The sequence below is a fragment of the Cupressus sempervirens genome, chromosome 5 (genome assembly GCF_028749045.1).
Source record: "Cupressus sempervirens isolate cs-2001-9-10 chromosome 5, ASM2874904v1, whole genome shotgun sequence".
Lineage (NCBI taxonomy): Eukaryota > Viridiplantae > Streptophyta > Pinopsida > Cupressales > Cupressaceae > Cupressus > Cupressus sempervirens.
Window position 1 is genome coordinate 199,358,691 of NC_143122.1, and position 144,179 is coordinate 199,502,869.

Genomic DNA, 144,179 nt, shown 5'->3' on the forward strand with positions numbered 1-144,179 from the left:
TTTAAGTGGACAAAAAATGGCTATATAAAGGTTTAAAACCTTGAAGGGGAAGATGGATATTAAAAAGGTGTTTGCACTACCTAGTTTCAATAAATTGTTTATGATTGAATGTGATGTTATTAATCACACAATAGGGGAAATATTAAGTCAAGAAGGAAGACCCATGGTATTTTCAAATAAAACTTCAAATGAAGCTAAAATAATTTATTCATATTATGAGTTGTATTTATATTCCTACAAAAGGAATTATTTTATTTATAATTAGGTTTTAAGCTTCTTGAACTCCAAAGACAAGTTGAGCCATAGGCATATAAAGTGGGTAGAGTATATATTCAAGCTTATACTTTGACTATTAAGCATAAAAGAAGCAAGAAAATAAGTTTGTTGATTATTGAGAAGGAGGTTATTGTGAGTTTTAGCATTCAGTTAAGGAGAATGAGGATTGATAACTTTGCGGAGGATTACAAAGATGGTGAATATTTCTTTGCAACTTCTGAGGTATGTTTTGATGTTAGAAATCAATTTCATAAAGACTATTTATATGAAATCTTACAAAAAGGCCTATTATTTAGAGTTAAGAAACTTTTTGTACCAAGAGGGTCAATGAGGGATAACCTAATCCAAGAAAAGAACAATGGAAGTCTAGGAGGACATTTTGGGATCAATAAAACATTGGAGTTGGTAAAAAGATTCTACTATTGGCCAAAGATGTGACAATATATTATTAAGTATGTTGAAGATGCAACATATTACAAACATCCAAAGGGACATTCCTAATGTTGGTTTCAATCATCCTTTTCCCATTCCCAATATGGCATGGGAATGCATTTGCATTGATTTTGTTGTTGGGTTTCCTTTGATCAAGAATGTGTTTAACAATATCTTTGTTATAGTCGACATGTTTAGTAAGATGTCCCTCTTCATTCCATGTAAGCTAACTCATGATTCTTGTTGAAGATGCATCTTTTTTAAAAAATAAATCATTATGATCCATGGTTTACTAGTTACTATTATGTTTGATAGAGACTACGTTATTACAATAATTTAGAAATAATTGGGGAGGGGGGTGGTGGGGGGGGAGGGGATGGGGTGTTGAATCAGTTATCCTTAGGTCTAGATGTACTAGTTCAACTTTTGAATACTTGTAACAACTTAGATATAATATTTAAGAAGCTTGGTCAAAAGGGGGGGGGAGAGGAGGGGTTGGTGTTTTAATTGGTTATCCTAAGGTCTAGATGTACCAATTCAACTTTTGAATAATTCAAACAACTTAGATCTAATCGTTAAATAACTTGGTCTCTATACAATAATTTAATATATAGTAACATGTAGTTTACTATCCCTATAGTAACCAACTTGTAGAATGTAAAAGATTAAATAGTAAGACATCTCAAATAAAATTCAAACAAGTATGCCACTAGGATTTAATGTGGACACAAAATTTGGGAGAAACCAAAAGTAAGATGCTACAAATTTTTCACTCTTCTAAAGTAAGCTTGGTTAAGATCCAACCATGTTAAATGTTACACTACACACTATTATGTTTGATCCTTTTAAATGATTTAATCACCCTATTAAGAGTTCCCTTTGGTAGAGGACATAAGAACATTTCAATAGAATATTGCGTTGAGAAAAGTATTTAAAAATGGCTATTTGGTCAACCTTTATAATTAAAGGATTTTAACTAATACAATGGTAACAAAACAACATGTTCATATGATAAATTTACAACTCACTTTACAAATACAAATCAAAATGTAGCTCATCTAATAATGTATTGATTGGACTCCATTCATGTCTTCATCATCAATCTCTTATTTTCTTGGAAAATCCTTCAAGAAATCACTCTTCACCTCTTCTCTTCTACTTCTTCATAGCTTTTGATCAAGTTTTCCAATCAATAAAATCAAGAACTACTCCATCCTCTATAGGTTAATCCTTATGCCTCCTTAACTAGGTAGCTTGAGCTTTTTCTACTTAAACATCACTATTGATCTTAGGGATAGGTCGGATTCATCAAATCCTTCCATTATTTAATTTCCTTCTTCTCCTTTTAGATACTTCTCAAAAATTCTCTTTAAATCCATCTGTAGGAATGCTCAAACATAGTTTTTCAAGCATTAAATACTCTAGATAATCAATACTTCTCCTTTACGCACTTTAACTAATAAAAAAAAATCAACTATGTTGGCTAGGAATCTCAATTTAGTCAAAAGCTATCAAATGCTGACACTCGGTCAATATTGTGTTACTTGACCTTAGTCATCAGTAGACAAATTTTTCATCACTAAACTTTCTTTCTCAACTTATACTATCTTCACTCAGACTTTTATCAGTGCTCAACTGACACTCCATTCTTTTGAGATATAACTTTCACTCAGTCGACAGAAGCATAACTTGACTTCTACTAGAAGTTCCTTAATCTTCTTCTCTGTAGGTCAGCATAGCCTATACATTTGGTCTTTCATTGATTATCTCTTCTACGATTCAACTCAAGTATCTTCTCCACTTACTGTTATGATTAATCAACACATTATCTTGTAAAATTTTAACTGATCAAGTGCCCATTATAATTCCACATAATTCAACCTTTCCACTAAGTCTTCTTATTATCCCTTAGATTCTCAAATCATCTTCATCAATCACCTTGATATGACACTCTACTTAGATAGAAACTCTCCCACCAATAAAGTTTGAGGTCTGTGATAGCATAATAATTGTTCTAATTGTAGCTTCCAGCATCCATATCCATTTGACATTTTTGGAAGACATCACAAAAAAGACTAGGTGCCAATATGTCTTTTGTATCTACATACAATCCACAAATAGATAGGAAGAAAAAAATTATTAATTAGAGTGTAGGAAATATCCTAATATGTTTAACTAAGGAACATGGTTAGGTATGAGGCCAAATAATCCATCAAGCTAAATTTTCTTATGTGACCCAAGATAATTGATTTTGGGTTTCATCTTTGTCAAAATTATATCTTACATTCCTACAAGGTTCTACTCCCATGCTCTAATACCACTTTAATGTGGGAGGGAACAAGGCAATAAAGGCCTCTAATCTAAAACTTAACTGAATGCTTCAAATGTCACTAAAGACACCTAATGGCTTCAACTTACCAAATCTTGTGTCATATCGTACTAAGGGATTTTAAAGTTTGAAGTACTCTCAACCAATTAAATATCTAATGTACTCCAATAGTCCTCATTACACCAAGTGGGATTTCTTCATGCAAACTCTAGTCTATCAATCTATTAGGTCACAAGAAGAAACTTTTTCGTGCTTTTTCTCAAAAAACATCCAAATCACCTCCAAAATAACTCATGGATTCTAGTACCTGTCTAGGTGTACTTTAACATACCAAAGGATTAGTATAGGTTTTTTTGGACTAAACAACCCATATTATTCTCTGTGAAAGTTTTTAGGGGTCAAATAGTCCTATTTTCCAAAGCATCTATAATTTACAATTCATACGTTAGAGCTAGTTTGGCTTGAGTAGAGATGGAGGAATAAGATGATGGTGCTGATTTTATTATTAAAGAGTTTCTTAAAAATTTGGATTGGAGTAATGGGGAGGATGTTGAAGCAAGTAGGGATGAAGTTGAGAAAACAATTTACTTAACAGAGGACACTTTTCTTCCAAAATATATGGCTTTCTCATAGAGAAGTTTTGACTTGGTAAAAAATAAATCACAAGAGGATTTTGAGTGCCTATCAAGTGAAGATCTGAGCAGCGTAGGGATTATAAGGCTCAAGGAGGTTGGAGAGAGCTAGAATCTCAAGGCTATGCATGATAAAAAGCCTTTTTTATGTTAGAGAATAAGGAGTCTGATGATTTATTATTGTAGATTTTAGGAACAGAACCACAATGGATTGCATTAAATGCAGTTTTCTCTATGGAAGAAGATAAAGACATAGACAAAAAGTTTGTTGAGCAAGAAGATGAAGGGACAACTAATAAAGAAGTTTAGACATAATTGGAATTGATCTTAGCTTTATTAAAGAAAATATATAAGATGGTTCAATACCCATGGACTTGGCTGGCTCAAGGGAAAGTTAGAGGAGGATGCAATTAATCAACACCTATGTTCATGATTTGGGGAATTGAATTTCCTTAATCAATGTGTTTGTTAATTTTTGTTGATGGATGAGTCCCAATAGCCTTTGTAATTTTTATTGGCTTCTTAGCAAGGAATGGAATCGGAATGGTGCATAAGAACGATACACACTATGCGAGCTTGAGGCTGAATTATAGAGAAGATATTTATAGTTCTGATGTAACTTGGCGAAGATTCATTCTTACTGTGCTAGAACAATTTTTGGTAGAATTGAGGTCTTCTCTAGACCTTGTTTTGTTCTGAGATTCAAAATAGGAAGCAGGGGATGCCATGATGCATGGATGAGCTAGTTGGACTTCATTGGGGAGATTGTTTGGATATGAATCCCAATAGTCATGACTATTCCTTCTCCCTCTTGTCTCTTTGTATTCGATGAGCTTTCTATTGATGACTTGTGCAGTAATGTACTGTATTGCATGAGATATTTCATTAATATAAATATTCCCTACTTCGAATGTGGAAGTAGACAAAGTTTTGCCGAACCATGATGAATAATTGTATCATTATATTTGTCTTCTTCATTCATTGATTTAATCTGCTTACTTAATAAATTACAAGTCCTCTATGACTGCACCATTTAATTATATGTTGATGACCTTAGTTGCAACTTGATAATGTATTTCCTAAACATCTGGTTGATCTGTCATTTTAAACTTTTCACTCACATATGGACCAGTTTTCCCCTTTGTAATTAATATCTCTTTGAGATTTATTATCAATACTGTTGCACATTGTCCCTCTGTCACCTATGTACTATGCCAAATAATAGGGGTGCGTTCTTTTTAACAGCAACCACATAGACTAGAAGTCAATTTGTTTGATGCTTACTCGTAAACCCATGGCCATTGCTCAGCATTCATATTCCAACCTGTAAGCATCGCTTGTCATTGTGCTATTAATTACTCGGCCTATACTGACCCATGCTGACTGAATTCGGATCCAACCATCATTTGAACTATACCACCTTGTTACTTATTTCCCTTCCATCAAACAATTTGTGCGACTTATCTTAACATTTCCACTTGGCACAAATGTATGATGGAGTAGTTTTGAGAATAAATTTCCCTCTTTTATTCTTCGCTGGGTTTCGTTCTCTATTTCAAAGCTATTATTTGGGACAAAGCAGACCGGAAAATCTACTGCCAAATGGATGGGTGCAGTGCTATTTCTGTATGGTTGAAACTCGCTATATGTATATCAACGTCCTCGAGCCCACTATATATCACCTTCGGCGCATTACGTTTAGCAGCCCGCACAATTTGATGGATGTCCATGAGCCACTTCGATGTTCCATTGTGTAAAGCACACTCATCCACATCAGATTCTTTCCAAGCAAGCTTAATCTCACATAACTTACTTTCAACTGGTGGACCTGCAACATTTTATACTTCTAGGTTGGTGACAGTTAGAAGAAAAAGAATGCCGGGGCTGTGAAATTTCAGAGATTCTGTTTGTTTCTAGGGAATTCGAATGAACAAATCATTTCATTTCCCATGTTACGACATTAAGCGAATGGTTTCTAATCAGCGTACAATGTTTCACATACTGTCCAATAGGATGACACATGACAAGGCAATCTATCAAACACTTACTGCACTGTTGTTATTCCACGCACCCGTGTACATTTACAACAATACTTTGAAGAGTGATGGCTCACATTCGACGAAGTGCTTATAACTATTTCTTGAATGACCAGTTCGAAATGCTTCGCTGCTCCACTTTTGAGCATATACAATCTTTGAAAAGGTTGCTCATTTGACTTTTTCAAGCATCAATGGATATGTTTTCTGCTTTCTTTTTAGCAAGTTGAAGAAAGAGAAAAAAATAAAAAGGTAAGGTGGTTTTATAGTCTACGACACTATGCCATAGTTTTTGGGTTTGCATATGGTGATAGTGATATGGGACTACCTCATACTCTTTTTCGAGAGGCGCTTGGTGCTACAAACGAGGCATACATACCCTACCCCCCAGTGGGATTTGAACTTGTGACCTCTCTTTCGACCCTAGGCCAAGAGTATAAGAAATAGAAATGTTCAGTCTATAAGCATTCAAAACTATTAAGTTTTATCTACTCATTTGACTTTTTCGAGCATCAATGGTTATGGTTATGTTTTCTGGTTTATTTTAGGAAGTTGAAGAAAGAGTTAGAAATGTTCAGTTTATTTGCATTTAAAACTATTAAGTTTTATCTACTCAATTTTTTTAAGCATGAATAATCTCTTATTGGTTTCCATTTTTTAGCAAGAGTAACTTCTTATTGGTTTTGAGTTTGATTTGAATGAGCACTTTAGTTTCTAATTTAAGTTTTCCAAACATTTTAGAAAAACTAGCTATGGATGCTCCCTTTTTGGGCATTAATAATTCCTTGGTTTTGATTGTTCAAACTTTGAGTATGTTGAAGTTCTTTAGGTTGGGAATGCCCAACTTTTAAGAATTTCTAACTTCTTAAGTTCAAATTTGAGCATTTTATGCATTTAAATTTTTTTTGGTAAGGAATTATTATTGTCTAAGCAACAGGGCATAACTTTCACAATTTAAGTCTATTTTTTAATGTGGTAGGCTTGTTTCAAAGATAGGAATGAAGAGAACCTCAAGATAACTTAAATTACTCTAAAAACCAATTTAAATTTTTTATTTTTATCAAAACTTGAGCCACATGATTTGATTGAATGTTTGACCAAGACAATTTTGAAATGGGGTTATATAAGGCAACATACAACACATTTATAATGGGCTATTTCATAAAATTCTATAGACAACTCATTCCAACTTCAGTTGAAAGTATTAAAATTATCTATATAGATTGAAATGACCTCAAACATTAAGCTCAAACTATATCCAAAGCTTAGGGTTGGTTTACCCAACCATTTCTAAAGCTAAACCCAAATCAAATATTAAGAAGAATTTTCAAAATTTGTGAAATGAGATCCTTCTTATAAAGTTCAACACCTTGTTCTTGAAGTGCACACTTGGGTTTAAGCATTCTAGAAGAAGTGTCTCACTTCAATGTGGGGTAACATTTAAAAAATGAAACATCTCTAATTTTAAAATGAGATAATATTTCTAAAATTAAATGTTACTCCATTTTAAATAATGGTTGGCATTTTTTTTTACCATTTTTAAAAAGTTTTATAGAAAATATAAATATTTAAAAACATTAAAATAATAAAATATAATTGATAAAAAAAATACATAACATAATTAAATATATCAAACTTTTACAGATGAAAAATAATCTAATGTATAGCAAAATAATATAATTTATTCTCTTAAGGTCATATAAATGTAAAAAATAGTGATCATATATTTGAGCTAATATGTTCTCATGGATCTTAAATTGTTATAGTGGGACTTAATGTGTTGTAATAGGTCATTCAAGGCCCTAGGACCAATCAGGTTCAATTAGGACTTGATTAGGACTCCTTGTGGTACTTATTACACATGGACCTATAATGTATCATGAGGTTTGTAATGGGCCCAAAGTGGTCCTAAGAGCACTTATTAACCATTATGAGTCAATATGATCCATTACAACCACTTAGGACCCACTATTTATTATAAGGGTCATGATGGGTCCTAAGGGATCTTAAGGGAGAATAATGGGACCCAAGGAGTAATAAGGCATTTTAAATTCTCACTATGGGTTTTAAGAGGTCATAATGCATCCTAAGAAACCCTAGGATCACTTAGGACCCATTGGCATGCCTTAAAATAAATTAAGATCATTGGGGACCTATTAGTGTATTGTACAATAGTTAATGCATTCTAGGTGTTGTAATGGGGTGTAGGGTGTTCTAATGGGACCTAATGTGTCCTAATGTTTGTTAAGTTATCATAATGGAGATTTTTGTATCCTAAAAGGTCCTAAGGGTTTCTAATATTGGTCAAAAGTAATTAGGATACAATTAGGAACCCTTAAGATAATTATTACGTAATAAAACCCATTATGTATCATAAGGGCCCTAATATATTTTAATGGGTCCTAATGGGACCTAATGTATCTTGTAACATCTTAATATGTCTTAATCAATCATAATGTAATCCAATAAATAATAAGGAGCTCCAATACTACCTAGCATCAATTGAGATGAAACGATGAACCCTTATAATCCTTAAGATACATAACGGATCCTAAGAGGTCCTAATTCATAATAAGTATCCTAAGGGGTCCTCATTGGTCCAACGACCTCTTAAGACACATCAAGACCACTTAGACACTTATTACACATTGAAGATGCTATGACCCAATATGTACCACATGGGCGGTAAAATGTTTTAATAGGTCCTAATGGGATCTAATGCTTTCTAATAGTTATTAAATTGTTGTAATGAGTCTTATAAATGTGTCTTAAGAGGTTCTTATGACAAGTTAGTACCAATTAGGACCTAATTTCGACCCCCTAGGAGATTTATAATGCATCAAGATCCATTGGAGCCCATTATGTATCATAATAGTTTCGAGGTGCCCTAGTTGCTCCTAATGTATCCTAAAGGGAGATAAAACTAGTTAGGACTCATTATGATCCCTTATGATACATTAAGATTACTTAGGACCCCTAAGTAATCCATATAATAGTTAATGTGTTCTAGGGGGTCCTAAGGGATTGTACAGTGTCCCAATAGGATCTAATCTATCCTATTGGGTCTTAATTTGTTTTAAGTGTCCCTCATGTGTCATAGTAGGTATTAGAGTTCCTTATACTACTTTTGACCATTGTAAGAATATTTATTAGACAACATGACACATAATGTATCTTAAGGGTCCTATTGTGTTCGATACTTGTCCTAATTTGATAGTGTGTTCCAAGCGATATTAATATGTCATACTTTTTTTTAATCAGTACTAAGAGGTGGTATGATCATTTTGTACTTGATTAGGACCCTTTAGGACACTTATTACATATTACGACCAATTAGGGTCCAATTAGGACCAATTAAGATATATTAAGACACATTTAATGACCCATTTGATTACCCTAAAGGTAATTGTCTATCAAAGCAAAAAATTTAGTCATTTACTAGAAAATGTTGTTTAGTCATCAATGTGATCGACTCATCATATAGGTTGAGCTATTAAGTAATGAAGTATATAAGAAGGTTTTTATGTGACGAGGCAATTATATTGACCAAGTGCATATTAACATCATTGACAATTTCTATAGTGATTGAGTGATTCAAGAGGCAACATGGACTGAGCAATCTAGAAGGAAGATTCAATAGAATATGAGTTAAGTTCATGTCGAGGGATAACATAAAAGAACAAGCAAAGGTAGAAATGCTAGAAGTTATTTGGTCTAAGTAACACAATTTATACATTTGCATTTGGAATGGCACAAACTCCTAGGTGAACTATTTTTTAGAGTTAGAAGCACATTTTTATGATCGAGAATTTAATAATGGAGGTAGTAATGCCTATAATTATAGATCATTAATCCCTAGTAATATTTTTCTTAGGTAATTTGGCATAGTAAGAAGCAAGAATTTAATACACTTTCCATTGGAGAGGTTGAATATAATACACTTTCCATTGGAAGTTGGTGCTTCTTGTATTTATCAAGTTGGTGCTTTAGGTCTAAGGAATTGGTGTTCCTTGAAATTGGTGCTTCTAAAATAGGGTGTTGGTGCTTCCTAGAGTTGTAGCTCTAAATGATTTGCCTAAGACACCAATAAAGTTTCAGATTAATGTGATTTTTTAGCCTAAGGGATTTTCCATATTAAACTACTATGTCATGTTGTTATGCATGACCTATCTTCCTCATATGTTAAATTTTATAACTTGTGATTTTTTCAAATTTGAAAAAGTATTTTAAACCACTGATTCACCTACTTAGTAGTGTTTGTATTTCAACAAATATTTTTTAAAGCTCTATTCCTTTTTTTACAACTGCAATTATGATTTCAATTCTTAGTTAGATTTATGCTAGAAATCTACATACCAATTTCTAAAATCTATAGACGACCATTGCACATGTGGTAACCGTCAGATGAAAATGTTGTATTGCGATTGAAACAATATGATCTAATCCCATTTTTCTTGCCAATTTATACGCCATTATTATATCAGACTAATTTTTTTCCTAAACTATACATCACTTGTAGACTTTGAGTATTTTTTTTGATAAATCATCTAACGTTGAACATTTCAGGGAGCTACCTGTAAATGGTAATGATGGATAAGGTAAAGATGCCAGCTGACTGAGGTGGTCTTTTTAAATTTCCCAAGACAGTTGAAATCCACCATGATTGGGCACCCGTACATTGATCATACAGACTATGAGGAACGATATTATGAAAAACATATTTGTAGTGTCTATATTTATGTTAGGAACGTGTGCAGGTTTGTACGGGATAAAGAAAAGCATTGAGGAAAATGACACAAGAGGGCCTTCAACAAGAAATGATATATGTATCATTCTACAGTTGTGGAATTACCAATATGTTTGTTCAGGAATCGTTGTATGTCGCAGTCTGTGAACCCGACTTCAATAACAGGTGGAAAAATATGGTAAATGGATGCAAAAGATGTATCGTATACATATCATTGTATTTATTGAAAACCCAAAATTAGGCTTAGAGATCATAGATCCATTTCAACAAGGGCTGCAGCAAAGCTAAGTTCCTGCCTAAGATTGAATATTGAGAGAATAATTATGACTATATTCATTACAAGGTGCAATTCTAGTAACATAATTTATTTCAGAAACAGTATTAAAATAAGGGTTGCTGGGTAGCTAAGTTTCTGCCTCAGATTGAAGATTGAAAGAATAGTTATGACAATAGCCGTTATAAGATGCAAATCTAGTAACATAACCTATTTAATCAACTATAATTGAAAAAGAAAAAGCAAGTGCTACTCATTCTAATAATATTTGGTTTCCAACGTTTCTAGTAGCCTTACCAATTGTAGGGAAGAAAGAAAGAACTAGCTTAAGTGTTTCAACATCCTTTAAAGCAACACTAAAAGGAAGACAAGCTGAAATAATAATATAGTTCAATACAATGTTTCACAATTGTAGAAACTAATAAACTTTCTAAAGAAGTTAGCAATGTTTTCCATAGTTGGGCTGGAAAGGATAAATACCTTAGAACACATAAGAAGAATTAAGTAACAAAAATATAAATTTGAAAAAAGAGGCCACTACGACAAAAACATTTTTTTGGTGTTTGGCACTAGAAACATTATTAAAAAATTTCCTTCCCGGACAAATTTCCTATACAATGAGCCACTCTCTATTTCCAAAAGTGCAGGTACATAGCCTATCCATGATAATTTAAAAATGAAAAGACAACATTGTGCATGTTAATACATTATCCATAAACATGGACCTTACAGCCTGCTCCACCTAGAGCTAGAGAAGAATCTATGCCAATTCCTCTAGAAGAAATAGTCACAACCACCACAAGACCTTCAGCCAACTTAAGAGATTGAACAATTGCTTGTTCAATTGAAGCAACTTGAGCCTTAGCCCCTGCATGCCAATGAATATAGACAGTTCCACGGGCTAGAATCATTGAGAATGATTTAAAAATTTTAAAACACATGGAGTTAGCAAGATCAAAGTACAAATTCCAAAGTTGTTGCTTCCATCTTCCCTTACCTACCCAGTATGAAGAAAAATTGTTGGGAGAGATTTTAGATAATTGTCAAAGGTGTGCAACAAAATATGAAATCTTGGAAAAAGTTCCTCGATTTTTTTTCTATTTTCGAGAGACTGCATTTAAAAGATATAAATCCAAATTCTGTAACTTTTATGAGTTTGCTGTTATTGTTCCTACCATTTTATATAAAGGCTACTTGTGGTCACGCAAGCAATGTCAAAGTATGTAAGCAATATTACTTTTCCTTCTCTTTTGTTGTTTGATCATTAATGAAGATAAGTATAAGAGATGACTGCTTCTAGGTTTAACTTCAACATGGCAACAAATCTCTATATTAGTGTACGGGCATGTACAAAATGTCAGAAATATTCGAGCATGGCACAATGAGTAATGATTTCAATATTTTAGCGTCTTCAAACAAAGAGCATTCGTTAATAGATAGTTCAAAGAAGGAATTCAGTGTCAGATATATCAATAATAAAACTATTTAAGACAAATTATAAAAGTGCTATAATTATTAATGAGAAACTAACATTGATAATAAAATAATAAAACTATTTAAGACAAATTATAAAAGTGCTATAATTATTAATGAGAAACTAACATTGATAATAAAGCATTAACATTGATAATAAAGCATCAACTAATGATTGTAGTTACTATAAGGAAAATATCATGTGAATGGACATATTAATCCGAAAAGAATAGAATCATATGCTATATAGGTCAATACTAGCATGTTATTGATGGAGGGCTAGTAAAAAAGATCCGACAAATAAATCATGAACCTCAAAGATTAGTCAATAAACTTTTTGAATAATGAATGACATGGTAATGATAGCTACAAAGACAGTAATTTCACAAAATTATCCTGATACTACCTTGGACAGTCAATAAATGACAAAGTATTATTAAAAATAACTGTAGGAAAAATTAGGACGATGCATGCTCGGAAAAGGGTTAGAATAGGAGGAAAAACTATCTAGGAAATTAACCCATAAAATTAGCAATGAGGAAAAGACATTGCTTTATACATCTTGCATCTTCTTCAGATTTAACCTTATTCCTTAAATCACGCGTTACTATATATTATATAATTTTGGTTTTATGCTACTGGTCACGTGCCATATGCACTAATGGTGAAAATATTTCAAAGATAAAGCTCATCAACTCAAAAAGATTACCATTAGAATTCACTCCTGCAAAAAGCAAAACCCTACGAGGATCATGGGAAAAAATGTATATAGTCTTCAAACATTTAAAACATTTACAGAATAAAGCATAAAGCATTAAGACCATGACTAACAAATATACTGGAATTATTTCTAGTTGAAAGAAGTCGTTCAAAGCCATCATTTCAAAGACAAATGTATCATAGGTATAATGTCCAAAAGCAAGGAAATAAATTATAGAAAAAGAGAAGAAGATGGGTATTTCTTGTGAAACAAGATTTCAAGCATGCCAGTAAACTAGATGTTTGGAAATTGCTGGAAAAATAGTCCATGTTAGATTATGCACTGTTTGGGGGCTGGCTACCTAGAGTGAATTGAAGTTCCTCTAGCCAAGGCTTGTGGGCAATATCCCCAGAAACATAGAAAGGCTCACCAATCTTCAGGGTATGTCTTCTTCATTGCAGCTCTTGAAAAATCAAGTCTAGTCTCACAATGAAAATAATATACTTACATGTTTGATTTTCGCAAAGTGAGGGGAATCTAGCACTCATCAGTTGATTTCTAACTTCAGAGTTGCCTCTTAGCCAAAGACTAATCTGCCACCTCCTCTCTTTCAATGGAAATTGGACAATGTAAATGCTTCGTCCCTCCACCCCACAGGACTTGATAATAACACGAAAATATTTATTGTTAAAAAAGTAGAGCAAAATGCTTCTTCACCTGCTCAGATTAGGCAGTTTTGAGAAGACCATGGCACTACAATTTGACAATTTTCTATGCCCCCTCTTCATGCAGATTCATGTCTATATTATGCTCCTTGCCTGCCAACTCTGCACAACCATATGCCCTACCCGCATAACTGAGCTCGCCAAATCCAAGGACTCTTGCAGAGAAAGTCTAGAGAGACGTTCCTTCTCTAGCATCGGGAGTAGAGATCACTTTCTTCCAAATCTAAAACCTTCTCTACAGTCCAGCACGAAAACAACAAAAATATTTGAATTAAAATGATTGTTAAAAATTATGCAACTTTACAAATAGCAATAGCAATTGGAAGATAAATCATAAATAATAGTTATTTTCCATTTGTGGTTGGAGGAAAGTTTAATCACTGTTTAAGTTCAATACCTGCACAATAGTTTCTGCCATGGCACAAAGCCTCTTTGCATTATTCTAGCTAGGGCAATTTTAAAGATAAATTCAAATGAACTATTGAAATTTATTAACCAAATATAACATCTCGAACCAATAAATGAGGTTGTAACCACTCTGCAAAAAATGTAAAGCTTAGATAGACTTGAACTACAGAAATAAAATAAGAAAAGACACATAAAATTCTACAGATGCTGTGATTCCTTAACCAAAAGTCTATCATGCCCTTTCCCTGGTGTCCTACTAATTGAAAGTGCAAGTATACAAAAGTTTTGCTTTGTTCTCAAATACGCTGCAAACTCTAATGAAAATTAGTAACCAATCAACCAATTTTTTTGATTTAATTCGGTAGGAACATATCATATGTGAAATAAATTAAAATGATGAAACTTTGTTATGAATCAACTTCAATCAAAAGAAAATAATGTCTGCCCGTAAAACACTCAGTTTTGTTTATGGAAAATGGCAAATGATGAGGCTTTTCAGCCTATTTCTATTGCAGATGTTCTGCAATCAGGAAAAGTGAACGGAGAAAACGCAAAACCTGCATAGGCAGGAACAACAAAAATAATTACTCGTACCTTTGAATAGCGCATGAAATAAGATATTTGTAAGAATATTGACCACAGACTTGATTTTGTTTCATGATTTGAATCAGCAGAATTGAAGAGAAAGAAGAAGAAGAAATGCAATAGCAAAGCTCCAGTTGGAATTGATATCTGCTTTAGAAAAAGTAAAGACGCAGGGGTAATACTTCACAGCTATAGTGGTAGCAGGAAAAACATCATAGGCATCTGTGAAAGCTTAACACACAGCCATATGTCACCTTTGCATGAAGGGAGGAAAGCTCTACATGCCAGCTGTTGTTTTGATCTTCCCATAATGACGACAGGCCCAAGACCTCGGTACTCCTTCCAAAAAATGCCAGCTACCAATTCACTTTCCAAGACTACTAACCCAAACAAACTTATTTTGATTTTAGCATCTTCTCTCGTCTTGGAATCGGCAAAAGTGACGATCTACACATACTGCTACTAATTGTCGATCAACTTTATTAGTTTTAAAATAAGCAATAGGAAAAAAATTGAACATTCTAAAAAGAAAAGGATAAGCAAAAATTCTGATTGGTTGTAGAAGAGAACACTAATCACTAGTTAAAGCGCACCCTTAGCAATAGAATAATTTATAGAGGTAATTGAAGACTAAATATGGTCTTGGTTTTTTCGCATTGGATGGTTTTTTCGCTCTACTAGGGTTTTCTTGCTTCATGCGAACTTGCAATTTTTTTTCCGTAGGGCCTTTCGCTTGCACTCCCCTTCTGTCGGCATTTGTCATACTGCATTTACTGCGGGAGCTTTAGGTTAGGATATAATGGCTCCGGCCAGCGGTGAACCAGTTGTTTCTGGTGTTTATGCTGCTGCTTCAGACTGCCATGGTGCCACCACCGAACAAACGCCCGCGCAAGTTTGTCCCGAAAGTTTTCCATGAGGTAAGCCTGATATTGTCCTTCCTTTGCAAGAATTTGATGCTGCATGTGACTAGTTAGAACAACATACCTTGATAGGGTATTTTGTTGGTAGGACCCCCCCTGAAGCTATGCTCAGAGAATGGGTTAACAAAAGTTGGACTCCTCATGGTGTCCGCCTTGACGCTGTGCAAAACCTTACCAAAAGTTTTTTTTTATTTCACTTCGCTGACCCGTTGCAAGCTGACGCGATTTTTACCAACGGCCCTTGGTCTGTGCATTCCTCTCTGCTTGTTTTTCAGAAATGGTCTCGAGACTTCTCTGTCTCGAACGATAAAAAGCTTAGGGTTCTTGTTTGGGTTGAATTCCCAGGTCTACCCTTGCCCTGTTGGCTTTTTATTGAGTCTATTGCCCAAGCCCTTGGCAAAGTTGTTACCAAGGAGCCAGAATTTTTTTTTAATGCTCACCCTCAGTGGCGTGTTTGCAATGAAGTTGATCTTTCTAAAGATCTCAAAGATTCGGTGGAAATCCAGATTGGCACTCAAAACTTCACACAGAAGGTGCTTTACTTAAACCTACCTAACACCTGTTATAGGTGCCACTCCGCGGAACACAAGATCAGGGACTGCCCTTTGGCCACACCTAGGGTCAAACCCCAGCCTAAAGCGACGCCTGTCACGTAGGTCGAAGGAAAAAAAGAAGAATGGGTTACTGTTGGGCGCAAAGGCAAGCCTGCCTTGAATCCTTTGGCCCCCAAGCCATCCTATGTGGTCGTAACCGTGATTCCTCCTGCTTCCATCAAAGTGTTAGCGCCTACTAGCATGGAGATGCCAGCGGCTTCTATTGCACCAATTTCGGTTTTGCAGGTTTCAAACCCTGCTGGCTTGCAGGGGATTAAGGCAGCAACCAGGACCTCGTCCTTGGCTGGGGCTCGTTCTCCTCTTGCAGTCTCTTCTATAGTACCACCAGCAACAAGGCATTCTCGCAATCCTCCTGGACGTGCGGAGATATCAGGGGTCAAACGAAAGGCTGTAAGTCTAGAGGATTTCCTGTCTAACTTTCACCTGATTTCTACCTTTTTGTAGAATAGTTACTCCTCTCTTGAGGACGAGGATGATATGGAAGAGTTTTCATGAACTTCCTCTCTTGGAATGTTCGAGGTCTTACAGACCTCCCCAGAAAATTCTATGTCCTGGATACCCGTCATAGACTTGAGAATTTAGATTTTCTTTGCCTGCAAGAAGTTAAGATTTTTGGTTTCATGCTTTCTGTTGCATGTTGCGTCATTTGGCAGGATAGCATCATGTTTTCTTCTCAGACTGAAGCTGGCCGAGTTGGTGTAGTTACTCTCCTGTCACCTCGCCTTCATTCTGCTATTATTTCGCACGGTTCTGACCCCACACACCATATTATTTGGCTTTTTCTTTCCATCAACAATCATTCTTTTGGAATCATTAATGTTTATGCCTCCAATGATGCTGTGGAAAGGGCACAAATGTGGGTTTGGCTTGCTGACAACCTGCCGCCAGCTACTTGAGTCCTATGTGGGGACTTCAATATGGTTGAAGTGGCCTCTGACAAAGATGGCATTCTGCCTTTCCGTTAGAGAGCTGGGGAAAGAGAAGCCTAGTTTTACATGCGTCATAAATTGGGCCTCTTTAATCCCAATACTAGCTGCCGTTATGATAATGGGGCTTGGCACACTTGGTCCAATTTTCGAGCCGGTCCTGACCGCATATTGAAACATCTTGATCGTGCTATGATCTCAGCGCAATCTTTTTTTTATTTTTCTGAAGATCATGATCTACTTGTCATTCCCCTGACAGATGTGATGTTGTCAGAGGTTAAGTCTCAATTCTTCCTCAACACGTTTGTGCTATTGCATGCCTCCACTATCTCCCACATACAACGTGTCTGGAATTTGGAACCACATCCACATTCCCATCGAGGTTGGATTCAATGGTGGAATGATGCTATTACTAGAACGGCTCATTTTTTGCGCATCTACGGGTGTCAGCTGGCAATTTTTCAGAAAATGATCTTATGAAGCCAACACCCTTGCCCTCAAAAAAGCCTCTAAAGCGCTCACCTTCAACCGCTTTGATGTGGATCTGCAACTTCAGCTTGCCAAGCTTCGCCATGAAAAGAAAATTGTTGATAACTATGCTTCCTAAGGAGCTCAAATCAAAGCTTGTCTCCACTGGTTGGAGGTTGGCGACAAAGCCTCGAAGGAGTTCTTCCAGGCTCTCAGAGCCCGTCATACCAATATTGGGATTAAAAAAATAAAACAGGGAACTAATGTTCTTTCTAGTCTGCCAAACATCCTGCAAGCTTTTGTTCTTCACTATGAGAACGTTTTTGCTTCGCAGGGCCATTCGGTTGCTCAGGAGGAGGCTCTTAGAAAGTGTATTTCTGTTACTCCAAACCGCCTCGTGGTTGAGCAATGCACTTTTTGTGAGCAACATCTTTCCCTCCGAGACCTTAAAGAGGTAGCTTACTCCATGGCGGATGACAAATCCCCTAGGTGTGATGGATTTCCCTATGAATTTTACAAACATCTTTGGGAGCAAATTGCTCTTGATCTGCACAAAGTCTATCTTGAAGCATACCATTCTAAAAGCTTAGGAGCGATCATAAATAAAGGCAATATTAAATTCATAACTAAAGCTAGTGATCCTGAGGACATCTGCAACTGGAGGCCCAATACCCTCCTTAATGTGTCTTATAAGATCATTGCTAAGGCGCTCTCTCTCAAAATCTGCCATATGCTTCCTATAATTGTGCGGCCTGAACAAACTGGCTTCATCAAATCCAAGTATATTCTTGACAACATCATTGCTATCTAGGAAGGTATGGAATGGGCCCGTAAGTCCAAGTAGCAGGCTATCTTTTTAAAGATAGATTTTGCTAAATCCGATGATCGCATTGAATGGCCTTTCATTTTGGCTATGCTGAATTCAGGCTCTCGGTTTTGGTCCCAATTTCCTTCACTCCATGGAGATGCTCTTTGGTGATGCTAATGCTTGCATCACCATCAATAATTTGCAATCTGAAGCTTTTGGACTTTTTGTTCCATCAGAAAAGGTTGTCCGTTAGCTCCTGCGCTTTATGTCCTTGCTGCCGAAGGCTTTGGTTATTTACTTGCTCACTCTGTGTCTTCTGGGCTGGTCTGTGGTATTTCCTTGCCTGATTCTTCCTCCCAGTTAATCAATGGTCATTTTGCTGATGATTATTTTCCCACTCTTCTTGAAGATGAAGAAAACATCAAAAATGTGTTAGATTGTCTTGACACTTTTTGTCAAGCCTCTGGCTCTGCCATTCAATGGCATAAAACGCTCTGTTACCGGCAATCTTTTTTGCCAGCTCCACCTTGGCTCAACCAATTCCAATGGAAATGGGTTACTCATGGAGAAATTTTCCACTTTCTTGGCATTCCCTTTGCTTTCCAGGCTTCCCCTATGGAACTTTGGAATGATGTGCTTACAAAGATTACCAAAAAGCTTGATTATTGGATCACTAAGCCACTTTCTCTTGCTGGTAAATTTCAGATTTGTTCTAAGATTTTGGTTGCCACCCATGTGTTTTATTCTTCTTATTGGGCTCCCTCCAAAGCTTCATACCTCAAATTAGAATGTTTGCTTAGAGATTTTCTTTGGGCCTCTGGTTCTGACCATCATGGTTTTCACAGAGTTTCTTGAGATTTATGTTGTCTCCCGAGGGAATCTGGGGGTCTTGGCCTGCTTTCCACTTGGAAGCAGGGCCTTGCCCTCTGTGCTAAATGGATTATTAGAGCTGTTTCTGGAGATGAAGCCTGGAAAATTCTTATCAGACATTGCATCTCTTCAGGCTTCCCTACTAACAGACCGGCCTGGAAGGGGATTGGTTTTCAGACCCTTCTCACTATGCGAGAACCAGTGGTCATACAGGGCTCTTTCATTATAAAGAGCATCTGGAAAGCTTGGGAAGCTGTTAAACCTTGGATTTGTTGGGTTGGTAATGAGTCTCGCAATGGGCTATCCTTAAATCAGCAAAACATTTGGTGGTCTCCCCTATTTGCCTTCCATGGTATTCCTCTTGCCAAGACTCAAGGTGCCAGTGCCCTGCGTTTCTATAAACATGGCATTCGCACTACTAAGGATATTGTTTCAAGAGTCACCATGAATTTCAGGTCTTGGGAGGATATGCAAGTTCAATACCACCTTGTACGTGCCGATCGCCAAACTTATGAGCTTCTGTTGTCTTCCATCCCTGTGCACTTACTTCATAAAGTGGGGATTCAGTCTGTTCGACCTTGGTGGTATGATTGGAAGTGGTTTCCTGCCACTCCATTTACCAATTATATGCCCAATATGGGATACAGATGGATTTCGCCCCACCTTCCGATTGTGGACATGCTTAATCAACGGTAGCATTTGCATTCTTCGCTTTCTCAATGGAGAAAATGGTTCAACACCATTTGGAGTGCCATTACAGAACCTAAGATTGCTCACTTTGCTTGGTGCCTTGCTTTCCAAGGTCTTCCCCTGGGGCCTCGGCTCAAGCACATTGGGGTTCCTGATCCCAGATGCCCCTTCTGTGGCCAATCTGAGTCCTTTTTGCATATTTTTTGGTTTTGCAAACGTGCTCAAAATTATTGGCACTAGATCCATGATTTTTTCAAGCCGTTCAGGCCTGAACCTTTTTCATGGCACATGATCCTTCTGGGTAATTCCCCCAGATTTCCTCGAAAGTTTTCCCAGATTTGGCATACTTTCAGGATGGAAATTTTGTTTTCTCTATGAAAAGATAGGAATGTAGTTTTATTCACTCACAGTTTTTTGGATGTTAACATTGCAATGTACACTAAGGCATGCATTTGTAACAATGTCATTATGAAGATACAAGTGCAAGCTAATAAAGTTTCCCTGGAGGTTGCCCACTTACAAGAATTGTTAAACCACTAGGGCAATGCTCCTTGTACCATTGCCAGAGTGCCTCCGGATGCCTCGGCTGATGCTTCCTCATCTCGTAGTCACCATTCTAGACACCAGTCCTCTGGCCGCCATTCACACACGTTGCGCTCCCAGGGTCCCTGCCATCGCTCTCCCAATGATGGTCATGGCGGTTGGAGGTGTCGCTCTGATTCCCCACCATGTGGTGGTTCTAGCTGGTCCCCGGATTACCCCCTGGGCGGGCTTCTGGCTGGTCTCCAGCTCCTCCCCCTGGACGGGTGCACTCTGGCAAGTTTCCCCGGCTGGCCTTAGCAATTTCTCCTCTGTGGCCAAACAAGAAGGATGTGGATACTGCAACTACCCCAGATCCTATGGATGCTACTGATGGTTGGACTGTTCCTAGTCTTCCTCACAATCCCACTGATGCGTGGGGATTTCCTGATAAAGATGATCCTCCTCCCTCTGCTGGTACTGCCTTGGCAGCATGAGGTTGTTCTAAATTTTTTTTTTTGATGAATAGTTTATAGTTGCTGGCTGTGGCCATGTTGTTTTCTCCGACTTCGGCCGATTGAACTCATTCGCGGGGTGATACTGTATCCTCCGGCCCTTTTTTGTGAATTGTAATCTTAGTAAATTTTATTAATTGAAAAGGACTATTCATAAAAAAAAAGACTAAATATATTAACTGATATGTTGACAAGAAATTTAGATTGTAGAGGATAGATTAGCCACTCATATTGACACATGTGAGGCCGAGTCTTTTAACTGTATGCAAAAGTATAGGAAACATGGATAAGCTGTGTTGTTCACTCCATTTTTATCATAGTAAATTACAAATGTGGATACAAAATATTCTAATGCTTCTCCCTAATTTCTACAACTAATAGCTCTATATATGGGAGAAATTATTAAAAATTCAAATAAGGTGGGTCTTGACATTAAGTCTTTTCAGGTACCCATTTATAACATAAATATTTTGTTCCTCTTGTCAATATTACTTCGTACTTTTTTTTCTTCCTCTCATCATGCTTTGGATTTTAAACCAATTTATCCATATTAATCATTTGTGATTTCCCCCAACTAATTCAATTTATTTGCTTTAGGTTTTTCATTGAAGAAAGTGGTTTTGGCTTACCACAAACCCTTCAACAAACTCTTATGTTTTTCACTTAAATAAGTGGTTTTGGCTTAACACAAACTGTTCAACAAACTTGGGACAAAAAAATATCATTTTAATGATGGGGAAACCATCTTTTATATTTTCTCCTTTTTTACTTGCATTAAACTAACTATTGATTCCATATAAAAGATAATTTAGTTACCGAGACACATTGATAACCAACTATTGTGGTCGCTAGTTCTCTAGGAATGATTTTTAGATACATGGTTCATCAATAAAGAAAACCAAAAAAATTGAAGTGCTGGGTACTACTGATGATGCACAATACATTTTTCAACTTTATCATTACATGTTCTTTGGAAGTAGCCCTCTCTTTTGAAGGATCTTCTCAAATAATATCAATTTCTTTAAGAGTATAATGAATTCCATAATTTTCTTTTACATAACCATGGTAACATAGGACTTGGCAACTACAACTAGAGAACCATGACAATAAGCTTAAGTATATCATCACACAAGTAATTATATCTATAACACTATATTTCTTACCAGCAACATATGAGATCTACAAAAAAAATTAACCTTGAGCACCCTTCACTCGTGGCTCAGATCAAAATTCTTTTGTGAAAAACTTTGTTTCTTTTAGCTATGATGTTGAGGCTTTTTATAGTCTATTCTTTTAAACACATATCTTTGTGTAGACAAGATCTCTTAGGGCCCATTTGTTTGCTAGCATAGGAATTGAAAACAAGAATAAAAAATTAGAATAAGAATGGAAATGGGGAATGAGAATAGAAAAAGACAATTCCAATCTTGTTTCATTCACTTCGAATTCGATGGGAATATGTTAATCCATTATTTGGTTGTACAAAATAGAATACGAATAAGGTTAAATTTTGTATTTTTAAAAATATTTCTCTTTAATTTTTTTGTTTTAATTTATTAGTTTTTAGTTAATTTTTTCCAAAATGGTAAAATAGTTAGTTTATTTTCATTTTCATTTTATTCATTGAAGTTAATGAGAAATATAGTTTATTTCATTTTTTAAACAAATGGATATAATAATAATTTTTTTAATGATAAAAATAGGTTTAAAAAAATTAAATGTTAGAAAAAAATTAATTTCTTTTTTTAAAATTTAAAAAATAAAATAAAAATTAATTTTTAAATTTTTTAAAAAAAGAAGAAGATTGGGAATAGGAATGGTCCATTCCAATAACAACTATTTTTTGGAATGGACATATGCTCTTTTAGGGGCAAAATTGGAATATGTTTGCGTATTCCCTATTCCAATTTGGGGTACCAAATAGAGAATGAATTTTCTATTCCAATTTTCTTATTCCTATTCCAATAAACAAATGGACCCTTATTTCTGAATCTTGGTCATAAATAACACTAGTTCCAACTTTTGCTGCACCTATTTAAGAGCTTGAATGTTTCATACAGATTATGATTTGTTACAATTACAATCTTCCAAATCCCTATAGTTTGTCAATGAAATCAACTCTTCTAGTTGGCTGCCCAGCCTAGATGAGATGGATAAAGTATTCAAGAAATTTTATGCTAATAGTAATGACCAAATATCATTCTTGGAGTTTCAAAGTCTAATGGTTTCTATGGTCAAGAAATCAAGCAAGGAGGAAGTGAGATTCATTATAAAAGAGGTTGATTCTAAATGTGATGACTTCAATAGTTTTGATGAGATTTATGAAGCAAAAAATTAGGGCATTAATGGAAACCACATTATGAAGGACTTATAGTGGGGTTTTTAAGATATATGAACATGATAGGAACATGCTTATTTCTATGGAAGAGAGACATAAGGTTCTTCAAAGCCTTGGTGAAAGGAGTGGACTTTATTAAAAATTTCTATAGGTTGAAATTTAAAAAATAGACTCCCAACTATGTTTTTATCTTTTATCTGCCACTTCAGGTAGCTTAACCTAACAAAGTCAAATTCATCTACAACTCTCCACTTCTACCATGTTCCTTTTTTCATAGTCTCTAAACTCTCTAGCCTATGATCTACTTCTACTTCATGTTCTTGTTTTCATAGCCTCTAAACTCTCTAGCCTATGATCTACCTACTCAGAGATTAGACTCTCACAAACAATTTGATTTTTCTAACAAAGATAACTGTGTCAATGCCCAAGATCATGGAAACCCAAATTTTTTCTTAGAGATCATAGGTTGATTTCATTAATTTATAAAGATAAAAAATTAAATATCTAATCTAATATGTTGACAACAAACAAAGAGTGTACAGGATAGATCAACCATTCTTGTTGATACATGTGAGGGCAAGTCTTTAATTATATGGAAAAGTATAGGAAACATGAATGAGTTGTGGTATTGAATCCAACTTGAGTATAACAAACTACATATGTGGATGCAAAATCTTCCAATATATCTTTGAAAGCTTCTTCTTTTTTAACTTTGAGAGTCAGTGCTATTGCGAATTTGGATCCTAGTGATGGTGTTACAAGATTTAATGGAAATCTATATTTTATGATAAAAGAAAAAAGTAAATATTAATTTTTTCTTTGATTTTTTTTTGTCAATGCATAACTTCAATAATTTAATTAATAGAAAAGAGACTATACATTAAAAAAAAGATGGAATATTGTTTCCCCAACATTTTACGAAGAGTTTAATTATATTGATTAATTGAAAAGAGAGAAATTAATACTCAAGAAAAATCAAACTTCCTCTCTCCCTATACCTTTCTCTCTCCATGTACTAAAACCTTTAGAGAGAAGTACAGGTTAAGGTGTGGGTTTGGGTTTTCACTCTATCTCTCTTCAAACTTTTCTCTCTCCACGTACTTTTCTCTCTCCACATACTAGAACCTTTTAGAGAGAAGTACATGGTTTGAGTTTTCACACTTAATTTTTCTATCTCCACGTACTAGCCTTACTCTCTCTCCCTATACTCCAACTTTTTACCCTAATCCTAACCAAAACCTCCCAACCCGAACTTCAACTTGAAAATAACCACCAGCTCTAAATAAAGTTCACTGAAATAATTTGAAACATTGGTTCTATTCATAGAGAAGGCGCTTGCAGGTCAGTCATGGTGAATGTGAAGGTGGCGGCTTGAATTTTTGTCTTTGAACCTGATAATACCTTGAGATGATTTGTATTTATGCAATTATAACTCTACAACTTATTCATATCTGTATTTTCGTTCCACATTGAGAGGTGGACAAGGCATATGAATGAAGACATAGGTAGGACGGTCTCATCATCAGAGGTTTGCAGTCTCCTAAGATGTTATGAACATCAAGATATTTGATGCTGTCAAGATGGGGTTGTAGCAGAGCCAAATCAAACACACAGCAATAGATCTCTACTATCATTTGAATTGCTCTTTGTTGTAACTAGAGTAATCACAGATGTATTTTGTGCTCACAATACCAGATAGGTCCTACCACCCTCACAAAGCCAAGATTCACATAAATCCATCTTCACAAATTTGATTGAAATTTATTCTCTATCAAACAAACAGCTCTATACAAAAGAAACTACTTCATTAACTTGTCATTACCGAGGTTTGTCACCAACACAAATAAAGTAACAGTTCTTGAACCCATTTTAGAAATCAAACTCGATAAATAATGAAGTCTTGGCAATAAATTAGTGTTGTCTAATGTCTCCACTTTCTTGACAGTCCTGAGTCAAGACAAATATGAATTGATATGTCTGCACGTTACTTAGTCATCCATGTAATAGAAATTTGTGGCTTCACAACATAAACCTGGCATGTGAATCATTTCTTTATTTCCCTCTTGGGACATAATGCAGCTTTGATAGGTTGAACTAGGCGTGTGAATTGTTTGAAACAATAACATATTCAATACAGATGCACATTCCATTCAAGTCCAATCTTAAGCAACTCACAGCATCCAAAATGTAGGTCAGTCATAGATAAAACACATGACTAGGTTCGATAATCATTAGCAACACCAATGGAAAGGTGGCAACAATGAACAATATTCACATTATATTTTTCCAAAATAGAGGACATCATATGATTTGTTTGATGTAAAGGAAGCTACTAATATGAAGATTACGCGCCAACCAAATGCTCACTACATCAATCATTTAACCTGCAAGATATAATATGTTAGAAGTTGGATTATGTGTCTTGAATCTCTAGAATAAGGAACCACAAACAAAATGAAAGGACTTGTGCATGCCCATTATCATGGATTAATGGTGATAAATAAGCCAACCAACTATTTGATGGAATGTTAAATCTAAAAATGCCCACATTTATCTAACAGAGCCATAGACTTGTTTGATAAAATACCTCAAACAAAGGTTAGTACAAGATTAGTTCTATTATAATGTGAATGAGGAAACAAGGAGATCAATTATGGACCTGAGCCAGAGAAGGAGAAGGCGAGTAAGATGATTGGTATGACATTTTAAGTGAATCTGTATGCCTCGAAGTCTAAAATTTGACTAAAGGAGCGTTGATCAAAGTACTTGATAGGTGACAATATGAGATATCAATTTCAAGGTAAAGAACCTCCTGCAATACTGAAAAGCACACTTCCAAAATATCTGACACAATGATGGGGCATTTAGAAATTGCAAATTTTTGGAAGGTGATGAGCAAAGAAGATAAATCACCCCTGGCAAGTCGAATGTTGGAAAGTGGTCTAGCCCATGCAGGTGGGCATCCGCTTGCTGTTCAATGTGTGGAATTGGTTTTGGAATGTATCAAGGCATATGATCTAAATTCTAGAGATATAAAGACTACAAGAGGTAATGTCCTGGCAACGTTGGACCCAATATCTATATCCATCACATTCAGATTACCAGTAAGAGAGGAGTTCACAAAAAATTCTAAAGAAGGTGCCCAAGGTTATTTCCATCAGAAAAAGAAAACATCTAAATGTTATTGAGCTAGAAGTTGGCTCGATCAACCCAGGCGAGGAAAATCATAGTTGCCAAGAATGTTACGTAGGAATATCTTTAATGAAGACATTTCTGATATGATAGTTCTTCTCAATAGAGTGGTGGGAAATCAGACGGCTGAAGATTTTCAGGATTGAATGTTTTTGTATATTAATACCATCACCACTGAAAAAAATTTATAAATTAGGGAGAGATAATTAGCGATGCACTCCATCACCAGTTGATAGGATTCAATGCAAATCAAGGATTTTACATGTCCTCGTATCTAATGTATGCAATTGCAAGTATGAAGTCATGGCTTGGTCTAAATCCTTATGGGGAGTATAGCTTAAGCACTCAAATTTATAACTATTACCCCCAGTTGGAATTAAAATAGAGCAATGTACATTTCCATAGGTTGAATGATGCCTTTTCTATGCTCACTACCAGGGAGCTACAAGGAGACATAGGACTTTGAATTTCTCTTGAAGCAGCAAATCTCATTAGTATTTATGGTAGCTTCTTCATACAATACCCTTGATTCACTTACATCTGCATCAAAGGTTTCCAAGATTTTCCTCTTATGTTGCCTCACTTCGTAGATGACAGGTTGGTACTTTCAAAAGTCTGCAGGAAAATTGATCATGTAAACAAAAAGTGCAGGAACAAAATATCAATCGCTTTCCCAATTGGCATTGGACATTATAGTTGTTTATATTCTTTAGATGGTCAAAATATTGAGATATCCATGGTGAACATAACTATACACTCTTTCTACAGTCGCTTTCCATTTGATGGTAGTGGGTATGTTAAAAATAACTTGGCACTTGGACCTGGCTATCTTCATTTCCCCAAATTGGAAGATTACTGGGAAAATTGTGAAAATGATTTTAAAATTAGAAAAAGGGACTAGATGAGATTTATAGTACAACAAATTATTGATTAAAAAATGGGATGAGATGTGACAGGCATAATAGAGGATGGGTCAGACTTGATTGATCCTTGCTTCTTTGAGCGGATACAATTACTGGAATTGCCATATATTAATTGGTCGCTACAAGAACTGAAAGACCTCAAGGAAAGGACTTTCTTTGTGATTCAATGAACTGAAACTTGGTTAAAGAATAAAGTCAAAGAAGTCAATACTGCTAAATCAATGGGAAGAAGTAGTGTAAATAATAATAATAATTCTCAAGAAGGAACATCAGTTTCAGCCATTCTATCTTCTATTCCTACATCCTTGGGCTCTTTACATAGTACACAAGGGGGAGATGATGGCAAAGATCCAGATAAATGAGTTGATCTAGTATCAGCATGTGAACTCAATGTGGTCACTAGGAAGAAGCGATCAAAACCCAAGGAGAGGACCTTAAAGCCAATTCAACAAATGATTGATGAAGCTCCTGAGATGAATACTTTACCATCATTTGTAGATGAGATGATTCAATCCATAGCATCTCCTACATGATCATTGTCTCCTGAAAGCACAGAAGTAATCCAAGAGGAGCCAATTGTAGAAAATGTGCATAACTTGAACTTATCTTCTACAGTCTTACAGGTTCCTTCAGTAATCAGCCCATCTACTAGTATTTCAACATCTTGGTTACAGTAAAGTTTAGAGAGAAAGAAGAAAAGGATGATTCAATTGGAAGCACCCGATCTAGATATTGTAGCTGACTTAATGCATAGAAGTACAAACATAAAGAAGACTAGAATGGATTCTAGACTAGCAGTGAACCCTAATTAAGGTAATTTATCTTTTGAAATTGTAGAACCAGTCACAGAGAAGGACATAAATGAGGTAAATGAATCTGATTTTAGCATCACTAAAGTAGATCTAGGCCAGACTACCCATGAAGGGAAAGAACACAATTTTCAAGTGTCAGCTACTGTCCTAATAGAACAATGAAGGATAGATAAGAAAGTTAAGAATCAATCCAAGTGTCAAGTCTGAGCCATTTCTCCATGCATCAGATTGATGGTTGGTGACTCCTTTCCAGATCCTAGTTCATCCACAGAAAATATAGGAGATCTGAAGAAGATGTTTGATGAAGAAACCATTCAAAACATAGGACAATGCCAAACTTATAGTAAAATGGTGAAAGCATGGGTAAAAAGCATGAAAGAATAGGCATCAAGCTTATTTTAGTATGTACAAGGTACATTTACCAAAGCGGATCATATACAACAAAGAATTCAATAAGAACTAACAACTCTCAAGGAACAAAAAACATTGTGGAGAGAAATTGATGCCAATTTAGTAGAGATTAAAGGCATGGACAGCAATATAGTCAAGTCACTAAAGTTAATCAGCTTTGGAGAAGAAGAAAAAATTGATATATGGCTGGAAAACATCCAATGGAAGAATGATAGTGTGAATGAACAATTGAGTGAAGGAGGACAATTCTTAAACTCATACAAGTTACTGAAAAAGAAGGCCTTGGAGGAAATAGCGATGATCTTAGAAGGTATTCCTATTAGTGAACATACTCAAAATCTAGACATATCTTCCATCTTGGAATGCATAGAGACAAAAATAAACACCAAACTTGGCAGTAAACAAAGTTCAGATGGTAGTGTTATGATGAGATTGAGCAGTGTCTCAATAGCATTGAACTCCTGTACTTAAAACTTGTTAGGTTGTGTCACAGAATTGGATGAAAGTAGAAAGAGACATGAGCTATGTAAGCTGAAGATGTAGTGTGTAATCATCATTAAGAACAAAACTTTGGCTCAAGTCATCAAATCATTTAGAGCATACAAGGAAAACTTGACTCAGTTGCTGGTAGCACCTACAGATCAAGGAATGAGTTCCAAGAATTAAAAGTTAGAAGTATTTCTGTCTAAAGTTGTCTTAGAATTTTATTGATGTATTTTGTAAAATGGTCAACTTTAGAATTAACTCTAGTTTTCATTTTTCTAACTGTAGTTAAGCTTCAAGGGTTAGAGTTGGTTACGAACCATCTTCAAGTAGTCCAAACTCTAACTTTTTGGTTACTTACAAACCTGAAAAGTTGGTTATTCTAGATTGGCTATAAATTCTTGAAAATCAATGTAATAAGGGACTTTTTTGGACTTGGATACAAGGAACACTTATGCTCTGATAACAAAGCAATTTTTGGAAAGTGTGTACAATTGTTGTTTTTATGTAATCAGTTATTTCTTTCTTTCTCGGCGCAAGAAATAAAACCTAAAGTACATTTGGCATTCTCTTTCCAAGTAATTTGAATTGTTAAAGTGTTGATTCATCTATGATTACTTTCATGGTATGGTGTGAGTATTTGTGGATGGTTCAATTAGCATTGTGTTGGTGAAAGTTCTCAAGCATAGTCCTTGATAGCTCTCATTAATAGTTACATCATTTTTATGAAAATGTTGAAGGCGTGTGGTGCATTTTCTATCAATGGTTTTCCTTCTTATTCTCTAAGTTCTTTATCTTTATTGACAAATCACATATTTTATCTTACGAGGGAGCTACCCCTCTAAATGCAGAGGAAGGCCAGATATCAGAGGCCTATCCAACTGTTGTGAACGGTTTGCCACACACTCTATTGGGCATATTTTACTATGATATATTTGTTTACCAACAGATTTTTGGTGACTCCGCTGGGAAGATTGAACAAGAAAGATTGATAGTCGCCTGTAATGAAGCACAATGGTGCTTCCACATGAGAACATTTTTCCTATTCTCCAACCGAACCTCAGCTTTCAAGACACCCAGGAAGATATCATCTCAGACTTGAACACTCTAGCCTGGAGGTGTACACAAAGTGCACAGCAATATCATCAAGTGAATCAAGTTCTTGAAGAAGAAGAAGGGTTTAGAGAAATCTTGCAAAGAGCCCCTATTGGTCAGAATGTTGTAGTTATTGAAAGAATAGTGGTCATTCCAAGAAGAAACAGATAGAATCTTGGTCATATTCAAGGGAAAATAAATAATAACTACTAAGCTAGCTGATAAACCATACACCCGAGTTGATAGACAAAAGGGTTTGGTAGATGAATATTTTGAAGCCCTTCGAAAGTTAGATTTTAAGCCAGTTACTCCTAAGAAGAAGAAAAAGGTCAAGTCTGTTAGTAGTTCTTCTTCACCAACTAAGGCTACTATGTCTCCTATGACCTTTCAAGCTTTGATTACGCCAGGTACTCTTATACCTTTAGCTATAAATTTGCAGCCCTTGAATATCATTCTTCTGACTATGGCACATCAAGCACCGCAACCAATAGTCCCATGTGAAGCTACTATTGGTCCTCTATATTTAGGGAACCAATTACATGACATGCCTGTTGGTTCTCAAAAAGTTCTTCCCAAGTTTTCTGGTGATGAAAAAGTCACTACTAATCAGCATATAAGTGCATTCTTTATAGCAAGTAGTGTTCTTGCAATTCAACATGAAGATGTTTCTGTCTGTCATTTTGTTGAAACACTCACTGAAGCCACAGCTGAATGGTTTGGACAGCTACCAGCTGGATCAATTACTTCATGGGTAACTTTGATTCAACCTTTTGAGAGGAGATTTAATACTATTGAATATGAACATTTGCTCCTTTCTTAGTTGACTCAGATGAAGAAGGAAATTCATGAGCCAATGCGAGAATTCATTGCTCATTTTAATCAGACGGTGAATCGAATTCCTCTCAACAAAGACCCACTGAAGAAAATAAAATTACTTTCTTCATCAGTCCTCAACCTTCTAACATAAGCTTTCAAATATGAAGGATAAGACCTACTAATCTAGCGGCCACGCAAACTTTGGCTACAAGGTGGAAGATGACTTGCTTAGTTCAAGAAAATAGACAAACTAAGTGGCTACCCCAATCAACACCAAGATTAGCCATCAAACATCCCTCATCATCTGGTAAATAGGCTACTATGTGTGATTTTCATCTAACAACAGATCATGATGATGCAAGCTATCATGAGATGGCTAGATTCATGCAAATGCATTTAACAGTGGAGAAAATAGAAGAATATGTAGCTCCTAAAGATGTAATAGAATTCACTGGTGGGACCTCTTCTATAAAATTTCTAGAATATGAATCTGATGATGAGAAAGATGAAGATATCAACAATCATTCTTGCAATGTGGCGACACCAACTTGGAGACAAAGATTAGAAGAGAAGTGCGCAAATGAAGCAAAGGATAAAGCTTCTAATGAGGCTCCTAAGCGAATTCTATCTCAAAAGCATACTTTGAAAGAGCCTTCACAAGAAAAGGAAGTAGATAAGTATAAAACCTCCCCCATTTTCGAAGATTCTTTTGATTTTATTGATCATTGTGAAAAGACCAAAGTGCAATTTTCTTAGTTGGACCACCTTAAGGCAAACCCTTATCAATTAGAAAGGTTGATTAAATGTGTTGGTAAAGGAAAAGGTTCACCTAAGATCACTATCAACCATGAGTTAGAAGTCTCTCTAGAAGCAGAAGATAATTTGGAAGGTCCCATGACTGAGAATGAATCTTTTGTTGCAACGTCCTTGTCAGATAAACCTGACCCTTTCTATGTTTCTCTTTATATAGCTGGATGCAAGTTAAGTAATTGTATTATTGATTCTGGTGCATCTAATAATGTTATGCCTTCCAAGGTAGCCCATTCCTTAGGAATTTCTCTAAATAAACCATCTAAAAAAGTGTACTCTATGGAGGTGAAACAAGTCCCACTGGTTGGCCAATTAAAAGATGCTCAAGTAGCAGTTGCAGCACATCCTTAGAAGAAGTTAAAGTTGAATATGTTGGTCATTGATATTTTGACTAGTTATGGGATGCTTTTGAGTAGCAATTTTTGCAAAGATCTTGGTGGTGAGATCAAGATGAACATGCCTCATGCCCTTATCCCAATTGGAGATAAAAAGGTTAAGCTTAATCCTAAATCTAAAGCTAAATATATGGTCCAAAAATTAGATGATCCAAGAGTGGAAATATTGTATGTTGATACTAAGCATGGAACGTATATGATGACATCCGTTGAAGAAGATTTAGCTGAGCTCCTTATGCCTAATATAACTAATGAATTATGGTCAATGGAGTTTGATGGAAGTTCTTCTTCTTCTAGTTTAGGTGCTAGGATAGTGTCGATATCACCAAAAGGAGAGGAATTCTTGAAAGCTTATAAGTTGGCTTTTGAAACCACCAATAATACTACAGAATATGAAGCTCTCCTACTTGGTCTCGAGTATGCAAGAGAAAAAGGAATAAAAAAACTCAAGGTATTAGGAGATGCAGAATTAGTTGTCAACCAAGTACGTAGACAATATCAAAAAAAGAATGCAAAATTGAAGGCATATAGGAATAGAGTGTGGGATGAGATTGAGCATTTTGATGCTTTTTCTTTATTTTCTATTCCTTGTGAACAAAATTCCAAAGTAGATTGTCTTTTAGTCTCTGGCTCTCTCCTTATTCCTCACCCTGAGTTCAATAGAGATGTTTACATAGTAGAGATGATTCATAGACCTAGTGTGCCTGATAACGATCAACACTAGCAAGATTTTGATGATGATGGGTAAATCATTGCATTTCTTGAGGGAAGGCCTCCATTTTAAGACTTGAAATTTGAAGGATCGTGTAATCATAATGGAACACTAGGAGATGACCCTGAAGTTATTCATTTGGAAGGTAATGTTATCCTGAGAGGATTAGTCACCCTAGAAAGTCTTTTTGATAAAGAAGATAAAAGGAAAGAAAAAGTTGAGGACACTAAACCTTTTAATTGTTTGGGTTATGAGAAAGTAAATATTGGTTCTGAGGAAAATCCAAAGATGGTCCTAATAGGGAAAGATTTGACATTAGAAGAGAAAGAAGCATTCATTAAATTATTGAGAGCCTACCAAGACATTTTTTCTTGGGTTTATGAAGATCTAAAGGAATTCATGAACGGGAAATTTAAACATCAGATTCCTTTGAAACTTGGTTCAACTCCCTTTTGGCAAAAGCAAAGGCAATTCAATCCTAAGGTAGCTGACGCTATTTTCAATGAAGTTGATAAGATACTTAAAGAAAAGATTATTTATCCCATTCACCATTCAACATGGGTAGCCAATATTGTTCTTGTCAGGAAGAAGAATGGTGAGATAAGAATATGTGTAGACTTTTGCAATTTGAATTAGGTGTCACTTAAGGATAATTATGGGCTCCCTGTCATGGATCATATTCTGCAATTAGTATCCAACTTAGAACTCATGTCAATGCTAGATGGCTTCTTCGGTTATAACCAGATTAGTGTCGCACCAGAAGATCAACATAAAATAGCTTTTACCACTCCATGGGGTATGTTTTCCTACAATCGTATGCCTTTTGGTTTGATAAATTCTTGGGGAACCTTTCAACAAGCAATGGATCATTCATTTTTAGATCTCAAGAATAAAATTATTGTAATGTATCATGATGATCTTATAGTATTTTCAAAATAGAGAAGAGATCATGTGCATCATCTCAAAGCTATCTTGCATGGATGTCGAACTCATGGCATCTCACTCAGTCCTAAGAAGTCTATATTTGGGGTGACAGAAGATAAAATACTGGGGCATATTTTCTCTAAAGAGGGTATTCAAATAGATCCTGAATGGGTGAAAAATATCCAACAGTTGTCACTTCCCATGAGTAAACCAGGAGTCAGATCTTTCTTTGGGCAAATAAACTTCATAAGGAGGTTCGTACCAGATTTCTCTGAGATTACAAAGTCAATTGTGGATATGATGAAAGGGAATACTAGTTTTAAGTGGACAAAAGAAGGTAAGGCTTCTTTTGAACAAATCAAGACTGAGATTGCCCATGCCCCTACCCTTTCTTATCCAAGGTTTTCTAAGGATTTTCATTTGTATTATTATGCATCTGAGAACACTTTATCTGCTATACTTACCCAACCTGACAAAGAAAATACCGAGGCCCCAATAGCATTCATGAGTATCCCTCTTAAGAAACATGAATTGAAATACTCTTTGATAGAGAAGAATTCTTATGCTCTAGTTAGAGCAGCAAAACAATTCAAGTTTTACATCCTAAACTCTCACTCCGAGGTGTTTGTTCCTGATTCAGCAGTGAAGACTATTCTGACACAACAGGAAATTGGTGTCAACAAAAGGGCCTCCTAGATAGCTAAAGTACAAGAATATGATATCGATATCAAACCTACAAAGCTTGTCAGAGCAAAAGGTTTGTGTAAGGCAATTGTAGAAGGATGTTCTAAAGGTGAAGAAGAAATGGAGGAAGAAATGCCTTTAGTTTTATTCATTAGCAATGTTGATGACTGGTTTTCAAATATTGCCTATTTTTTGACATATGGAGAATGTCCTACTCATTTATCACCTAAAGAGAAGAGGACCTTGAAATTGAAATCTATGAAGTATGTTCTTTGGGGTGATGCTTTGTACAAAAAAGGGATAAACGGTACCTTTTTGAGGTGTGTAGATTCTAAGCAAAAGAAAGAATTGATTCAATTGTTTCATAATGAAGCATGTGGAGGTCATTACTCAGCATCAATAATGGCTTACAAAATTTTAAGGAATTGTTTTTGCTAGCTCGAGATGTTCAAGGATGTAGAAGAATGGGTTAAGAAGTGTGATTCTTGTCAGTATTTCAAAGGAAGAGTTCAATTAGCAGCATTGCCCTTGAAGCCGGTAGTGATTGAAGAACCCTTTCAACAGTGGGGTTTAGATTTCATTGGTCCTATCCATCCTTCATCCACTTTCGAACACACTCACATTTTGATGGAAACTGACTATTTTACAAAGTAGGTCAAAGCTATCCCAGTCAAACAAACAACTTCAGAAGTGGTGTGTAGTTTTATCAAGCAAAATATTTTGGTTAGGTTTGGAGTTCCTAACAAAATTGTTATTGACAATGCTACCAACTTCTCCTACCAGGAGATCTCCTCCTTCTACTATCAATATGGAATCATTCTCTCTCACTCCTCAGATTATTTTTCCCAAGGGAATGGTCAGGTAGAATCAAGCAATAAAAATATTATGACCATTGTGCGGAAATTGATAGATGTCAATCAGAGATCTTGGCATAAACATCTGTATGATGCACTTTGGGCAGATTGAACCACTAAGAAGAGAGCAATAGGATTATCTCCCTTTGAGATACTATATGTAATTGAACCAACTCTTCCTCTTCCTCTAGAATTATCTGCCTTGAAGTTACAAGATGCTATTGAGAATCATGAATTCAAAGATGCTCTTGAAAAATGAATATTGTATTTGACCAAGTTAGAAGAAGAGAGGGATTTGGTTGTGAATAGAATTCAAGAACATCAAACCAGCTAAGTAGAGGGTGTTTCAAGAATGTGATCTTGTCTTGCTTTGGGATAAATGCTGAGAACTAAAGGGCTTACATGGAAAATTTGACTCCTTACGGAGAGGCCCTTTCTAGATTGAAGAGGTATGTAGAAAGAACTCTTTTATTTTGTCATACTTAAGTGGTACTCAGTTGCCCTTGCCTTACAATGGGCAACATTTGAAACATTATCATCAGTAAGGTGTCTAGTCTGCCACCTTGTATATATCTTAGCTAGGAGTTTTTGTTGTGCCTTCTTTTCTTTTCAGTTCAGTTGTGTTCCTATTTTTGTTGTGCTTAGTACCTTTTTCTTGGATTTATCTCCTTTGGTCTTACTCTATAGCCCTTGTAACAAAGCATTGCCATTTCCTAAATCTGGGTTCATTCAGCATCCTATACAATCCTTGTCCCTAGATAGAGCCCGCTATTTCCCCAACATTTTATGAAGATTTTAATTATATTGATTAATTGAAAAGAGAGAGATTAATACTCAAGAAAAATCAAACTTCCTCTCTCCCCGTACCTTTCTCTCTCCACGTACTAAAACCTTTAGAGAGAAATATGGGTTAAGGTTTTGGTTTTGGTTTTCTCTCTCTCTCTCTTCCAAATTTTCTCTCTCCATGTACTAGAACCTTTTAGAGAGAAGTACATGGTTTGAGTTAGGGTTTGATTTTTCACACTCAATTTTTCTCTCTCCACATACTAGCCTTACTCTCTCTCTCCCCGTACTCCAAATTTTTAACCTAATCCTAACCCAAACTTCAACTTGAAAATAACCACCAGCTCTAAATAAAGTTCACTGAAATAATTTGAAACATTGGTTCTACTCATAGAGAAGGCACTTGCAGGTTAGTCATGGTGAATGTGAAGGTAGCAGCTTCATTTTTTGTCTTTGAACCTAATAATACCTTGAGATGATTCACATTTATGCAATTATAACTCTACAACTTATTCATATCTGTATTTTCGTTCCACATCAAGAGGTGGACAAGGCATATGAATGAAGACATAGGTAGCACAGTCTCATCATCAGAGGTTTGTAGTCTCCTAAGATGTTATGAACATCAAGATATTTGATGCTGTCAAGATGGGTTTGTAGCAAAGCCAAATCAAACACACAGCAATAGATCTCCACTATCATTTGAATTGCTCTTTGCTGTAACTACAGTAATCACAGATGTATTTTGTGCTCATGATACTAGATAGGTCCTCCCACCCTCACAAAGCCAACTTTCAGATATATCCATCTTTGCAAATTTGATTGAAAGTTATTCTCTATCAAACAAACAGCTCTATACAAAAGAAACAACTTCATTAACTTGTCATTACCGAGGTTTATCACCAACACAAATAAAGTAACAATTCTTGAAGCTATTTTAGCAATCAAACTCAATAAATAATGAAGTCTTGGCGATAAATTAGTGTTTTCTAATGTCTCCACTTTCTTGACAATGTTGAGCCAAGAAAAATATGAATTGATATGTCTGCATGTTACTCAGTCATCCATGCAATAGAGATTTGTGGCTTCACAACATAAACTAGGCATGTGAATAATTTCTTTATTGCCCTCTTGTTACATAATGTGGCTTTGATAGGTTGAACTAGGAAAGTGAATTGTTTGAAACAATACCATATTCAATACAGATGCACATTCCATTCAAGTCCAATCTTAAGAAACTCACAGCATCCAAAACATAGGTCAGTCATAGATAAAGCACATGACTAGGTTCAATAATTGTTAGCAACACCAATGGAAAGGTGGCAACAATGAACAATATTCACATTGTATTTTTCCAAAATAGAGGACATCATATGATTTTTTTGATGTAAAGGAAGCTGCTGATATGAAGATTGCACACCAACCAAATGCTCACTACATCAATCATTTAACCTACAAGATATAATATGTTAGAAGTTGGATTATGTGTCTTGAATCTCTAGAATAAGGAACCACAAAAAAAATGAAAGGACTTGTGGCATGCCCAGTATCATGGATTAATGGTGATAACAAAGCTGGCCAACTATTTGATGGAATGTTGAATCTGAAAATGCCCACATTTATCTAACAGAGCCATAGACTTGTTTGATAAAATACCTCAAACACAAGTCAGTACTACATTAGTTCTATTATAATTTGAATGAGGAAACAAGGAGACCAATTGTGGATCTGAGCCAGAGAAGGAGAAGGTGAGTAAGCTGATTGGTATGACATTTCAAGTGAATCTGTATGCCTCGAAGTATAAAATTTGACTGAAGGAATGTTGATCAAAGTACTTGATAGGTGACAATATGAGATATCAATTTCAAGGTAAAGAACCGCCTATAATATTGAAAAGCACACTTCCTAAAATATCTGACACAAAGATGGGGCATTTAGAAATTGTAGATTTTTGGAAGATGATGAGTAAAGAAGATAAATCACCCCTGGCACGTCGAATGCTAGAAAGTGGTCTAGCCCATGCAGGTGAACATCTGCTCGCTATTCAATGTGTGGAATTGGTTTTGGAATGTATCAAGGCATATGATCTGAATTCCAAAGATATCAAGACTACAAGAGGTAATGTCATGGCAAGGTTGGACCCAATATCTATATCCATCACGTTCAGATTACTAGTAAGAGAGGAGTTCATAGAAATTTGTAAAGAAGGTGCCCAGGGTTATTTCCATCAGAATAAGAAAACATGTCTCAATGTTATTGCTAGAAGTTGGCTCGATCAACCCAGACAAGGACAATCACAGTTTCCAAGAATGTTATGCAAGAATATCTTTAATGAAGACGTTTCTGATATGATAGTTCTTCTCAATAGAGTGGTGGGAAATAAGATGGCTGAAGATTTTTAGGATTGGATGTTTTTGTATATTAATACCATCACCACTAGAAAATAATTTATTGATTGGGGAGAGATAATTAGCGATGCCCTCCATCACCAGTTGATAGGATTCAATGCAAATCAAGGATTTTACATGTCCTCATATCTAATATATGCAATTGCAAGTATGAAGTCATGGCTCGGTCTAAATCCTTATGGGGAGTATAGCTTAACCACTCAAATTTATAACTATTACCCCCAGTTGCAATTAAAATAGAGCAATGCACATTTTTGCAGGGTGAAAGATGCCTTTTCTATGCTCACTGCCAAGGAGCTACAAGGAGACATATGACTTTGAATTTCTACTAAAGCAGCTAGTCTCATTAGTATTTATGGAAGCTTCTTCATACAATACCCTTGATTCACTTACATTCACATCAGAGGTTTCCAATACTGTCCTCTCATGTTGCCTCACTTCGTAGATGACAGGTTGGTTCTTTCAGAAGTCTGCAAGCAAATTGGTCAAGTAAACAAAAACTGCAGGAACAAAAGATCAATCTGTTTCCGAATTGGCATTGGACATTACAGTTTTTTATCTTCTTTGGATGCTCAAAATATTGAGAGATTCATGGTGAACATAACTCTAAACTCTTTCTACAGTCACTTTCCATTTGATCGTAGCGAGTATGTTAAAAACAACTTAGCACTTGGATCTGGCTATCTTCATTCCCCCACATTGGAAGATTATTGGGCGAGTTGTGAAAATGATTTCAAAGTTAGAACAAGGGACTGGATGAGATTGAAAGTACAACAAATTTTTGATTATAAAATAGGATGGGATGTGACAGGCATAACAGAGGACGGGTCAGATTTGATTGATCCCTACTTCTTTGAGCGAATACAATTACTGGAATTGCCATATATTATTTGGTTTCTGCAAAAATTGAAAGACCTCAAGGAAAGGACTTTTTTTGTGTTTCAATGAACTAAAACTTGGTTAAAGAATAAAGTCAAAGAAGGCACTACTATTAAATCAATGGGAAGAAGTAGTGTAAATAATAATAATATTTCTCAAGAAGGAATATCAGTTTCAGCCATTTCGTCTTCTATTGCTACATCCTCGGGCTCTTTAAATAGTACACAAGGGGGAGATGATAGCAAAGATCCAAATAAACAAGTTGATCTAGTATCATCACGTGAACTCAATGTGGTCACCAGGAAGTGAGATCAAAACCCAAGGAGAGGACCTTAAAGCCAATTCAACAAATGATTGATGAAGCTCCTGAGATGAATACTTTACCATCATTTGTAGATGAGATGATTCAATCCATAGCATCTCCTACACGCTCATTGTCTCCCGAAAGAATAGAAGCAATCCAAGAGGAGCCAATTGTAGAAAATGTGCATAACTTGAACTTATCATCTATAGTCCTATAGGCTCCTTTAGTAATTAGTCCATCTTCTAGTATTTCAACATCTTGGTTACAGTAAAGTTTAGAGAGAAAGAAGAAACAAATGATTCAATTGGAATCACCCAATCTAGATGTTGTAACTAACTTAATGCATAGAAGTACAAAGATAAAGAAGACTAAAATGGATTCCAGACTAGTAGTGAACCCTACTTCAGGTAGTTTATCTATTGAAATTGCACAATCAGTCACAGAGAAGGACATAAATGATGCAAATGAATATGATTTCAGCATTACTAAAGTAGATCTACGCCGGACTACTCGTGAAGGGAAAGAACACAATTTTCAAGTGTTAGATGCTATCCTAATAGAACAATGAAGGAGAGATAAGAAAGTTAAGAATCAATTCAAGTGTCAAGTCTGAGCCATTTTTTCATGCATCAGATTGATGGTTCGTGACTCCTTTCCAGATCCTAGTTCATCCACAAAAAATATAGGAGATCCGAAGAAGATGTAACTTAATGAAGAAACCATTCAAAACATAGGACAATGCCAAACTTATGGTAAGATGGTGAAAGCATGGGCAAAAAGAATGAAAGAACATGCATCAAGCTTATTTCAAGATGTTCAAGGTACATTAACCAAAGTAGATCATATACAACAAAGCATTCAAAAAGAACTGACAACTCTCAAGGAACAACAAATATTTTGGAGAGAAATTGATGCCAATTTAGTGGAGATTAAAGGCATGGACAGAAATATAGTCAAGTCACTAAAGTTAATCAGCACTGGAGAAGAAGAGAAAATTGATATATGGCTGGAAAACATCTGATGGAAGAATGATAGTATGAATGAACAATTGAGTGAAGGAGAACAATTCTTAAACTCATGCAAGTTACTGAAAAAGAAGGCCTTGGGTGAAATAGCAATGATGGTAGAAGGTATTCCTATTAGTGAACATACTTAAAATCTAGACATATCTTCTATCTTGGAATGCATAGAGACAAAAATCAACATTGAACTTGGTAGTAAACAAATTTTAGAAGATAGTATTATGATGAGATTGAGTAGTCTCTCAGTAGCATTGAACTCTTGTACTCAAAACTTGTCAGGTTGTGCCACAAAATTGGATGAAATTAGAAAGAGACATGAGCTATGTAAGCTGAAGATGCATAGTTTAATCATCATTATGAACAAAATTTTGGCTCAAGTCATCAAATCATTCAGAGTGTACAAGGAAAACTTGACTCAGTTGCTGGTAGCACCTACAGATCAAGGAATGAGTCCAAAGAATTAAAAGTTAGAAGTATTTCTGTCTAAAGTTATCTTAGAATTTTATTGATGTATTTTGTAAAAAGGTCAACTTTAGAATTAACTCTAGTTTTCATTTTTCTAACTGTAGTTAAGCTTCAAGGGTTAGAGTTGGTTACGAACCATCTTCAAGTAGTCCAAACTCTAACTTTTTGGGTAGTTACGAACTCGAAAAGTTGGTTATTCTAGACTAGCTATAAATTTCTAAAAATTAATGTAATAAGGGACTTTTTTGGACTTGGATACAGGGAACACTTATGCTCTCATAACAAAGAATTTTTTTGAAAGTGTGTACAATTGTTATTTTTGTGTAATCAATTATTTCTTTCTTTCTTGGTGCAAGAAATAAAAGGAAGTACATTTGGCGTTCTCTCTCCAAGGAATCTGAATTGTTAAAGTGTTGATTCATCTATGATTACTTTCATGGTATGGTGTGAGTATTTGTGGATGGTTCAATTAGCATTGTGTTGGTGAAAGTTCTCAAGCGTAGTGTGATGTCCCCACTCTGGTATATAATAAATAAGTACTATATATAAAGTAATATTAATAATAATATTAAAATAATAATATTTTATTAAGTAATACTATATTATAATATCATATATCATATTATAATAATAATAATCTAATTTAATAAATCATAATATTATGATTAAGATATATTTTAATATAAAAATACTATATTAAAAATGTATTACAATATAATAATATATACTTAATATATTAAAATAATATTCTTTATAACATTACTATAACTAACCTTATTAATTAATATAAGTATATTATTATTAATATAATAAAATATGTATAGTTTATATAACATAATTATTAATATAACATATCATGTGATATTAATTAATATAATTAAGGTTATTAATATAAATATTTAGTTAATATAATTAACTTTATTATTATTTAATTAATATTACGAAAGGACATGACCCTTTCAATTAATATATATATGGTTTTATAACCTGGGTAAGGAGGAGATGGAAAAATAATGAAATCTATACAAATTCGAGAAAATATAATGCAAAGGATACAAATAAGAGATTAAGGCTGACATAAACAATGGACCCCCAAATTGGGTTCATTACAAATGGTATCAGAGCCTAGATTTGGCCATCCTGTGAAGTTAGTAAATTAACAACAAAGTGATGAGGAATATATAAAATCTGTGAAAAATTCAATCTTTGAAGACCAAGAAGGAAAAAGATACAGGGCTTGTCTCCTAGATAATGGCAGAATCAGTAGTGGATGTGCCATCCGCACCCCTCCATTTGCAATGGTGGTTATTCCAGACACCAATGTGGATGCCTCACCCAAAAATGTGAAATCATGAGGTGGAGGATAAATGATGAAAACAAAGTGAAGCTGTGGCACCTCTACACGGTTGAGCAGGCGCAGGAGCTGAAGCGAACTTTAGTGGAGTTTACAGATTATGCCTCGCTATCTGCAAGGGTAAATGTTGAAGAGTTGTGGGCTAGTTCCTCAATTCATTATCAAACAATACTGATGTCACTACAACAATGACAAGTCAGAAATGGGATACGATGAATTACTAGAAGACAACGATGAATGGTTTCAACATTCAGGGTTATGAAGGCTTATGTAAATACATAGCACATGATGGAAGCAGGAATTAGATAATTAGTAGAAGAGAGCACAAATTAGGGCATTTGGAACACTGCAATGGAACATTAGTACCTTGATTCATATTTTTTCCTAGAATAAGTGACTACTGACCATGATTAGCTGCTACAATCAACATGAAACTGAAGAAGTTCAACTAAACTTTTGTCTGGCGTTAGATAATTGATTAAATTATTTCATTCCTAGACTTGTTTTTACCATGAAAATGAATATGGTCTAGTTGAATTCACTGCAAAAGAAGGTTAATTGAGGCTTGTGACATCTGTAGTTTCGTGGTTTTTATCTTTCCTATATCAATTATGTATGGGAGAAAAGTTGTTAAAATTTTTCAAGAATTGACATCTTGTGAAAAAGATCAACTTCCTCAATTCAATAGTGATTTAATTGAGCAAGCACTAGAGGAATGTAGTGAACATCATGTTCAACTTGAAACTTGAATGTGGAAAATTCAAGAGGAAGGACTAGATGTGGAAACAACTCGAAAGGAAGACCATTATGGTGTTGTTATTAATCACATTTCCTTGATTTAGAACAAGCATTGCCTTATGTCTTACATTGTAGGGAGAAAATAGGAAACAAAGCTCTTAATACTCCACATGCATGTGAAGACCATGCAAAAGTATAGATAGCCTCTACGCCAAAGTGCAAATAGCCCATGTGTCAAAAGTGCAATCAAGTACCCTCATTCCCCGTGCCAAAGGACCGACATTAGGTACTATCCATAGTATTCTAGCTAATCATTTTAGGTATGAATATATTCACTCAATTCAATACTTCAAAATATAGACGAAATTAAATTAAAAGTGATTAATGGAGTTGAATAAAAAGTGATTACATAGAGGAATAAACATTAAATTATATTGAAATTTTGCTAACGGTAAATACATGGTACAAGTAATTTTAATATATATATATGTATGTATACACAAATATAGATGTGAATATATGAAAAATGAAATATAAATAAATATTTCACATAGAATTTTTTTTAAAAATGATATATATATATATATATATATATATATATATATAATGAAATATAAATAAATGTTGATTTAAGGAAAACATAGTAATTAGAATAAATTTCAATTATAGTACAAAGAGTCTATCTCTCATCGAAAATTATGTAATCTTAGATAGGGAATTGGTGGAGGGAAAGGCAGAGTAATTTTGAGCACTTGTCGGATACGCTTGGAGCTTGTTTCATGTGCCCTCTACACCGTCATTCTACCATCAAGATGATCGGAACAAGGAGAAAGAAAATTGTTTATGTACTATAAGAAGAAATCTTTCAAATGAACTAAGTAAATTAAATATAATACTCATCTTCTCATCCACATTATGATATCCTAAGGTAGGGAGTTGGTGGAGGGAGAGGCAGAGTAATTTCGAGCAATTGTCGGATATGCTTGGAGTTTATTTCACACGCCCTTTGCACCATAAATCTACCATCTTATGATGATCATAATAAGGAAAGGGAGAAAGATTCCTTCCAAAGGATTATGTAAATAAGGAAAAGGAACCCTACCACTTCCTATGGAGTCTGCAATCGGGTTAGGACACCCTATTGTAGTGCTAGTTAAAGGAAAGATAGTAATGGCTCCTTTTCACAAGAACCTTCCTAGCCAAACAAGCAATCCACTAAGTAGACCACCTAATGTGGATGCCTCACACCTACCACTAGGGCAAAGGGGGCCAAAGATCCGCTCTTGGGCTTAGTATGGAACTGGCTTGGATTAACTTGTATCATCTAAATTTCTTTGAAGTTTATATATATTTACATGCATGTACTGATGCTTATTTTGTGGTTGCAGGGTTCATAAACCTAATGAATATATTCATTGCGCATTGTTAATTTTTGGAATCTAATCAAAGTTATGTATGATGTGTTTACATTGTGTTTTCTCTGTGTCTTCATCTGTCTACATCGTGTCTACTTCATGTTTTCATTTATCTACATTGTGTATGCTTTGTGTTTTCATTCATGTATATTTCATAAATCTCATGTCTTTTGAATGCAAATATGTTTCGTGTCTATGATAAAGCCTGTGTATGAAAGATTTTTCTTGAGGACTAGCAAATTCGAGAGGGGAGGATTGTGATGCCCCCACTCTGGCATATAATAAATAAGTACTATATATAAAGTAATCTATAAACAATGGACCCCCAAATTGGGTTCATTACATGCAGTCCTTGATAGCTCTCATTAATAGTTACATCATTTTTATGAAAACGTTGAAGGTGTGTGGTGCATCCGCTATCAATGGTTTTTCTTCCTATTCTCTAAGTTCTTTATCTTTATTGACAAATCACATATGTTATCTTACGAGGGAGCTGCCCCTCTAAACACAGAGGAAGGCCAGATATCAAAAGCCTATCCAACTATTGTGAATGGTTTGCCACACACTCCGTTGGGCATATTCTACTGTGAGAAATCTGTTTACCAACAAATATAAAGTAGGATGTTCAATTTTATAATAATATTCAAGCAATTTTGAGATGAATGTAAAATATAACTAATTAAAATAATAGGCTATAGTATTATATATAATCTTTTCATTTAGCACTCTTGTAACTATAGTATTATTTTTTGATGTGTGAATACATTGCTATTGCACTACATATTATTATTTCCATTAGAAAAATACAATGAATTAAATAGTTTGTATGATCTTTTGTGATGGGACTACTCCTGCCTCTACCATGATTATTTACAAAAGATAGTCATTTTCAAGCTATCTCAAGGCCCCTTCTTTTGTGTAATTATGCCATTGATTCTAAGGTAATAGTAGAGGTTGGATACTGTATATATTCATGACCCCATACCATAATTTCTCAAACTTAGTTGTATAATATTTTTCTCTCATGTTCTTATTTATGTAGCTAGAGTATTAAGGGACATTCTATTGATGACTGAAGTTGTTGATCATTGCAAATATTTTGACAGTGATGATGAGCAATTTTTTAGTTGTATGTTATGAGCTAGGAATTATATTATAGGTGGCAATTATGGTGGTGGAACACTTTCTTTGAGATTTTACTATAACAAGGTCATTGTTTATGGCCATGGTGATAATTTATCAAGGAAAATAGGAGATTAATGAAATAGCGTTGGGCATTAGAAGGTCTCCATTAGATCAAAGAGAACTATTTTTGGGAAGAATGTAATAGAGGAGAGAAAAGGTGGTGTTGAAGTTCTAGAAGTGTGTGAGACTAGAATATGATGATGATGAGTTGAAGGAAAAGGGGTTCATGTGCTTTAATTTTTTGTCCTCTTTTCAGTGTCCTTTAAATTAGAAATTTCATCATTTCCCTTTCCCTTGTTGCTTCCAACTTTCCTATACACCATTTTTCCAAAAGCTTAACCATCATAATCACACAATAGAATCTTGGCCACAAAATTAGCATAAAAGGTTTTATATTTAAATAGAAAATTTCTTCTCAATAAAATAGTGACTCATTTTATATATGATAGGAATTTATTTTTGAATATGGTTAAAATTCCTTATTGTTTCTTGCTCAAATTTATAGATATAGGTTGGTTATTATAGATTCACGAAAAAGTCCACATAGGTCATATCTAATTTTATACTAATATTTTTGTGTCATAACCAAATTAGTTACCATTTTTCCTTGTCATTTTCAATCTTATTTACTCAAAAATAGGTATTGTTATAATGATACTTTAAGATTATATTTAATTATTAGGTTGTACTTTATTTTTAATTAAAATAAATGAATAATTGAAACTTATGTAAAAATATATAGTTAAATTGGAAAAATTATTATTAGTTATTAAATTTGATATAAAAATATTTATTTTTTTAGGTAAATTAAATTAGGTATAGTTAAATTGTGGATGACATTTTAAAAATCTAGTTATAGACAAAGAGAGAATTTTAGAACGGTTTCATAGAAGTTAGATAGTGATGTTCTCACCCCATTTTGCCTTATTAGATTGTCATAGAAATAAAAATATGTACATATTCACATCTCTTTAGATTTCTCTCTCTATCTCACTATTTCTCTCGAGCCCTCTCTATATTCCCTTATATCTATATTTCAATTTTATTTTTACTCTTCTTCATTAAGACTTTATTGCACAAGCACAAACCTTTGCTAAGTAAATTAATTTCAATTAAACTCATCTTTTCCTAAATGAATTTCCACATCACTTTCACCTACCCATTGCACACTAAGGTACACTTGGTACTTCGAAAATTGAGGTTTGGTACTAGAGAAGGAGTGCATTATATTATCTAGTGATTAATTTTACATGTTTTGTACATCTCAAATTATTAATTATTATTTAAAAATATTGATATTATATATTTATGTCATATAATATTTGTATTCTAATTAAAATTATTACTATATAGTAAATTATATAAACATAAATAAATCTAACCTTTTAGAAAATAATATTGTAGTAAGATATATATTATATAATAATTTCTTTTACACAATGTTTTTCTAAAATATTTTATAATAATCTAATCAAATATCATATTCTTATATATTATAGCTTTCTTAAGAAATAATTTTAAAATTAAATATATTTGAAGCCTTAATGTATGTAGATAGTGAAATAGAAATTACCTTGATAAAAATGGGGTCGATAGAAAAATATGCATGATAAAACTTATCAAAATTGCATTTTCCATTGACCAAACACTATATTCTATATATAATTTTTTTTGCAAATTTGCATTGTGTATTAAAACTATGAGCTACAGAATGGACAAGCCAACAATACAAAGTGAAATGAGTTTGATGGGTGAGGATACAATTGAATAGAAAATAGAATTGTACAACTGACAAGATAGGGATGACAAATATAAGCTTATTTCTATGCATTTGGGTACAATCCATTGATGTATGCACCATTATAGAAGAAAATTTACTAGTAAATGATGGGTAGTGTGTCAATCCATGACTATAAATATTAACAAATCAGGATTAAAACAACCAATTTTGATTATACTTTAGGAAAATGGGGAAAATGTTTTGGAATAAAAGTCATTCATCAATGCATTTACCACTAACATCATGTTTACAAGTTGGTATAATGTGAATGAAATATTTTCAGTTAATTGATTCATGATAAATGAAAACCTCTTTCTATCTTCCACTAGACTCCCAGACTAGACTATGAGCAACTCTTGAATCTTCCACCTATATTCTCCTTCTATAGATAGGAAATAATCATCCATTAGTATGAGATCCCATTAAGAACTCCCAATATTCCATTGATAAATTTCAAACAAAGGGAGCACATGTTGTTCAAAAACAAATACAAAAAGTGTCATATTGAGAGGTTGGTGTGTGTGGGGGGCGGGGGGGTGGGGGGGGTGAGGGGAATGAATTGGGATCAATTGGGATCAATAAAATGTCTTTCATTTCAACATGAAACATATTGTTTATCACCATAAAAATCTCTTATTTAAACATCCATCTCATATCAATCAAACCATTCATATAAACATAATATCATATCTACCTTCTAATTGCATAAGTGTGAACTCATAAATAACACATTAACACATAGATTGGGTAACATATAAACCCTCCAAAGTGAACATAAAACTATAGTGAGGATGAAAGCCACAAAATATTCACTACTACAAAAATAAATTTGCACCTATTAAGGCTATAATGACTTGATCATTTTAGGTGATCTGCCTTGTGACCTACATCCACCCTGTTAAATGCTAAAAGAACTACTAAGTTCTACCTTGATTAAAGGATTTGTACATCACAATGAAGTGAGTACTTTGTTAGGAGATTTATATAAGCTTTTTAAATCTACTTTGTTAAAATATATAAACCCTAAAACACCTATTAGTGTGTTTAGTACCTAATCCTTTAGTTATTGCTTTAATGCTTTATAACATATCTCCTCTATCCAAAAATATATTGCATGACCATGATAAATATCCCATGTCTCTACTCAAAACTCTTCATTGCACTGCTTGGCTTCTATACTCTGATACACCGCTAGGAAAATTCCCTTCACTTATTCATGCCCATACATCTCACACATTATGATTTAGATCATAGAACCTCCTTAAATAGATGATTGGGTGAACCTTCAAGATCCAAATCAATGATCTATAATCAATCATGTTTCCATTTAACCCTTGCACTTTTTTTTATTGGTGGAATGTCTTTCCTAGGGATCAATGGTCTCCCTTTTAATTCATAATCACCTCCTTGATCTTCAAAACACTCGTCAGTTCAAAGAAAATTGTTAACATAGAATTTAGCTCTAGTTCAAATAAAAATGCTAAACTATGTTACATGAAACTTACATCACACTAATGCTTGGGACAAATTGTTTCCTCATGTTTTCCCTCAACCATGGCTATTCTTAGCATGAAGTGAATATATTGGCATCCACTTATTAACTTTGACTAACTTGATAATTATTGTTATTGCTAATGGGTCTCTCATAAGCTTAGCAATCATTGAAGTACTCGGCAATAACTACTACTTGGCACATTATTTGAAATATGTATATCTTCATTCTTTAAAAATGAGTATACTTTATGAATTGGTCCTAGTGATGATTGAGTAATCCTTCATTGTGAATGACTAAGTATTTGATAATAATAGACAACATGAATTAGGTATCAACGATCTCCCCCTTTGACATTAGTCAAAAGAACACTTTGTTACGAACTTTCAAAAAATTTCACTACAAAATGGACAGACAAATATGCCCCCTTATAATATAATCCTTACTTTCACTTGGTTTGCAATATACATGTGTTGACTCTGCACTTGGTATATACATGCAAAATATCAAAAATAAAAAAATTATAAAATTATTCTATTCCTTTATCAATTCCCCTTTAGTCTTCACATTTCCTTCTTTTGACTTTATGATTATTCTCCTTTGTATTTTGTTGGCTCTTGATTTAACAATAATTTTAACTACCAGGTAGCCAAGAAAAGATTTCATCTAGGGGCAGCTATCTCATATGATGGACACAATTTGTCAAAAACCTAAGCCAACTATAAGGCTAAAATTGGACTTTAGGCTTTGCAAACCCTGGGTAGGTATATTTTTAGATTCATTCATATGGTACTTGTAGTGCCTACCCCTGGTTCACATTTTGTTATCATTGCTAAACTCTTTTAGAGCTAGTTTCATGTTGATGGTTAGTAACATTATTATGAGATTATCAAATATTGTGCTATGGATTCAGTAAATATGTGATGAGATTACTTAGACTCTACATTTCATGTATATATGATGATTATTTTCAGTGTTTGCAGTTATTAATGATGATTAGTAAGATGATTTATTATCATATGTGTTTTCTTATGGATACTTATCCCATACTTGCATGTGTATGATGTGCATGTTTGCTTTGTGTGTTTGCTTCTATATGGTGTGTCTGCTGTGGTTAAGGAAAAGAGTCGTAGTCACCTGCTAGTCGGGATCTACACGATGCACCACTTCCTGCCATTGCCTATTTAGTTTAGTATATATTGTGATTGTACATGCATGGTTTTTATGCAGGTTGCAAGTACCGGGTATCGACTTCCCTGAATTGCTAGGATGAGCGTACCCTATCACATTATCTCAATGATAAGAGAGGGGAGATAAATTCTCAAGTCCAAATCCCAACCTTTTAAGCCATTTGTCTTAATTGAAAAATTAGGACAAGTATCTAAGTTGAGTACCCTCCAAATATGTCGGATGACATATTTCATGATTTTAACCCTTTAGATTTATTTTGTATGATTTGTTCTATGATAGATTTTCATATTTTATCTTGGAGGTCTATGGTGAATTTTTCATTAGTTAAGTCTTAATAAATAGATTTAATTAATAAATTATTTATTTGAGAAACTTAATAAAATATCATGATCTTTGATTTTTTGATTGTAATTAATTAAATGTGAATTATTGGGGAAAAGGAATTAAATAATAAAAAACTAAAAATTAAAATTAATAATAATTATAAAATAAAATAATAATAAAATAATAAATAAAATAATAATAATAAAAGTTATAAAAATTAAAATGAAAGTTATAAAATTTAAATAGAAATTATTTAAAAAGTAAATTGGAGTTATAAACTTGCATGGAAATTAACATGTGTCAACAACACGGGGGTTAGCGCATCAAATAAGCACAAGGTGTCTACAACTCTATGACTCATCAAAAAGGTTGGAAAAGACCCATGCTTAGTTCGTGACACCTTCCAGCTATTTCAATAAGCATTCCAAAGGTTTCTTGAGAGCTCTTTATATTCAGGCATTCATAGAAACTTAAAAAAAGCTTCAAAGCTTACATGCATTGGAGAAGTTCATATATTTTCTACATGCTTCTATGCTTCGGCTAGCACTTCTAGTTTCTTAGAGGATTCGGTTGGCTTGGATCTTGGAGGAATTGCGAATGATAGAGAACAGATTTTTTATGGATTTCTGAGGCATGGTGGATTAGCATCAGTGTCAAGGTGCACTCATGATATTTGCATATTCTCTTTGCACTATTTCTCTTCCTGTCTTCATCATGTCTGTTATATGTGTCTGAATACTTCTTGTGAATGAATTTACAATTAAATTGGAATATAGATATATAGAGTTGCAAAGAAAACAATAGAGAACTCATTAGAAAACTTTAACTTTAATTTAAGAAAGAAATTAGATTTGAATCGAGTTTGGGTTCGAATTTATATTATAAAATTAGATAGACAAGATTTGAAATTAAAATAGAAATTCTAAGTTGAAAATTTGAATGGTTAGATGTAATCTTTCTATCAAATTATATTTTCATATGTGTATGGACAAACCTATTAGATGGATGAATGGGTAAATTTAGAGAATAATTATTTTAAGAGGGAATTCTTAATCCATCACAAACTATCCTGTCGCTGCCCCCTGGATAGACCCGAATTCAGTCATTCATAACTTTTTATTGTGATCGAATTTATTCAATCGTTCCAGCCACAATTGGCGCACCTTGGCCCTCTCTAACATATTTAAATTTTAGCCTGATCTAACGGTTCATTAGGGAGATATGACCGTCATACTGAGACTATTTTATTCAAGGACAAATATTTCTTCATTTCCCATAACTAAGAGTTCTTTATGCTTAAACTTCAAAAAAAAAAATATATCAAAGCATGAAATGAATTAAGGATATTGTAATCTTTCCTTATTAAAATCTTATTAATATGCATTAGTTTTATATGGTTTATTATCCAATCTAATTTAAAAAAATTTAATTAAGATTAGTTAATAGTCGAAGAAGTGTAACTAATTATTGGTCAATTTAAGTAAATAGATTTTAAAATGAGAGAAAATTAAAAGAAAAGAGATTTTAATATAGTTTATATAGTGGAATTTTTATAATGTATATTGAATACAATTTAATATATATTAAACAATTTTAGAGTTGTTTAATGAAGATGATAATGTTAAGAATTTGGAGATTATTCATGTTAAAATCTACAATGAGTCTTATTGGTTTGTGATAGGGATCTTTATATAGACAAAATATTATTAGAACAATTAGAAAATGAAGTCTAATGGTTGATTTTAATATTGATTAAATAATTGTAAGATGATAATTTATATTATGTTGATTTAAAAACTCTAAATGATATTGGACTGAATTATTATGTTATTGGTTAATACGTTTGAATACTTTAATGGAGTTAAGAGTTAGCCAAATATTAACTAATGAATTTATGGAAGGATTCTATAGATCGAGTATTTATAGTTTGAGGAGTTATTATTTATTAATGTTTGTAAGGACTAGCAAACTATTAATAAAAAATGGTTTAAATAGATATCAACAAATTTGATTAGAGTTAATCTAGTAGAGATTATTTATTGATTGAAGTTTAGTAAAAGATAACAATTTTTGAAATTGGATTATAATTGATTTTAATCAATTGATATTCATTGAGTTGTCAATATAATTATGTGATTGAGATTTATCTTGAAATGACTATCATTAGTACAAATTAATTAAGAAAACAATAGTATAATGATCTAAATAATTATTGATAATATAGATAAATTATGAAAACATCAGTATTCATATAAGAATGACGAATGTGATCATTATAGATTTCCAAATATAACTTCTTATTAAACAATAACAAGCCATTATTGAACTGTTAATATGAGTATTAAGGGAATTAGATCATAGTCAACTTTGAACCATTGTTAGTTATTAGTCAACTCATATTAATTGGAACGTTGCTATGGTTATGCAATTATTAACTAAATCAATTAATGAGAGTTAATTAGATTTAATTAATTATTAAGTTATGTAATAGAGATTTATTTAATATAATTCTTTTAACGAGATTGTAGAGTATCTATATTGAAGTTGATAAGTCTTATTCTAATAACTTGAATAATGACTTAGATATTTTAACGGTTATTAGTGACAATTTAATAATGATTATAATTAAGAGGCTTAAGTGTTACAGATACTTAATTGAGTTTTAACCATTAAAATGTTAATGGATCATAGAATTGTGCACCTAAGTTAATTAGTAGATTAGATTGATCATTTTAATTAAGTTATAATCTTCTTATTCGAAGATTGATAATTGGTTCTTTTATAAACGAATAATGATCTTTGATTATCTCGAAAAGTTGAAGTAACCTTAAAGAAGAGTTAATCAATTAGAATATAGATTATAGTTAAATCAAGAGAACAAATTAAAGGTCAATGATAATCAGTTTAGTGAATATTTATCTTTAAGTTATACTTAAAGTATTATTTTTAATTAATGGAAGAATAATGCTATCGGAGAACAAATGGGTTGACTTGTAGGTCAAATGATGAAACTTAAGACACTTGAAAATATACTTGCAAATAGAAAACAGAAAACCCCTACACATTATTCAACTATGTGAATTTAGTAAACCAAGACATGTGTTTGCATCGTGTATTCTCTATGCTTCTTGTTTTGAGTTTTGGGTTGACTAGTGTTGACCAGTCCTAGGTTGTTACCAGAGGCTCGAGGGTTATGAGATATGATGGCATGTTGATCTTATTTGGTCTCAATTTTTTATAAGCCCAACCATGGTAATGTGATCGTATGCTCTATGAAATGTTTGTATTTGTTCATCAGTCTTCATGTGTGAAGCTAAGATGTATGTGTATGAGATACTTGAGCTAATCATTTTTGAGTCATCAATCAGTTAGCCTTGGATTATTTTCTAGTCGCCATGATGGGACTGAAATGTGTATTTATTTCTTGCTGATGTAATGTTGTGACATGTTTGACTCAACCATTTTGGAGTCTTCGATCAGTATGATTTTGAGATATTCTTGGTTACTTGTTGAGAACCAATGGATATTGTGATTTATTTTGAGATATATTTTGGTTATTGAGAACCAATGTAAACTTATGATTATTACTGATGCCTTCAGTTGCCAATAGAGAACTGTTGTGGTCATGATTTTCTATGGATGCTTTTCAGATGCTCATGGAGATTTGATGATTCTTATCTTGAAGATTTGATAATTCTTATTATGGATATTTGTGCTTATTTGATGATTCTTTTTATGGATTATCTTTTGAATTTTTTTTACAGTTGCTTGTACAGGACTATGGTGATTTATGATTCCATGAGCTTAGGGTAGGTAATCTACTTGTAGTGTCGGAAAGTGGCTTGCAATGGGGGTCGGGGCCCTAAGTGGCTGCTAGGGTAACTCATTGTAAGTTTAGTTAATAAGTGATAACATTTACACACTAAATGGGGATTAAATGAACCTAAAAAGATAATTTTTTTGGTTCTCGCCCATGCCTTGAGTGCTTGTACAGGCTAGGATGGGAGTAGTGAGAAAGCATGGTTGTGACCATACATTTCGTAGTATGCCTCGTCAGTATGAGATGATACTAGTGGTCACATGAGATCAGTATGGACCCGTGGAGTTTAGCTAATTGCCAGGATAACTTGTACGTGATAATTGTGATGACACTTTCCCGCTTGCAGAGTAGGTTTTCTACATGTCATTGTTGTGCCTCTAGAAATTAGATGTCAATTTTGTGTGTGTTGAAACCTTTGAGTTAGTATACTTTTAGGATTCTTAGACTTAGAGATTTGTGCTATGTGTTATGGATAGCCTGTTTGGTACTTGAGATTATCTCCTCAGCATGGTGGGAGTGGACCACTTAGGTACCACACAGTCAGGTGGTAGTGTATTTTCCACTCTTATCATTTGAGATTCATTGAGACATCATGGCTGATGCGTCCTTCGTGATGGTGGATATGTATCCTTTCATTGATGATTAGCATATGTTAGATGATGTTATCTTATGCTTATATTTGCATGTTAGATTGCTTTCTACATATGATGTTGTATATGTTAGGAGTGACATTCCTACTATGTTAATACAGATGATCTCTTTGGTGATTTGGGATGTTACGCAAGGAGGGATGGCTAGAGCCCACGATGGTCTAATGACGCTATTAACGGTTGGGAGGAACAGTGCACTTAATTTATTTTGTTTGATCTTTATGATGGATGTATATGTCTTCTATGATGATGTATCATGTGATTATCTCTACTTTGATGTATCATAGATTGGAATAGGATGATGTACCTTATTTCACATATGTATATTCTTTTAAGCCTTCATACCCTGTGACATGTATAGTGGATGATTGAGCATTTGGAAATGTAATGTATGAACATTGGACTTATCATTTTTATTCATGTGGATGTTGTACTAGATGGATTCATGTATGTTAGTTTAGATGTAACTCAACATTAAGAGATTCTTAAAGAATGAAATCGGTTATGTATGTTATGTTTACTTTTAGATGGGCATTGCTATTGCTTCCATTATTATGTACAAGTTATATGTGGTATTTACTTTCATGTTATAAAAAATAAATAAAAATAAAATAAATAAAAATAAAATAAAATAAAAATGTTACCAAACTTAGTAAAATTCTAGGTTAATTTTTTGGATCCCTTGGTGGGGCATTACATTTGGTATCAGAGTCCAAGTTTCAACATTGGGAGCTCTGGGTATATTGGAATGTCACTAGTTGATAACTAGTTAAACAAAATGAAAACTTTGAACTATCATGTGTATCTCTTTCAAACTGAAAACTTGAAAACTAGGTGAGCTGAAACAGAACTTAAAACTGTTACTTGCATATTTTTCATACTTCAACACTTAGCTTTCAAAATTAAAAATTCTACTGAAAACTTAAATGAAGGCAAAACTGAAAATTGAAAACTTATTCTAGTTGCAAAACTTGTATCTTTTATCTAAGTTTCAAGGTAGTATACCTTTGTTTATCTTTGCAAGCATTAAGTTTCTCTTGTTTAGAATGTATTAAGGGATATATTTCAATAGTTGTTAAAGGAATGATGTTGGATCGATATGATTTTTAGTTTACTATTAAACCAGAATCATATTGCTCTAAGTGTGTTGTAAAATTCTTAATGGAATCATATTCTCCTGTAGGGAAGAAAAGGGTTCAATGGGACTCGCATAGTGAGTATCTTAGCTTTTTATTCTTGTAGGCTTCCAAGAGTAAGTCTAATCCCAGGGGGGGTGGATGTAGTGCCTACCCCTGGTTCGCATTTTGTTATCATTGCTGAACTTTTTTAGAGCTAGTTTCATGTTGATGGTTAGTAACATTATTATGAGATTATCAGATATTGTGCTATGGATTCAGTTGATATGTGATGAGATTACTTAGACTCTACATTTCATGTATGTATGATGATTATTTTCAGTGTTTGCAGTTATTAATGATGATTAGTAAGATGATTTATTATCATATGTGTTTTCTTATGGATACTTACCCCATACTTGCATGTGTATGGTGTGCGTGTTTGCTTTGTGTGTTTTCTTTTGTATGGTGTGTCTGATGTAGTTAAAGAAAGGAGTCGTAGTCACCTGCTAGTCGAGATCTACACGATGCACCACTTCTTGCCATTGCCTATTTAGTTTAGTATATATTGTGCTTGTACATGCATACTTTTTATGTAGGTTGCAGGTATCGAGTATCAACTTCACTGAATTTCCAAGATGAGCGTACCCTATCACATTATCTCAATGATAAGAGAGGGGAGATAAATTCTCAAGTCCAAATCCCAACCCTTTAAGCAATTTGTCCTAATTGGAAAATTAGGACAAGTATCTAAGTTGAGTACCCTCTGAATATGTCGGATGACATATTTCGTGATTTTAACCCTTTAGATTTCTTTTGTATGATTTGTTCTATGATGCATTTTCATATTTTATCTTGGAGGTCTATGGTGAATTTTCCATTAATTAAGTCTTAATAAATAGATTTAATAAATAAATTATTTATTTGAGAGACTTAATAAAATATCATGATCTTTGGTATTTTGATTGTAATTAATTAAATGTGAATTATTAGGGAAAAGGAATTAAATAAAAGAAAACTAGAAATTAAAATTAATAATAATTATAAAATAAAATAATAATAAAGTAATAAATAAAATAATAATAATAAAAGTTATAAAAATTAAAATGAAAGTTACAAAATTTAAATAGAAATTATTTAAAAAGTAAATTGGAGTTATAAGCTTGCATGGGAATTAACATGTGTCAACAACACGGGGGTTAGTGCATCAATTAAGCACAAGGTGTCTACAACTCTATGACTCATCAAAAAGGTTGGAAAAGACCCATGCTTAGTTCGTGACACCTTCCAGCTGTTTCAAGAAGCATTCGAAAGGTTTCTTGAGAGCTCTTTATATTCAAGCATTCATAGAAGCTTAAAAAAAGCTTCAAAGCTTACATGCATTGGAGAAGTTCATATATTTTCTACATGCTTCTATGCTTCGGCTAGCACTTCTAGTTTCTTGGAGGATTCGGTTGGCTTGGATCTTGGAGGAATTGCGAATGATAGAGAATGAAGGGATTTTTTATGGATTTCTGAGGCATGGTAGATTAACATCAGTGTCCAGGTGCACTCGTGATATTCACATATTCTCGTTGCACTATTTCTCTTCCTGTCTTCATCATGTCTGTTATATGTCTGAATACTTCTTGTGAATGAATCTACAATTAAATTGGAATTTAGATATATAGAGTTGCAAAGAAAATAATAGAGAACTCATTAGAAAACCTTAGCTTCAATTTAAGAAAGAAATTAGATCTAAATCGAGTTTGGGTTCGAATTTATATTATAAAATTAGATAGACAAGATTTGAAATTAAAATAGAAATTTGAAGTTGAAAATTTGAATGGTTAGATGTAATCTTTCTATCAAATTATATTTTCATATATGTACGGACAAACCTATTAGATGGATGAATAGGTAAATTTAGAGAACAATTATTTTAAGAGAGAATTCTTAATTCATCACAAACTGTCCTATCGCTACCCCTTGGATAGACCCGAACTCAGTCATTTATAACTTTTTTTTGTGATCAAATTTATTCAATCGCTTCAATCAGAGTTGGCACAACTTGGCATTCTCCAACATATTTAAATTTCAGCCCAATCCAACGGTTGATTAGGGACATATGACTATCATACCGGGACTATTTTATTCAAAGACATATTTTTTCATTTCCCATAACTAAGAGTTCTTTGTGCTTAAACTTCAAAAAAATATATATATATGAAAGCATGAAATGAATTAAAGATATTGTAATCTTTCCTTATTAGAATCTTATTAATATGCATTAGTTTTATATGGTTTATTATCTAATCTAATTAAATCAAATTTAATTAAGATTACTTAATAGTTGAAGAAGTGTAATTAATTATTAGACAATCTAAGTAAATGAATTTTAAAATGAGAGAAAATTAAAAGAAAAGAGATTTTAATATAGTTTATATAGTGGACTTTTTATAATGTATATTGAATACTATTTAATATATATTAAATAATTTTAGAGTTGTTTAATGAAGATGATAATGTTAAGAATTTGGAGATTATTCATGTTAAAATCTACAATGAGTCTTATTGGTTTGTGATAGGGATCTTTATATAGACAAAATGTTATTAGAACAATTAGAAAATGGAGTCTAATGGTTGATTTTAATATTGATTAAATAATTGTAAGATGATAATTTATATTATGTTGATTTAAAAGCTCTGAGTGATTTTGGACTGAATTATTATGTTATTGGTTAATACGTTTGAATACTTTAATGGAGTTAAGAGTTAGTCAAATATTAACTAATGAGTTTATGGAAGGATTCTATAGATCGAGTATTTATAGTTTGAGGAGTTATTATTTATTAATGTTTGTAAAGACTATCAAACTATTAATAAATAATAGTTTAAATAGATATCAACAAATTTGATTAGAGTTAATCTAGTAGAGATTATTTATTGATTGAAGTTTAGTAAAAGATAATAATTTTTGAAGTTGAATTATAATTGATTTTAATCAATTGATATTCATTGAGTTGTCAATATAATTATGCGATTGAGATCTATCTTGAAATGACTCTCATTAGTACGAATTAATTAAGAAAACAATAGTATAATGATCTAAATGATTATTGATAATACAGATTAATTAAGAAAACATCAGTATTCATATAAGAATGACGAATGTGATCATTATAGATTTTCAAATGTAACTTGTTATTAAACAATAACAAGTCATTATTGAACTATTAATATGAGTATTAACGGAATTGGATCATAGTAAACTTTGAACCATTGTTAGTTATTAGTCAACTCATATTAATTGGAACGTTGCTATGGTTATGCAATTATTAACTAAATCAATTAATGAGAGTTAATTAGATTTAATTAATAATTAAGTTATGTAATAGAGATTTATTTAATATAATTCTTTTAACGAGATTATAGAGTATCTATATTGAAGTTGATAAGTCTTATTCTAATAACTTGAATAATGACTTAGATATTTTAACAGTTATTAGTGACAATTTAATAATGATTATAATTAAGAGGCTTAAGTGTTAGAGATACTTAATTGAGTTTTAACTATTAAAATGTTAATGGATTATGGAATTGTGCACCTAAGTTAATTAGTGGATTAGATTGATCATTTTAATTAAGTTATAATCTTCTTATTCGAAGATTGATAATTGGTTCTTTTATGAACGAATAATGATCTTTGATTATCTCGAAAAGTTGAAGTAACCTTAAAGAAGAGTTAATCAATTAGAATATAGATCATAGTTAAATAAAGAGAACAAATTAAAGGTCAATGATAATCAGTTTAGTGAATATTTATCTTTAAGTTATACTTAAAGTATTATTTTTAATTAATGAAAGAATAATGCTACCGGGGAACAAATAGGTTGACTTGTAGGTCAAATGATGAAACTTAAGACACTTGAAAATATAATTGCAAATAGAAAATAGGAAAACCCTACACATTATTTAACTATGTGAATTTAGTAAACCAAGACATGTGTTTGCATCGTGTATTCTCTATACTTCTTATTTTGGGTTTTGGGTTGACTAGTGTTGACCAGTCCTAGGTTGTTACCAGAGGCTCGGGGGTTATGAGATACGATGGCATGTTGATCTTATTTGGTCTCAATTTTTTATAAGCCCAACCATGGTAATGTGATCGTATGCTCTATGAAATGTTTGTATTTGTTCATCAGTCTTCATGTGTGAAGCTGAGATGTATGTGTATGAGATACCTGAGCTAATCATTTTTGAGTCATCAATCAATTATCCTTGGATTAGTTTCTAGTTGCCATGATGAGATTGAAATGTGGATTTATTTTTTGATGATGTCATGTTGTGACATGTTTGACTCAACCATTTTGGAGTCTTTGATCTGTATGATTTTGAGATATTCTTGCTTGCTTGTTGAGAACCAATGGATATTGTGATTTATTTTGAGATATATTTCAGTTATTGAGAACCAATGGAAACTTATGATTATCACTGATGCCTTCAGTTGCCAATAGAGAACTATTGTGGTCATGATTTTCTATGGATGCTTTTCAGATGCTCATGGAAATTTGATGATTATTATCTTGAAGATTTTATGATTCTTATTATGGATATTTGTGCTTATTTGATGATTTTTTTTATGGATTATCTTTTGGAATTTCTTTATAGTCGCTTGTATAGGACTATGGTGATTTATGATTCTATGAGCTTAGGGTAGGTAATCTACTTGTTGTTTCGGGAAGTGGCTTGCAATGGGGGCCGGGGCCCTAAGTGGCTGCCACGGTAACTCATTGTAAGTTTAGTTAATAAGTGATAACATTTACACACTAAATGGGGATTAAATGAACCTAAAAAAATAATTTTTTTGTTTCTCGCCCATGCCTTGAGTGCTTTTACAAGCTAGGATGGGAGTAGTGAGAACGCATGGTTATGACCATGCATTCCGTAATATGCCTCGTCAGTATGAGAGGATACTAGTGGCCACATGAGATCAGTATGGACCCCCATGAAGTTTAGCTAACTGCCAGGGTAACTTGTATGTGATAATTGCGATGACACTTTTCCGCTTGCAGAGTAGGTTTCCTATATGTCATTGTTGTGCCTCTGGGAATAAAATGTCGATTTTGTGTGTGTTGGAACCTTTGAGTTAGTATACTTTTAGGATTCCTAGACTTAGAGATTTGTGCTATGTGTTATGAATAGCCTGTTTGGGACTTGAGATTATCTCCTCAGCACGGTGGGAGTGGACCACTTAGGTACCACGCGGTCAGGTGGTAGTGTATTTTCCACTCTTATCATTTGAGATTCATTGAGACATCATGGCTGATGCGTCCTTCGTGATGGTGGATATGTATCCTTTCATTGATGATTAGCATATGTTAGATGATGTTATCTTATGCTTATATTTGCATGTTAGATTACTTTCTACATATGATGTTGTATATGTTAGGAGTGACATTCCTACTATGTTAATACCGATGATCTCTTCAGTGATTTGGGATGTTACACATGGAGGGATGGCTAGGGCCCACGATGGTCTAATGATGCTATTAACGATTGGGAGGAACCATGCACTTAGTTTATTTTGTTTGATCTTTGTGATGGATGTATATGTCTTCTATGATGATGTATCATGTTATTATCTCTACTTTGATGTATTATGGATTGAAATAGGATGATGTACCTTATTTCACATATGTATATTCTTTTAAGCCTTTATACCCTGTGACATGTATAGTGGATGATTGAACATTTGGAAATGTAATGTATGAACATTGGACTTATCATTTTTATTCATGTGGATGTTGTACTAGATGGATTCATGTATGTTAGTTAGTTTAGATGTAACTCAATGTTAAGAGGTTCTTAAAGAATGAAATCGGTTATGTATGTTATATTTACTTTTATATGGACATTGCTATTGCTTCCGTTATTATGTACAAGTTATATGTGGTATTTACTTTCATGTTATAAATTTTTTTAAAAAAAATGTTACCAAACTTAGTGAAATTCCAGGTTAATTCTTTGGATCCGTTGGCGGGGCATTATAGTACTAGTACAAAGCATACATTTAAATCTATAAAAAATATATTAATCCCTTATTTCTCTTATACTTATGCAATAACAAAGCTATGCAATAGCAAGTTATAAAACCTATGAAATCAACAAGTTGAGTGAGGGTATCCTTTTAGTTCCTAAATAGGAAGGGAAAATGGATAATTGATATTTGATTTTGAATCAAAAAATTGATCCTATAGCTGATTAGTGCCCTATCTCACAAGTCACAACATATATAAGGTATTGGTGATCTATCTTCTCACTTGTGAATCAGACATCAATGTTCTTATCGAGCCTCATAGTTATCAGACATCCTTCTCATGAAACTCACAACCTTTTCAAAATGTGTCAAAAATTCACATGATTCTTGGAATAAAAATAAAATCACATCAAGACATACAACACAAAATGTGATGCAACTCTGAACACAAAAGATTATAAATAGCAGAGAAAGGAGACAAGAATCAGAATGAAACTAAGTAATTTTTTGCTCTTTGTATTCATTCCTTTGAAACAAGTACATCAAAGATGCATATTCAAAGACTCATAAAGCACACCATAGACCATAAATGTACTCAGTACTTCTTTATTGTTGTTCATACAAGATAAATACTAAAAGAATGGTGGAAACACAGTTGAGAACATGCTCAAAACTTTGGGAACCAACCCTATACAATGAAAGATGAAAGAAAGATATAGATGAGGAAGGAATCCTAGATCTAACCTGGAAACAATAGTTGTCCACTTAAATCTTCTTCCAATATTGTTGCAAAAAATCTCTCTTCCCTCTAGAATTTAAAATGGGATCAAATCCCATCATTGTACCCAACGTAATTGGAAAATATCTCCAAGAATGATGAGAAAAGAGATTTTTAGAGAAACTATCAGATATTTTGCCAATATAATTTAGAGGAAAAATAATAATACTAATAAGACCCTCTCTAGGTTTGGCACCTACCTATTTCACTATTTCCTAGAAACTGATTCTCAACTACCCATAACAAAATGTAGTTACATAAGGAGAACCTTGGACAAAAACTAGTCTATTTTTTACCAAGTGATACGTGTGTAGAAACTAATAGAAAATATGAAAAGTAGACTCCAAATTTTTATATCAATGTGATAAGCCTATACTTTCTTTAAAAAAATTCTAGGGATGCCATTTGAAAACCAAGTTCAGAACTGATTAATCTTCCATTTAGTTTTGCAAATATTTATTTTTTAGGCTGAAGTTCAAACTTTATGATAAAATTTGTTTCAATTTTAAAATGATTTGCACATTCATTTAAGGGAAATACTAAGAAAATAATTTATCTAAAAAGTTTGGATTTTACCTCCTTCTTTGAATCTAGGTCAACTTAAGTTGACTAGCCTATGACACTTGTTGCATCCTTATTGGTTTGCATTGTATAGTCATTTTTCCCTATTAGCACGTTCTCGACACCTCCACCACCTAGGCACCACATGACACCTATTAATTGTCATAGGGACTACTTCCCTACCTCTTACACACTGCCATGTGTCACCATTTTATTGGTTCTCACATTGTTGCATTTCATAACTAGTGAGAAACTTTCTATAGCAACTTTATGACACTCATTGATTTGTTGCCACATAATGCAATCTAGTGCATCCATCTGCAACCTACCACATTAGCATCTATTGCCATGTGTTGATCTCTGTCTTTTTCACATACATAGTTTACTTTATGCCACGTGATTACGAGAATGTGACACTGTGACACATTATAACCTATGGCATTCTTGCATGCTAACTCACCAACTACCATGTATTCTGTGAGAATGTGATGTTACACCACATGTCTTGTTTTACCATCTCATCTGCCTTGGAATGTTTGCAAAGTATCATTCTCTGATTAGTCCATCTAGTCATTCATAAGTTCATTGGTCCTCGGGTACTATGTTGGTCTCAAAATGCATGCCAATTTCTTCTAAAAATGGGGACCCCCATGTAAATTTTTTCCTACTAGGATCCTAGTCTAAAGTCTAGGTCACTTCTTGACTCCCCCAAGAGTCAAGGTCAAATCTCAGTATCTAATTGGGGGGGCCATCCACATAATAAAAAAGAATGAGAAAGAGTGATTATGTGGAAGAAAGTGCTTTAAGTGTGAGCTAACATAGTTCTATGCATGTGCACCTACACCTATACACTCAGTGTGTAGGTGCACACTACACCCACTTCAATTCTAGAGGGTGCACACCTATGAATGTACACACTCAGGGAGGTGCACATTAACCTTGGGGTTGAGGCCGCTAGTTCTCCTCACTTGCTCTTTCCATATAATTAGAGGTGTGCCTCTGCACCCTTTGACTGTGCACTCATTTGCTCCTCCTCCTAGCTCTCTACATTCTACAAAAACATTAACAAAGGTCAAAACTCCTTAAAAAGATGAGGTATGCATGTGGCCACCTCCACTTAGAAAAAAACCTAAAAATTAAGACAAATATTTTAGCATTTTACCTAAAGCACAATTAAGGTGCATGCATGCGCACCTCTATAAGGTGCGCATGTGTGTAGCTTCTAACATCACAATACAAAACATCAAAACAAAAATGAACTCCTAAGGCACTATGAAGGTGCACACATTCACACCTCCACAAGGTGTGCATGTGCATACCTCCATCCTTTTGGGAAAAAAAAGCTCCTCCCCAAGTTCCCATGCGTAGTATACAACTTGGTACACATATGCACAAAACCCATTTTAGGGCTTAAAAGAGTGTACTAGAACACATATGTGCACTTGGTACATTGAAGTGCACAAAAAGGCATATTGTAGGGGATGGACTACTTTTTTGACTAATTTTGAGCTATTTTGGAGTTAATTACATTTTTTCATAGGTCAAATTTTAATTTTCTGACTAATGATTTCTTCTCTTGTTAACATAAGATGACATCATCATCCTCTTTAATGGTGGAAAACATAGCTCTAAAGCTAGTCACTTTTAAGTATCAAGGGGAACCAAGGAAATCAAGGTTTCAAGATGGACGTTAGAAGATAAAAGACAAAAAATTGGGACACATTAATTGGAATGCATTCTTCATAATCTATAACAAGCCTAGAGAAAGATCTATGATGGTCTCAACACTCATATGCTCTAGTCTTGTGAACCTAGCATCTCACCCAACATCAATTCAATCCTTAGAACTAATAATGTCTTTTAAGGAACACTATGTATCCAAATAAAGGGTCCTCAAGAGTATCATTGAAGAGAGATAGTCCTAGACTTCTGACCCCAAAAAATTGAAAAAGTATTTCACCTCCCAAGTACAGATCAATATTTGTAAATTTCATATGATGGGCCTGAAAGATGGTACACAAAAAATGATAAGGTAATAAAAGAAATAATTCAACCCTCCTTCATGATTGATAGAACACCAATTGGCTCTAGAGTCAGTAAATTTGATATGACAAGGGGGCATAATAAGGATGACATTGGAAATGCAATTTTTCATTTGAGCAGAGCTATGGAATTCTATGAGCAACTTACCTTCAAACTTGGATGGTCCATTTTATTGAAACTATCAAGAGGAAAAAGATCTAAATTGATTGGGCTACCATCCTAAGTGAGAACTCAGATGAGTAGTTAGTAGCCATCAAAGCCAACCCACATTTCTACATGACACCATACATGGTGTATTTGTTGGTGGCTAGAACCACATATTACCCAAGCCTCTACGAAAAGGAAGCATGCAGGTTGCAAATGTTTGGCCCTATGTGGTATATCCACAATTGGTGAAGAAGAAGCTCCCATTGCAAAGTGTGAAATATAGGGTGTTGAATGGAAGTTTCATCTTTGCAATCATCAAGTTCATTGAAGGTGATTATGCCAAAAGAATGTCAGTAGACATGTAACAACCAAGATTGTAGAAATTGGTGCCTATTACATTTAGTTCAAAACCTTCACCTATCTTATAGTAGATGGTACTCTACTATTTCCTAGGAAGCTCCCATGATACCCATCTAAGAGTCTCATCCAACTAGAAATTGCACTCACTTTTGTATACGACCGAGTGATAAGATAACATTAGAAAACATGGGTTTGGCCTATCACAATTGTTACTTTTGACGTGAAGCAAAAGAAAGATTTTTTTACATTCAACTCTTAGTGGTATCAATATCCCTTGGAAGAATACACCTCCCCTCACCCACACTTTGACAACATTAGCATGTTACAACACCAGGTAGGGAAAGAGTTTGTACATGAAGATGCATTGGAGGATCATTGGATGGATGTTGTAGATGACTATGATGTCCATATAAGGGGCTATTGTAGGATAACTGTATATTTAGTAAAAAAGGAGCTTAAGATAAAGATACCTCTTAAGGTTATGGAAAAGGACACTTAAGATGTTATGGATCCATTTTAAAACATGAATAAAATTTATGATTGGCATATAATGAATGCTAAAATAGGGAAGGATGAGAATGCCAATGTAAATCATATGCTAGGTAGATAATCAAGTTGAAAAATGAATGGATAAAAAATCTATTCAGACTAGATCTAGTTCTACAAGCCATACCCCTACAAGCTACAACATGTCCAATTATAGGTAAAGGTGTGAAAGTCACAGTACCAACCTTTCCTGCTCAGTCCCTAGGAAATGGTACACCAACATGAGCAGGAGTTGAGTACTTTAAAATTGATAGGGGCATGAAAAGGAAGATAATATCTTCTAATACAAGGGAGATAATAGATCAAGCTCAAGAGTAGCTAGAACAGGTACAACCTCAATAAGTTGAGCCTCAAGCTAAGCTAGCACAAGAGCCACAAGCACCTCCTCAATCAAAACAGCTAGAGGAATAATAAGTAGAAGAGAAGAGGATGCCACTAGTATAAACTAAAGAGGAAGAAGCCTTTCCCTCTTCTCCAAATAAGGCAAGAATTGATTCAATTCTATTGGGAACATGGAGAAGGAGACTAAATGAGAAAAACACTCTGTCGCCACAAATACCTAAGACTATCTCGAAAGAAGAGGATGAATAATAAGAGGAGAAAATTGAATTTACCCCCTTAAGCCAAAGAACTCACTTGGCTAGGGAAAAAGAGGAAGAGAGGAGAAGAAGCTCTACAATGACACCTCCATTTGCTACAATGGAGCTTATCCAAGTATCAACATCAGAAGATGAGCAACAAAAATGGATAGATGATATAGAAGGTCAAGAAACTTATGTCATAGACCTCTTTGAATTTGACTTCATGGCAGTGGGAACTAAGATGGTGAAAAAAAGAAAAGAGATACTCCCATGAGTGAACCCTTAGGAGAGGACTTGAATCAATTTCCACCTCCACCTCAAGGACCTCTAGCAAGTCCACCATCACAATCTCAGGATTTGGCATTTTTGGATAAAGGTTTAGTGACTTCACTTCCCAAGGAAGGGTAGCCCCAAAAGCTACATATTGATGAAGTATCTAAGGAAGGGAAAATACTTGAATATCTTCAAAAAACTCCTCAAGGTGCAAAGGCTAGAACCTTAGCCCAACTAGACACAGAGAGTCAAACTGAAGATCTTTCTCAATAGGAGAAGACTCCAAGGAGAACATATAAGGGAAAGGACCCTATAGTAGGAGCAACCTCTTCAACCAAGTACATGTCTAAAAAGGGAGGTTACCACACTGAAATGGCTAAAGAGGGAGGTTATGTTTCACAAAAAAAGGTAGTTGGACCTTAAAGTTGAGGAGGGAATTAAGGAATTAATAAAAGAAATCAATAAACTTGAGCCACCTATAGGTGACACATAGACACTCATCTTCATAATGAAGAACCAAGATCATGACTTGATAGCACATGTTTCCACTCTTCCTCTTCACACTGACACCAAAGAACTGACTCCTAAAGATTACCAGATCAAGGAGATCATGTTGGGAAGAATCACAATAGATTATTCAAAAGTGATGATCACTATGAGCATTAAAGAGATTTTTAGGCATATGGACCAGGATGAGTCTAAGTTGATAACACTATAGAAGAAAAATGAGCTATTAAGAGACGACTTATATTGTGTTGTGGGCCCCATCAACCTAGAAAATCTAGAGATTACTCTTGTGGCGACATTAGAGGAAATAGGAACAAGGGCGACACGATTAGATCTATTTTTGGAAGCATGTTAGCAATGCCATGACAATTTTGACAAGAAAGATGTATAGATAATATAGGGTAATTTGAACTTGTTACACCATATTTAGTCAAGTGCCAACAAGTTGGTTTCCATAGTGAACCAAGATTTTTGGCCAATGGATGAAGGTCATAACTAGAAAAATGACCTATAGGCTCTAAAATCAATCAAAGGTCAAAGGTATCAAATTTTGATGTAAGTACAAATTTCTGAGGAGTTAGACAAGATTAGTGACTAGACTAAAAAAATATTAGCTGTCAATAAAGTAATGAAAGGATTACACATAGATCTAGAGGTTTAACAATCAGACTCAAGAGCAATTTTTGGAAGCAGAAAGTTACTACAATGCTGCTTGCCTTGATATTTTTGAACATGATTCTAAGACCAAGCTTATTGTGATAAAATCAATGGTCCAACAATTATGAGGAACATTCAAGGATGCTTCGTCAAATAAGAACATAAGACAAGCGTTCAAGACTAAAGAGGTATTGTTGGAGTTGGATATAAAGCTTCAAGATTTTGTGGTAACTTAGACTAAAGTTACTAATTACCATCAATCAGTAGAGGTAAAAATATGGAGCTTTGGATTTTCCATAGGCTACATAAGTGGAAAAAATAATAGAGAAGTTTAGGAGAAAACATCCAAACATCATTTTGGTGTGAAGGGGAAGAAAACCTGTATGCTAGAAATATAGTTTTGACACTTGAAGAATTTTGGATTTTTGGAACCTATCACCTAGCTATGAAGGTGGATAGGTGCATAGGCATGCTTTTCATAGAGGTGCATTGACCATTTTGAATAAGAAGCAATGCATTGATAGTTAACTGCAATTTCCTAATTTAGAGTTCCATGCACTGAAAACAAATTTTGACTATAGTTCAACTTCTAGAAATGCCTAGAGAAGGTTGAGTTTCCATTTTTAGAGATTTTAGATACTTCTAGATCATCTTACAGTTGCATTCCTCTTATCTTTTCATTTTTTCATTATTTTGTGTCATGTAAAGGATCATATACCCATTAATGAATATAAATAGGGGTATATAACTAGATTTATTTTATTAGTTTTTAGGATGTGTTTGCATTTTAAGAATGCTCCCTCCTAACATAAAGGGAGGAGATGATTTCTTATAAATACATAGATGTAATATGTACTTCAAGCCATTAATTTGATATAATAGTATATGCTATTGGTGCTCTCATTCTAAGTGTAGTTATTCTTGCCGGAGTGTGTTATTTTTATGAATGTGTGTTAATGAACAATAATGGAGCCAATGATTTTATTTCACTGATATGATTTTGTGACCTTTTAATTTTTGCGCTTTCCTTGTGTTAATAAATTCTATTGACACAATGAATTAGAGAAAAGATCACCTATTTTCCTTGCATAGCATCTTGTCTCACCTGAGCACACTTTCTGTGGCCTTGCAATTTGATGAAACATGAAACATCTTTTGATGATTGCATTAGTGAATTTGAGGAAGCACCGCTCCTAATTTCTTTGGTTTCTTACCTAATCTTTTGGATGATATAATTTATAGATGTGTTGCTACCATGGTTTATGTCCATTAGGAATTTCCCTTTCAAGTTATTTTCTTTAATCTTCTATCACCGTATCTTTGTTGTTCTCTTTGCTAACACTTGGTTAAAATAGGAATATAGTTGCATTGAGAAATTTCATTCATCATTAAACTAAAAATAGAAAAATATATCTCTTTTGTGATTACTTTTCCAAATAGTAACGAATCAAATACATTATCTGAAATTATTCAGAACCTACAAAGGCCTCCCCATGAACATAGACATTTATCTTGAATTGAGAAAATTTTAGTAGATCACAAGATTGCTTAGAACTATGGGATTGATCTTTGATTAGCTTTTCAAGAGAGGAGTTCAAAAGGATTCCTATTGTTCAACATCGTACAAAATGAAAGCTCAACTAGTATGTGTGCCAAGAGTCACAATATTATTCATCCATGCTGCCAGCTCATTCGTTCACATCATCCATCTTTGGTCAAAATTTCTTATTGGTCACCATCTGACTAGGGCCTACATTAATGGTCTTGTGTCCCAAAACATTGTGTGTTTGGATATAAGAATAGATCAAAAAATATCCACACCTTGAATGTGGGATGATATGAAATATAAATCCCTCTCAAAATGAGACACGAAAAACACAATAATCCCTTGTTCATGATTTGATAGCTAACTTCTAAATCTTGTATTATTTATCATCTCCATATAACACATCAATGGTGTTTTCATACATCCTTTTCTTTGGACATTATTCTTCACACACTACCAAACCTCAACTACTACTTCTTGAGGACATGTTATGCACCTCCCTCAAATGGTGCTCCTGGCTCGCAGGCATACATCAAGGTTAAAAAAGAAAAATGTCTCGAGTTGCCAAATGATTCATCCATATTCATCCTTGTTCAAAACTATTCCTCCCTAATTTCAAACAAGGAAAATCATGCTAGGTGAATCTTTATATGCAATTTCATTCTTCTAACCATACTAGTAGTTTTAGATCAATCCCTCTATTTTGCATCAATGACTTCACGAAAGATAGTTACCCATAGTTGGATTTCAACTTGCAGTTCTAGGAGACTTTGGTCCTTACAAAACTACATTATAGGAAATTTGAAACATCCATTATTTTCTAGAGTTTACGTTAATAGCTTGATCCTCATCTCTTCATATATGTGTTATAAATTTGCATCGTCATACTTTATGCTTTTGACTATGTGAGTGTAGAAAACAAGGACAACTTTGATGCACCTTGTGAAAGGAAGATGGATAAAATAAACTAAAATGAAAATTACTCAATGTGCTATGGCACTAATATATTTAATTAACCATTTTTTCCATATTAACAACATTGCAAGATGTCTCTATTTATAAAGGTCTTTGATTGATTGTTAGAAGTATCTAAATTAGCCGACATACAAAAAATAAACTTTTCTAGAACTATCTACATAAAAATGACTTCTAGAAGTTTACCTAACCCTATTTGGCAGTTTAGGAATTTCTAGAATCCTCTATTATGCTCTTACATTTCATTTGAGGGGAAAATTATAGATTCCAACACTCCCCCTAATTTCAACCTCAAATTTTGTTGCATACGGATCCAAATTCTTTCTTTTGAGTGATGTCATCTTCTGATAATCTTCATATCTGTTAATTTCTTCATGAATAGTATCTTCCAAGGTTGTGGCCTTTAATTTTGACAAATATTTTGTTAGCAATTGGCTGCCAATGATTTTCTCTTTTCATAGGATCCACTGATAATCTTGTCTCATCTATCACAAATGCTGGTGAAAGGTCTTAGCTTTATCGTTTCATGGAGCAATATCCACTGCCATTATTAGTTCTCAAATTCTTTATCTCCTTTCTAGTTTGTAACTCAACCATTACTTTAAATTCTTTGAACTAACTAAAAGCGCTAGCTTTACTTCTAAGAAAATAAATGCATTTTCTTCTACTGAAATCATCAACGAAGAAAACAATAAACTGATCTACCAATAGGAGGAACATCAACTCAACCAAATACATCCAAATGGATTAGATCAAAAATAGATGAGGACTTATGATAACTTGAGTAAAATTGAATGCAATTTTGTTTACCATCGATAAAATGCTCACAAAAATCAAAATCAAGATTGCAGTCATTCAACCCATCGACAAGGTTTTTATTATTTAAGGTTTGCAGATGTTTCTCACCTATGGCCTAGTCTCCAGTGCTATAACATAGTCTTCTCTATAGGTAACTTTGATTAAGTAGATAGAGCACCCTTGGGTACCCAAAAATCATGACCATCTATTGAAGAGAAACCCTCTCCTTCTCCAACAAAGTAGTCCTCTTCACAATCTTATCAAAAGTACTATTGCACTCAATTGTGCATGCATCAAGCTGGTACAATGTACCCAGTCTTCTTCCTCTTTCTATTACCATAGCACCTCTCACCATTTTCACACTTGTTTCAAAAACCTATACATGCACACCCACATCTATTAGCTTAATAATACTTAACAAATTCCTCGCTAGTACCCAAATATGCAAGACACCATCAAATCTTCTAATTCTACAATTAGAAAATTTCACATGAATACTTCCATGACCAACAATATAAGGAACTGAGTTATCACCCAAATACACCTTACAACCATAAATCTTTTCATATTTACTAAGCCAATTTCTATTAGGAGCATGTGAAAAGATATACTTGAGTCTATCAACCATGCATTGTCACCTACATGAGTGGCCAAGGCTTCAATAAAAGCATCTCCATCTTCCTTCTTGGACTCAAAATTAGAATCTTTCTTCTTCTTCTTCTTTTTCTTTTCCCCTTTGTAGTCCTTTTGGAAGTGTATGGGTTTGCCACAATTTCAATAGATCACCTTGGACCTACCACTAAAATTTGATCTCTTGTTATTCTTGGACTTAGAATAGCCATGCTACTTCTCGTTCTTGCCTCTTTCCTTTGGTCTTCCTCAAACACTCAAAGCCTCTTTGACATTTAGAGAGACCTTCCTTCTCATCTCTTTATAAAGTAGAGAACCAACAATGTCTTCCATCTTCAATACAATTGAAGTGCTCCCTATGGCCATAACAAGGTTATCTCATGAGTCCAACAACAAACATAGCATTATTTTCCACCTTTCTTCTTCATCCATCCACACCCCAACTGAGTTCAATTGAGTCATTAATATATTAGCACTTTAAAGATGTTCAAAAATCTATCAACCATCTTCCATTCTCAAGGAATACAACTTCTTCCTTGAATTTTTTTTTCTCACAAGTGATTTTACTTGATAGATCTCACTTAGCTTCTTTGTAGTAGGTTCTTCTTAGACATTAATCAATATAGAGTCTGCAAGACACAATTTGATGAGACTTATAGCTATTTTGTCTCTTACATCATACTATGCGACTAAGGTTGGATATGTGGGCCTTAGCTTTTTTTCATCGACTACATCCCATAGTGCTTGATCAATTAATAGATCTTCAATCTTTAACATCCACATTTCAAAGTTTGTGCCATAAAACTTCTCTACATCAATCCTCTCTGATGTGCTTGCCATCTTTGCAATCCTACAACATAGAAATAAAAACCTCTAGACAAGCTCCCAGTTAAACTATGATTAGTTCAAAAAACCCTGTACCCAACAAATAGAACCATAACTGGCCATGCTTTGATACCACTTGTAAGGAAGCTAAGGTGTGCAAAATCTCTTCCTACACTAATCTTTGAGAGGATGATTATGCAAATTCAACTAACTATTTCAGAGATCTCAAGAAATGCATAATAACATAATAAAAATAAAAATAGACACATAGCAAAATGATTACCATGGGGAAACCCTTCTGGGAGAAAAACTCCACCCTCTAAAACCCACACAATATATTCTCAAATATGGAAGATTACAATACACATAAAATGCAAGTTCTTATAGGAGGGCATCACCACAACTCGAACTTGGACTCAGACTCAAAGAGACTACTTCTAGCACTAGTCTTGCAAACTGAACTTGATTATTCAAACAACTCCCCAAGCCCTCTTTTTATAGTGATTTTCCACTTGAAAACCATTTGTGATTTTACAAAACCAAGGGCCAAAACAATAGGAAAAACAACCATGTCACATGTTACCCACTTGTAATTTGTAACTCCAAGAATACCATTTTCGTCCATAATTTTGTCCTCTAGTTTAGGCCCCCATAAAATTCATATAATGAGTTGTTTACACTAAAAAAAATAACCCTTCTACATTGTTCTAGAGACTAGACACTTTTTAAACAACTCATACACCTTTTTCCAACTCTTAAACATGTGGAAAACTACAACAAATGAATTCTAGAATTTTCTAAATTTTCTATAGTTTTTCCAACTAAATTTTTTTAGAGATTTTTGGAAAAAATCTTGCAAGGTTGAGACACAATTCTCAAAACCTTTTACATATACATTCCATGCTGCATATATGTTTTCCATCTGAGATCTCAAACACCTACCATTAGCTTTCTAACTGTGGTTTACATTATGAGCTATAGGATTTCATTTCCAATTGGCAAGAGGAACTAATCCTTGCATCTCCTCCTTTGTATTTAACCATTAACACAACAACTTCCACATTGATATCACAAACTATTAGTAAAATTATCAAAAGAGATCAAATAGAATGTGGCTGCTCCACATGCCCTCATTTGCATACATATAGCTTATTCTCTTCAAATTAATCATCACATTAGGCCTAGCTCTCCAAGATCTTGGATTCTCCCTTATAAAACTAATATAATATTCCCAAAGCATCTGTCATACTTAGAAAAGTACCAAATAGTAAAAAGGGTTGATTGAGTATGCCATATTTTGTCTTTTGTCTATTAGTTTGGTCTAAGTTCTCCATCATGAAGATGCCCCTTTAAACAACATAAATTTAAGAAAAATTCTCATTGGTATCTAGACTATTAATTTTAAGATTCCCCTTTTTAAATATGTGTATTGAGTTGAAGGAAAATATCTAAATGGCAATATAATTCATCACTTGCTTGTTTTCATGCATGAGCAGATAGATTGGGGTGTGGTTGGATACCACTAGCTCAAAAAAAAACCTCTTATTTTCATTTTGGATAAGCCCATGTTGAGTTGGCCTTTGGTAATTATCCACTATTTTAAACTCATCTCATCCATATTCACACATTTTCCTTCTTGTTAGTTGATAAAAGTCCATATTCTTCCATTTTTGAGAGCTACTCCTTCATTTGAAATTAAAATATGATCTACAGACATCAGTGTGTCATGTCCCCTTTTCAAATAATTAAAAAAGAAAATCTTTGCTAAGGCAGGCAGGCCCAAGAAAGTGAAGTTTCGGAAAAAGGGGGTTAATCTTTGGAAACCGTTGGACTAATAAATGAAAATTATTATTAAAATAAGTTTCATTAACCTCTCTTGGACGTGAGTTACAGTTATGCCCTCTTTTAAGGGGTTTGGAGGCATTTTGGGCTCATTCCAGAACTTGATTTTTGCTCATTCTTTGTTATTCTTCAGAGGCTGCCAAACCTGTGGAGAAGGAGACCCAAGAATGGGAGTTTGCAGGTTTCTAGGGAGACCCAAGAATGGGAGTTTTCAGGTTTATAGGAAGGCTAAGGACGGGAGTTTGAAGCCATTCCATGTGCATGCTCATACAGAGTTTGCCTTTGTGCTGAACAGTGTAGATTTGTGGGTTTTTGGGTGTGGTTTTTTGCATGAGTTTGGTGTTTTCAGTTGAGCATTTCATATCAGTTTTGGTTGCTGCTGTATTTCAGACTTTAAGCTGTTAAAATAGAGCTGAATATATGTATTGGGACGTGATTAAACTTTTGAGATAGTTTATTAGTGTTTTTGTGGTGTTTCCGGGCATTTTTGTGTTAATTTTGGGAGCCCGATGAGCATAGTTTTTGTCCTACATTTGTGAGCTGTTTTGTAAAGGCTATATAGATCTGGAAATGAAATTTTATAGGCTGTTATGCTGCTCAAATTTCTGTAAAAATTTCTACTCTCATATTTATTAATAACAGGTGAAGCTGTGAAGCTTTTTGGCATTATTTTCGACATACCCGATTTGGGGTTTCTTAAGAAATTTGGTGGATCTTGGTGATATCAGTTGTTTGATATTAAAGATCTGATTAAAGGTTGGAAATATAATACAAAATCAGAAAAAGGGACATTTCAGTGGTATCAGAGCCATGATCTTGTCAGCCTGAGGGTTTGTAGAAGTTGCAGGTCAGTTTTGACAACTACCCAAATCTTGCATTTCAGTTTTTAGAACTACCCAAATCTTGCATGCCATAATTTATGGTTGCATGTTGCTTCTAATCAGATGCATCTCAAAATTTATGGTTTCATGCTACTTCAAATCATTTTCATGTTAGTTCTTGATGAATTTGGTGGTTGTAGAAGTTTGCATGTCAGTTTTGACAACTACCCAGATCTTGCATGTCAGTTCTGACAACTACCCAGATCTTGCGTGTCATAATTTGGTGGTTACATGTTGCTTCTAATCAGTTGCATGTCCAAATATATGGTTGCATGCTACTTCTAATCATTTGCATGTTAGTTCTTGGTGTTTGAAGAAGTTATATCCTATTGGGGTTACACTCTACTTTATCCAGAATGGACAGGTATAGTACAGAGTCTCAGAGGAAATGAACTTGGACAATTGATAGCCAGAGTCAAAACAGTAGAAAGGATGGTTATTTAGACATTCGAGATAAACTTATGAAAATAAGCCATGACATGTCTAAACAGTTGGTTGAGCACCACCGTATAATGAATGATATGTTATCTGACCCAGCTAAGGTGGATAAGTTGACTGGATTTCTATTTTGCAAATTTTCTCACAGGACAGATGACACAATTCCCAAGAACTTGCATGAGGAGTTTGAGAAACTAGCTGATAGCCAGGTAGAGGTCTCAGATTCTACTCTTCCACAGGAGGTGGTGGGAAAGGATATTACACAGATTGATAGTAATGGTCAACTTGATACTCTAATTGAGACAATTTTTTACAGGTCGTCAAAGGGTGATGCCACAGGTATTCAGGATGGTATAGTTACAACAGACAGTGACTACAGTGTAGTGGGTTTAGATGAGGATTATGAGAATGTTGTTCTACATGATGGTGAGATACCTGGTGTAGATGAGCAGACATTGAGCATTCATGACTTTTCTGAGAGAGTGTACCAGGCACAGTTAGATGCTTCATCACATGAGGTTGAGGCTAGTAGTACTTCACATGATTTATCCCTCCAGCTGAAGGTGAGTGAAGACAGTATTTTCACTACATTATCTCATCATGACAGGTATGTGGAGTTAGTTGGTATTGGTCATATTACTCAAGTTAGGATTTTGCTTGAGTTACCAGTTGATTCTAGTTTACGGATATGGAATCAAGATTGTTATATTGGCATTTGGGATTCAGTTGACTGGAGATCTTTAACACTTTTTGGTAGCAGTGTTTGTTTGGGTGCTATCATGGATTTGATTAGCAGATTACACGGTGTTGTCTTTTCTTGTGCCAGTAACTTGTCTGATGTTGGTATTATTTTCTATACACCAATGTTGGGCTTTGTTCATATATCCAGTCGGCCATACTTGCTGGAATGTGTTGATGATATTTCATATTTGGCAATGTGTATAGATGAGTCCCAGGATCATATTGGCATTGATGACATCCAGAAGGATGCAGTGGGCAGTTTTGAAGACTTAGTTTCCTTGGGTATAGAGGAGTTGGACAGCAATGCTAATGTTTTTGATACTCCGTATGTTGATATGAGATTTAGATTTGATTCACAAGATATGGATGGTAATACTCTAGAGACTAGTAACTTTGAGGACACTCCTTCAGACAGTGCATCAGAGGAGGTTTGTAGGAGACAGTCAAGCCAGTGCCATCATGTGTCTAATTAGTTGAGAGTTAGTGACCAAGACATTGCTATCACTTGCCAAAATTTTGATGCTGCTCGTCAGTTGTTAGCAGTTTATGGATGGGGTTCTCCTACTAGTGATGAGCAGGGAGGAAGTTATCTTTCCTTGACAGAGATCCACTCTTTATGGGAGGCTATTTGGATTTTGAGACAAAATTATATGAAGTTGGTAGCCGACAGAGATTATCTTATGGAGTGGGGTAGTACATCATATGATGCATTGTTGGCCAAGGAAGATGAGGTGAGTGAGCTTACTGAGCAGCTTGAGGTGACTTCTGAGATTCTTAAGAATACACAGTTGGCTCTCAAGGAGTCACAGTTTCATTTGGCTAAGGTGACCATTGAGTTAGAGTGACTACAGTCTTTACCTGATTCTATACAGTCACAAGCTGTGGTGTTTGGTGATCTGAGGATGTCCATGGCCAAGATTGTTAGAGACAGTGGAGATGGGGATGCATCCATCCTTGATACTAACATTGGCATATCAGGTTCATTCCCACTAGAGTCATGTTCAATTGAGTTGGGTGCTGTAGCAGATTTTTGTGGTATGCCTGACATGGTGGTGACCTCTAGTACTAATGGCACAAAGACTAGAGATGTTGTATCAAAGACCATGGGTGATGTTGGTGAGCTGATAGTTGGCATGGTTCCTACTAGTAATACTACTCCCTTCGCAATGTATTCAGAGGTAGTAGTTAGTTCCAACTTGGTTAATGATCGATTGTAGTTAGTTACATCTGGATTGCAGTCTGAGCCACTGACTGAGATTGGTGCATTCTATCATCATTACACTGTGAGGTTGATAATACATGACTTAGAGTAGGATTTTTGGAGTGATGCTTTAGCAGGTGTTGTTATTGATTCTACTCCTTTGGCTATGACATCTCTTGACTTAGCTGGTGATCAGTCATAGTGGGTTGTATCACTTCTTCATGGTGAGCTGTTGACTGAGGTTGGTTTTTTTTATCAACATTATATTGCAGGGTATGTACATTAGTTAGCATTTGATCCTTGTGCTGAGGAGTTGATGGAAGACAAATTTGGTTTGGATTCCATTTCTTACTCTTTATCTTGTAATGTCTTTTCACCATTAGTAGTGTATGGGAGTTATGGTTATGAGATAGTGGCCAATGATTTGCAAAGTTGTGTTGACTGCAGGAGTTGTACAGTGTGTGGATTCTCCATACTTGGTACAGTTTCATTCGAGAGGGTTCACCATTGTTGTAGAGTTGGATTGTACATTCCATATAGGCCAGTGGGATGCGTTGATGGTATTTACTGTGTTGGTAGTTTGATTTGTCCACTTTACTTGGGTTTTGATGTTCTAAGAATTTGTGCCTCATGGGTTTTTGACTGTGGTAGTGGTGATTTCGAAGTTTGGTGGAGCTATAATTGTCAATTTGATTATGGATTCCTCTTGGTGATATTGCAGAGGATATTACAGGAGCCTGTGTTAATTGGTAGTAGTATAGTTCATGACTACATTTGGGATCCAGGTGGATTGATTGGTTTATTGTTCATCCATTTCTTGAGGACAAGAAATGATTGGGAGGGGAGGACTTGTCATGTCCCCTTTTCAAATAATTAAAAAAGAAAATCTTTGCTAAGGCAGGCAGGCCCAAGAAAGTGAAGTTTCAGAAAAAGGGGGTTAATCTTTGGAAACCGTTGGACTAATAAATGAAAATTATTATTAAAATAAGTTTCATTAACCTCTCTTGGACGTGAGTTACAGTTATGCCCTGTTTTAAGGGGTTTGGAGGCATTTTGGGCTCATTCCAGAACTTGATTTTTGCTCATTCTTTGTTATTCTTCAGAGGCTGCCAAACCTATGGAGAAGGAGACCCAAGAACGGGAGTTTGCAGGTTTCCAGGGAGACCCAAGAATGGGAGTTTGTAGGTTTCTAGGAAGGCTAAGGATAGGAGTTTGAAGCCATTCCATGTGCATGCTCATACAGAGTTTTCCTTTGTGCTGAACAGTGTAGATTTGTGGGTTTTTGGGTGTGGTTTTTTGCATGAGTTTGGTGTTTTCAGTTGAGCATTTCATATCAGTTTTGGTTGCTGCTGTATTTCAGACTTTAAGCTATTAAAATAGAGCTGAATATATGTATTGGGATGTGATTAAACTTCTGAGATAGTTTATTAGTGTTTTTGTGGTGTTTCTGGGTATTTTTGTGTTAATTTCGGGAGCCTGATGAGCATGGTTTTTGTCCTACATTTGTGAGCTGTTTTGTAAAGGATATATAGATCTGGAAATGAAATTTTATAGGCTTTTATGCTGCTCAAATTTCTGTAAAAATTTCTACTCTCAGATTTATTAATAACAGGTGAAGCTGTGAAGCTTTTTGGCACTATTTTCGACATACCCGATTTGGGGTTTCTTAAGAAATTTGGTGGATCTTTGTGATATCAGTTGTTTGATCTTAAAGATCTGATTAAAGGTTGAAAATATCATACAAAATCAGAAAAGGGACATTTCACAGTGCTATTCATAGTCCTTGTAGATGAAAATTGGAAAAAATTACACTATTGGTCCTTTCCTCTAGTATATCAAACCACACAAAATATCTTCATAATATGCAAAGAGGTTCTTATCACATTGATGGGGGACATTTTAAATAATCCTTGGTGTCCTTGTGTATTTAGCGGTAGATTGAAAGATAATGTAACAAGGAATGCACTTAGCTTTAGAGTAGAGTCATAAAATAAATGACACACTAGTAAGCTTAGGTCCATATTTCAAATGGATAAACCACCCCTTACATGCTCACTCTATTAGATCTGTCAAAAGTGATGTCCAACATGTTTGACTTTGCTTTGTAAAGCTACATCCCTTTACTAATATTATCACATTCATTTGATCAAGGATGATATTATTTGAACTCAATGGTACATTATAGTGACTAGAATCGTTATAATCTATTTTTGAAATCTTAAAATCTCATAGTGTCACATTAGCTCTAATGAAGCTGGTTGGGCTCTAGATCAGGTCTGACCAAAAAAAAATTTATATTTCAAAAACCTGACTCTTCAGATTATGTTCTAACAACATCCACTTACCAACTAAGGCTGATTTTGATCACTATTCAATCAATTAGAATTCAAGTGTTAATGTTTATCATAAGTGCCAACTTTGTGTTAGGGGGTCATTAGGTTGACCTTAAAAAACAACCCAAAACACCTACCACAACCTTCGCACTTGATCCACTTTCCATATTGTTAACACTCTTTTAGTCTGCAAAATATCACTTCATGATGATCATTCAAGAAAAAGTTATTAACTATCAAAATTGTACTTTTCAAACTACCTGCGATCAAACATAATATAAAACAATAAAATGGAGTTGGTTTTGGCTTTGAAAGTAGGTCATATGATAAGTTGGGGACACAAAAAATTGTGCATTGGTTCACTATAACATGAAGATTATGAATAAAAATTTTGAGCTCATGATGAATATTGGGGAAAATTTGGTAGGTGTTCAAAGTTGGGTACTTGGAATTGCAGAACTGGGAACACTAGCAGAACTAATTTTGTAAATGAAAAGGACCTATGAATGTGTGCATATCAATTCATTAAGATTTGACAACTAACACACTTGAAGAATTTTTAGAGTAGAACATAGTTAGACAATCCATTTGTCTCAATATATCATAATTTCAAAAAGTTAAAGTATCCCAAATACGGTTGCCAATCTATCTACATTTTCAATTACCAGTAAGATTTTAAAATTTGTAAATTTGGAATCACATTTTAAAACTAGTCAAATAGATTCTTTGTAGGCTCAAATATGAACATAACATGTTTCTAAACCCTAGAATGCAATGAAAAAATAATTTCTTCAATAGGGTCAACTAGGTCAAAGTTAGAACTAGTTAAATAGGGCTTCACAAAATTTTGAACAATATGCATCAGTAGGACAACAATAAGCAACCAACATTGAGGGATTAAAAACTTGGTCAAACATATCAACAAGGACATGAAATATGAAAAATGGGTTCTCTGATATGCATATTAAACATTACCAAAGTGGTGAGTTATGATAAAAATGTGCAAACAACCAAGGAAGAAAGTTTAATAGGTAAGTTTTGATCTATGGAAAATGAAAGAAGGTGATAATATTTCCCAATATAGTAAAAAGATCAAAGAAAGTGTAATTTAAATTAGAGCTATAGGACATAAAATTGATGATTAAATAATAATCAACAAGGTACTAATAAATCTTCTTTCCATTTATTCAATTAGAGTTTGAGTTACTCAAGAGATGAGATGCAATTCAACAAATAATCTAACCTTAGATTCTCTTGTGGGAAGATAACTACTTTTGAGTTGGATAACTTTGATAACTATGCTCCTACTTCTAGAAATATTGAATCTCCATTTAAAGCCAAACTAACCCTTGGTAAAAAATGAGGGAAGCCAAAAAGAAAATAAATTTACACTAAAGAAGAAGAAAATCAGATGAAGATCTTGAAGTCATTCAAGCTCTTTTAGAAAAGAGAGTAGTAAAAGGTATAAGAAAAATCAGAGGTAAAATTCCATTGATTTGTTTCTCATGTGAAGAAGATGGTCAAATTGTTGCAAGATGTCCAAAAAATAAAGATAAAGATGAGAAAAGGCTCAAAAAGTTCAATGGAAAGAAATACTTCAAAAGCTACAAGAACTAAATAGACAAAGGTAAGAAATCATGTTACATTGTAAAATATTCTAATAGTAGTAATGATGAAGATGAAGTAATTTATATTGTTATTAAAGTTGAATCTGGTAATGAGAAAAATGAAAAGATGCACTTATCTCTCATGTTAGAAAAAATGATACATGAATCATGAATAGTGGTTGTTCTCATTGTATATGAGAAATATGTTAGCAAGAAACACTAATCTATTAAAAAACAAAAGCATTAACTAGCATAAAAATCATAACATAAATGAGAGACAAAGTGAAACCCTCAAATGAGAATATGAGCCATAGAATGGCTCTCCCAATGAGGATGGTCACTTTATTTAGGGATGAGTCTATGTAAAGGATTGGTATGTATGCTAAAACTTTCTCTATGATTCAATGGTGGGGATGAGTAAATGACAAATTGGTAGCTTTGTCAGCTCTCAATTTGGCATTATAAGGATATGGTTGATGGCTTTTGGTTCTCAAACTAGCATTATAACTTTGGCTTAAAGGTTGTGATGAAATGGCTTGGGAGGGGATTCAATTTATAGGCTAAGGGCTTGAGGGATGGAGGGCTAAGATGGAAGGAAAGGAAAAATCTTATGGAGGGCTTAGATTGTATAAGAGGAGAGCACATGGATTGTGCTTGTTTACAACCAATCAGGGAGTGACACATGTCACAGGGTGAGTGGATGGAGTAAAGGGCAAGGATGAGTCAACAAAGGAGGCTCAAGGGATAATATCTTCATAAAGACCCTTCTTAATGGCTTGTAAGAGTCTTTGTGGCCTTTGTAAGAGCATTCATGGCTTAGTGGTTGGGATATTTTGGAGGGAGTTGAGATTCTTGACTTTGCTTGGCTTAGGAAAGTCTTAAGCTTGCTTAGAGAATGTGACAAGATTAGGGAGGGGATTAGACGTGATTTAGGATTAGATTAAGCTTGTTAGAGATATGCAAGTGGATGGCATTCATGAGGTTGGGTGAGTTAGTGACTAAGCTTAGTTAGTATGGGTGGATGGGGTGGATTAGGCTAAATGAAGAGTTAGGGATAGGTTAGGGGTTATTAGATTTGAGGGTTTTATTTATCAAATAGATTTATTTAATAAATGGGGATTTTGGAATTAGATAGAAGAATAGGATTTAATTGATAAATGATAGGTTATTTGATTTATCAATTAGGACTATAGATGATTAATTAAATTAATCAGCTAGGGGATGGCAAAGGATTTAATTAAATAGGAATTTAATTAATGATGCCTTTAGAGATAATGAAATAGGATTACCATAGCGGTGTAATCAAATTTAGGTGTCTACACTCATCACATGACTAGTGTTAAAGCTAAATTTGAACATTTGGAACACCGTGATGGTGAAAGTGTTAGATTTAGAAACAATGAGCCATGCCATGTAAAAGGAACATGAATCATAGAATTAACTAATAGAATCAAGTGTGAGAACACCTATTGGGTTGAAGGATTAAGACATAGTCTACTCAGTATAAAACTTTTGAATGATATAGAATTCAAAGTTGAATTCATGAATGGAAAAGATAAACTATTGGATGGAAAAGGAAAACTAGTTGAAACTAAAAAAGTAACCAAAGGTAATTTTTTTTACCTATATCTCATTAAAAGTGCATGCTTGCTACCTCAAATAGAAGAAGGTTGGCTATGGCATTAAAGAATGTGTCATGTTAACTTTGATAACGTGATCCTCATAAGAAAGGACAAAAGAGAAAAAGACATACCTTATCTATAGAAACATAAGATAAGCATGTACAAATAATGTCAAATTGGTAAAATGAGTAAAAAAAGTTTCAAAAGTAAGTCCTAAAATTCTAAAGAATTTTTGGAACTAGTTCACACAGATCTTTTAGAGAAAATAGGTGTGGAAAGCTATTGTGGAGATATAATTTTATTTCATTCTATTTGTTGATGATTATTCTAGGATGATGACTATAATATTTTTAAGAGATAAGTCTAATGCCTTTTAAAAGTTCAAATTTTATTAGGCTAGAGTTGAGAAAGAAACAAGGAAGAATCTAAAATGCATGAGATTAGATAAAGGAGGAGAATTCATCTCAAATGAATTCAATGAGTTTTGCAATAAAAGAGGAATCAAAAGCAAGGTATCAACACCCAGAGATCCAAAAATGGAATACCAGAAAGAAGAAAAACATCCATCACAAAATGTTTAAGAAACTAATAATAGAGAATAATGTTGTACCAAAATATTCAAGAAAAGCAATCAACACAATAGTTCATAAATTGGACCAAGTTCAAATGAAGAAAGACACACAAAAAACACCTTATGAACTATGGTATTGGTATAAGCCTAACATTTTTTGTTTTAAAGTATTTGGAAGGAACTTTTATATATTAAAATATGTAAGAAAATAAAATCTTGGTGCAAAAGTGATGAAGTAATATTCCTAGAATACTCCAATTGAAGCAAGGCATACAAGCATTTGAATCTCACTACTCAAAAAGTCATAGAAAGTGACCAAGTAAAAATTGTTGAGTTTGCAAAAAGAAGTGAAGAGAAAAGTAAAAAGCCTAAAGATTATAGAATTTTTTTCCATTATGAGGAGGAATATGAGACTTTACCTTTGAAATTTGAAGTCAATCAACAACAAAGTGTACCTAGCAATTCTCTGGTTGTTCAATTTGAGTCACAAACAAAGACACTCGAGTCACAAATAGTTCAACTCGAGTTGCAGCGTTAGGTAGTGCAACCCAAGTCATAGAGAGTGCAATCCAAGTCATAGTTAGAGGAACCCAAGTTATAGCTAGATCAGCCAGAGGAGTTTAAGAAAATGGATGAAAATCTTGGAGAACAAAGTGAACCAAGTTTAGAGTCAAAAAAGAATGATCCAAGATTTGCTAAATATGTTGGAAGACATCATCACTAGATCAAATAATTAAAAGAGAGATAAAAGGCATACTAAAAAGAAAAAAATTAAAAGGTACTTGTTTTCCTAGTGAATTTGAGCCTAGATCTCTAAAATATACTTCAGAAAATGAAAGTTGGATAGAAGCAGTTAATGAAGAGATTGAGAAAATAGAAAAGAACAAAACCTAGTCTCTTGTTCCTATCCAAGGATAAAAATAGGATTGGTAAAAAATGGATATTAAAAAATAAGTGGAATGAGAAAGGAGAAGTGACAAGAAACAAGGAAAGACTTGTATGCAAAAGGTTATGCTCAAGAAGAAGGTATTGATTATGGGGAAACATTTTTCCTTGTTGCAAGACTTGAAGGAGTTAGAATAGTTCTAGCATATGCAACACAAAAAAGATTCAAAGTGTATCAGATGGATGTTAAATCAACTTTCTTGAATAGGGTCTCAGAAGAAGAAGTCTACATTGAACATCCTAAAAGTTTCATTGATCCAAGCCAAAGAAATATGGTATGTAAATTTCATAAAGCTTTATATGGATTAAAGCAAGCTCCTAGAGCATTGTATGAAATAATACATGGATATTTGGTAAAAATTGGTTTTGAAAATACAAATGATAATAGCAATTCATATATTAAGGAAGGACCACATGAAAAGATTTTGCTTGCATAAATATTTGTGGATGATATCATATTTGGTGGACATGAGATGTCATGCAAGTCATTTTCTAAATAAATGAGGAAATAATTTGTAATGTCTATGTTTGGAGAGATTAAATTCTTTGTGGGTCTAGAAGTGCACCAGATACAAGATGGTATATACATCACTCAATCAAAATACATCACAAGAAAATTGAAAGTATTTGGAATGGAAGATTCTAAACTAATTGGAACACCTATGTCTACTAGACATAAGCTCTCAAAGAATGATGATTCAAAGGAGGTAAATCAAATTGCTTATAGATTAATGATTCAAAAATTTCATTATGTGGTTCACACCAAACCTAATATTGAAAATTTGTAGTTGGCATGGTTGTAAGATTTTTTTCTAATACTAAAGAAAATCACATTATGGTGGTCAAAAGAATTTTGAGATATTTAAAGGAATTGAAGAATATGGGCTATGATATAGGAAAGGAGGAGATATTGAGTTGAGATCCTTTACTGATGTAGATTGAGAAGGAAGTATTGGTGATAGAAAAATTACTAGTGGAGGAGCATTCTTAATTTGGAAAGAGGTTACTGTTTTGGACAAGAAAGAAGCAAAATTGTATTTCTAAATCCATAGTAGAAGAAGAGTATGTTGTTGTAGTAGTTAATTGTTCTAACATAATGTGGATCAAGCAACTGATGTCAAAAATGGAGGAAGAAATCAAGGAACCAATGGCTATCTATTGTGATATTACAAGTGCAATCAATATATTGAAAAATCCTTTGGTTCACACAAAGACAAACCAAAATGCAATCATATATCATTTCCTAAGAGAATTCATTTAGGAAAAAGAGGTGATATTGGAATATGTAAACACCAAGGAGAAGATAGTAGATATATTTACTAAGGCTTTAAATAATGATGCAATTATGTCTCTAAGAGGTAAACTAGGGGTTATTCCTCTATTTGATGCTGACTAAAGAAAATGATAATGATGCATTAACCAAGCTCCATTGAGATCTATCAAAATGATATAGATTATCACACTTCAGGTGTGAAATACAAAGCATATTGCATATGAATTAGTAAAAAGGTACATTGCAATTTCAAAGTTTGTATCCTTTGGAATTTTCCTTTCAAAGAGGAAGATTAAGGGAAGTTTAGTATCAATGAGAAAGAGGGAGACTCTTGATATTCACATAATGGATTTTCAACAAAGTGGGAGAAAATGACAATGGAGTATTGACAAAAAAGAAGAAAAGACAAATCCATGCAAAATCTCAGAGGGGGTTAGTATGGATGAGAGTTAGAATGAAACTAAGGATATTATCCCATTGTTCATACTTCTATCAGTTTATGTTATTTTTTGTGTTGCCATTAATGCCAAAGAGAGAGTTTGTTGGAAACAATTCTTGAATTGAATGTTGTCATTGATGTTGCAAAAATGTCAATATTAATTGAGAAATGTAGATTTTGTAGTATTAACCTTGTATATCTCAGTATTAACTAAGAAGTTAGATAAAGAAGACTTTTTGATATTAAATAAGTAGATAGTTAATATAGGGATTCCTACTTCAAGTATTGATCGAGTGGTCAGGCATCAATAAGGCTTGCAATACTGATTGAGTGTTTAGGCATTGGAGGATTCATAGTGTCTACCGAGCCTTCAATCCTAATATTGATCGAGTGATAGTAAAATGTACTTATAAACAATTTAATTGATTGAGGTCAACTATTTGGATGTTTATTGATGTTTTGAAAGGTTTTTCAAGCCAACTTTTCCTAGCTTATGATATATAAGAAAGGTCAAGTTGTGATGTAAAAGGGGATGAAGTTGAATATAAATTAAGATGGATATGTGAGTGAAGCAATAGTAGGAAAGAGTGGAATAAAAGATGCAAAGAATATTTAATCACAAAGGATCCAAAGGTTAAGCCAGAATAGAGATCTGAATATGCAAAGAAAATTTCTTCATAAATCATATCATAATTTTTTTTTCTTTCTAACCACTTTAGTAGTAAAGAAAAATCTTAATAGAGTTAACAAAAGAGTCATTTTTTAAATCCTCTAACAAGGTGACATTTATAGATTTAAGTGTTTGAAGACCTCTAACTAAGCCACTCCTAATAGGTTGATCTAAATCTTCTAACATTGTCATATTGAATAGTATATCTTGTAACATTTAACAAGGTTGGCTCCTAACAAGGCTCACTTATGAAGAGTGAAAATTATTGTGACTAGTTTGAAAGTGGTTTTTCCTAAATTGGGTTTTCATGTTAAATCTTGGTGTCATCTGTGTTCATGTTATTTATGTATGCTTTATGTTTCTACAACTAAGTTACTAAAGGATAAAATAATTTAATAAATCTTAAGATTACTTTGTTAACTGAGTGATAGAAAAATTCTATTGTTAACTGAGCTAGTCATTATTGCATGAACAATGGAAGGTTGTATTGAAATCTAAGGGACAAGGATTTTTTTATTTTTTTTGGGTAACTGATGGACCCTCCCCCTCTTAGTTACTCTCTTACATTTCCAACATCTACATGTACTGAATTTTTTTCATATGAGTGATTTTAAACCATCTAATACAAAATGTGAAGTAGGATTAAAAATAATTTCTCATTCTAATCAATAGAATATGGATGAAAATTTGTATAGGTATCTTGTTGGAAGTCATTTATATCTTACCATAACAAGACCAAATATTGCATATGTTATTGGTGTTGTATCCAAGCACATGAAAATCTACCTTTTGATCACTGGAAATGTGCTAAAATGGTTTTGAGGTACATAAAAGGTATTTAAAAGCTTCCATAATTGAACATACATATGGATGAGAACCTCCTTAAGTAGGTTATACAAATTTTTATTATGCATGTGATATTGATGATAGAGGATGGACTTCATGATACATAATTCATCTTGAATTTGGACTAGTTTCATTGAGTAGCAAGAAGCAATCAATAGTTTCACAATCATAAAAAAAAGACCAAATATATTGGTGCATCAAAGGAATCTCAAGAATCTCTATGGCTTAGAAGACTAATTTAAGAGACACAAAATTAAAAAAACTCATCCAACTACCATATTCTATGATAATAAAAGAACTAGCAAGCTTGCAAAAAGTGATTTATATCATGCAAGGTCCAATCTCATTGAAGTTCATCATCACCTTTTTCATCATTTAATGGAGAGTAAAGTGGTGGATTGATACTTTTGTGGCACTAATAATAAAATTGAAGATATATATACTAAAGCATTGTCTACTATCAAATTTCTCAAACTTATAACCACACTATGTCTCAGATAGGTTGATGTTTGAATTCATTCTTGTAATAATTTATCTCATAGAAAGAGTTATTAGTTGTAAAAACTAAGGAGTGTAGGAAGAATTAATAAACTCTCCCACATCAGGTATATGTTATAACTAAAATCATAGTTCACCAATAGTCTCTATACAAAATACTCATTCTCTTAAACATATGTCCAATTTACTTATCTTACCTATCTATTCCTATTCCATGTATGGATTTTAGATTAAATTCTCTTGGTCCATGTATGGGTTCCTTGTCTATTTTAAAACATTAAATATGTAGAGGTGATGTAATTTTTTTAGGAGTGTTGAATATCAATAGAATATTTTTTCTTTCATTCAATCCACTCTAGCAAATGTCCTTCCTTTATGTTGTTGTAAAAATATCTCTCTATTTTATATCATGGTGCAAGACTAAAATCTGATCTTTGGGATATGATATGGTGATTTTTTCTTTTTTCTTTTTGAAATGTTGATATATTTTATAGGTACTAATCTAGTTGACTAGAACCAAATGTTTTTTCTTGTGTCAAACAATTTCTATAAATATTTGGTGGGATCTTTTTAATTCTAAATTTTGGTACTGAATATGTTTTGTTTCTAATTTGAAAAGGAGAGAAGTATATTTATGGACTACTCTTCCCATAGCTAGAATTAAAGAAGTATTATGTTTGGATTTCACAAATAAAGATATCAATAACTCTATAAAGTTACAATGATATTGCTCTTGTTGGTAAACAAAGACCAAAAGATCTTGTAAGAGAACATGAATATTGGGATAGGAGAGATAAGAATACAACATTCTTTATCAATATAACACATTTGAAAGAAGCTTTTCCCAAAATATTGAAAAGAAATAAGTGAAGTGAAAGTATGGGATATATTGAATAATTTGTATCAAAATTCAAATGACATATGGATTGAATATCCCTCGCCATATAGATTTATAATCAAAAATTAAAAAGATCACAAAAAAAAGCTGTCTAATTTAAGTAAATTAAAGGAAAATAAAAATGATAAGTAGGATATATTTCCACAAGAAGTCAAATTTTGATATTGATATAAGGATTTAACTATGGATTTTTTGAGTAAAAAGAACTAACCCATGTTGAATGAGTAATTATTAACACATGAATACATCTCTCATGAGAATAAATAGAATAGTTAACATTAATTAGATCTAGGTGATTCTCACATAGGTGAAGCTCTAAGACTTCCTAGGAGGTCACCCATCATAGTACTACTCTAGCTCAAGCATGCTTAACTAAGTTTTGTGCCTTATGGTCCATTCATTAGATATACCCTCAAGCTCATCAAGTGATAAGTAGGAGGTATTTGCATAGAATGTCAAATTCTCATATTTCTATCAAGATTTTGTTGGAAATGATTGAAAAGATCATGAGGGAGATTGTTGGAAATGATCATATATAAAAAGTAATGGAAGTAATGGAACTGGTAAAGAATGTTCTCAATCATTGTTTTGTCATTGATGTCAAACTTGCTACTTGTAGAAATGACAATTGCTTTAGTGATCCAAACACTATCAAATGTTTGATTAACAAGGAGGAGGCAATCAATAAGATGTAACCAGAACACCTAGAGAAAGGTTGAAGTTATGATGTTGTAATGAAGTACAAGGATCAGCTAAGTCATTGATGAAAAAGTGTATTGATGACATACTCTAACACATAGAGAATGGGCACACTAAAACATATCAAAGATGTAAGGTTTTAGCTAAGTCAATTGTAAAGCCTAACTAAGTTCATTAGAAAGAGAGAGCCGAGCAAGCTAGTAAGTGCCAAACATATTCCTAGTTGAAGTCGAGCAATTTCAACTTTAGTAAGTGCCAAGTGAACTTCAACAAGTCTTGAGCAGAAATAAGTGCCGAGCAAATACAAGTGCTGAGTAGATACAAGTGCAAAGAAAATACAAGTGCCGAGCAGATACAAGTGTTGAGCAGATACAATTTTTGGGCAAATACAAGTGTCAAGCAAATACAAGTGCCGAGTAACATAGAAATGCCGACCATCAGTAAACCAATAGTGCCAAGTTGCTGCATTATTTCAAAGATCAAAGATTCGTCAAATCTAAGCCGATAAGGTTGTTATCTTGAATTATTTGAATTAAATAGAAGATAAGAGTGATGAGTTGGTGGCATAGAACACCATGTAGAACATTTTTTAAAAAATACAACTGGACTCTAGATGATGTTTCTACATAAGAGAAAGATATGGGGTAGATACATTGTATCCTACCTAATCCATTTGAAACTATAAAGTTGGACAGGGAGAATCAAGTGGCAAAGGCAATCCAAATTTCTATTTGAGGAATAACAAGGTCACGAAGAAAAGAGAGAGGAGAGTCAAGCATGAAAGTATAAAGTGCTGAAGGAGGTGCTAAGGAGTAAGAAAGCACAATTAATTTGCTTCAACAGATGATCACAGATATGATTACATTGGTATGATGAGTAAGAAGACTCAAGGAGATGAAGCTTGAAATGACAAGCTATCAGAGCTTAAGTCATCAAAGGCAAGAAAAAGGACTAAACTAAAGTGTGATCTAAAATCTGCAAAATATGTTGTAAGTTGTATCAAATCAACAAGCCATTATTGTTACTTTCTAGCAATTGTAACAGATAGTTTAAATCCTATGGACTTAGGTTGGTTTAATAGCCATGTTGTAAATCTTTTAATAGGGTGACATTCCAAGTGAATGTTCTAAAGTCCTTTGATCAAGCCCATTCCAAACAGTATGGTGAAATCCTCTAACAATGTCACATTTAATAGTGTTTTGTAAGCCTTTAATAGGGCAAGATTTTAACATGGCATCACTTTAGAAGAGTGAAAATCAAAGCTTTTTTATATTTCCTCTTATATTTCCAAAAATTGGTATCAAAGCTTCTTGGTTCTTGTAGAGAAGGTTTCAAGAACCCAAGTTGAAGATCATGATGCCTTATAGAAGGAAGATCTCCAAGACAAATAGAGATAACTTCAAGGCATGGCAGAAACTCATGAGACTACACTTGGGAAACCATTGGAGATTTCAGGCTAAAGTACCTAGACACCAAATACATGACACCTTGTGGAACCATGACTATTGAATAAATTATAGAAAAGAAGAGTCATAACATTATGATGATTGATATTGCTTCATCTCTCAACTATGTCAAATTTGATGAAGTCAAATATTGTGGAACTTCTTATGACATGTGGATCAAGCTAAAAGCCATCTATGGAGGAAATGACAATGTAAGAAGAGTTAAAGCTGAAACTCTTAGAGGACAATTTGATCAAATAAAGATGAGGGAAGATTGTAAAATAAAATGATAGAATAAAAGCCATTGTTTGTACAATCAAAGATTCAAGATGAATGATTGAAGATGAGATAGTGGTAAGTAAGTTTCTTAGAAAACTTCTTCCTATATATGCAATCAAAGTATCAGCAATTCAAGAAATGCAATGCGATACATAAAAATGATATAACATTCAATGTTGTAGTTGGAAGATTGACTACATTTGAGCTAGATAACTATGATAATTATGTTCCTAGTTCTAGCCATCTTGAATCTACATTTGAAGCCAAGTTATCACTCAAGAAGGAAGCTAAAAATTCAAAAGCCAAACAAATCGAAAGTGAAGAAGAAGATAGTTTTGATAGTGATCTTGAAACTATTTAGGCATCACTTACAAGAAGGTATCCTAAAGGAAAAGGGAAGTACTAGGATAAGATTCCTTTGATTTGTTTCTCTTGTGAGGAAGTTGGTCGCATTGCTGCAAGATGTCCAAACAAAGAAGAAAAATATGAAAAGAAGCACAAGTACAAAGGAAAGAAGGATTTCAAAAACTTCAAGGACTACATGTACAAAGGTAAGAAATCTAGTTTTATGGCTAAAGATTTAGATAGTAGTGAAGATGATGAAATGGTTTATATTGATGTAAAAGATGACTTTGATGATGAAGGAGATAAAATGACACTTATCTCTCATGTTAGGAGAAAATGATAAATGGATTATTGATGGTGGTTGCTCACATCACATGACTAGTGACAAAACCAACTTTGAACATATGGAACATTATGATGTGGAAGTTTGAGATTTGAAAATAATGAACCATGTTGCATAAATGGAAAAGGTTGTATCTCACTCACCAATAAACTTACATGTGATAATGCTTATTGGGTTAAAGGACTAAAACATAATCAATTTAGTGTGGCATAGTTGAATAACATTGGATTCAAGGTAGAATTCATGAATGGGAAGGCCAAGTTGCTAGATGGAAAAGAAAATCTAGTTGGGTTTGGAAATCAAAGAAAAGGTAACCTATTCTACCTAGATCTCATAAAGATAATCAAGATAAGAAAGAAAGCAAGAGTGAGACATATTCCTAGTCTTAAGAAACTTGATATGGGTCTATGCAAAAACTGTCAAATTGGTAAGATGGGAAAGACTAGTTTCAAGAGAAAAAATATCATTTTGAAGAAGTATTGGAGTTGGCTTAGATAGACTTATGTAGATCCATTGGAGTAGAGAGCTATTGTGGAGATATTATTTTTATTCTTTTCTTTTCATGATTATTCTAGAATGATCACTATAATGTATTACAAAGATAAGTTTGAAGCATTTCAAAATTTGAAGTGGTATTGACCAAGAATAGAGAAAGAAACTAGAAAGAAGCTGAAATGTTTAAGGTTAGATGGAGGTAGTGAATTCAGTTCAAATGAATTCAATGAACTCTACATTGAAAGATGAATTAAAAGACAAGTATCTATGAGGCCTCACCCAATCCACTATAGTATAGATGACAATTGTATTGTGGTACTTTTAATTTGATGTTTTGATATAGTTTCGAGACTATACGGTTATGTCATTTTAATATCAGCATTTTAGTGATTTGCCACTAATAGAAACTATTTGATATATTTAATGGTCTCATTTCATGTTCTAAATTAATTCAATTGCTTTAATGGAAACTAAATTGCATCAATACTTGAATGTCAAATTATAATGTTCAAATGAAAATTAGAGCCAAAGGATATGACTTTAGTGTTTTATGGTTATAAGTATGGTACTAGAGCTTAGAATAGAAAATTCCTCATGTTAAGAAAGATAAATGTTGAAACCCATATGTTGATATTGCAATGTTTTGAATATGAATCAAATGGAAGTTAATTATATATGTACTTAGATGAAAGTTAAATGGAATATGACATTGCAATGTTCTATTGATAACACTTAAAATAGAAATGATTAGATGATAATTAATTGTATACACTAATGAGAAGTATGAGATATTGGATCTATATTGTAATTGTTTGTATGTATCCTATATTATTTTATTGGGCTACTGATGTTTAAGTTGAGTGTGCAGGAAAGTTGAACCATGGAGATTAATGGGGAAACAAGGTTCAATCTTATGTGAACATGGTAAAGCCAAGGTGAATCTTTGTAAGATTCAAAACCTCATTGTGTTGTGTTTATTTCATAATGTGATTGTGCATGAGTGTTATAGTCAGAGAGCATGATTAATTAGAGACATGTCATCGTGATGTGTAAAGTGTTTTAATGTGTATGTCTATGTCCTTTGACACTTGTATTGTCTATGTGTAAATGACATGTAAAATAGGATTCTTTGGCATGAAGTCACTTAACCTAAGCCTAATCCTCATTATGAAATCCATTAACCCACCTTGGAGAGTGTTAGGAAAAGACATTGTCTTGATGGAATTCAAGTTATATTGTGATAGGAACCTAAGAGAGCCTAAAGTGATTTCCAAGTGTTAATTTTGTGAAAATAAGTTACCCACAAGGTAATAGTATGGGTTGGGGGTTTAATTATAATCATAAGTGGGTCTATGGGACCTATGGGACAATCAAAAATAGTCATTTCCAAGCCAATTCGAAAATCATATTGTCACATGACTTCTTCCCTCATTACACCACTTGGTTAAGTTTTCATTGGTGGAAAGATACAAAAATTAAGAGGGGTAGGTGAGGATGAAAGTGAAGGTCTTTATAGGGAGCTTGTGCCAACCTTGGTGATCATTCACCCACTCTCTAATTTTAGAGATAGATAGAGATAGGAAAGGAGAAGTTTGGAAACCAAGCAGGAAGAGGTCTTCATTCCATTGCCATAGCTTGTAAGTAGGTTAGTCCTTCATGCCATGCTTCTTTATATCATATAGCTGAAATTGGAAATTGTACGAGTGCCTTTTTGTAGGATTGTTCCTGGGATTCTTGTGTTTTGTTGCATTTTGAGGGTGTGTATTATTCATGAAATTTCTTGGGGTTTCTTTTAAATTTTCCTATTTTGTTTGGATGTTGAAATTTGTTCACGGGTGTGAAGACTTCACTCACTCTTGGGAGGGAAGAGCAAGCCTTGGGTGAAGGGGTTAGTTGGGCTTTAGATATAGTTGAGAACCTTGAAGTATGGCCTCCATTGTATGCCATCTATTTTCATAATTGTTATGGACATTAAGGAGAGTGAAGGTGTGGCAAGAAGGTTGAGGAAGTATGGAAATTCAAGGATGCTTTGGTTGATGGTAGTATGATTGGAGGTTGGTTATGAAAGCCCCGAAAGGGCATGAAAAAACTTGTTGTTTGTGAAAGCCCCAAAAGGACATGAAAACTTGTTGTTTGTGGAAACCCTAAAAGGGCATGCAAATTGTTATTTTATCTTTGGTATGTAATGGAAAATCTCCTAATTGAAAGCCCACCTTCACCCAATGTTTATGATTCCATTTGTGAATCATTGTGCAAACCTTGGTTGGGGTTGTAAATGTGTTGCTAAATGTGTGATCTTGTCAGTTCATGTTGCAATGGTGATGTTTGGATGTATCCCGATTAAGCCTTGTTTCCCCTAGCGCAGGGGTGGCCTCCTTGAGGCCTAGGTTGGGAGGTGAGCCTCCATGGTTCATTACTTTTATCATTTATTTGCAGGTTCTCATTGGATGGTCTTGAAACTCGAAACTCTTATTACCTTTCTATGTAGATAGGAAATGAAGATTTCCATTATTGCATTGAGATGAGATAGAGAATCAATTCCACCTTGATATGTGAATCCAAATGTGTTGTAAGAGTAATGTTATTGTCTCATTTTTGATTGTCAATTATAAGGGTTATGAATATTTCTGTATGGTAGGAGGTGTTCTTTTGTGAATTTTGTTGTCATACATTCATTTTACCATCCTTTGTGTTTTTTGAATATGACATCGTCTCATCACCTTTTTGTGTATCATAAGAATTCTTGAAGAAAGCACGTAATCGGTATAGTTGGTTAAGCTATCTTGGTTCTTAAGATTATTGTGCTCCTTAATTTCTATGTAGATTGCTAGATTGGATTTAATTTGCATGGAGAAAACAAAATTGTGATTTATAGAAGTTATTACCATTTTAGCTCTAATGTATCATAGTAGAATCTTGTATGAGAATACATCATTAGTTTTCTATAAATTGTTCCAAATTTCATTATTCATAAGTATAATGAAATCATTAGTTTCATGTATAGTGATCCTCTTAGGAGATAGTATTGACTGAAAGAATTATCTTTGTTGAGAATTATTATCACTTCAGTTCCATTGTATGATAATTGTGATTGCACATTCAAACTTGAATATACATGAGAACATAATGTTAATCCTGGTCTTGGGCAATGGTTACCGAACTTCATAATTTATATATATGAACAATCCTGATAGTTGATATAAGATTTTATCATACAATGTATAGTCACTACATTGAGCTTTACTGTTTGGATGCTAAAAGGAGAAGTTATCAACCTAGATTATACAATATGAAGAGAATTTCTAAGTTAGCATAGTAAAGTTCTAAAAATTATAGTATAGACTTATAGGTAATAAGTTAACGAAGAACTTGGTAGAATTTTGTATATAGAAAATAAGTTTGTTGTAGGTGCACATATTATCCTCTGGAAAATGTATGAGAAAGTAAAATAAATCTCTTCTCCTGATTTAGACATTAAAATATTCAAGAGCATTCTTTAGAATCCTAGGACTCTATAACCTAGAAGGCATATTTTAATATAATAAATTCACCATCCTATTAATTGCAATAGAGGGGACCACATATGAGAAGCATAACTCAAGTCAACATCCTATCAAATCATAGCATGAAAAACAACCTATTGTATTATATACTTTAGTCTACCAGCTACCTTGACCAAACCCATTTTGAAATTTGTCATCAAAAAAAAATGTGGAGATAGGGCCCCATTAGGCGACTTGGATTGGCACATGAGAGAACAATTTAATATGTTATGAAGATAGGGTTTGAACTATCCCCTAGGCACTTTATGTTTTTGAATATAATATGGGGCAACTTGCAAGCTAATGTCATAGTTCTGACATGAGTGAATAGTTCCCATCTTGTCTTAGGTGCCTTGATTTCCTTGGAGATAGATATGGGAATTGTTTATGTAATTTTCTTGCACCCACTTATATTGCCTAGGAAAACTCTATACTGCCATCATTATGAATCCATGATGCAAGTCAACATGACTTGTAAATTCAAAATGCATGGCTTTTCACCCAATTGAATAGGATTTGACTCCTATAAACAAAAGCATTTGTGCTTGTTTGTCTTTCAAAACCATTTTTGGGTAAGTTCACCATGGAGGGAAGCCAAAGAAATTCGTAGGGCCTAAGTAGGTAGGGAGGAGTAGGGGGAAAAAGGACACATGGGAGAAGGTGTGGAAGTTTGATTGGAGTAATAAATAGGCATATTTTGGGTGAATATATATGTCATTTTATATAGTCTCAAGCATGTAGCTAGCTTAGGAAGTAGGTGTTTCTAGGAGTTAGCTTGAGTTTTCTTATTATAGTTATTGTAATGATGATAATTTGCTTTAAAATCAACTAGCCATGATTAAAGTATTCTAATTTTATTTAGTTTAACGTTAGTGATAATTAGCTATTAGGAATTAAAGAGAGTATATTTGTAAATCATTTAAGATATATGTTTATTTATGTATAACTTATTTGATCATTCTTTTTAGAACAATCTCATTTGCACCAGGTATTAACTCTAATATTAAAATGAAATGTTGAGAGCATTAAAGACATAATATGAGTAATAAATATCGGGATGTACAATATATATTAGTTATAATATTTACAAATAAGAAAACAACGAAATTAAATTAATTGGAATAAATAAATAAATTAAATAGTATAACTCTATCAATGATAGGTGTAAGATGGGATCAGTATAGGATTGATTGACAATGTTAAGGAAAAAAAAACACACCCATTAAGTTTAAAGGAAAATTCTAAATACTCTAGAGAGGTATTAATTATGTATATATATAGTTATTTGAATTGATTGCCTAGCGTAGCCTAGTTGGCATCAAGTGGGTAATAGTTCTAATGGATGGTAGATTGAGGGTTGCATGCATTGAAGAAAAGTGAACTCATATGACAAATAATAAGAAGACTAAGAAATTGTGAATGCAGATTTGAGTCACAGGTATGAGTAGTCTCATTGCAAACCCTAGACTAGTAGATGTTGGAGGAATGTCCAACTCATTTATGATCAAGTTGTAACACACATATGTCTATTGAAGACTATTTAGGCTTATTAAACTACTAAATAATAATAAGAAGAAAATTAAAGTAAACAAAAAAAAGAAATTAGTCATTTTTAGTCTTGTTAATTTCAGTGTTACGTCTTGATAATATCAGGGCACTACATTCTAGTATCAGAGCCAAGTTGTTAAAACATTGGGCACTGATGGGTCCATAAACAAATGTAAAATTTATATATGACCTTTAAAAGAGAAAGACTTCAATTGACTCATCTTTAAAGCTAGTGTCTTCTATGAGAAAGTCAACTAAAGCATAACACCCTTATTATTCCTAACTTGTTGATAAGATAACTTTTGAGGATTTTTTTTATAAATGACCTTTAATCATATTAAATAGATTATTCTAAATGATACTAACCAATATAATTATAGTGAAAATAAGAAAAGAAAGAAATCAACAATAAATAAGAATTGAATTTCATTTAAATGATTACATTTATTTTATAGATTTTACTCTATTTTTTTATTGATTTTAAATATAACCTTAGTATTATTATCATTATTAATTTCTATGATTAATTAAGGAAACAAGAATAACCTATATAGTTTTCTCATTCCATTGATAAAGGAATACTAATTTAATATTATGTGTCAAAATGTCCCTATACACATTTCACATTGTCACTGCATGTAAGAGAGCATATAAATTAGTGTGGAAAATGATAATAATTGAAGGGCATATAACAATATCAAAACATGATGAAGAGAACTGTATAGAACGATATCCTAGATGTGAATACCAATGTGATATTAAGATTTGTTACAATGTAGATAGAAGTGAAACTTGACCTCAATTGATTGATAATATGGTGGTCATGGAGTACCTAATATATATAGCAGAGGAATTATCATCTTCTTGTAGGGGCTATGATACTAAATAATAATCCATTCAAGACACCATTGTGTGGTATAGTAAAAAATGCAAGTGTCAAGAAGTGATATTCCTATATTAGATATAGGATGTAATCGATAGTTGGAACCCTTAGTATGATTGCTACTTATCACACTATCGTATAGAACTCTTGGCTTGAGTAAATATTAATCCTCTAGGAGTTGTGATCTTAGTGTAAATGTTGGCTAAGTTGGATAATTAATTATTTAGGCATATCCATTTGGACACAATTCAAATTTGGAATCTAAGTTTCACAAAGAATTTACATGTTACTTTATAGATATCATGCTTACCCTCAAGTATAGGATGTTAAATTGAATCATTGATAAAGGATATTTCTATAGCAAGGTTGCATAAACATGCGTTCCCTTCTAAGATCAACTATTAGCAGAGTCTAGTTTCAACACTAGGTGCCTAACCCATTATGGTTCAACATATGCAATAAATGACAAATTGGTGTAAGATGTATTAGTATACCCAATTAAACCATGATCTATGGATGATGCACTTAGAGATATAGGGGATATGAGACTTCTTACTAAGCTATTAGTCCATAAAACAACAATGTATCTTCTTCTCCATCAGGGAACTTCAGTATGGTTACATCATGCTTGTGAAATTGTTATTCAATGTAAAAATTTTCCATTCCTTTGTTCTAATTTTGCATTATGCACTTTTTATTTTTCTTACCAATAATTTGACTTAATTTTTTTAGATTTCTTGATCTTGGTCCCATTGTGCCTCAGGGAAAAGTCTTAATTTTTTTTGTGATTTACCAGTGTGGCCACATCTATGTTGTTTTCCTGTTAAATTTATCTTTTTATTTTAAGTTACTTATGAGGCATTTCTTATTGAATAGGTTGACAAGAATATTGCATTGAAATGGCCATACCCAAGAGAATCCTTGACAAACTATCTTGAGAATTAGTGTATCAACAAACCTTCTTGTTATCCATTGTAGAGCTACTAGACAAGGTTTCTAAGACATCACCCTTCATATGTCATAAATATGAATATGGTCCAATTTCTTTTATCACATGTATATAAAATATATTAAATTGGATAAGAGCATAGATGCATGCTATGTTAAGGACCTTAAACAAGAACATAAACAACTTAGCAGTTACACCTTAGCAAGGTAAAGATTTTTCAAGTAACATCAATAAGTAGGAGACTTAAGTTGGGACAAAATTTGTAAATGTAACAAAGATAATGTTATAGTACCTACACCTTTTTGATGAACTCCAAGAGGAGGTTCATGCCTAGGGGGGAGGATGTGAAGCCTCACCCAATCCACTATAGTATAGATGACAATTGCATTGTGGTACTTTTAATTTGATGTTTTGATATAGTTTCGAGACTATAGGGTTATGTCATTTTACTATCAGCATTTTAGTGATTTTCCACAAGTAGAACATATTTGATATATTTAATGGTGTCATTTCATGTTCTAAATTAATTCAATTTCTTTAATGGAAACTGAATTGCATCAATACTTGAATGTCAAATTTTACTGTTCAAATGGAAATTAGCGCCAAAGGATATGACTTTAGTGTTTCATGGTTATAAGTATGGTAATAGAGTTTAGAATGGAAAATTCATTATGTTAAGAAAGATAAATATTGAAACCCATATGTTGATATTGCAATGTTTTGAATAATGAATATAACTAGATGAAATACAAATTTAATCTAAGAGTTAATAAGAAAACATTTAAGCTAGAACAGGTAAAATGAAAGTATTGAATGAGAATGTAATCCTTTAAAAACAAAAAAAAAAAAAACCACACATGTAGAATATTCAAACTAATAGAGTTTCTTCACACACAAATTTCATACTCTCAAATGAGAGACATAAGTTCCCAATTTATAGAGAAATCCAAAATAAATCAATGGTCTATGTCAATTAGATGAATGGTGGAGATTGAATGAGTGTTCACTTTGAAATGGAAGATTCCATTTGAGAGGGAATTAATTGATTTGTTTCCTTGTTCTTTTCAAACTCACTCAATTTTTCCATTTTTTTTCAAAAAAACAATCAAAAGAAGATTTTGGATATTTTGTTAAAATTATGTCTCATATTTTGAATATTGAAATTCAAATAATAAATATATGTACATATCTAATTCAAATAAGTAATAAATTCATTTTTTCATGTAATTTTAGAAAATATCAAAATTAATATAATCAAAGTACTAGGTAATTTTAATTAAAGTAATTGATTTAGTGGGTTTAATAGCTAAGATGTTGATATGTACTGAGATGAAAGTTAAATGGAATATGACATTGCAATGTTTTATTGATAGCACTTAAATAAAAAATAATTAGATGATAATTAATTGTATACACTAATGAGAAGTATGAGATATTGGATCTATATTTTACTGGTTTGTATGTATTCTATATTATTTTATTGGGCTATTAATGTTTAAGTTGAGTGTGCAGGAAAGTTGAACCATGGAGATTAATGGGGAAACAAGGTTCAGTCTTACGTGAACACAATAAAGCCAAGGTGAATCTTTGGAAGATTCAAAACCTCATTGTGTTGTGTTTATTTCGTAATGTGATTGTGCATGAGTGTTATAGTCAGAGAGCATGATTAATTAGAGACATGTCATCGTGATCTGTAAAGTGTTTTAATGTGTGTGTGCATCCTTTGACACTTGTATTGTCTATGTGTAAATGACATGTCAAATAGGATTCTTTGGCATAAAGTCACTTAACCAAAGCCTAATCCTCATTATGAAATCCATTAACCCACCTTGGAGAGTGTTAGGAAAAGTCACTGTCTTGATGGAATTCAAGTTATATTTTGATAGGAACCTTAGAGAGCTTGAAGTGATTTCCAAGTGTTAATTTTGTGAAAATAAGTTACCCACATGGTAATAGTATGGGTTAGGGGTTTAAATATAATCATAAGTGGGTCTAGGGGACCTATTGGACCCTCAAACATAGCCATTTCCAAGACAATTCGAAAATCATATTGTCACATGACTTCTTCCCTCATTACACCACTTGGTTAAGTTTTCATTGGTGGAAAGATACAAAAAGTAAGAGGGGTAGGTGAGGATGAAAGTGAAGGTCTTTATAGGGAGCTTGTACCAACATTGGTGATCATTCACCCACTCTCTAATTTTAGAGACAGATAGATATTGGAAAGGAGAAGTTTGGAAACCAAGCAGGAAGAGGTCTTCATTCCATTGTCATAGCTTGTAAGCAAGTTAGTCCTTCATGTCATGCTTCTTTATATCATATAGCTGAAATTGGAAATTGTAAGAGTGCCTTTTTGTAGGATTGTTCTTGGGATTCTTGTGTTGTGTTGCATTGTGAGGGTGTGTATTATTCATGAAATTTCTTGGGGTTTCTTTTAAATTTTCCTATTTTGTTTGGATGTTGAAATTTGTTCATGGGTGTGAAGGCTTCACTCACCCTTGGGAGGGAAGAGAAAGCCTTGGGTGAAGGGGTTAGTTGGGCTTGAGATATAGTTGAGAACCTTGGAGTATGGCCTCCATTGTATGCCATCTATTTCATAATTGTTATGGACATTAAGGAGAGTGAAGGTGTGGCAAGAAGGTTGAGGAAGTATGGAAATTCAAGGATGCTTTGGTTGATGGTAGTATGATTGCAGGTTGGTTATGAAAGCCTCGAAAGGGCATGAAAAAACTTGTTGTTTGTGAAAGCCCCGAAAGGGAATGAAAACTTGTTGTTTGCTGAAGCCCCAAAAGGGCATGAAAATTATTATTTTAGCTTTTGTATGTAATGGAAAACATCCTAATTGAAAGCCCACCTTCACCCAATTTTTATGATTCTGTTTTTGAATAATTGTGCAAACCTTGGTTGGGGTGTTAAATGTGTTGCTAAATGCGTGATCTTGTTAATTCATGTTGTAGTGGTGATGTTTGGATGTATCTTGGTTGAGCCTTGTTTCCCCTAGCATGGGGGTGGCCTCTTTGAGGCCTAGGTTGGCAGGTGAGCCTCAATGGTTCATTACTTTTATTATTTATTTGAAGGTCCTCATACGATGGTCTTGGAACTCACAACTCTTATTGCCTTTCTATTTACGTAGGAAATGAAGACTTTCATTATTGCATTGAGATGAGATAGAGAGTCGATTCCATCTTGATATGTGAATCCAAATGTGTTGTAAGAGTAATGTTATTGTCTCATTTTCAATTGTCAATTGTAAGGGTTATGAATATTTCTGTATGATGGGAGGTGTTCGTTTGTTAATTTTCTTGTGATACGTTCGTTTTACCATCCTTTGTGATTTTTAAATATGATGGTCTCATCACCTTTTTTGTGTATCGTAAGAATTCTTGAAGAAAGCACGTAATCGGTACAGTCGGTTAAGCTATCTTGATTCTTAAGATTATTGTGCTCCTTCATTTCTATGTAGATTGCTAGATTGGATTTAATTTTCATGGAGAAAACAAAATTTTTATTTATAGAAGTTATTACCATTTTAGCTCTAATGTATCATAGTAGAATCTTGCATAAGAATACATCATTAGTTCTCTATAAATTGTTCCAAATTTCATTATTCATAAGTAAAATGAAATCATTAGTGTCATGTATAGTGATCCTCTCAAGAGATAGTATTGAATGAAAGAATTATATTTGTTGAGAATTATTATCACTTTAGTTCCGTTGTATGATAATTGTGATTGCACATTCAAACTTGAATATACATGAGAACATAATGTTAATCCTATTCTTGGGCAATGGTTCCCGAACTTTATAATTTATATATATGAACAATCCTAATAATTGATATAAGATTTTATCATACAATGTATAGTGACTGCATTGAGCTTTATTGTTTGGATGCTAAAAGGAGAAGTTATCAACCTAGATTATACAATATGAAGAGAATTTCTAAGTTAGCATAGTAAAATTCTAGAAATTATAGTATAGACTTATAGGTAATAAGTTAACATAGAATATGGTAGCATTTTGTATATAGAAAATAAATTTGTTGTAGGTGCACATATTATGCTCTGGAAAATGTATGAGAAATTAAAATAAATCTCTTCTCCTAATTCAGACATTAAAGTATTCAAGAGCATTCTTTAGAATCCTAGGACTCTATAACCTATAAGGCATATTTTAATATAATAAACTCACCATCCTATTAATTGCAATAGAGGGAGATATAACTCAGAACTTGAACTTTAAACTTTTCAAATCTGCATACTTCCCTAAAATCTTCGTGAAGACACCAAATTTGGCTCACTAAGACCATGTGGAATGTTTGTATTTCCATTCCAAGCTCAAACCCACTACATTATAACTAAGCTTTCCTCACATAAAGTTTCTTACATATGAAACCACATATATCCAAAGCTCATCAAGATAATAAATAGAAGAGCCAAGGTGCAAAACATGATACTATGGTTCTTTCTATCACAAAGTGAAATGATTGGCTTTTACTCATGCTCCAATAGTGTAGCTTTTCACCAACTTCAACTCAAATTCTCATAAACCTAGTTATGACGACAATAAAACATAAATAGAAATTCTTGTGTTTGGTTATTCACCCACAACTTCATCTTTAGAGCATACATGGCGACATTACAAGTTTGCCACCTTTTCAGCAATACAAAGACCAAGTTCAACACTGTGAACTTCACCACTATTTTGGAAATGGTCTTAAGTAGCTTTCGAGTACTTAGATACACATAGCTCAATCAATTGCTTGTTTGGCCTCCTATGAGCATAAGATCTTGCCTCTCGATTTCTCTTTAATGTGGTTATGGTGCATTAACACTCGGATCCATGGGAGTGTAACAACTACCCATTTGAAACTATCGCAAGACTGGAAATAACGGTTCTTGTAAACCTTGCATGCTACCAGCCAAGACCAAAACTATTTCAACTCAAACTTGACTGTAATAGTTATATTTGACACCTCCATTTACACATGCTGAGTACTGGTTATATTTGCCTTCATTTCCAAATAACAAAACTGCCATCGTCCACTATTAGGGATTGTTATATGAGGAGAGAATCGAACATAAACAACTCAAATATTGAAACCAATTAGTAATGCCTCATAGGACCCGATACGTAGACACATAAAAAGACTATGCAACAAAAATTGCCAATTATGGGAATTCGATTAATTTTAACTGTTCAGCTTCTCTCAATCAGAAATATAGCATGCATGGCTCTCTGGTTTTTAGCCAGAGAGCTGATTGTCTCCTCTAATCCTTTTGTGCTCTCTCTAAGCTCTCGTATTCTTTCTACTCTCCCCTATATATTTTTCAGTTACACGCTTCCTCTCTATTTCTAGAGATGCTAAGGTAGTTATCAAACTAACCTATTTTCTCGCTAGCTTAATCAGTTACAATGCTCTTTGAACATTCCCATGATGTTTTAACACATTAGAATGCAATTTTAGGGATTTTAACCCTTTCTTGACATGGTCCCACGAAATTAAAAGGACTCAAACATTACGATATTATGAACCTCCTTATAATGTGAATGGTCAAGATGCTAGTTTGTACCTAGTGCTTCTTTCTTGTCATTTTGGCTTGTAGTGATGCTAGCCACATCACTAGTGGTTTAATAAGACCTAATAGGTCCTTAGGTAAGGTTTCATTAGTTGCTAAATGGGTTTTTGCTCCTAAGTTGCTGTTATGCCAAAAAGTTGCTCAACAGGGGTTAGGTTGACCGAAGTGGTAGGAAAGTTGACCAAGGGTCAAAAACCATCTTGGAATGTCTAAATCAACCTAATATGAACCCTTACGAAGTTTGGTGAACTCATTTGTTAAGAATTTTAAGTTATGGCAAAAATTGCTCAAAATTGCAAAAGTTGCAAAATTGCAATTTTGCAACTTTTTGCAACTTTTCTTGCAAAGTTGAAAATGAGCGAAAAGAGTTAGTTAGGGGTTTGAGCATGACCAAAATAGGTTGGAAACACCTATATAAGTCCATTCTTAATCAGTTTGAGGGGTTGGCAGGTTTAGTGGCCATACATGTACGGATTTTGTGTGCATTTTTTCATGGCAGCCACTTGGTAAATGAGCATTTTGGTGTTGAATATGGTTGGAAGTCTGGTTTTTCTTGTTTGGAAAAGTTATATGCATTATTTTTAATCTTTTTCACATGCTCAAGTTGATAGTACAAGCTTTGTTAATACTGTACATAAATTTTTTTGAAGTTTTTGCCAGTTTTCTAGTTTATAGCAGCAGTTTGAATTAAATGGACTCTTTCTCCATTTTTCACCATTGAAACCTCATGATGCTGTGGGATTTTGAGAAAGATACAATTTACATTATGTTACAAAAAGAAGGGCTCTTAAATATGAAGGAAAACAATTGTTTGTTGATGCCCTAGGCAAGAAAAGTGTCTTGGCTAGTGAAAATATCGCTGTAACCAGCATTATATCACGTGTTGGGTGATTGAAAATATGAAACCAAGTATGGGAAGTGGTAGGGAATGTTCCTAAAGTACTCTTGGTGCAATTGGAGGTGATGGTGTGCTCTAGAAAGAAAGTTATGCAAGATTTTGCAAAACCGGGTTCAAAAACTACTTCTAGCTTTAGTTTATAGCATTTTTGTGTTTTGGGTGTTTGGCATATGGTGGAGGCCTAAACGTGGTGGAATAATCTCTTTTTTTGAAAAGGGTATTCATATCCCTAATTTGTTTTAGGATTTTTATGTAGGTTTTGTGAGAAGCACACAATTTTAAGTGTTGAAACCCTCTTTTCTTGGTTGTATGATAGCAGCATTTGTAAAGGTCTTTGTGTGAACTTGTAAGATCTTCTATTGAAAGTTGTTTCTTGGCTTGATAATGTCAACATGAACATGTTAAGGCAGTAGAAATGTCTTCAAGGATGAAGGAAGTTGGAAAAACACAAGGTCTATGTTCTAGCCTTGTTTTGGCAACATTATAGCAGCACTTTGCCAACTTGTTTGTAAAGTTGAAAAATCTTTCTAAAGTGTTTTATTTTCATTTGAACATGATTAAAAAAAAATCTTGATGAAGCATGGGAAGACCACCAAGAACCTCAAGAAAGGCTGGAGAGCATATTGTGGCTAGTTACCTAGGAAGCACCTGGCAAGCCATGTGGTGAATGAAAATTTTAGTCACCTATGAAGTTGTACTTTATTTCAATTAGTGTCACAAGGTGAATGGAGTGGATCTTGGATTGATCCAAGGTTGGTGAGTGGGTAATCACCATCAAGGTCAAAGGAATGACCTATAAGCCCTAGGAAAGGAATAGGTAGCAAGAGCAAACCTTGTGGTTACATCAGAGGGGACCTCATATGAGACACATAACTCAAGTCAACATCCTATCAAATCATAGCATGACAAACAACCTATTTTATTATATACTATATTCTACTAGCTAGCTTGACCAAACCCATTTTAAAATTTGTCATCAAAAAAAAATGTGGAGAGAGGGCACCATTAGGCGACCTGGGTTGGTGCATGAGAGAACAATTTAATATGTTATGAACATAGGGTTTGAACTATCCCCTAGGCGCTTTATGTTTTTGAATATAATATGGGGCAACTTGCAAGATGATGTCATAGTTCTGACATGAGTGAACAATTCCCATCTTGTCTTAGGCGCCTTGATTTCCTTGGAGATAGATATGGCAATTTTTTATGTAATTTTCTTGCACCCACTTACCTTGCCTAGGAAAACTCTACGCAGCCATATTATGAATCCATGATGCAAGTCAAAATGACTTGGGAATTCAAAACGCATGGCTTTTCATCTAGTTGAATAGGATTTGACTCCTGTAAACAAAAACATTTATGCTTGCTTGTCTTCCAAAAACATTTTTGGGTAAGTTCACCATGTAGGGAAGCTAAAGAAATTTGCAGGGCCTAAGTAGGTAGGGAGGACTAGGGGGGAAAAGGACACATGGGAGGTGTGGAAATTAAATTGGGGTAATAAATATGCATATTTTGTGTGAACATATATGTCATTTTATATAGTCTTAAGCATGTAGCTAGCTTAGGAAGTAGGTGTTTCTAGGAATTAGCTTGAGTTTTTTTATTATAGTTATTTTAATGATGGTAATTTGCTTTAAAATCAACTAGCCATGATTAAAGTATTCTAATTTTATTTAGTTTAATGTTAGTGATAATTAGCTATTAGGAATTAAAGAGAGTATCTTTGTAAATCATTTAAGATATATGTTTATTTATGTATAACTGATTTGATCATTCTTTTTACAACAATCTCATTTGTAGTAGGTATTAACTCTAATATTAAAATGAAATGTTGTGAGCATTAAAGACATAATATGAGTAATAAATATTGGGACTTGCAATATATATTAGTTATACTATTTACAAAAAAGAAAACAACGAAATTAAATTAAGTGGAATAAATAAATAAATTAAATAGTAATAACTCTGTCAATGATAGGTGTAACGTGGGATCAGTATAGGATTGATTGACAATGTTAAGGAAAAAAAAAATACACCCATTAAGTTTAAGGGAAAATTCTAAATACTCTAGAGAGGTATTAATTATGTATATATATAGTTATTTGAATTGATTTCCTAGTGTAGCCCAGTTGGCATCGAGTGGGTAATAGTTCTAATGGATTGTAGATTGAGGGTTGCATGCATTGAAGAAAAGTCAACTCATATGACAAATAACAAGAAGATTAAGAAATTGTGAATGCAGATTTGAGTCATAGGTATGAGTAGTCTCATTTCAAACCCTAGACCAGTAGATGTTGGAGGAATGTCTAACTCATTGATGATCGAGTTGTAACACACATATGTCTATTGAAGACTACTTAGGCTTATTAAACTACTAAATAATAATAAGAAGTAAATTAAAGCAAACAGAAAAAAGAAATTAGTTGTGTTTAGTCTTGTTAATTTCAGTGTTATGTCTTGATAATATCAGGGCACTATAGTATTAGCCCCTGGCACACCACAACAAAATGGTATAGCTGAAAGATGGAACAAATCCATCATGAATTGTGCATGAAACTTGATGATAGAAAAGAATATTGCAATCAAATAATGGAAGGAAGCAAGTAGTACTTCATTGTACACCTTGAATAGAGTACAACTGAAGAAAGACTAAAATAAAACTCCTTATGAAGTATGGTATGGCTACAAACCTAATGTAAGATACTTTAAAGTATTTGGTAGAAAATGTTATATCTTGAAGGAATCTAGGAAAGGTAAATTTGATGTCAAAGGTGATGAAGGCATATTCTTAGGATACTCTAGTAGAATTAAAGCATATAAATGTTTGAATTTATCAACTCATAAGAACATAGAAAGTTTAGATGTGAGAATTGATGAGTTTGTACAAAAGAGTGAATAAGAGAGCAACAAAGAAGTTGAGGATTACAAAAAGTTTATCTACTATGAAGCTAATACATTTTTCAAATCTAATTGGAAGTTAATTGACTTTACCTCCCAAGTCCCCAAAAATCTCCAGAGGCTATTGAGTTGCAAATATTGCAACCTGAGTCACAGTCTGAAGGACTTGAGCCATAGTCAAAAGCTATTGAATTGTTTCTAGAACAAATCAAGTTTGATGGACCTAAGTCATAGATAGTGGGACCCAAGCTTAATATAGAAGATCATGGTGAGGCTAGTGGAACAAGTTCTAAATCAAAAGTACTTATGTCAGCAAGATATGTCAAACAAAGCACTAGATCAGATCATTAGAGACAAATCAAATTGAACAATGACTAGAAAAAAATTGAAAGGTACATGCTTTCTTACTAAATTTCAACCTAGATCACTTAAAGATGCTTTGGATAATGAAAAATAAATTGAAGCTATGAGTGAAGAGATAGAATAGATAGAGAGGAGTAAGATCTAGATTCTTGATCCTAGACCAAAGGATAAGAATGTAATTGGCACAAAGTGGGTTTTCAGAAATAAGTTGAATGAAGATGGAGTAGTTTCCATAAACAAAGCAAGGTTAATATGCAAAGGCTATTCTTGAGAAGAAGGTATTGATTATGGTGAAAAATGTTCTTTTGTTGCAAGATTAGAAGGTGTTGGAACTTTATTTTCTTATACTACACAATAAGGATATAAAGTTTATCAAATTGATGTGAAATCAACATTCTTGAGTTGAATTCTTGAAGAGGAAGTTTACATAGAACAACTAGAAGGTTTTGTAGACTGTATAAAAAATAATATGGTTTTTAAATTGCACAAGACATTGTATGGAACCAAGAAAAATCCCATAGATTGGTATGAAAGACTTTGCAGCTACTTGATAAAGATTGGTTTTCAAATAAAAAATGATACCAGTAGCTTGTATATCAGAGAAGGACAAGACAAGAAAATTGTATTACTTGATTTTTTTTGTGGATGACACATTTTTACTAGAAATGATGACCTATGCAAAGCCTTTTCAGAAGGGATGCGTAAAGAATTTGAGATGTCCATGTTTGGAGAGATAAAATTCTTTTTTGGATTGTAGATCTAGCAAAAGAAAGATGGTATCTACATTACTGAATCCAAACATATCAAGGTGATACTAAAGAAATTTGGAATGGAAGATTCAAGTCCAATTGGAACACCTATGTCTAATGGACATAATAGTTACAAGAATGATGATTCTAAAGAGGCAAATTAGACTACATATAGATCAATGATTGGAAAATTGCAATAGGTACTGCATATAAGGCTTGATATTACATTAGCAGTTGGTATGGTGGCAAGATTCTCAACAAGTCCTAAAGAAAATCATGTGATGAAAATCAAGAGAATCATGAGGTATCTAAAGGGTACTAAACATAATGGATTATGGTACAAGAAAGTAGGAAATCTAGATTTGAAAGCCTTCACCAATGTTGATTAGGTAGGAAGTGTTGATGAGAGGAAGAGCACTAGTGATGAAGCATTATTTTTTGGTAAAAGAATAGTGCCATGGAGAAGCAAGAAGTAGAATTGTATTTCTTACTCTATAATAGAGGTACAGTATGTGGCAGCAGTAGCTAATTTTTCCAATGTTGTTTAGTTCAAGCAACTATTGGCAGGTATGAAAATAGAAATTAAGGATCTAGAGGCTATCTTCTATGAGAACACTAGTGCAACAAATATATATCAAAGAATCCTGTAATGCACACCAAGATCAAGCACATTGTTATAAAATATCATTTTCTAATAGAATTGGTGCAAGATAAAGATGCAAGATTGGAATATCTGAATATATTCACTAATTCATTACCTAAGAATGCATTTTTTAATCTAAGAGGTAAGGGGTAATTCCCCTATCTAAAAATCACTAATATGAAGTTTAGTGATTCATCAACCAAAGCATGTTGAAGACTAGTTAGTTGATGCAATATTGGAAATGCATATTGCATATGAATCACTACATGAGGTACATTGATATTCACTGAATATTGTATTTTGCATTAGATGTCAAAGTGGGAGAGTTTACTATCATATTTACATAATTTTTAAAAATAATTTTCTTGAAGATGTCAGAGAGAGAATGAACTTGGTTTGTTATCAAAGAGGCAAAATTTTCTATTGGAAGAAGATGTTGAAATTAGAATTTTCTAAAAGAGGGAGAAATTGAAGGAATAGGGAGTTCACACTTAGAGGGTGTTCTCATATATGAGAATTAGAATGAAACTAAGGATATTTTCCTTACTTTATTTTTCTCTAAAAATTTCATTGTATTATGATATGTTGTGTTGCCAACAATACCAAAGAGGGAGATTGTTGAAAATAATTGGTTAATTATGTATTGTCTTTAATGTTACACAAAATGTCATATATTTTCTTGTTAGTGTATGTCAAGCTCACTCAATTATTGAAGATAGTTTCTTATGTTTGCTAAGCATTCCAGAGTTTGCAAAGTTCAAAAGATAGTGGCTATCGAGTTCATTTGAGCAACAACAAGAAGTCCATTTAAGATTGAGTGTTAACCAAGCTCGTTCGATTAATGAAAAAATAGTTAGATCAAACCAAGTGTTAACCAAGCTCAGTCAATTACCAAAGGAACTTTGTGAAGATGTAGTTTTAATAGAGTTCATTTGGTTAACATAGGAAAATCATTGCTGAGTTAGTGTCTAAGTAGACTAGGGTCGACTAATGAAGGATTTTTTTATTTTGACATATAGAGTTCAATAGTTTTTTTTGTTCGTTCTAGTCGACTAATGAGATGAATATTAATTATTCTAATTTGTATTCAAGATGACTTAACAATGCGTATGAAATAATTATAAGGTCAAGTTAAGGATTGAATGTGTGCAAGTAAATGGAAGAATAGATAATGCCAAGAGGAAGCGAAATAGAAGGATAAACAGAATATCCTTATGGAACTACAAAGAGACATTCGATCACAAAGGATCAAGTACATAAGCCAGAATTGAGATCTATAATCAGTAATTTACTTACATCAAAAATTAGGTCATCTCATTGTTACTCTTTAACCATTGTAATATTGATCTAAATATCTTAAAAGAGTTGGCTCAACAATTATTTGTAAATCTTTTAACAAGGTGGCACTTATAGACTAAAGTGTCTAAAGACCTCTAACAAGGCCACTCCTAATAGGGTAATTAAATCATCTAATAGGTTCAAACCTAAGAGTGTGTTTTCTAATGTTTAATAGGGTTGGATCCTAATAGGGCTCACTTCAAATGAGTGTAAATCAATAACTAGTTGCAATTGGTGGTTTTACCTAAATTAAGTTTCCATGTTAAATCTTGGTGTCCCTTGTGTTCATGCTATTTATTTAATGTGTATGAAACTAAGTAAGGATAATCACATTAAATATCATAAGATTTTCATGTTAAATATTTTTTGAGTTACAAAATTTATAATTATAAATCGAGTGCTTGTGTGTTTACTGAGCATCAATATTTTTAGTGAAATTAGAGTTTGATGTTGACATCTAAGGGATCTAGGATTTATTTTAGTGGTAACTAATTCACCCCTCTCCTCTCAATTACTCCTCTTATATTTCCAACAATATATAATAACCTTCTTTACGTATAATTTAAAAATTAAATTTTTTTGATGAATTGTCTCTTTCTTAAAGGCATCAATTTTCCACAATCCATTATTTATAGCAACAATTTTTGGAAAAGATTGTGTTGGAGTTTTTGAGTCAATGTTTTAGATCACACTATTTGATCCATCATCAAGAAAAAAGAGAGTTGAAGAATGAGTAAGAACATAGATTGATGAAAAATCACTCTCTAATCAATCTCTGTTCTTATGCATCCTTCAACTCTCTTTTATGTTCATAATGGATCACAAAATGTGATCCAAAACATTGACCCAAAAATCCCAACACTATCTCTTCTAGAAATTATTGCTATAGTCCCTTTCTATTAATAAACTTATATACTTGTTACATATTCTCAAAAAGGGGGATAGGAGATACGAGATCACCCCATGAGAGTTCACATGGTAGAAGCTGGAGACAACAACTATTCACCAAAAAAAATAAGAAAATGCCTTGGGTGTACGAGAGTGGTGATAGGAAACCTGTGAGTGTACTGTATGCAAATGGTGAGTAGAAGAATTGTGACCCCAATGGAAGCCCTAGGGTTGAATGTGATCAATTAAAGAGTCAAGAGGAACTTTGATGATTGTGCAAAGTATGTTACCCCAATGATTGAGTAATTCTTTAAGATGGGCCATTTCTAGCACAACCCTATTTTCCTAGAGCTAGCTTTTCAACATTACATTACTATAGATGGTGGCTTTAGTATACCTTCCAACATTGATATCAAGAAATTTTTGAGTGAAAAGAATAGAATTCCTATCTTTCCACAAGGTAAAAAAATCTTCATCCTAAAAATATGCTAGATTTGAGTAATTTGATGAGGAATCCTCTGGGAATCACCCAGAACAATCATGTGCCAAGAAAAGGGTTATGGCCTAAAAATATTTTAAAAATCATGTATCTAGTACCAATAATTATGATCATGCCTACAAAACTAGAAAATATGCAAAAAAGACTCAAGATGACCAAAAAAATAACACGAAGATGTTTGAGCCATGGCCCAAGAAGAAGGCCTTGAAACAACATGCACAGGAAAAATGGGAAATCTGAGGCTTAGTGATAGCATCCCAAATAGTATCAAATTGAACCCTCCAATGATGAGGAGAAGATTGAAGATGTCATCACTACTGGAGAGTATCAACCATAGGGAGATGGGGAGAAAGTCATTGATACCCTAAGCTGGGTCTATAATTGGTGAAGGGTTTGACAAGATACCACTTCCATTCTTTCCACCAAGGTTGCATAGATTGGATTCCCAACTAGTGAAGCAAGTCATTGAAAATGGTATTGAGAAAAAAATTAGAAGTTTGTCGATCTAGATGAGAAAAACAACACATGACTTCAATATCATCCCAAGATCTAAAACTTGTAGAGACCCTAGAGAAGAGGTCCTTGTGACTCTTGATTTAGTGTTTAAAAAAATGTAGAGCACTCACACCTTGAGTCTTAGCTAGAGGCATACCCTGAATGGAAAACACTAAAGACAACTAAAGGTTTTGTTGATTTAAAGAAATCCCATCACCATCCCAGTGAAGCCATGGCTTCATAGCTTCACAAGCTTTCCAAATGCTCATGATAAAAAAAGAGGCTTGGATATGAAAAAGTTCTTGCATAAAGGTATATGCACAAGGTTGTGGTGCCAAAAAGGTGACAACATTTTTTTTTTCATTTTTTGAATAGTTCATATGTGTTATAGCATGCACGCACTTTAAAAAAAGTGAAATTATATAAATGTGCTGCAGGTTTATTTTATCTAAGTGTTTAAGCTTCTTCCAATAGTAGCGCCTACGTGAGTTCGATAAAATGAAACTTTTCACCACCTGCATTATCGATATGCCTCCTTGCTAGAAAAATTCAAGATCACAAGCATGCCCACACCCACGATGTATGTGATCTAAACTTCATTTTGCATTTTTTGATACATTTTTCATATTATTTTGTAGATTTTTTATATTTTTTTGTAGGGATTTTAAAATTTTTATTTAGATATCAATTGAATTTTTATCATGAAATGTCAATAATCAATCGAAAAATCCACAAGAACCTCAAAACCAAAATCCTCCCCAAGAAGAACAACAAATTCTACAACCTGAACCAATTGCAAGACCTCCATTTGGCACACAAGAAAATATAATAAATGAAATAGAAAGAGGCAAAACTAAATTAGGACTCATTGGTCATTTGAAAGAATCTGGACAAACCAATCCAATGAGGGCTCAATTGACATCATCCCTCGAATCCATTAAGACCCAGATTGCCTCAGTTAGAGGTCAGTTAGATATTTGGTGAGTTAAGAGGGATGAACAAAAAAAGATTTTATGCAAATAAATTGTCAATGATGTTAAAAAATATATATACCAAAAGGTAGAATACGTGCATTATTTAGAAAACCCAGTGAGCAAGATATTGTTAGAGAGGGTATTAAATGGTTCCCCATCCATTGGTGCATACATGATGCTATTAGAAATAATTTTTGGGATAGGTGGTGGATGGTTTTTGATGCCCCTCCTTGCAAGAATCACGAGGTCCCTATGTATTTTTTGAAGAAATTGAATTTTTGAGTTTGTCCTTGGGGAGATCCCCAATTATTTTGATATATTAGACTCCTAGGGTAGAGGTGGGGGGTCATCATTTGAGAGGTCAGGAGTGCGTCATGACCCTAATGTAGTTAGAGCACCTGTGGTCAAGCCACAATGCAAACATGTGACTATTCCTTCAGTTGTGAAGGAACATGTAGAGGCCAGCACTCTAGGGACTATTAATGCTTTGACATAGACCCTCATCCATTACATGAGCCCAAGATATGACATGTAGCTCATGACGTTGGACACTCCTCCTCATCTCTGATAGTTCGTCGATCATGGAGTGGCCACAGCTATGGCTAGCTCACAAGCATCGACTGAAGTATGAAAGAATTTTCTTGGTTTTAGTTGTTATTTATAATAGTTTATCAAAATTTCTAATGTTATTTATAAGTGATTATATTTATTTAATTTTTGTAGGGTTTCATTATGCCTGATCATCCACAAGCCTTCGAGGTGGACTTACAGAGTGACTATTTGATGGTGGTAAGAAAATAATTAATTTTCCATGTACATATATTTGATTTCAACATATAATAAATATTGATTCATATCTACTTTGTTTGTACCATCTCAAGTTAGAGAAGAGCTTCAACAAGAGGATGACTGAGCATGTCAGGAGGACCCCATCATCTCCATAGTCTCCCTCCACATGATGATAGAAGACCTTGAGAGATTTGTTTCCTTCCCCTCATGGGAAAGAAAAGATATAGTTGATCTAGACATGTATATATATAGGCATCAGTGGACATATTTGATACACATTTGATGTATATGAAATTCTATATTTGATGTATGAAATTATTCAACTTATGAGATTATTGGTTAATATATGATATGTTTATTCATATACAACATTATTGGTTATCATTTTATATTATATGTTTGTTCATGTAAGACATTAAACTAGATATGTTCATGTATGACATTAAATTAGATATGTGCATGTATGACATTAAATTAGATATGTTCATGTATGACATTAAATTCAACACCTAATCTTTTCAAAACTTTGATAGAATATTGATTAACAATAAACTTTTTCACTATTAACGCATAAGTTAATCATTTCCAATACGTCATCGTCATATGATTTATGATCTTGTTCATGTTTAAAGTTTTCCTTCTCTGTCATTTGTTTATCAAGTATTCAATACCTAATTAGTTTGAATTTTTGATACAATATTGATTGGCAATAAACTTTATCGGTCAAGATTGATCTCACAAAGTTTAAGAGGCATTGTTTGATAGCTTGACTTGTTTCTGAGGTAGTCACACAAGGATCAAATGCCTTAGAAAGAAATCCATTATTGTAATATACCTAACACTTCCCTTAACAAAAATAATATCTACTACCAATTTATTCCAAATCGAAGCAATCAAATTCAAAATACACTAACCATTAGATAAAACAACTGATAATATAATACAGGCCCTAATAAGCATAGTAATAATGCAAGATCTATAATGGTATTACCTACAAATCAACATTGCACCAATCCTACCCTTTATAGTATTAACCCAATGCACAAAGTGATATTATAACTATGCTCCTATGCTCTATTTCACCCATTTATTTTATGTCTTAAGTTTTCTGTCAGGATTAGTGGTATGGAAAATACCTTGGGAGGGATCACTAGATCACAAGAGTTGTGTTATCTTGTGTTATCCAAGGTCAAATTCTTCAACTACACCAATGTTGTATTCATACAAGCAATTATCAACCATGTAGGTGTCCTAGATTAATGTGTAGATTAGATTCATTTTAGTACAATGCAATGGTTATAAATGATTCTTACTATGCAAAAAAATTGTAAATTTAATTATTCGGGTTAATATTAAATATTGTTACATAAGAAGAAGATCAATTTTTACAATTTCTAATAATCATTAATGTATGCACATAGACTTAAACTTAAAAATGATGACCTAAAGAAGTCAAATTAAGTATGAAGTCTATACAAAATCAAAGAGAGAGTTCTAACATGATATCTTCAATATTTTTTGAATTAGAGAAAACTAAGTATTAATATGATGATCTCTATGAATCTATATCACCATCTAGATGTCTCTCTGTGTCTCCCTAACTCTCTCTATTTTATCTCACATTCATCCTCTTCCTATATCTCTATTCATTTATCACTATCATTTTATTTCCTTAAATTTTCATGTCTACCTACAACTTTTTTGTTTCCCTCTATCTCTATGCATCTTTCCTTCTCTCCCTCTCTCCTTCTCCCTTTATAATTATATTTCCCTACTTCTCTATCTCTATCTCTCTATATATAAAAATTTCATATCTCTCTATCCTTGTATCTCACTCTCTCTTATTCTCCCCCTCTTTATATTTCACTTTTTACCATATCTATGTAGCCATCTATCCTCTTTATCTCCTCTTCACTAATGCAGAGATGCTGAGCAAGAAGTGAGGTTTAAGCACTTTCTTCTTCCTAATCTACCAAACTAAAATTTTGGCCTTCCTAATATCTTACTCCTTTAGGATATCATTTTTGTGGCCTATCCAAAGTGATAGGGTCATTTGTGAACTCCTCAAAGGTGAGTACTTCTCTAATTAAGATCTTGCACCTTTTTGTTTTAGGGACCCTAGCCCTATTGCAAGCCAACAATTTTAACTCTTCACCAATGGCTTCAACAACCCCAAGTTTCTATTGGGACACCTTCATTATGTTGAACTGATCGAGAATCAACTCTTGGTTTTACCCTCCAATTGTCATACAATACAAAATGTTGACTATCATAGAATTCCTTGCAGGTCTCCTACTCTAATTTTTTGGACATGAATTCCTCTTAGGTTGAAATCTAATTATTCTATGGGTAGATTCAAACACCCTTTTGGAATTTATTTAAGACTCCAAATCCTAGATTCCCAATTCCATTTTTGTAGCACCTAACCCATGCAAAGTACATAGACCTAATAAGGTCACACTAGGTTTGGTTTTCAAAGTAATTACTAGATAATTGGTGCATGAATTGGTGCATGGCCTCAAACCTCCTCTACTAACCAAAAATAACTCAAATCCATCACTAAACTAAACTCATCAATTCAATTCAACATTTTAAAATCTTTTTCGACTCAATCCTACCTTAATACACTAAGCTATTCAACTTAGGGATTAATGCAAACATGGTTTTTCCATCAAGACACTTCTTAAGATCTAGGAATCTATAATTATACCCTCCTTACTTGAATTTTCTAGAATCTTAGAGAATTCCACAGGTTCAAATACAAGTTAGGGCTTCATTTGTGGAATGAGCTCTTAATAAGCCTTTTCCTAGATTGTTTCTAGAAAAGTTGCCTTAAACACTTTAAATCAAAACTAAACTATCTCAAAAAAATTAAAAATATCACAATAACATAAATTATCTTCAAAAAATCAACTTAGTTTGTAAGAATCACCACAGATATGATTGCACAAATAAAACCATACTCCCTAAGACCAAATAACTTAAGTCCCTTTAGTTAGGAGCTCTTCTGAATTGAAAGTAGTCTTCTTAATGTTTTTAAGTGTCAACCAAGTAGCATCCTCCAATAAATGGTGTTTCCATTTTACTAGGTATTCATAGTAAGTAGATCACTTTGTTTGTTTGGCTGTCCTCTTTTCTAGAATGCATTCAATTTCTTGTACTAGTGGTTGAGAGAGGTCTTGTAGCTTCTTGTCTTATGGTAGATCTTCATTACCTACAATGGTGATACCAGTAATAGGACCTTTACATGCATATAGGTCAGCTATATCATATAATAAGTTGAAATTAGATAACCATTAAACACTTTGTAAAGTACTACCTACATATCGTTCCAGCCATGTCAACTGAGTTCAAATTAATATTTAGAATCTAGGAACACATCAAGAAAGACATATGAAAGGTGAGAGAGATTTGGAAAGTTTATTTGGACAAATTGATTTAGCCATGTTTACTTGGCCACTTGGAGCTAACGGAGTAGACAGTTTGATCCCACAATGAAAGGTGAGAGAGATTTGGTAGTTGGCAACTTTGTGCTAGCCAACACTACAAGTTTCAACATCACCCGAGATGGTATCATAAAATGAAAATAGAGTTTGATCTCCAAAAAGTGAGAGAGTTTATTGTAGGTCTCTACAACATAGTCTTGTAGGAACTAGAATCACATCCATAGCTCACACAAGCTCCTAGATATGCCGAATCAAAGATCGTAGCCTTATGGCATTTTGTAACCCTTAGGGACGTTCCAGTTTGGCATGCCCAAGAATGTTTGAGAGTTGAAGGAGATAGGATGAGGTTGGGGATAGGGTTTACCCAGCCACCTAGAGCTAACAAAGCAGACAATTTGATCCCACAATGAAAGGTGAGAGAGATTTGGCAGTTGACAACTTTGTACTAGCCAACACTGCAAGTTTTAGCATCACCCAAGATGGCATCGTAAAATGAAAATAGAATGTGATGTCCAAAAAGTGAGAGAGGTTATTGTAAGTCTCTACAACAAAATCTTTTAGGAACTAGAATCACATCCATACCTCACACTAGCTCTGAGATATGCCTTGAAAAAGATTGCAGCCCTATGGCATTTAGTGACCCTTAGGGACATTTTGGTTTGGCATGCCTGAGATTGTTCAAGCACTAAAGGGGATAGGATGAGGTTAGGTATAGGTTTTACTAGCTACCTAGAGCTAATAGTGTAGATAGTTTGATCCCACGACAAAAGGTGAGAGAGATTTGGCAGTTGGCAACTTTGAACTAGCCAACACTACAAGTTTTAGCATCACTCAAGATGGCATTGTAAAATGAAAATGGAGTGTGATCTCCAAAAAGAAAGAGATTTTATTGTAGGTCTCCGCAACATGGTCTTGTAGGAATTAGAATCTCATCCATACATCGCAAGAGCTCCAAGATATGCTCCATCAAATATCATAGCCCTATGGCATTTAGTGACCCTTAGGGATGTTCCAGTTCAGTGTGAAGGAGAATGTTTGATTGCTAAAGGGGATAGGATGAGGTTGGGGATAGGGTTTACCCAACCACCCAGAGCTAACAGAGCAGACAGTTTGATCCCATGATGAAAGGTGAGAGAGATTTGGCAATTGGCAACTTTGTACTGGACAACATTGCAAGTTTTAGCATCACTTGAGATGGCATCGTAAAATGAAAATAGATTGTGATCTCCAAAAAGTGATAGAGGTTATTGTAACACAGTCTTGTAGGAACTAGAATTGCATCCATTACCTCACACGAGCTCTGAGATATGCCCCATCAAAGATTGCAACCCTATAGCATTTAGTGACCCTTAGTGATGTTTTGGTTTGGCATGACTGAGATCATTTGAGCACTGAAGGGGATAGGATAAGGTTGGGGATAAGGTTTACCCAGCATTTGAAACTAACAATGCAGACAATTTGATCCCACGATGAAAGGTGAGAGAGATTTGGCAGTTGGCAACTTTGTACTAGCCAACGCTAAAAGTTTCAGCATCACCCGAGATGGCATCGTAAAATGAAAATAGAGTGTGATCTCCAAAAAGTGAGAGAGGTTATTGTAGGTGTCTACAATAGGGTCCTATAGGAACTAGAATCACATCCATACCTCACACAAGCTTTGAGATATGTCCTGTCAAAGATCACAGCCCTATGGCATTTAGTGACCCTTAGGGACATTCTTGTTTGGCATGCCCGAGAATGTTTGAGCATTAAAGGGGATAGGATGAGATTGGGGATAGGGTTTACCCAACCACCTAGAGGTAATGGAGTAGACAATTTGATCCCATGATGAAAGGTGAGAGAGATTTGGCAACTTTGTACTGGCCAGCATTACAAGTTTTAGCATCACCCAAGATGGCATCATAAAATGAAAATGAATTGTGATCTCCAAAAAAGTGAGACACGTTGTTGTAGGTCTCTACAATATGGTCTTGTAGGAACTAGAATTGCATCCATATCTTGCATGAGCTCTGAGATATGCTCCGTCAAAGATTGTAGCCCTATGGCATTTAGTGACCCTTAGGGATGTTCCGGTTCAGCATGCCTGAGAACATTTGAGCATTGGAACAGATAGAACAAGGTTTTGGATAGGGTTTACCCAGCCACCTAGAGATAATGGAGTAGATAGTTCGATCCCATGACCCTTTTTCCACTAAGTTTCAAATTTGAGCAACTTTTACAACTTTCAATAGTGCAACTTTGCTCAAATAGTGCAACTTTGTACAAATAGTGCAATTTTTACATTTTTCACTTGATTCCAATTCTATGATTTAGAAAAGGTTTAGAAATAGTAAAATAGCTTATTTCCAAATGCTCAGTCCTTTAGCAAATTCCAAAATCCTACAAAGTTGTCAGCATTTTTGCAATTTGCTTTGACAACTTTTGCAATTTTTTGCAATTTTTGACATCTTAACTCCTAGATGCCTAAAACTTAACCTAATGACCTTTAGGACATTTATAACCTTCTAAGAAACATAAAATTCTTTTTTTCCTTGAAAAATCACCTATATTTCTCATTTTTATGCCTAAAAAGTGGCCCATAGGCATATTTGACACAAAACCCCACAAATAAAAATAATTACTAGGGGTTACTCTCAAGCATGGAAAGGGTCTCTTTAGGTCCAAAATAACATGAATCCAACATTAGATTTAAATTATGCAACTTTCATTGGCTAGTTGCTTCACACACTCAAGACTAGGCTTCTAGCCTTGAACATGGAAAATCACAAACATCTCCTCTTAACCTAAAGAATAGAATCATGGATTTGGATACCCTTTTTGGTTTTATAAAACATACTAAAGCCTTGGGATATCAAGAGAAGTATGCAACAACTAAGTTTTTAAAGGCTCACTTAGGAATGTAGACAATTAGGCATCTATTAACAAAGGAAGTATCCTACCCCTTGAGAAAAAATTCAAACCAAACATTGTAACATGAGGGGGATCATGTAAGATGATTACATACTAATTTTAAAGCCTTGAAACCTTCTTTATAGCGAGTTATGGAAGATGTTGCTACAAATTTCTAGCATGCACATGGATCTTGCATGCCTAGGGCATCAAGTTTTTCTCTCAAACCTCATTCTTTTGACCTAAAACCAAAAGGAACATTAAAAAAAAAATTTCATAACTTAGATTCCACCAAGGGTCATTAATTTCCCATGGTGGAATCTCAAGATATGACGGAAAATAGATGAAACCCTAGGTAATGGCACAAAATGCGGACAACAGTTAGTAAAATGGGAATATCTTGAGTTGTAGATTGAATTAGAACCTCATTCCAAGTGCAACAGAAAGAAGATTGAAAAAACTATCCAACCATACTATATACCCATACTTACATGTGATCAACTTGACCAATGAGAAGCAAACATTGAATAAAACTTAGAATTTTTTCCTTTTTCTCTATTGTTTCAATTTTGCACGGCTTGTATGGATTGGTAGTACTCATACTTCCTTTGTAACCCAGCCTAATTTGGCCAATTAGGTCTGTGACTCAAAGTGGGTGTTAGTTGGTGCTGGAATAGAGTCAAAGTTTGATCTTTTGGAATGTCTAAGAAGTGGTTAAAGGGTGTCTAAAGTGGTGAAAAGATAGTGTGGCCCTTTGCTAAGTGTCTAGTTGTATGAATTAATGTTGATCCATTAGCATTGTCTTATAGAAATATGGAAGGAAGATGGGCCTTATTCGTCATGGATAACTTCAATTTCTTCAAGAGATAGTGACATGTATTCTAGACATAACCACATATCATTATGATGCATGTAAAGGATTTTTTTGGAAAGTTTACAAAAGCATCTTTTCTAATGAGTGACACTAGATTTGAGGTTGTTCTTGATCTAGTACAAAGGGAATACCAAGGAAGGAATCAAAAGAGATTGAAATATTCCTTATAATATATAGTATAATTGAGTTGTTGAGAGAAAGAATCATTCTATATATAAGGTAGAAAATGTTATATGCTACATGACCAAGACATGCCTTGTTACCTATGGGAAGAGACATGTAGTACAATAGTATACACCTACAACAAATCTCCACACAAGATGCTAGGGAAGATGACACCAAAGGAAGCTTTCATAGGGAAGAAGCTAGATGTTAGTTGCTTCAATATATTTGGAAGTTTGATATATTTTCATATTCCAAGTGATACACATGTACTAAGTAAGATCCGACTATAGATATGGGGTACTTTGTTTGGTATAGTAAAACCTCAAAGGAATATAGGAATTTTCTTCCAAACACTAGAAGAGTTATACTCACATGTGATGTTAATTCTCATGGAGGAAAAGACATTTAGAAGGTATAAATATTTTCTACTTGATGATCAAAGTGAGTACCTGATAAAAGCTACAAGGATAAATCGACCAAGTCAAAGGCATCAAATCTTGAGTAGAGTTACTAGTACAAAGTAGGATCATGTGGTGAGGATTCACAAAATATGGAAAAGCCAGTGCAACATGAAATGCATCAAGAAGATATAGACTTAAATGGACATGATTCAACAAGTTTTATAACCCCAAAACTCAAGTTCATGCACAAACCAAGTTACCCCCTTGACGAGGCTACTCTCTCTATTAGGTCAACGAACACTATTTTTTGGACTTATCTCATGAACTTTCCAAAAAAACATGAAAATAAACACTTGTTTTAGATACCCTTTTCAAATTTGTATAACATATCTAAAAACAAGATATCACTCCTTTGTAAAGATTGTATAGAACAGGGCAGTTTGTCTTAGAATTAGGCCAATTTTACAGAGTGTGCTTTAAACGTAGCTCCAAACTTCAAAACTTTCTACAGTATGGTATTTTGATGCCAACCTAAGGATTCCATAGTCCTTTTGCCAAGTTAACTCTTCTAGGAATGCTTTCCAACAAGCCCTCTCATTAAATGGTGCAAAACAAGGGTTTTATGGTTCTTCCCCTTCCAATCACTTCTAAGACTCATTAAAAGACTAAACACCATATTTAGGACATGCCCTAACTCATCCAAACATAAAATAATACCCTCATTAAGGTAAATGTTCTATCGGTGTACTTGTAGCAACATTTTCCTCTCTTTTTCCCACTAATAGTCACAGTGAACACCCCATAAATGTTTCTTCTTGCACTCAAATCAGTTAGTAGCATTTGAAGCATATTATAATAGATCCATAACCCAAGAAAAAACAAGAAAATACCCAAAAAATGGATCAGATCATCATAAAACCCCTCAAAACAGTTAATTTTTTGGGACTGTTACAACACTGTTAGTGTAAACAACAAGACAATGAGACTTAATTCTTCAAGATCACTTTAAACAACCATAAAATGATTGTATGAAAGTCTTAATTCATCCCTACAAGAGTTAAATGATCTAGTCAATGAAGATACAATGAAATCATTCAAAGAAATAGTCTTCAAAATATTCCAATTTATTGGCTTTGTTGTCAAGATCTCCTCCTTAGTCCTTGGTGTCTTCATTGAATGTATCTTCATAGAATGACCTTGGTGACCCTACACCATTAAGCGATGATGATGAACATGAGTAAAATTATGAGATCTTTGCCTACATGTTACAATGAAAAAGTCATATCTATGTTGAAATTAAGAACTATAAAACAAGTTTCAAGAGAAGCTTAGGCTGGAAGTCTTTTTTTTCTATAACAAAATTTTTCCAATTGTTGGCCAACACTGGTGTAGGAGTACCAAGGTCACAAGCAGGAGATAAGATGAGTAGTTGGGAAATTAATGGATCCTTAGGTGGATTGGACAAAAAGTGGCCTTCTAAGGTCATTAAAACTTGTAATGAGTTTAATCATGGACATGTGACCTTGTTTTGATCATAGATTGATCATATTGTAACGAAAGCTTTAATGTAAGCCTTAATGGCATTATTGAGCCTACAAGGTACCTAGGGGTCACTAGGAATGGATTTGGATTGATACTAGGTTAGGGGTGGATAGAAAAGACCTATAAAGGTCTTGAATAATGTAATAAGGCTATCAAAGCCTCTAAAAGATGTAAAAGGCACTAAAAGTGCAATATTTTGTAAAATTGCTAAAATTGGCAATATAAGCCAAAAGGGGCTTAATGGAGTCATGTAAGGGGTTCAAAGGGTAGATATGAGTTTTTTTAAATTTTTTGTGTTTAATAAGGTCTCAAATGACCATATTAATGTAATGGGATAGTCATGTAGCAAGGAAGATCAAAAACTTGTCAATTGACAACTAAAAGTGTCAATTTGACAATAAAATAAGGTGATTAATGCACAAAGGTGGTTAGAGGGGTAGTTAGAGAGGTTTCATTTGGTTTTGAGAATCTAAATGAATTATTCATTCCCACATGTGGGAGAAAATTTTGGATGGTCGAAATTGATTGGTAATGTAAGAGTTTTGAAGTTTGAGCAATGAATGCATAGTTTTGCCTGAAATTTTGATCAAAAGTCAAAACTTGTAATTGTTGTAATTTCATTTTCATGATACCTTTTGATCTGGTTCTTTTTGGAGGTGATAGAGAAATGTTTTAACTTTCATTTAGCATTTTTATGAAGGTTTAATCAATCATTTGTATTTTTCATATTGACTGTCCTAAAATCTGCTATAGGTGACAGTTTAAGAGGGGTTTGAGAGTCATTTTGTGAATCTCACCCATTCCACTTTATGTGATTATTGGGGCTTTTGGAATGGGTTAGGAATATTTTAAAATATTTTCTTTAATCATTCATGTGCAGGGAAGAAGCTGGAGTTGAGTTTTTGATGCCCAAGGGTATGGGGTTGAGTGAGAAAGAGTGCATAAAAAGGGGTATGTGACTTCTCCAAAGGTGGATTTAGTGTTTTCTCCAAAAAAAGAGTTTCATTTTATCTTGGGATTAATATAATATAACCAAATTTAATGTTTTTGAACCATTTTGGGGTTCCAGAGACGTTGCAAAGTAAGATTTATAGAAAGCCCTAAGGTAAAGGGGCTAGAAAGGAGGGTTTTGTAAAAACCATTGTAAAGTTGATCATGAAACCAAAAAAAAGAATAATCCTTGCATTTGAGCCATTTATTAAGAATTTTTTGAGTCATGGGAGTTCTAGGAGTCAAGGGATTGTGAGTTGCTTTGTAAATGGCCTCAAACTAGGCCTAGTTGGCAGACTGAAATAGCCAATTTTGAGTGATATTTTACAAAACAAGTGTAGTTGGTTTTTGAGTATATTTTAGAGTGAGGGAAAGGGTATTTTAATCAACCAATATTTTAGGAAGTTCTATGTGAAAGCTTGAAGAAAACAACAAATTAGTGACTAGCAAGGGCTAGTTGGGACAAGCCTAGAAGAGGCAAAATTGAGAAAGTGTAAGAGATGAGTTGCTGAGAGTGTGCAAGGAGTTGGAAAATGTTAGATGGGATGTGTTGAGATGATCCAAGGTATTGGGGTCATGGTATTAAGCCAAGGACAAGTTTTGGCATGTTGGAGGCACTAGGGTAGACTAGGTGCATGGTGAACAATGTGAGTGTTTAGAAGACAAACTGAAGATTTGGGCTATAACCTCTTAGACATGGTTGTAGGAAGATGTTACCAATTCAAAGACATCCTCTTGAACCCTAGTAGAGTCTGATTCCTTGGGTATAGTCATAGATATTGTGATCATTCATTTACTTGAACAACTAACACCATGGTAGAAATAGTGTTGTGAAAAAGGACTACAAAATAGAGGGAAATGGCCATCAAATATGCATGATTTAAATAGCTATATTAAATATCCCTTTACTCCATAAACCATTTCAACTCAATTATTACGTTGTACTGACAACCTCATCATATGTCACTTGAACAAACCTATCATAAGATTTAAATATAAAAATGAATTTAGAAAGGATTCTATTGATGAAATTTATCAGATTACCTATCTCATGTTGAAGGTTCTTTCTTCAAACAAACACCAATAATGATGAACTTATCTGGACCCTTCACCTACACAACATTTTGGAAATTGTTAATCAATTTTCCATGTATCTTCATACATGTAGTTTGAAATATAGAAAAACAGACATTACAAAAAGCAAGAAAAATTGAAGAAAGTCTTATTTGATATCTATTGTCCAAGGAAAAATAATGGTGTTGGAAAATATTTAATGTAGCAATAGTAATAGATCAATCTAAATAATGATCTACAATAATTACAATAACCATAGAAATCTTATATTGTTCTTCAACATAAAATAACGTGGGTTACATAGAAAACATATGCCAGCAATATCTAATATGGTTTATTAGATATATGCAAAAATCATAGTCAATTTTCAAATCATAATGTTAAGTTTATGGTTTTTCTGATGAGATACAATTTGCTTTACTCAAACCTTGGAATGACATGTTTAAAATCTGCATAATAACTAGGTTTAATATTTACTATACAAAATCTTGGAATGACTTGTTTCATAAAATATATTTTCACTTCATAATGTATCCCTCCCATGATTAGGTTGTGTAGAAGAAAAAATTTATGGAATTGTTTGTCTCCATCATTGATTTGGCACAAGATCTTTTGATTGAGTTGTATATACTCTTAGTCAAATTTTCTTCAAATTGATCATTATTTTACTATTGTAAATAGGGTTCTTGAAGAATGTTTTAGGAATTTTGTTCATGACCAGATTGACCATATTAGCTCATTTTTTATTTATCTTTTTTCTTCTACTTAATGAGGAGTTACAATGTTTGATTTATTCAAACTATATTTAAAAAAAAAGGATTTAGCTTTGGCATATAATGAGTGGCTTTTTCCCTCAAATTTATTTTCTTATAGTTCCAAGCTTTAGTTAGGGGAGTCTCCATCTAATAGTTCAAGTATGCCTTAATTAACTTCATATAGTTTTCGATTTATGTCTAAATATTCTAAAAATGTGTCCTTCACTTGTTCATTCCTCTACCCACACTATCCATTTTCTTCTCTTATGACAATTTTTTCCATCATAGAAACAGATTATTAAGATAAGCATACATAAAAGCAATTCGATCTATATCATGGCATATATTCTTCAGTGTAAAAATCATCATATTTGTATCTCTAGAATATGTAACTAACCTCTATTTCACTGTGTTGGCTATTTATTAGATATTTTATTCACACTAGGAAAATTAGGGTATTAGAAGGGTGTGGTTTGTATGATGGGAGATAGTTATGCAACCATCATGAATGTAAATCTTATGGAGGGCCATTTGAAACAAGAGCACATGACTTTGTTAGTCATTTTTATAAGATCATCTCTTCAAAAAATAAAATCTTAAACATGTGATTCTTCAAGCACATAGTTTATACAAGTAAATGGGGGAGCTACTATAGGAAATGATGAATAGGTGAAAAAAGTTGAACCTAAGAATATATAGCAATTGCCAATTCAAAACATCTCCTTTTTATACCTAAATCCTCTGCAATTCTAGGCATAAGATGATTAACACACAATGGTACTGGAACAAAAAGCACTAGTAAATATTGAGGATATGAATTGAACATACTGTTTCATAGATGATTTTGGCATCTCACCCTTTATCACTGGTCGTTCGACTTTATTAGTCCTCTTCTTTGGTGACTTGCAAATGAAGAATTAACACGGTAAAAAATCTAAGATAAGATTAATCCACTAAAATTAGAGAATAACAAAAAATGAATATGGCTTGTGATTAAGAATTATCCATTTGTACAAATCCTTCCTTTTTGAGTTGTATGATAACCCTTGCTTGATGAGTATTGAAAACTTCTCCCATTGTATCCTTTCTTTTGCCAATTTGAAGTCTCTAGTTACATGCACACAATCATGACTTTACATCACAAAGAATTCACATTCTAACAATTTTCATGTTCTTTCATTACGTTTTGATCTAAACAACAAATCTTAAAATTTCACTTATTCAAATGACTAATCTAAAAATGGGTCCTATTAAAGAATCTAATATAAATTCAAATAATGTATCTAGATTCTAAACAAATCAAAACATTAAATATATGATTTAAACTAAATCTCATCACTTACACATCATAACGATTTGGTCCACCTTAGCCATGTGGACAGTCTTGGGGAAGAGGTTGCAACATTGTATTTGGATCCAATTGATCACTCTTTCTCTCTCTCCCTCTCTCCCTATTCAATCTAATGAGCTAACTGGATCTACTTGACATTTTAATGTCTCAAGTATTTCCTTGTGGTCTGACTCGTGAACTTTTCAAAGAATCTTATTAGGTGATTTTCCACCATATTTTATCAAGTGGACATTTGATGTGACAACAAGGTTTGAATAATGAAGAATCTTCCTCTCTATTTTCCAATCCTTGAATAACCACAAGGTAGGGTTCTTCATAGAATATCATCTAAGCCATGTTCTAATTACAACCATCGCACCAACATTGTACTGTAAACCTTCACCATCTATAACTGAGTGATCCAATTTTTGTTTGGCTTGGACACAACAACACAAATTATAATCTGTCCCTTCTTCATTGTCTTGAGGTGTAATAATAGTAAAAACATGGCCTACAGTGACAAATGTACAAAATGTGATCATTAATTCAGAAAATACTTAGGTAAAAGTTATAAAGTTACATATGGTAATTACAAAGATATATATATATATATATATATAACCAAGTTGCACTAGATTTGACAAGTGGTCAAAGTCAATAGACAAATCCATCTCTACCATTTCTAGTGCTTGTGGGGGACAATCGGTGTTAATTGGGTCCAAAACTCGTATATCCCATTTTTCCACCCGTTCAGTCAACTCATTGTCATCCCAATTTTCCTCTGCACATGATGGACAATAGCATTCCATTTTTCATTTGTGGATACTCCATGAACCTACATCAGAGCTTCTAAAAGAATGTAACTCACTGGATCCTATTAGTGTGCAACAATCTTGATACATATGGTGCAATGTTAGTATTATCTATCAACCAAAAAAATCTACAAACTATAGACTCACCTTCCTTACTTGGACCCATTATAGTGTTACACCCTTGGACAATGGATTTTGCATCTGTCAATATTGGTCCATCTTTGTACTTTAGTTCTTCATGAGCTAAGGATCTTTTGATGCATGTTCCTGCACCATCGTGCTCTCCCTTTCCATGACCAACCTCTGTGAAATTTCACATATATTGAATTCTACAAAACCTGTGCATCCTACTTAACCAATAGAACATCTGTGCATTCTTGAATTGAGATGCACAATTGTCTGGCCAAATAATGTGTTGACAATATGTGATGCCCTTGTTAGCCAAATATCCATAAAATATTTGTAAACAACCCTATAGAAAACTCTATAGAATGTGATCAATCATCGCTGATTTAAAAAAGGTACTCCCTCAAAATCTTCCTATCATCCTCTATACTTGTAGGTGAATGCATGAATGTTATATGAACAAATATGAAAACCTGTTGAGAGGTATAATACTTTGCTTGCACCTCATTCTATGGTTGTAGTGTGTAGTTCTCTATGAAATCTACAACTGAAACAATGGTATCTAGTGGAAATGTATCCTTGCACAACTTGAATTGAAAATCCAGCCATTGAGCTCTATGTATATGCCTTGCATAATTGTAAATAATCTTTTCATGAAAAATCTTCATGAACTCATACACTGGAATTTTTTCAATGACTAAATCAAATCCTTTTCCCTATTTCCCATCTTTTAGAGCATATGTCACTATCTTAAATATTCCATAATCTACTATTTCATTTCTAATTGCATGTGTACTATCCATATGTTGACAAGTTGATAAAAGTTGCAAAGAACCACAAAATAGGCATGTACCATCCAAGCATGATGTCTTATAAAAATGTTGGCCATCCCTTATTTCACATAAAATGTTGGATATAAATTCCCTTGAAGATTTTGGTGGCTCATTCATGTCACAATCCTGCAAAACAAACTTAGAATGCAAAAATACACGTATATGCCTAAAAACATCAAAATGGTTAGAAAATTAAATATGTATCCTACAACAACAAGTTGTGCATGTGTGATTTATCTTGACATAAAAAGGTTTACCCATCTCAACAAATCTTTGACTTATTCAAATTTGAGGATACATACCAATAAATTTTGCAAAAAATTGTGTCTAAGTTGAGTCCAAAAAATGTTTCGCATGTGGGTCGTGATTTTGGCTACCAATCCTCCTTACAACATCTCTTTGATTAGGAGAAACACTTGTGTTATTTTTCTAAAAATCTTCGATCATTGATTTCAAAGCTTCACTAATTCCTTTATCCTTTTTCGGTAGTCTACTGCAAAATGTCGATAACTCATTTTTTGTTGGATCTTCCAATATCTCATGCCTTAGCATGGCTCTCCTTAGAGTACCTCTACCAATTTTAAGTGTTTTTCTTGTCTTTCTCACAAGTCAAGCCTTCTTCATTTGGCTACTCTTATGATATTACTATCTTTGGTGTGTGATTTAAAACCCACTTTGTCATAAGCACTCATTAGATTCTTTACAATGCTTTTTTCATTTGAATTGTCCGTTGTTCTTAGCCCAAGAATCTTCATGATAGGCCTAAGTTTCAAATTCATCATCATTTCAAAACATAATTGGCATTTACCTGTAATATTTAATTCTTCAAAAAATAATCTCCACATACAATTAAATTTTTTTTGACAAGTATGCTTGCTAATCTTGTTAGGAATTGATTTCAAAATGTTAGTATCAATATCAATCAAATATTTTAGTCTTCTAAAATGAATTCTAAAAGGTGTTATGATCTCTTCAATTCTCTCAACATTTTGAACATCAACATAAGGTTGAGTGTATTGTGTACCTTGAACCAAAGATGATGTGCCTTGGTAATAAGATGCAAAAGATGGAATATCACCTACTTGATGTGTTGATGTTGTGCTTTCAACATGACATGATGGAGTGCGTATATAGTCAGATCTATAAATTAGTGTCTCTTCATCATGAGAAGATGATATGACTTCAACATTGGAAGATGGTGTAGTGGACGATATGACTCCAATATTGGAAGATGGTGAAGCTTCACAATTCAATTATCTTCTTGAGCATAATAGTCTCATTCATTCTCTTTGTCTTTCTAATTCTTCCTCTTTGTTTCTTTGTACCAGTGGTTTTTGATCCTCTTCGAAAGTCAATTCTTCATTATTGCTTTGCAATTTTCTTTGTTCATGTAGTAATTTCATTTTATCTCTTTTAATTGCCAAATCTCTCTCCTTATCTTCATTTGTTTGAGTTTTTGGTTTCTTCCTTGGCATGGTGATGATTTCTACATGTCAAATTATTCAAACATCTAAATTACTTAAAATGTGTAAATTACAAATTATTCAAATACATATAAAAATCATAATTATTTTAATGAGTACACAATATATATCAAATGATTTGTCAAATTTCTAACCATTTCAAAATAACATTTCATTCAAACATATAATTTTAAATGAATTCACTATATATTAAACAACATGTCAAATTATAATCAGATTTGTATCTATATATCAACAAAAAATATTTAAAATGGATTGTAATAACCTTTTTTACACAACGAATTTTCAAAAAGTCTTCAAATTGCATATCCAATGATTGAATTTGGTGTTTGCTAGCTTCAAAAAGTGTTGAAATAGTGTTTACTATGTTGAAACCTGTGATTTCTATCAGAATAATAGAGTGCACAATAGACCAAAAGTAGAGAATGAATCAAATGGGTCCCAAAATTACTTTTTTACCATTTTGAGGTGATTTCACATAGTGCATATGCACTATAGCACATATGCACTATAAAGCATGTACACACTATGTGAAAACACATCACTCTCCATCCTTCGTACTCTCTATCCTCTGTACTCTCTCTCTCTCTCTCCCTACTCTCTCTGCCCTCTCCTATCCCCTACTCTATCTCTCTCTCTCTCACTCTCCCTCTCCCACTACCTACTCTCTCTCCCTCTCTCCTCTCCCATCTCCTACTCGTTAGATCTTTCACACACACTCCCATCCTCCCTCTCCCACTTCCTACTCTCTCTCTCTCTCTCTCTCTCTCTCTCTCTCTCTCTCTCTCTCTCTCCCTCTCTCTCTCCCATCGACATACTCTCTCCCATCCCCTACTCTCTCTCATACTCTCTCACATCTACTACTCTCTCTCTCTCTCTCTCTCTCTCTCTCTCTCTCTCTCTCTCTCTCTCTCCCCCCTCTCCCATCCCCTAAACTCTCTCATTTATAGATATGCACTCCCATCCCCCCCTCTCTCTCTCCTCGCCCATCCCCTACTCTCTAGATCTCTCACACACTCCCATCCCCCCTCTCTCTCCCCCTCTCGCACTCCCTCTCCCACTGCCTACTATCTCTCGCTCAAGTTCTCTCTCTCTGTCCCTCTCTACTCTCTCTCTCCCCCATCCCCTACTCTTACTCTTTCTCCAATCCCCAACTCTCTCTCACTCTCTCCCATCCCCTACTCTCTCTCACACTCTCTCCCATCCTTTCACTCTATCTCTGTCATCCCATACTCTCTCTCTTCCACTTCCTACTCTGTCTCACACTCTTTCCCTTCCTTTCACTCTATCTCTCCCATCCCGTACTCTCTCTCTACCACCACTATTCTCTCTCACACTATCACACTCTCTCCCATCCCCTACTCTCTCTCTTTCACACACACACACACACACACACTCCCATTCCCCCTCTCTCTTCTCTCCCATCCCCTACTCTCTAGATTTGTCACACACACTCCCATCCCCCTCTCTTTATCTCCCTCTTCCTACTCTCTCTCACACTCTCTCCCATCTCCTACTCTCACTCTCTCTCTCTCTCCTATCTTGTTCTCTCTCTACCACCTACTCTCTCTCAGACTCTCTCCCATCCCCTACTCTCACTCTCTCTCTCTCCCATCTTGTTCTCTTTCTCTACCACCTACTCTCTCACACACTCTCTCCCATCCCCTACTCTATCTCTCTCTCTCTCTCTCTCTCTCTCTCTCTCTCTCCCATCTTGTTCTCTCTCTGCCACCTACTCTCTCTCACACTCTCTCCTATTCCCTACTATCTCTTACACACACTCCCATCCCCCCTCTCTCCCTCTCCTACTCCCTCTCCCACCACTTAGTCTTTCTCTCCCATCCACTACTCTCTCTCTCTCCCCTCTCTCATCCCCTAAACTCTCTCTTTTATAGATACACACTCCCATCCCCCTCTCTCTCTCCCCCCTCCCATCCCTTAGTCTCTAGATCTCTCACACACACTCCTATTGCTCTTTCTCCTCCTCTCCCATTCCCTCTCCCACTGCTTACTATCTCTCTCTCTCTCTAGTTCTCTCTCTCCCTCTCTACTCTCTCTCCCATCCCCTACTCTTACTCTCTCTCTCTCTCATTCCCAACTCTCTCTCACACACTCTCCCATGCCCTACTCTCTCACACTCTCTCCCATCCTTTCACTCCGTCTCTCCCATCCTGTACTCTCTCTACCACCCCCTACTCTCTCTATCACTCTCTCCCATCCTTTCACTCTATCTCTCCCATCTCGTACTCTCTCTCTGCTACCCCTACTCTCTCTTTCACTCTCTCCCATCCTTTCACTCTATCTCTCACATCCCATACTCTCTATCTCTGCCACCCCCTACTCTCTCTCTCTCACACTCTCACACTCTCTCCTATCCCCTACTCTCTCTCTTTCACAGACACATACACACTCCCATCCCCCTCTCTCTCTTCTCTCCCATCTCCTACTCTCTAGATGTGTTACACACACTCCCATCCCCCACTCTCTATCTCCCTCTACCTACTCTCTCTCACTCTCTCCCATCCCCTACTCTCTCTAACACTCTCTCCCATCCCTTACTCTATCTCTCTTATAAACATTCCCATTCCCCCTCTCTCTCTCTCTTGCACTCCCTCTCCCACTGCCTACTCTCTCCCATCCCTTACTCTATCTCTCTTACACACTTCCATTCCCCCTCTCTATCCCTCCCACTCCCTCTCCCACTGCCTACTATCTCTCTCTCTCTCTCTCTCTCACTCTCTCCCTTTCTCCCTCTCTCCCATCCCCTACTCTCACTCTCTCTCTACCACCCCTACTCTCTCTCACACTCTCAAACTCTCTCCCATCCCCTACTTTCTCTCTTACACACATCCCATCCCCCCTGTTTCTCCCTCTCCCACTCCATTTTCCATTTCCTACTCTCTTTCTCTCCCATCCCCTACTCTCTCTATCTCTCTCTCTCCCCTCTCTCATTCCCTACTCTCTCTCTTTCATACACACACACCAATTATCCCTCTCTCCTATCCCAAGCCTACTTTGTCTCTCACTTGCTCTCCCTCTCCCACTCCCTCTCCACTACCTACTCTCTCTCTCTCACTCTCACTCTCACTCTCACTCGCTCTCACTCTCACTCTCACACTCTCTCTCACTCTCACTCTCTCTCTCACTCTCACTCTCTCCCTCTCTACTCTCTCTCTCTACTACCCCCTACTCTCTCTCTCTTTCTCTCTTTCTCTCTTACACACATTTCCATCCCCCCTCTCTCCCCCTCTCCAACTTCCTCTCCCATTGCCTACTCTCTCTCCCATCCCCTAATCTCTCTCAAGCTACTTTGTCTCCCCCCTCTCCTATTCCCTACTCTCTCTCTTTTAGACACATGCACTCCCATCCTCCTCTTTCTCACTCTCCCTCTCCCACTCTCTCTCCCACCACCTACTCTCTCTCTTCCATCCCCTACTCTCAATCTCTCTCTCCCAATCTATATTCTCTCACACTTCCTCTCTCTCCCATCCCTTACTTTCAATCTCTCTCCCCATCTTGTACTCTCTCTTTGCCACCCCTACTCTCTCTCACACTTCCTCTCTCTTCCATCTTGTACTCTCTCACACTTCCTCTCTTTGCCATCCCTACTCTTTCTCACTCCCTCTCTCCCATCCCATACTCTCTCCCCTCTCCCATCCCCTACTTTCTCTCTATCTCTTTCTCTCTCTCACACACACATAGCCATTTCCCTGTCCCCCCAGCTCTCTCTTGTGCTTGCATTGCAATTTAGGCCTCAATAGTGTGTGTGGCCTATAGCATGCATGCACTACTAAGAATTCAAATGGTTATAATAGTGCGTGCGCACTATAGGGCACATGCGCTACTGAAAGCTTTGCATTAAAACCAAGCCTAAGGCTTGGTTTTTCCTTGTAGATCCAACCCAAAGGTTTGGAGTTTATAAACAGGTCTAAGACATAATTTCCAGCAAACATATAAAAAATGATTGATTTTTCTTGTGTGCTCTCCTTCAAGATTCCTCATGGTTGGGTATTGATAATATTAGGTTACATTGCATTACAGGTATCTATGTTAGCTATCTAACCATATAATTTATTTTTAATTTGAACTATTTCAATCCTTTCATCTATAATTACTTTTGAAAATATGTTCATTTTTTGTCAAAAATCACCATATACAAATTGGGCTATAGATTTTAGCTCGTTTATCGAATTTTGCAACAACTTAGTTTTTTAGAAACTAGACTCTATTCTACACACTTTTAAAAATAAAAGTTTTGATTTTAGATTAGTTTTCAATTATTTCTAGGGGGAGCACACATATATTTCATATTTTTGGGATGTTTCTAGTTAAAAAATTCATTAAAAAAAATAGATTATAAAATTACCTGAAAAAATTGGGATAAACTACATGGTGTTAAGTAACTTTTGACTAGAGTGATTAAAGAATTTCAAAAAAAAGGTTAAAATTTTAGGGGGGCCACACTTTGTACCTTGCTATTTTTTTTGGAATAAACAATACTACTTTTTGTGGCCCCCTTTCTTGAGGATCTAAAACTAAACCATTTCAAAAAAAAATTAGTAATTTAGAAACTAGATTCAAAGGACTACGACTTTTGTTTTTGTCATATCTTAAAATTTTAAGCATAACTATCTTCAAATTCTTGTTGAAGTTCAGAAATTGTTGATTTTAGGAAAAAGGTGTCCATTTATATCCCCCTTTTGGCACCACAACTGGGTGCACTTACCCTTAATGAGAAGTGTCTGAAGACCAATCCCCTTCCATGCAAACCTATTGACAGAAAATCCAGAAGAGATGCAATGCTAAACCAACACGTCCCAAGCTTCATCACTAGTGAGAGCATGAATAATCCACTTAGCACAAAGATAAATCCCTTTCTTCTATGTGGATAGAAGGCCAAGACCTCCAAACTCTTTAGGGAGACAACAAAAACCCTAGGCAACCTTGTAAAAGCCATGATAATGAGAACTAGAAGCCCAAAGAAAGTCATGAAGCAAGCATTCCAGCTTGAGGTAGGAGGATTTAGATGGTTCCCAACAAGAGGAGTAATACACATATGTAGCAGTCAACATCTTCAAGAAAATATGGAATTTCCCCACAAGATAGAGGGGTTTGGTAAGTCGGTAGTCAAGATTTTTCTTTATTTTCATGAGCATATTATTCCAAAAATCTAATAGAGAAGTTTGAAAGGAAAAGGGGATGCCAAAAAAGTGGAAGATGTCTCTAGGAGTGAGCCATTTCTGCTCAAATTAAGAAAGCCAAGGCAGAGCTAGAAGAAAGGATTGCTTATAAAAGAGGATCTTGTGCCATTGAATAGCTAAACTAGAAGATTGACAAAAGGTATCAAAGCATTGCAAGGCATTAGTGATATTATCCTTGTCTTCAAGAAGAGTGAGAAATTAGTCATCAACAAAGTGACCATTGAAAATTTGGGAAGATGATTCAGGCAAGGAAATGCCACCCACCAAACCAAAAGAAATAGAATGGACAAGTAGCTAACTAGAACCTTGAGCAACAAGTATAGAAAAAGCAAGAGCTAGAGGGAAACCTTGATAGATAGATCCAGAAAACTTGAAGGCTTTAGAATGAGATATTTTGATGGTAATACAAGCATTAGCATCATCAAAAATCATATCCATAGACTATAGAAAATTAGGGCTGAAACCCAAGCCAACAACATAGCCAAAATTAAGGGCCATTCAATTTGATTGTAAGCTTTGGCAAAATCAAGTTTCAAAAATAGTGTCTATTGGTTAGACTTATGAGCCCACTCCATGCCTTCCCAAAAATCAATGATGTTGTCAAGAATATATCTAGATTTGAAAAAACTAGCTTGCTTAGGTCAAATGATTAAGGGAAGAAGATACTGACTCTTTAGAGCTAAGGCCTTAGCAATGATCTTTTATGAAACATTGAGAAAGGTGATGGGCCACTAATTGTAAATATACTTAGGTTACTGGCTTTAAGTATGAGTTTAATGTTTCCTTTGCTAATAATGGCTTCAAGACTTTTAGTATGATATGCTTCAAGATAAACTTTGTGTAGGTCTTGGTCAATAGACTCCCAAAGGTGCTTGGAAAATTCATAGGGGAACCCATCACATCTAGGAGACTTTTCATCTACCATAGAAAAGAAAACCACCTTGAGGTCCTTAATGGTGAGAAGTTGCTTAGAGAAACCCTATTTCTCAACCACTAGGTAGTTTGGACTAATAGAAATACAATTTTTGAAAGCTTCCTCCCAGGCACCTAAATTTACCTGTGAAGCGAAAAAAAATTCATAATGATGGACAAAAGCTTCTAGGATGTTAGGGAGATTTGAAAGAATAGTATTGCCTTGTTTGATATTTTTAGTCCCAATGTTGGTATGATAGAGACTAAGAGATTGGAAGAATTCTTTACAAGCTTTGTCTCCAATCTACAACTAGTGGAGGTGAGCCTTGATTTGGCACCCATAGTAGCATAGTTATCAATAATCCATTTATCATAGAGAAGCTTAGCAAGCTGGACCTAAAAATCCAAATCAAATGGGTTAAGGGAAAGAGCCTTAGAATCCTTCCTAAGAGCCATGGTATTAGCTTTATAAGATCTCTTTATGAATATAGTCAATTATCACCCATAGATGTGAAGAAACCTAGCATTTCTGGTAATATAATCATTCCACCATTGAATCCAACTTGATTCAGAGTGGGGTCTTAGCTCCAGGATCTGGATACACAGAATTTAAGCAATAGTAGAAGCATGCATTAGCACTAACATGTTAAGGAAAAATTATGTTCTAATAAATCGCTAGATAGTTGTTTTCCAAGAAATGGTAAAATATATGGGATAGTTATCTAACAATGTCACATCCACCAAAAGAATGACATGTACCTCTTAATCTTCAAAAAAGGGGAAAAAGATTGTGTAGTAATCATCACACAATCAAGATGTTTTAATATATGGTTTGATCCAACTCTATTAGTGGTGAATTAGAATTAGGATTAAAAAGGCCCAATTTATTATGCATAAAGTACCATGCTTCCCTTTCCCTAGATGTCCAATGAAAAGGAAAAATACCTTCTTTATCAGAAGTCAGATCAACAATATTAAAATCAATCCACATTACCCATGTAGCTGGGGGAAGTTCTCAACCATCCAACACCAAAGTTGAGATCATTCCACATCATCATTGGGAGCATAATCATTAACTATTATGAAGGAATGAGTGTTGATAGAAAAAAAAATCCAAAGAATTTTGTGCATGGGGTCAGAACAATGTGAAATAATAAAAAAAGTAAGACAAGGTGAAAGGAGAGTAACTATGCCACCTCTACCAACTTCATATTGAGAAAAAAATATAATGTTATTTGAAGAAATTATACAATAGGTAAAATAAAGCATGCAACTAGATATTTTTACCTCTTGCATACATAGGAAATCTAGATTACCAAGTCTATGATGAGTAGACTGAACATAGTGCTTTCTAGAGAGGTTTGTAAGACCTTGCACATTCCATGATAAAAATTTCATGAAAAACTCTTTCATATCTTTCTCATCCTCAAGCAAGGAGTGACTATTTTGCAAGAAGGTTATAACTAAGTTAAAACCAAAGGGAAAACACCTGGGAATGATGACCCACCGCTTCTCTTTTGGTTTCTCAGCATACTCTAGTTGATTGTGAGAATGCCACAAATTCTATGTCTCAATGGAGGATACAATGAGTGGAGTGCGAACCAATATAGGAGTGGTAGCCCTTGCAGTCACCTTGATCCCCTAAGGAGGGTTTGAAACTTGTGAAACAACATGAATTGATGACTATGCAACTACATTGACCTTGTAATGGCTGGGGTTTACACCCCATTCTGCATAAGAGGGGTGGAATTTGATGCTATATTTGACTATTTGTGGGCTAAGGAAGCCTTTCATTTGCACCTAATAGTGATCCTCTCCTCCCTTCTTTTCCCTTACACTGGCTTAATAGGAGTATTCTTGGGTGGGAATTTAACTCTAGGAACTACCAAAGGGTAATCCTTGATCTTGTGTTCCACTGACTGATAGCTATAATAGGTGTTTGGCAGGTTCAAATGAAGCACCTTTTGAGAGAAGCTGTGGGAAGCAACCTAAATCTCCACAGAATACTTGAGATCCTTGGAGAGGTCAACCTCTATGAAAACACATTTTTTAGGGAAAACATTTTAAAATTTATCATGTTCTTTAGTAATAACTTTACCAAGAGTATTGGCAATGGACTCAATAAATGGCCAAAAAGGTACAAGGAGACAAGGAAATTGAAGCCAAATAGAAACCTGGAGCATTTTGGCATAAGAGATTGTAAAGTCTTGAGACCACCTTTGAAACACAACCAAGGAGGAATGAACCAACCCAGGACCATTGCCAAAACCACATTGGCCTAGGATAGGCTAGCAAAGAGGAATAAAAAAAACCTTTAGTAAAGTTTTACACAGCTTCAAGCTGGACTCCATAAGGACTGCAACTCTTGGTAACCCATTCTCTCAGCATGGCTTTAGGAGGAGTCCTAACTACAACATACGTTATCAAAGTATGTTGTTCTAACCATTCACAACCAACAACAATTCTTGCAAACGAAGAATAATATTAGGATTACCTTGTAGAAGACCTTCAAGATGAACTTGTGGGGATGTTTGTTCAATGGAGGTGTCATGGCTATCTGAAATAGCAACACAAGAACCAGTATCAATCAATACTAGGTCATAGCTGTTCATTGCCATTTTAAACTACCCCTAAAAAATATTGCACTAAATGAAGTTTGAAAGATGGCAGACTCAGAAGGATAGCTCTGAAAGAGAGCAAGACACACATGAAATCCTAGCAGAGCGAAAAAATTCATATAAATTAAATATATTTAAAATCTTAATGTATATAGATAATAAAATAGAAATTATCTTAATAAATTTGAGGTTTAATAAAAGATAAGCATGACCAAACTAATCAAATTTGAATTTTTCATCGACCATTGTATTCAATATTTGTTTTTTTTTCTTCCTTATAAAGATGTGTTCTATATTCAGGCTATGAGTAGTAGAATGGACAAGACAACAATATGAACATGATTGAGTTTGAAGGGTGAGGAGAAAATTGAATAGAAAATATAAGGACAACTCAAGAGATAATGATGAAAAAAAGAAGCTTATTTCTATGCATGTGAGTACAATCTATTGATGTATGCATCACAAAATGATGGGTAGTACATTGATACATGACACAATTATTAACAAATAAGGGTTACAACAACAAATTCTGACCATGACTACAAGAAAATGGAGAAATGTTTTGGCATAAAAACCATTGGTCAATGCATATCTCATTCAAATCATATTTATAGGTGGGAAGAATATGAGTGAAATCTTCAAAACCAATTTACTCAAGTCAAATTCAATCCTCTTATCTTATTCCACAACACTCTCATACCAAACTATGGGCAATTGTAGAATCTTCGACCTATATTCTTGTTTGAGGGATATAAAATAGTCATCTATTAGTACTAGAATATGATAAGAAGTCACACCATTCAATTTATACATTGAAAATTAGTGTACATATTGTGTTAGATTTAAGATATTATCAAGATAACTATTCCCTTCTAATGAATGAAAAAGAATCATCTACAACCAAGAAATGTATTGAACGGCTAAAACATCACACTAAGGCTTGATTTTGATGCAAAAAGTCTTATATTGTCAAAGTTGACTTATTTTTCAAGGTTATTTTCTTCCTTAGTGTGTGATGTTTAAAAGTGGTTGTAATATATTCAACTCAAGTATAGTCTTCAAATTTCTAAATTTTGCTTCTATTATATGGGGCATTCATCAAAAAATATAAATAGGAAGGGAGAAATAGTGATAGGAAATAAATCATAAGATGGAGAAGAGTCCAGTGAACATAAGTCGAAAGATATTGTTTTGGAGAGAAATGAAAAGAATAAGAAAAATCAAGATTATTGTGGAAAGATAAATAGAAAGAATTTGAAAATTCAAAGATTCTTTTCTATGTCAACATTAAGAAATGAAAAGGATGAAAAATGATAGAAATATCAATCTCACACATATTTTAGTTTTTTAATGTCAATTGTTAATTTAGTGACCTATCAAATATTGGAAGGGGAAGAAAGAAAAAAGGTTAAAAAATGAAGATGAGAGAGGGTGGGGGAAAGAGGTAGAGAGATAGAGACACAAATAAAGACATAAAGAAACACATGCAAAGTGTGAAAGAGATTATATTATTATTTTATAAAATGGTAGATAATTGTATGGGGCTAGAATATGCTAGCCTAAGGATGATTCATTGGGGCTCGATAGTCTTATAGTCCGGAGGAGATAGTTGGTCAATGCCTCGTGCCTATAAAACTAACATAATTGGTTATAATGAATAGGTAAACTATAGGTATTATTGGTATGAGGATAGATGAGCAAGGAAAGGAGAAAT